The sequence below is a fragment of the Siphateles boraxobius genome, unplaced genomic scaffold, assembly GCF_051911475.1.
Source record: "Siphateles boraxobius isolate OS27281-9 unplaced genomic scaffold, OSU_SipBor_1 61, whole genome shotgun sequence".
Classification (NCBI taxonomy): domain Eukaryota; kingdom Metazoa; phylum Chordata; class Actinopteri; order Cypriniformes; family Leuciscidae; genus Siphateles; species Siphateles boraxobius.
The window spans coordinates 12,810,892-12,955,070 of record NW_027509188.1 but is presented as its reverse complement, the minus strand read 5'-3'; the positions used below and the strand labels follow the sequence as shown (position 1 = coordinate 12,955,070).

The 144,179-nt window shown below is 40.7% G+C and overlaps 3 protein-coding genes across 6 annotated transcripts; 2 read left to right on the top strand and 1 right to left on the bottom strand.

Moving 5' to 3' along the window:
- The first annotated feature begins 63,857 nt into the window (after window positions 1-63,857).
- On the top strand, window positions 63,858-125,063 carry LOC143718295 (uncharacterized). 3 transcript variants are annotated; one of them, XM_077209350.1, is made up of 3 exons: window positions 63,858-63,929; window positions 117,039-117,529; window positions 122,508-125,063. In XM_077209350.1, exons 2-3 carry the CDS (start codon window positions 117,109-117,111, stop codon window positions 124,115-124,117), a joined length of 2,031 nt encoding a protein of 676 aa, XP_077065465.1. In that variant the 5' UTR covers window positions 63,858-63,929; window positions 117,039-117,108; the 3' UTR covers window positions 124,118-125,063. The 3 variants fall into 3 exon arrangements, with proteins under 3 accessions (XP_077065465.1, XP_077065466.1, XP_077065464.1); XM_077209351.1 differs by lacking the exon at window positions 63,858-63,929 and adding an exon at window positions 110,004-110,068 and having other exon boundaries at window positions 117,039-117,575; XM_077209349.1 differs by lacking the exon at window positions 63,858-63,929 and adding an exon at window positions 110,008-110,068.
- LOC143718304 (uncharacterized) lies at window positions 63,867-79,250 on the top strand. The gene is made up of 3 exons (XM_077209361.1): window positions 63,867-63,929; window positions 72,893-73,208; window positions 76,445-79,250. The coding sequence occupies exons 2-3, from the start codon at window positions 72,965-72,967 to the stop codon at window positions 77,974-77,976; spliced, it is 1,776 nt and encodes a 591-aa protein (XP_077065476.1). The 5' UTR covers window positions 63,867-63,929; window positions 72,893-72,964; the 3' UTR covers window positions 77,977-79,250.
- LOC143718326 (uncharacterized) lies at window positions 89,286-91,313 on the bottom strand. 2 transcript variants are annotated; one of them, XM_077209389.1, is made up of 5 exons: window positions 91,054-91,313; window positions 90,716-90,815; window positions 90,457-90,536; window positions 90,250-90,326; window positions 89,286-90,206 (listed from the first exon to the last, which is right to left on the bottom strand). In XM_077209389.1, exons 1-5 carry the CDS (start codon window positions 91,247-91,249, stop codon window positions 90,204-90,206), a joined length of 456 nt encoding a protein of 151 aa, XP_077065504.1. In that variant the 5' UTR covers window positions 91,250-91,313; the 3' UTR covers window positions 89,286-90,203. The 2 variants fall into 2 exon arrangements, with proteins under 2 accessions (XP_077065504.1, XP_077065503.1); XM_077209388.1 differs by having other exon boundaries at window positions 89,286-90,326.
- Window positions 125,064-144,179: the final 19,116 nt, after the last annotated feature.

Genomic DNA, 144,179 nt, shown 5'->3' with positions numbered 1-144,179 from the left:
GAGCAATATAGTCTACTAGCCGAGACTCTTATTTATGTGTACAGATGTGACGTAATGACACAATATAGTCTACTAGCCGAGACTCTTCTTTATGTGTACAGATGTGACGTAATGACGCAATATAGCCTTCTAGCTGAGACTCTTCTTTATGTGTACAGATGTGACGTAATGACGCAATATAGCCTACTAGCCGAGACTCTTCTTTATGTGTACAGATGTGACGTAATGACGCAATATAGTCTACTAGCTGAGACTCTTCTTTATGTGTACAGATGTGACGTAATGACGCAATATAGTCTACTAGCTGAGACTCTTCTTTATGTGTACAGATGTGACGTAATGACGCAATATAGTCTACTAGCCGAGACTCTTCTTTATGTGTACAGATGTGACGTAATGACACAATATAGTCTACTAGCCGAGACTCTTCTTTATGTGTACAGATGTGACGTAATGACACAATATAGTCTACTAGCCGAGACTCTTCTTTATGTGTACAGATGTGACGTAATGACGCAATATAGCCTACTAGCCGAAACACTTCTTTATGTGTACAGATGTGACGTAATGACGCAATATAGCCTACTAGCCGAGACTCTTCTTTATGTGTACAGATGTGACGTAATGACGCAATATAGCCTACTAGCCGAGACTCTTCTTTATGTGTACAGATGTGATTAATGAGCAATATAGTCTACTAGCCGAGACTCTTCTTTATGTGTACAGATGTGACGTAATGGGCAATATAGTCTACTAGCCGAGACTCTTCTTTATGTGTACAGATTTGACGTAATGACGCAATATAGCCTACTAGCCGAGACTCTTCTTTATGTGTACAGATGTGACGTAATGACACAATATAGTCTACTAGCCGAGACTCTTCTTTATGTGTACAGATGTGACGTAATGACACAATATAGTCTACTAGCCGAGACTCTTCTTTATGTGTACAGATGTGACATAATGACACAATATAGTCTACTAGCCGAGACTCTTCTTTATGTGTACAGATGTGACGTAATGACACAATATAGTCTACTAGCCGAGACTCTTCTTTATGTGTACAGATGTGACGTAATGACACAATATAGTCTACTAGCCGAGACTCTTCTTTATGTGTACAGATGTGACGTAATGACACAATATAGTCTACTAGCCGAGACTCTTCTTTATGTGTACAGATGTGACGTAATGACACAATATAGCCTACTAGCCGAAACTCTTCTTTATGTGTACAGATGTGACGTAATGACGCAATATAGCCTACTAGCCAAGACTCTTCTTTATGTGTACAGATGTGACGTAATGACGCAATATAGCCTACTAGCCGAGACTCTTCTTTATGTGTACAGATGTGATTAATGAGCAATATAGTCTACTAGCCGAGACTCTTCTTTATGTGTACAGATGTGACGTAATGAGCAATATAGTCTACTAGCCAAGACTCTTCTTTATGTGTACAGATGTGACGTAATGACGCAATATAGCCTACTAGCCGAGACTCTTCTTTATGTGTACAGATGTGACGTAATGACTCAATATAGCCTACTAGCCGAGACTCTTCTTTATGTGTACAGATGTGACGTAATGACGCAATATAGCCTACTAGCCGAGACTCTTATTTATGTGTACAGATGTGACGTAATGACACAATATAGTCTACTAGCCGAGACTCTTCTTTATGTGTACAGATGTGACGTAATGATGCAATATAGTCTACTAGCTGAGACTCTTCTTTATGTGTACAGATGTGACGTAATGAGCAATATAGTCTACTAGCCGAGACTCTTCTTTATGTGTACAGATGTGACGTAATGACACAATATAGTCTACTAGCCGAGACTCTTCTTTATGTGTACAGATGTGACGTAATGACACAATATAGTCTACTAGCCGAGACTCTTCTTTATGTGTACAGATGTGACGTAATGACACAATATAGTCTACTAGCCGAGACTCTTCTTTATGTGTACAGATGTGACGTAATGACACAATATAGTCTACTAGCCGAGACTCTTCTTTATGTGTACAGATGTGACGTAATGATACAATATAGTCTACTAGCCGAGACTCTTCTTTATGTGTACAGATGTGACGTAATGACACAATATAGCCTACTAGCCGAGACTCTTCTTTATGTGTACAGATGTGACGTAATGACGCAATATAGCCTACTAGCCGAGACTCTTCTTTGTGTACAAATGTGACGTAATGATGCAATATAGCCTACTAGCCGAGACTCTTCTTTATGTGTACAGATGTGACGTAATGAGTCAAAATAGCCTACTAGCCGAGACTCTTCTTTATGTGTACAGATGTGTCTTTATGTGTACAGATGTGAGGTAATGACGCAAAGACATGCCCGAATTTCCCGTGGAAATCCACCAGTACCACTGGATTTAAAAACATTATTACAAGCTTACCGTTTTGAATTGAGCTATAGCAAGCAAATAGTTTTGAACACTGGCTGGACATGTACTTGCTCAATTTTTATTTTGGATAATTTTTAACCCAAAAAAGCTACAAACTGCAGCTTTAAAAAAAAGAGAATTCAAGCTTTATGCCTGTGTGCCTGTATGAGTTACAGTTCTTTTTCAGACGCATTTCAGAATGGACTTCACTGACAGAGAGAAGACAGAACTCGCATCATGTTTATTTTACAATGACCTTCTTGTCACTTTATTTCTGACGCGTGAGATCCAAACAAGACTTGTTTCCAGTACAGTACTACAATTATCCCTTCATTTGTCACAGTTCCGATAATCCTGACACGGTCAAAAATGGTTTGCTTCCCTCATTAGATACACCTGACTTCACTTGCTCTCTGGCAAGTGTAAATATACCTATTAAACTCACACTCCACCCCACCCAGTGTCCAACAGTGGAACTACAACAAATTATAAATAGAGCACAATGGCTCTTACAACACTCACAACTTAACATACGCGGGTATGGTGGCTATGAGGGTTCGGGTTGTACATGCTCTTCACCCTCATCATCCATCTCCTGCTCTCTTGGGCTGGTTGATATTATATCCAGTAGAGCACTCGCTGTTGGATAAGAGGATGTTATTTACTACACATCCTCATCCTGCAGCTCACTCTCGCGAGTCTACTAGGGGCGTGAGTGATTAACAATTCTCTCAAACTCCTGAAGTCCCTCTGAAAAAACCCACGATTCTAGTCTCGCTCTGCCTCAGCGCGAGTGGGACCCGAACCGCCTGGTACAGATGTCTGTCCCTCTTCCCTCGAGAAGAGGGCCAGACAAGAGTGGAGTTTTCTCAAGGACAAAACTCATAGTTGGCCCAAGCAGATCCTTCAGGAACTGATCGTGCATGCTTTGAGCCCAAACAATAAACGCACAAGTTGTGTATGTCATCAAGTGTCAATATCTTAGACACGGATGCTCACACTTCCTGAAGCGTTTTCACAAGCCATGATTACCTTTTTGAAGTTTTCAGGTTAAAGCGTGAAACAGTCCCTGAAGACTAAAAGCTGTTGACATGTTCTTTAGACGCCCCTTATATACTTCCGGGGTCGCACTAGTAGTGACATCATAGGCTGTCGCCGGCCAATAGGATTGCTGTGATTAGATAAGAGTTTCAGACACCGGTTCACATGGAGGTGTTACCCAAAGCGCCATCGACGCGTCCTTTATAAAATACTCTATACGTTTAATGTAGGGTACAAGGGGGCTAGAGGCAAACCTTAAGAAAAATATGCTTTTCTCTACACCCATAGTGTATGATTGCAGTTGAACATTGATGGAGCAACAGAGTTTGTGTGAAAATAAATCCTAAAAGTAATTTGTTTTGTTTAATTTTTTTATAAATGTATGAGGTGGTGAGGGGGGCTTTTTACCCCACAGACACATGGGGTAAAACCAGCAAAAGACACACAGAATTGATACAAATATTTTAGCTAAAATAATATATTTGGATAAGTAAATTAATTCATTTCTGTTCAATAAATATATTCATTAAAATGTTCATTTAAAAAAAAGAACAAAATTATTTTCAAATATAAAGATTTTGAAAGCATTGAATGAGATCCCGCAATAATTTAATATAGCTTTACAGTAGTAACAATTGTAGCGTCTGACACACACTAATTGCTCATTATATTTAATGAACAATCCAGTAAACTCACTCTCCCAACAAAGGTCTATGAAACTCCTCTGAAACGAACATCTCAAATGAACACCCTGGTAGTCCTGGGGCCTCATTTATAAAACTGTGCGTAGGATCCTTACTAAAAGTGTACGTGCACCCGAAAGCCAAAAATGGCCTATGCTAAAAAATATTCAGACTTATAAAACCGTTCATACGCCAGAACCTGCGCAAAATTCACTTTATAAATCCCAGTCAGCGGAAGAATGTGCGCACATGCGTCTCCACCCCGAAATGGGCAGACAGAAACCCTCTTTAAAACAGACTTTGCTGCATTAATCATAGACTAACTGATCTATAAATGAACATGCAACCCAGAAACTGTGTAAATGATTTACTGTCTTGTGTACGATTATGTATACTATGGTATGTATTTTATTATACAACCAGCTAACGGTCAATGTAACCTCACCTGTATCATGCCTCCTACCTAATTAATCCTCATTTAATGATTCACACTTTGATTTACATCACCTTCTCTTAGAATGCAATGTGGATTTGTTATATCTATCTGAGCATGAATGAACAGTCTAAGCACGCTTGGGACAAAGACTCATAAATCAACTAAGAGCAACTTTCCCGCTCGGACATTTCACCTTTCTTATTGGTCGAGTCAACCCTTAGGTTGTGTGACCTCCCCCTCTTAGTTTTTTTCGTCCAGCCGCAACACTGTTTCTGGTGATACTGGGGAACCCCTTCCCCCTCCACGGGGGCCCCGGGACCCAGCAGGCCTTGATCCAACCAGATATGGGCTCATGCAGAAGAGAGAAGACTCTCTCGCAAAGAACCAAGGACAATCTCAGGAGTTTGGAACAACGACTCCAACCAACAACGACTCCAAGCACCCACTCTTCCGACTTCCTCACTTCTCCTGGGTACTCGGCGTGGCTTCAACAGGGCCCAGGGCCCCAGGCCTTGACCAAACCAGCCATGTGCTCCTGGAGAAAGAGAACAACTTCCACTTGACACTGCCGGAACCATCAACGACTTCAATGTTCAACAACTTCAAGAATTGTTCCCACTACAAATGCAAGTATTCAATTCAATGAAATGTGAAAATTAAATTCTGATGGTTCTTCTCATAGTTTAAATGGATCTTCTCATAGTTCCTCTTCCGGTTTCCAATTTCATCCTATCACTCACCTATTTATGTATTTATGTATATATGTTTGTTTAGTTTATTTATGTTTATGATTTAATTAATAAAACTTGTGCTCAATATGTATTTGGTTCTGATTTTGCTTGCAGAAAACGTCCCTTTATGATCTTGATCTTGTTACATGCTCAAAGCAATAAATATGCAAAAAATAATTATTTTTCTGTATCCACGGACGATACCCTTTTCTTAGAATAAATGAATAATCAAAAGAGTTTGTTGGACGAACTGATTAATTGATTGTAATGTTAATGTAGCCACATCAAGTTAATCCAATTAACTGACACAAATATTCATAATTAACCATAACAAGTTATTATTGATTATTAATATTTCATAGAGCTGATTCAATACCCAATAAATATGACATTTTAATGATATGATATGATTAATATCATATTTTAAATACTGCTTTTAACCGATTAAGAAAATAACTAATTAATCACAATTAAAAACTTTGGAGTTTTTAATATTTTTATATTGAAATAATTTCAAAGTTACTGTCCAAATTAATGTAGAAACAACTTAAAAGACAGTATATTTTAAATATTTTTTTAAATGGCATATTTTTATAAATGAAGGCCAGTACCACTGATACTAATACAGCTACTGATGTCTCAATGATAATTGACATTATTATAGACATTTATCTTTGTATAGTATAACTGGAAGCTATTGATTTCAACATTTATTAGGCTTTAAATAAAATAGAAACTTTTAATGTAAGTGAACTTAAAATAATCTTCACATAAACCCATTATAATAAATGTCACTTTACCTGTGGCCTTCTTACCTGTCTAACAGGAAGGAAATATACAGAAATTGAATAAAGTTATCCAACACTTTACAGTCTTCACTGCATAAATCATAAATTAAATATAAATTAATCCTTATTGAAGCTACTGTCACGTTCACCGTCTATCTCTGCACTACATTTCCCTGCAATATTACGAGCATATGAATTAGTTCCCGAGCACTATCGACAACGATTTCGTTCCACGAAAAAAGGCACGTCTCAAACTTGCAAGGTAACTGACTATAATTCTTTGCAAGAACTTTTGCTGATTGAAGAGTTTACTCTGGGGGTTCCTCATTAAAAGAAAATGAAAATCTTTCTGATTCGCGAAATAAATGGGTTCCTACCAGTCCGAAGTCTAAGCGAGAGTGCGGTTACTGTCATAAAGTGGGACATATTATGGCTGAGTGTCGTACTTTAAAACGTAAACAAGAGCGACAAGATTCATCATCTTTTCAGCCTCGAGGTTCGGTTCTAGTGAAAACTGTGTCTCCGCCATCCTTAATTTCTCTTACGACACCTGATAGCTGTTTTCAGCCTTTCGTGTTCGATGGATTTGTGTCGTTAAATGAGAAGGTCGAAAGCCGAAAACCTGTAAGAATTCTCTGTGACACCGGAGGGTCTCAGTCCTTTATATTATCAGATATTTTGGGTTTTTGTGCTGACTCGGCGTGTAATACCAGCGCGATTGTGCAGGATATTGAAATGGGTTTTGTGCCCGTTCCTCTTCATCGTGTATACGTTTCTTCTGATTTGGCATCTGGGTGCTTTGAGGTTGCAGTTCGTCCCTCTTTACCGGTGAAAGGTGTGGATTTTATCATGGGAAATGACATAGCTGGAGGTAAGGTAATGCCGGTAGTGCAAGTCAATGATTATTTTTATTTGTGGTGCGTGAGGCGCGACAGGACTCGCTTGGGTTTAGCCCGTCAGAGCTTGTGTTCGGACATAATGTCCGTGGTCCTTTGAAAATGTTAAAGGAGGAGTTTCTCTGTAACGGTTCGTCTGCGAAGACCAACGTCCTTGATTGATACAATGCTTGTACTGTGGCGAAGGAAGCACTTTCTCTGTCACAAAAGAAAATGAAAAAACATTTCATAGGAAAGCAGTTGTGCGTAATTTTTTGCCAGGCGAGAAAGTTCTAGTGCTGTTTCCTATTCCTGGATCTTCTCTCTCTGCGCGTTTCTCTAGTCCTTACGTGATAAAAGTAAGTTGAAACTGATTATATCTTACACACTCCAGAACGGAGGCGAAAAACTCGGTTATGTCACGTGAATATGTTGAAACCATATTTTTGTTGTGTCAAACCAAAAGAGAACACTGAGAATTTGGTTTGTGAACTGGTGACTAAATTAAACACTGAGCGTGTTTCATTGCTAGCTTATGCTTTGCCTACCGATACTGCGGACGACGGGTTGAATGTATCTATTGTTGTATTTTATACCGCTGTAACCATCTAAAACAACTCTAAAACACTCCCACAACCTATTACCATCATAAATGCCCCTTACCTGTTAATTGACATATTAATTGTTTGTTACATTTTTCCATCTGACGGATGATCTTTAACATCTGTCTGCCTTGTTGAATCAGTTTGTGTTGAGGGAGATGGGTTGTTGTCTGCCTTCCTCCTCTTCTCTTTCTTCTTGGCTTTTTGGAGTTCTCTGGCGTGGTCTTCCTGCAGTTGTTTAACTAAAAGATCGTCCATAAATATTTCAATCTTGTCAGGTCTATCTGAGATATGCAAGTCATTCAGAATGGGTCCCAGTTGAGGGATTTGACAGAAGATTTCAATTTCATATTCACAGGGCACATTACACCCTCTCCACAAATCTTATGATAAATACCTCTTGTAAATTTAGCTGTTTCTGGAATTCTACTAATTGAGCAATCATATATTATTATAGTACCCCCTAAAACACTCTTGTATTCCTGTTCGACATATAGGAAATTCTATGATTTGAAATTCTATGATTTGGAAAAAACATATAGATCTCCCATCATTCAGAGAGACCGATTCCCACTGTCGCCCAGGAATACACAATTTTAACCATGATGGCAACACATAGCGACCATACTTATCTCTGCTCAATATAGTTTTGGCGAAGCCATGTAATTTTAATTCTTCTCTTAGAGAACCCCCTCGTCTAACACTCATACTGGTTACCATATCCCATGTATATATGTCACCATTAAACATTTTTTGTACAGTTTTGGCTTTGTCATTCATACACAATCCACACCATTTTTGACCATCGATTAACTCAAAGTACACTCGGTCATTTAATTTTTTACACTTATCACATTTATTCCCCCGGGTCTTTCTCCCAGGCTTAACGGCAATGCCATTCCCATTTTCATTAGTTCGCCTGTTCTCCTCAATTTCAATCTGACGTTTCAGCTCCTGTAATTTAGGCAGACATTTAATTAGGACCTAATAATCTAATATTGGTCCAACATTCCTTGCAATATTGGATTGGCTTTCTAATCTTATCCCACCTATGGAACAATACTAGAACTCCTAATAACAAGACATGTTCACTAGGAATGTAAATTCCCAAAGAAAAAATAATCAAGGTTAATGTTCCTATCATAATCCACATCGTTGTTTCTCTACCGTGCCGAAATATCAACAATCCAGTCAGATATGATGTTGTGACTGCGATTATCATTATCTCGCACCATAATGTGATTTCTGGCTTTTCAATTATTATTAAGGTTATATCAATTGCCAATTTGCAACCACTCAACAGGTATAATGATATAACCCACCGTAATTCGATCAATTTAGTCCACCCGTCTGAATTGATTAACATATCACAAACTAATATCAGTTTGCTTAATTTGCCAATCAGAAATATTCTTCCAATTTGGAGTACGGAAATCAGTATGTGCCAACAGAGATTTTGATTATAACCATTTAAAAGCATCCATATGAAATAAGTCCCAAATTCACCAACCTGCGCGAACAAACTTTCAGAGGTTCCTTCGAAACTCCTCGGTTCATCAGCGACTCCCATTGAAGTTTCGTTTGTTGTCCCGTTGGATGCCATACTAATGATTTAGTAATTTAGATCTCCTGTTGGACTTACGTGAACAATTTTTCTTTTAGAGATTTTGTAATGAAACAGGTAGTTCTTCCCAGGATAATTACCCCAAGTGCTGAGGAGCGAAGTTGAAGTTCTGTGTGGCGAACCTATACAATAGTCTCTCCTATATCATCTCTCGACCACACCTGTCAGTCACTCACACTTCCTGACAGGTTTCCGGACCGTTATGTTGTCACAGCAACGATCTTTCTGACAGGATTCGCCTCCTTCTAAGCTGCGAGCCCTGCAGTGTTATAAGTTTATCTAAAACGGCCAACTGATCTGGGTTGTCACCCCTTGAGCACAATCTCCTTCCTAATGCATTACAAGAGCATTTGATTACAATTAAAACTAACATTACACCTAATATTCCCGCTACACAATAAAAGCATATCATCCCAGATTAATTAATACGTTTATTAGCCATTCCCAAATGTCTGTCGTGACAAACTTAACCACGGCTGTCGTTGCATTAACTATACCTCCTATTCCTGTTTCAAAAAAGATTTTCGGCTCATCGAATCATCTCGGGAAGCTATCCCTCCGATAATTTCAATGCTACGATTACAAATAGTATCTTTCATCCAATTCAAGCCCAGATAATAATTACTATCCAGACCCTGACACCACACCTTCTTCCAGTTCTTCCTAAAAATTAGCTGTTCTAAGTCATCTAGAGCTACTAATTCTAAATTAGACAATTTCAACGGGCTATCTTTTTCTAGGTCATAACGGATGAATATATTTTCGTCTATTCTAGCTGGAACGTGCAGTACCTTCCAATTCATTTCTTTATCAACGGTTCTGATAACTCCACCAGCCCCATATGACATCTCATACGTGTTGGACAGATTATTACTCGTCAGAGTCCATGGTAATTCGCCTTTTTCACACGCAACCGGAAACTACGTCATGTCAGGTAAACGGATTTCCGCCATAGCTGAAACTACGGTGTTTTCATATTGAGTGAACATGGAGCATTATTTCACAACTTCTCTCTCGACACTTCCACGACTCAGATTTGAGGATGTTGACAGAATTGTTGGACTGCACTCAACAGTTAAAGAAGCGAGGCTGAGCAAGGGCTATAAATTCTTCGTTGAGGAATTTATTCACAATTATCAAAGTAAGTTGACAACTATCTGGCGCTAGCACTTGCAACATTATGAATGCTAATTGCTAACCATTTTTATGTGTTCAGTCTCCGATGTTGTTGGAGTGCAATAGAGTGCACCGCGATGCATCGCAATATCGAATTGAACTGAATCGATGACATGATAATCGTAATCGAACCGAACCGTGAGACCAGTGTAGGTTCACACCCCTAATGTTATGTTATTAATAAATTAAAAAACAGGAGCAATTCACATCTTGAATTTTGAGGGCATTTCCGACACTGCCGGACGCTATTTTAAGCCAACACCAGAAGACTAGCTTGATTGTTGTTAAGCTTAATTGAGGGCTATTGCCTAAAGCCGGGTGCACACTGCGATTTATTATCGTCCTTAACGGTTGTTGCTGGTCAGACTGTACGAACATGATCCTCACTGTAAGCCATGTCACACTATAAGCTCTCAGTTGTCAATGACATACTGTACGACAGTCAAGACGAGTTATTAACGGACGCACGCAAAAAAAACTCATCAAGAGTTTTACATCATCAATCAATAACACGTTCAGTGACTGTGAGCTGCATTACACGCGGGACTGAAATGATGTTTACAAGAAATCTCTAACGTTAATTTTGGTCATGGCTTGAAAAACAAAGGCAATATGACGGTCATCGTAGACGTCACACTGCAGGACTGTGAGTCAAATCTTCTGACACTGCAAGAATTTCGCCGGAGGTAAAATTTTATCGCAACGATCATTAATCGGCTGTCAGTGAACATGTCAAACTACCGATCAAAGACTTCAGATTTTTGCCTCGAATCAGTGGAATCTTTTAAGATTTGCAACATTTGTCCCAGGGCCAAATCAGGGACAAAATCGCTGAGTGCACCCGGCTTTAGTTAGACTGGCTCCTGGGAGATTTTTTAAATAGTGGTGTGATTTCACAACAGTGTAAAACAATGCCTAATCTTACTTGTGCATTCTCTCACTAAAGGTGAATCATATAATTCAGTCTAACACTCATTATTTCAATCAGTTTGTAATTTTACGGATGCATTGTGGCATTTCACTAATATTTTGATTCTGAGGTATCAATATATGAAAGGGAGCACCGCTTACATATGATTGAAATTAGAGGGTGTCTACCGCAACCGCTCAATAAAACAATAATAAGAGGTCAGGTGTGGATCCAGGAGTTCTTACGAAGTGGTCATGTTTGTGGACAATCAGATTTGGCCCATATTCAGCTGCGGTGTCAAAGTTGCCATAACCCTCTGGGGACGGCAAACACGCAGGCACGTTTTGCTCGATTTTTTTCATATAGCAGAAAAATAGACTTAAAATACTCCATCATTTCTGGTCATACAGACTTAATAAATATGAGAAAATAAACTGTTAAATGTCTATTTTTTTTATGTGTCCACTTACAATCGAAATAAAACATTGTGCTTTTGTAAAATAAAGAAAATAAACAGGGTGTGCTTTCTGTCTCTCCAACTCCGTGAACTTTTTTTCTGGAGCACGTCTCTAAACTTAAACAAAACTCAGCGAATACTATTCACCCAGACATGAGCAATATATATTTATAATCATTTAAGTGTGTACTTTTAAATGATCTAATTCAAAACTAAAATAAATATTCTCTGTTTATGTAATCTATATAAAAAGAGAGATTTCAGTCGTTCTAATTATCGTTCTCGCAGCTCATTATTCTGCTAATGTGACGCACCCACGGAGAGCGCGCGCTATTCAAACGCAAATGATCTGAAGCAACACATTCAGACGTGACAACGCCCACATAAACTCGGTAAAACACATCAAGTATCATCAGATTAATGTACTATGTTGTCTTGCGAGGAATAATCCTGGGGCATTTACCTCAGAACAAGCGCTGGTTTATCCAAAGCATCCAGCTGAGAATTGTGTAAGGTTTTTATTCTTGTGCTTTGTTCTAATCGCGATAGAATTGTGTCTGTAAACGCAAAAATACTGTTTAAATTTGAATCACGTTCCTGTGTGTGAATGAATGAACAGCACAGATGGGCGCTGTTGTTTACTACAGCTTTCAAAAAGACTGTTTAAATATGAATCGGGTGTCTGTGTGTGAGTGAATGAATGAACGCACAGATGCACACTGTTACAGACGAAATATGAAAGACAACATTTCGTTGACTAGTTTTGGATAGATTATAAAGTTTTTAGTCTAAAATAGACATCAAATAAGCTTTTGTTAGCAGTATCTGCTCATATGTTAAATATATAGTATGTTTTGTCAAAAATAAACTAATCAACTAAGATGTTATAGTGTTTGTTCCAATGCAAGCTATATCCAACGAATGAATCCTTAACTTTGAAATATGTATGATAATGTATTAGCCTACTTTAGAAAAAGAATACTTTATAAGACATTTTTTATGGAAAAAGACAATTTTCTTTTCAAGATGTTTCCAACACTAATTTTGAACCAATTCTATAGAATGGCCCATATAACATATTTGAACAGGATTTGTTTCCAGGTGACTAAAAATGTGCTTTTGACTTTCATGTATATAGGGAGCGAAATGAGACGCACTTTTTCTGTAATACATGTTTACTCACAAAAACGATTCATTTCTGTTATTCACACACTTTCCTGATAAAAACTATGTTAATTAATGTTATTAGATACAATACATTACAATGTAACATTCAGTAATAATTAGCTTATTTCACAGTTCTCTATATAACTGTCTGAACGGATTGTATTGAAAAACAATATAGGGAGCTTAGGAACCTTTACTGTGACTGTTCATTCATTTTATTAGATACATTATAATTTTACATTAAAAAAAGTTATCTATATAATTGTACTGACAGGTCGTATTGGTTTAAACACTATAAATGGTTAAAAACACAAACCTTTCTTCAGGAGAATCACAGATGCAGGAGCGGCGCAGACTTATGACATCATGTCGCCACACCAAAATAAAAGTCCTGTTAACATTAAATAGAAATTCACATACAGAAAACACATTCAAATGATAAGATAAAGGATTCATTCAAAGGATAAATTGCAGATTTCTAAAGCATTGAGATATTCTCAATCATGAATAAAGTCAAGTATCTTGATATATATCATATTATAACGGACTGGGGAAAGGTTTGTTGGTTGCAGAGCTAGAACAGCAGGATTGAAGTTGAGCTGGGTGGGACCAGCGAAGATAAACAGACACTGATAATGGATGTTATTGAAGGCTCACAAACCTGGGCAGCATTTCTGATAATTTTCACAATTTCATGGTTCCTAGAATATTTTGTTGTATCAATGACTGAACATATTGTTTATAAAAGTAAGAACAGAACCTCTGCTTTTAAACAACCACAACAACATCAAAAATTATTATAAAGCCATAATCACCACTTGAATGTGGGGACGTTTCTTGTCAAAGACTACATTTGGATTGATGATCAAATCATAGATCACCCTCAAGGTTTTAAAGTCATTTCCTCATCATGGGGGTTAACATTTCATTCGGTAACGTTCAGCAGTTTTACATTTATATGCTGTTTAATATGATGATCCCGTTAAATTAGTTTCCACTGTATATTTTGGTAAGAATGGGGCTGGGGATATCTCTTTAAGGCTTCGGCCGCTCTTAATTCCTATCAAGGTGCGCCTAAGCTTACTTAAGGGTGTGGTGAGAATCAAAAAAGAAAGGTGTGTTTTAAATACATGGCGCCAGTATTGTTTGCTGCAGCTATAGCGATTTAAAGCTTGTTCCTTATGGTTTGATAGCATTTTCAAAAGATACGTTAAGGGACGGCTTTAATGCGAGCGAGAAGGACAGAAAATTATTGAACCACCTGGACTGTTTACTCGCGTGCGCGTCTCCGGCAAGAGGATGTGCCCAGACCCACACTTACTAACTGTGTGGGTTAACATCTACGGATCTGGTGAGATCGCTTCATTTTTGTATTTTTTGAAGTGGTATACCACTGGATCAGCGCTCTACTTTTTCCTTTTTTTGTTGTGGATTATGTTTTTTCGTCACGTTCCAAACAGTGGATTACTCTCACGGACTAACTGAGCCATTCCACCGAAAGGGTGACATTTGCCTGTTGTAACTTTAAAAAATTTAACTAATTTTTATCTTTTTTCAACACTGAATCTAGTAACACACATATTTCACTATTCAAAATGTATATTGGTCAATCTCAGGTAACTTTATTTCATTTTTTACAAGGTTTCAAAGTGGGAGATGGATGCATTTTTCTCAGTCCTGTTACCAAAAATCGTCTTTTAAAAAGCATGTTTAAAAAAAAATTCAACTAATTTCTTTGTTTTCCTCTCACAAAATTGTTTATTTTAAATAAATGGTAGGTTGCATGTTTAAATAATTGACATTTGTCACTATATATGCACACAAGGTGTATTAAAAAAAAATGCAAAGCCATTTTTTCATTTTAAAGGAGACCCAAACTTTACATTTATAAATGTTTTTATTATGTAATTAATTAAACTATTGGATAAATGATGAACATATCACAATTGAGAAAATCAGTGGTTTAACTTCATTTTTTAGAGAAAAACAATTTAATAACAGGAATGAAAATTCCGTAACAGGAATGAATGTAACAGGAATGAACGTAACAGGAATGTATCCGGACTAAGTGAGTGAGATTTCTGAAGGAATGTGCTGGTTTGTCAGCAAAGATGTTGAAAAGAGAACAAAGGAGTGAAAGACAGAGAGAAAGAGAACGGAGATAGAGAGTGTGGAGGGTGTATCTCCTTCCCCATCAGCATGCCATGGTGGGTGTTTCTGGCCCCTGGGTCCTCTCCATCTTCATGTACAAAACAAAACATGTTCAGTTGCAAAAACTACATCCAACAGTGTTTTAGCTAGAATTGCACTAAATTAAAGAACACAAACTTGCCTGGCCCTTTCTAAAAAGTATTTAGTTTGGCCCAGACTTCGCTCTCGATTTCCATGTGACGACCTGTGACTGGCCTCGGGGGTGGGATAATACACACAATGTCCTCAAACAAGTACCAAAGGATGTCTTCACGGGCTGGCCAGAAAAAACGGTTGACCCCAATCTTTTGCATACAACGGACCTCAACATGTGTTTCACTTGTATTAGTGATGACACCAGGGAAAAGATCACCATCGTACTTCAGCACACACCATTTGCCAACAACCTCAAGACTTTGCCACTGAACTTCTGTCTCTGTGGGGGCCATGGGAGCTGTCTGCTGATTGCTGAACTTGAAATGCTTTGCATTCAGGCACCCACAGTTCAGATTTTGTGTTGTCGTGCACAAGCAGCTGACGTCCCTGTATATCAATTCTCCATGGTCTAGGGACACTACCTGATGGATCCTCATAATGGACAGAACTGGTGGCACATCATTGGGCATCTCTGAAACAGCACTATCAACTGCTTTCTCGCTGACAAAAAACAACTGGATTTTTGTGTTTGTCTCTTTCAACACAGCAAACAGCTCTGCAGCATCCGGAATATCTCTTCCTTAGCTGACTAGATTGTCAGCCCTCCTCTTCAGGGCCCCTCCCACACCATCCGGGGCACCCTTCCCGTGGCTCGCCTCGAAAAAATTCGACGTCCCGGCAGTGAATCCCCGCTTGAACAGCTCAGTACAAAACAAGAATAAATTACCTCGTTGTTTGTACTGAGTGCAGGGGCCATCGCTGTAAAAATGGACAGTGGAGACCTCTGGATGTGCACTCTGCACATAATCAAGCACTGGTGACAAGTGCCCTTTATTCTTGAGGGTGACACTGTGCAGAAGGACATCGGGCGAGGGGTTGCATGCACATAAAGCATACCTGTGTGCAGTGTTGCCTGCTGGTGTGATGCTACAAAGTGGACTGCCTGTATTTCTGTGCTGTACTTGCAGAGGTAATTTTCTGAAAAGTCAACATGAATTAAGCATTCATGAACTTTTAGGTTTTGTCTCAATGCCCTGTAGTGTTTGAACTGATTGTTGATGTTAAATGTGTGTCTTTTAAACCTGTGCAGCAGCAGGTTTAGCCGTTCCAGCAGTTCTTCTTGAGTGGTCTGGAACTCTTTTTTGATTGTGATTTTAGATGTTTTACCATTGGGGTCATTCTTATGCTGCTTATCCACAACTACCCATTGGATATAACACACATTATTTTCTGAGTTGTACTCTGTAGAGACTGGGCAAGAGAGGTCCTTACACTCAGAACATTCTCCATACATGCACTTTATATTTTCTGTCTGACATTAGATCTCTTTCACAAGGTCATCCAGATTGAGGGTGCTGATTACTTTCAAGTAGTGCAGCTTCTGGACAAGAAAACCCAGATTCTCATGCATCTTGCACATGCATGTGTCCCGATCACTCAGAGTCGGATGAACAACCCAAAAAGGTCTGAGCTTACAGAAGAGTGAGTACAAGATGGAGCTTTATTCTTCAGCTAAAAACTTTGTGTGGACATTTTTTATGGTATCCAAAAGGAACCGTTTTTGCTTTTTGTTTTTCTACTGAGTGAGGGTCTGCCTCTTTCCAGTTGTGATGCGACTCACATCATCCCTTGAGTAAAAAGCCCTCACTCTGCTTGTCAGAACATCTGCAACTCGGTTGTTCTGCTTCCGTTGGTAGGTGTAGTTAACCTTCAAATTTTTCTCATTTTTGCATCTTTTAGTTGAAAAGCCCAGTGAGCTCAGAGCAAACCGTTGCATTCTGTACTTTTTCAGAACCTGTTATCACTTTTGAAATGATTTGCTTTTCCCTCTCCCCCCGTGCATTTTTGTACTTGTTTCGAATGTCCTCCACCAGAGCTTCATGAAACAAAAGAGTCCTCCGAATGGCCACAACTGGAAGCTGTCTCAACTGTTTTTTTACCTTTGTGCGTGGAGATCAGGGATGGAAATTAGCACCCGCCACCAGCCAAATGCGGGTGATTTCGTGTTGTGGCGGGTAAACTCGCTTCGCCTACCGGCCACCGTGGCGGGTAAATAAAAATAGCATAATGTTTCACCCCGACGGCGGACACTTTTAGAGGTCGCACACCTTCAAAAAAAATGTGGCGTTACATCGCAGGCGTTAAGAGGTCCGCAGCGAACCGGAAGCAAGCCAGGGTGTTTATTAAGCACATAGCTGCAGCTGAGAGGAAGACCCTTCAGTCAAAGATAGCGACAGCGAAATTCCTCTCCATTATGTCTGACGGGTCTACTGACACTGCCGTGATGGAAAAGGAAATGCTGTATACCCGCTTGTGCAACCGAGGCAAGGTGGAGGTCCACTTTGTAGGGATACAGGATGTGGAGAAAGCAGACGGTGAGAACATCGCTCAGGCAATAGATAACATGATGAGGGAGGTCTGTGGAGAAGAGTGGCAGGCCAAGTTGGTGGCATGTGCAACTGATGGTGCGTCGGTGATGACAGGGACACGTAAAGGAGTAGTGAGCAGGCTGAGAGGAAGTAACATGCACGTCCTGGGTATTCACTGTATGGCACACCGTCTGGAACTAGCTTTCAAGGATGCCATTAAGAGCTGCTCTATGGCAAAACAGATTGAAGATGTGCTGTCAGGGCTGCATACATTCTATTGTAAAAGTGCTCTCAACAGGGCAAACCTAAAGCACAGCTTCAAGATTCTGGGCCAGAATCCCCTTGTACCAACTAGGGTTGGAGGCACCAGGTGGGTTTCTCACCTCTTCAGGGCCATTGACCATTTTTTGAGGGGTTACCAGGGACTTACCAAGCACCTAGACCAGGTAGGCTAAATAACAGTGTAGAGAACTTGAATGTTAAGTTAAAAGGTTAGGTCCGTTTACTGTCAGGAATTTGTTCAGTGTAATTTAATAAATCAAACTAACACTTATAAAACACTTTTATATAAAAATTATAAATTGACTAATGACTTTTCTTTATTGATTTGCGGATTTTGTATAAAGATTCAGTCACCAGATGCTGAAGGGGTGAATGCAGTGCAGAAGAGCAAAGCACGCCACTACTTCCAAACCTGCCGGGATCCAGCATTTTTCATGTTTTGCAACTTCGTGCATGATAGCCTGACTCACCTCAGCAGCCTCTCTCTGACTCTTCAAACCTCAGCTATCACAGTGGCTGAAGTACACAGCTGCCTGACAGCCACCCAAACAGTGCTCACAAAATACAAAACCAGGTGAGTGTCAGAGTGAGAACTGAAAAGTTGTGTTAATGTGTTTGCTGCTTAGCTGAAAATCATAAATAAACTTACTAATGTAAATGTACCACAGACCTGGGCCCAAGCTAAAAGCCTGTATGAAGCAGCACGAGAATGATGACAGCGCCCTAAACCATGTCATGAAGGCCAAGTGTGAGCTGCTTGACAAACTCTGCCAGAGTCTGCAAAGTCGCTTCACCGACATGACCATAGGGATTCTCCAAGCTACAAAGTTAGTGAATCTGAACAGCTGGCCTGACGCAGATCGCTCTAAAGGTATGTGGTTTAGGTTCATACATAACATTTCATCTACAAAGTCATGAAAGCACATAACTCAATGTTGTTTCATTATGTCTGTCTCTTTTCAGAATTTGGTGAATCAGAAGATGAGGAATTAACTACACACTTCCAGAGCATCCTGACATCCTCGGGGGTCGCTGTTGAGCTCATCCCAGATCAGTGGACGATTCTCAAGACCAGACTGTATGAGATGGGAGAGAGTCTCCACATGAAGTCCTGGCCAGAAATCAACAGGTCTTTGCAACCGCAGTGCCCCGACATCCTCAGCCTGGTTGACCTCATTCTCACCATACCAGCCTCTACTGCAGACTGTGAAAGAGGCTTCAATCAAATGAAGTTAGTGAAAAGTGACTGGAGGTCCCGTCTTACATCAAGAAGCCTCTGTGACCTACTGACTGTCCAGCTATCCAGTCCCTCTATTGAGAATTATGACCCCACCCCTGCTATCCAGCTCTGGCATCAGGCTAGCATCCGGCCTAGAAGGCCAGAGTTCATGGAGGGGAAGAAGAACGCTCAGGAAAGCACCTCTGAAACTTCAGAATCTGATTCTGATGAGCAGGAGTAAATTGGACTGGGAGTGGGGAGGATGGGTGGAGGAATGTTAGTTTTTTTTTTTTAATCTGCCCTACTCATTTAATGAAATGTATATCAGTTCATGGTTTGTGTGTGTATAAGAGAGAAAGAGAAAATGTCAGTATTTCATTGACACTTGAGATTAAATAAACTGCTTAAGTATTGTAGATCCTGTAGTATTAATTTTCACATGCAGTTACACATTGTCGGTTAAAAACAAGAAAGTGACTGGTAAAAACATTGAGTGGCTGGTAGATTTTGAAATCCACCAGCCACAGTGGCCGGTGGACAAAAAAGTTAATTTCCATCCCTGGTGGAGATGCATTTTTTTTTTTTAAAGCGCTGGAGTCTTTTCTTGTACTTTTGTGTTCTTTTGGTTTCTTTTTTTAACAGAACCTTTAGCTCTTGAATTTGCTTATGAAGCTTTTTTCGTGTTTTTTTTATTCTTCTCTGTCCTTGATTATGTTGCCTAAAAAACACATGCACCACAATAAATTACACATTGCAATAGTCAGGAAAATGTACTGTAACATTGTTAAATTAATCTCTGTGATGGCCATCGTGTAATGTAATCATGTCTATTTTCATTAACCCTAACCCCTCTAGCACATTGTCTTTGGCACATGAGTGTTTCATGAAGTAGACCTGGAAGTGCTTGGTTGTGGATGTACAGCTTGCTCTGGTGATAACTGGGGGCTGTGTGGAGGGGTGACAAGGTGTTGGAGGGCTTCTTTCCTGTCCTTGATGCTATGATAATTCTCCCTCCACTTTCTGCGACGTCTGCCCTTTTCTCTCTGACTGAGGTCATTGATTAGTTTCTTCCTGCCTGACTCAAGGTCCTTCCTGTATTTTTCACCTTCCTTCTCTAAATATGTCTGTCTCCTCTCTGGGTCTGCATCGCGTCGGGCGCGATAGAGTCGCTGCCTTTCTGCAGCACTTAGTGGTGGATTGGCTCCCTGTAAGCATGGTATTCACATTGTAAAACTTATACGTCTACAACTTAAGTAACGGTAACTGTAAAACGTTAAAAAATCAAGTAAATTGTAATACATAAACTAATACTTACACTAATAAATCAATACACCGGAGGATGCTACTCACTCCTGTTACTGTTACTCAGTCCTGTTATGGTTTATCTCATATAAACCATAACAGGACTGAAGGTAACAGGACTGAGTTTTTAGCATAGAATTAGCAAACACATGTAAAATAGCCACATAGCATAGATGCTAATAGCATGAGGATACTTAGCAAATTCTAGTGATTTACCAAAAATTTGCATCTTAAAAATAAATTAATAACATCTTACAAATAACTTAGGTAACAGGACAGTATGTTGAGATTGACCTTCTCGGAAATATCTGCAATATCATCAAATATACTGAAAATAAAATGAGAGGACTTACTTTTTGTCTTCCCATTGCCTTCAGAAGATCTAGATGATGCAACTTCCTGTTGAAAATGTGTCTTGTGGAATGTTCCAAGTTTTTTAGAGGGGGGGGATGTGTTAGCGTAACAGGACTGAGTGAAAACCCAGGGACATGACTAAAATGTTTATTTTATTTAAAATATTAGATAAAATATTGTTTTCTCAGGATTTTATTTTTAATTAAAGCATAGATTGGATATAAAGTCACAACAATGCAAAAGAAATAAGATTTCTGAAGGATTTTAATCATTATATTTCATGGTAAAATATAGATATAGAGAGTGGGGACATGCAACAAATGCAATATTTGTAGTGTTCTAGGTAGGTTTTATTAATTTTTTTAATTAAAATTAAAAATTTGCATTTAGCTTAATGTGCGGGACACTTTGCTTAATAATAAAATGGATTTTAGAGTAAATTTTCATATATTTTTATACATATAATGTCCTGGGGACATAAATGTCACCCTTTCGGTGGAATGGCTCAACTGTTTTCTGGTTGGAAAGTCTGGAGTGCGCTCTTGAGTCATCCTGGAAGTTTTCTTTTGGTTTAATTTTGTGGACTGGGACAATGAAAGGGGGTAATTGTGAGGTTGCACGGGATAATTGAGTCCTTTGTAATATACCGCGCTAAGCACGTCAGTCAATTGAACTGTTTGATGCGTCTTTTGTTGAATGTTGTTCAGCGCCGTCTGAATATTTGTTTGTTGCTGTGTGCCTTATTAACTCCCATACACCTGTTCTTGGGCATGTTTATCTCTTTAAGAAAGCATTGAGTATGTGTCATTATTGAAGTTTGTGATATTCGCGATTATTGCTTTCATTCTAAAATATGAAATAATAGGACTTTGGGGTTCATTAAATGTCAATAACATGCTTTTACACAACTTTACATTGCATACCTGCACAGCATTCCAATTAAAGAAAATAACACACTTTCGGGGGGTAAAAAGCGTAAAATATCACTGTCAAAGGCTTCCAGGGATGAGGTCTGGTAGTGAGGGCTGAGCTTTGTTACATCCTTCAGGACTCTCTTGTTAGTCAGCAGCATTTCGACTTTGTAAAGTGCTTTTGTACCTGGAATAGTATGTATGAATTTGTGTGAAGGATAATGGAGACCGTAGTAGCCCTGTGGGACACACATATGAACAGTCAGCCACTTTGGTTGATAATGGTAATGATATGAAATATTATGCACTCACCAGGTTTGAACCATGCGCTTCCGTCCTTAGACACTCGATGTGGATGATCACATTTTGGGAATGATGGGTAATATCATGGATGTGAACATGCTGACCATGATTGATGAGGGACTTCCACTTCACGACCTTCTCTGGTCCTGAAGTAGAGGTTCAGTAGAGATGGTTTCTTAGGCTGTGCTGCAACTCTTTCACTACTGAACAGTCCTCGTCTCTGGCAATATTTTCTAACTCTAAATCAACCCTAATCATTTGTAATAGCAAAAATTATGTATTTTTTATGTAATGTTAAAAAACATGTCCATTTATTAAAGGGATAGTTCAACCAAAAATTTGCCCCTGAAGCCATCCTAGGTGTATATGACACTCTTTTTTCAGACGAATACAATCAGAGTTATATTAAAAACAGGACAAGGACAAGCGGTCAGTCTGTGAATGTGAGTAGAGCGCGTAAGTGTTTTTTTCATAATATCCAGTTCTTCTGTTGCTCAGCTTACTATTTGCCAGTAGGTTGGGCTATTTTCGATTCTCTGCTTATTTTTAATTTTCACCTTCACAAAAATCTGTACTTTAATTAGACGCTTTCATATTTTGAATAACAGCTGAATTTTAAATAAACTGCAACCTAAAAAGGGTTGCAGTTTGTATTTTATTGCACTTAATCATAGCGCTGTCCAACAGCTGTTTTCGATTTCTCCGAATTGCGGGATATTTGCTGTTGCTGTGCTAATTGCAAGGGCGTGAACAGCATCTGTAAAAACAGATATAAACTAGAGGAGATTTAGGAGAAGGCCAGGACAAGCGGTCAGTCTGTGAATGCGAGTAGAGTTTGTGGACGACACCATCCTAATTGGGCTCATCTCTGGTGGGGATGAGTCCGCCTACAGGTGGGAGATCGACCATCTGGTGACCTGGTGCAGCCAGAACAGTCTGGAGATGATGCTTCTTGCTGCCAAAGCAACCTGAGATGGATCAGTTTTTATGCTGCTCTTCACCTCAACCAGGCCAAAAGGAGGCGACTCTGAAGGGTCAAACACCCAACCGCCTGGACTGGCCCCGAGATGTGGTGCGTCAGGTGGAATGTAGGGGTGTGACGATAACCGCATCACTGCAATATCGCGTTAATGAGATGCCTACCGCAGTGTGAGGTCATCACCACACTTTTTTTTTTTCTGCTGAAAGTTACAGGAGTGCATATGGTGTGTGATATGAACTATAAACACAAATCTTTACTTATAATTTGCTGTATTCTGCGAGTCCTATGTTCAAGGGCTTCTGGAGAAAAAAAAACGCTACCTGAGCAAGTGTCACAGTCTTCGTCTGCACCTGTCTGTCTTTGTCTTCACTACACTTCCCAGGATCCTCTTGTCTCCACACCTGTACTCACTCCCTCAATCTTCCACCTGTTCATCGTTATCATCATTTGTGTCACCTGTCCTCACCTCGTTAGTGTTCGTTTGTATCTGTATTTAGTTCTCTCTGTTCAGTCTGTCTTGGTCGGTTCTCGTCTATGTTACATGGTGTGATGCTTGAGTGTTTCCCTATGACCAGCATTCTGTACCTGAGTTTTGATTATATAAGTAAATGTTTGAATTGGAGTCTTTGTGTCAGCCTCTCTTTCATCCTGCACCATAACCCGTGACAGAAGAACCGACCAAACAAACAAGATGAGCTGGGAGCTTGTTGGACAGATCACAGCTTTGGCGATGGAGAGCCGCGATCTGTTCCAATACACATGGGGGTTCGTTCCCCTAGTTGCTTCTTCCTCTCTGAGCGACGAGGTGATAAAGGCTTGTTACCGGCTTGGGGCCCAGGAGGTAGATCCACGGGAACTCCCAGACATCGCTGGTCTGGATTGAAGAGAGGCCCTCTCTAGATGTCTGGACAGCTTCATCCCGTGGCACGCCATGTCACCATCAGAGCTTCACGTCAGCCACGTCCAGCCAGAGCTTCACGTCAGCCACGTCCAGCCAGAGCTTCACGTCAGCCACGTCCAGCCAGAGCTTCACGTCAGCCACGTCAAGCCAGAGCTTCACGTCAGCCACGTCAAGCCAGAGCTTCACGTCAGCCACGTCAAGCCAGAGCTTCGAGTCAAGCCAGAGCCGAGGCCCTCTTTGCCGCTGGTCCCGCCCAGCACAGAGCCTTCACCGCTGGTCCCGTCCAGCACAGAGTCCAGCACAGAGCCTTCACCGCTGGTCCCGTCCAGAACAGAGCCTTCACCGCTGGTCCCGTCTAGCACAGAACCTTCATCGCTGGTCCCGTCCAGCACAGAGCCTTCACCGCTGGTCCCGTCCAGCACAGAGCTTTCACCGCTGGTCCCGTCCAGCACAGAGCTTTCACCGCTGGTCCCGTCCAGCACAGAGCCTTCACCGCTGGTCCCGTCCAGCACAGAGCCTTTACCGCTGGTCCCGTCCAGCACAGAGCCTTTTTCACCGCTGGCGCTGTCCAGCCCAGAGACCCCTACACCGCTGGTTCCGTCCAGCCCAGAGACCCCTTCACCGCTGGTTCCGTCCAGCCCAGAGACCCCTTCTCCGTTGATTCCGTCCAGCCCAGTACATTGTGCTGACCCAGTCACTCTCCCCATTAATTTTTTTTGGGGGGGCCGTAAACCCTTGCCGTGGACGCCGCCCGAAGGGTCTTCACCGCCATGGCCACCCGAAGGGTCTTCACCGCCTTGGCCACCCGAAGGGTCTTCACCGCCATGGCCACCCGAAGGGTCTTCACCGCCATGGCCACCCGAAGGGTCCTCACCGCCGTGGACGCCTGAGGGTCCAACAGCTCCGCCGTGGTCACGCCCACAGCCTGCTCCGCCCTGGACGCCCGAGGGTCCAACAGCTCCGCCGTGGTATCGCCCACAGCCTGCTCCGCCCTGGATGCCCGAGGGTCCAACAGCTCCGCCGTGGTCACGCCCACAGCCTGCTCCGCCCTGGATGCCCGAGGGTCCAACAGCTCCGCCGTGGTCACGCCCATAGCCTGCTCCGCCCTGGACGCCCGAGGGTCCAACAGCTCCGCCGTGGTCACGCCCACAGCCTGCTCAGCCCTGGACGCCCAAGGGTCCAACAGCTCCGCCGTGGTCACGCCCATAGCCTACTCCGCCCTGGACGCCCGAGGGTCCAACAGCTCCACCCTGGACGACCGAGGGTTTGTCTGCTCCGCCCTGGCCACGCCCACGTCCTGCTCCGCCCTGGCCACGCCCACATCCTGCTCCGCCGTGGTCACGGCCACAGCCTGCTCCGCCCTGGACACCCGAGGGTCCAACAGCTCCGCCCTGGACGCCCGAGGGTTCGTCTGCTCCGCCCTGGCCACGTCATGCTCCGCCCTGGCCACGGCCACGTCCTGCTCCGCCCTGGCCACGTCCTACTCCGCCCTGGCCACGTCTTGCTCCTCCCTGGCCACGCCCATGTCCTACTCCGCCCTGGAGGCTTCCCGCTCCAGATCGGACTCCCCCTCATCAGCCGGAGGCGCAGGCGCGAACACTTGCATTTTCCTATCAACAGTGAAAACAACTTAAAATATTCTCATTTCTGGTCATACAGAAAATAATAATACATTATTCGCAGCTACTTTTATTTGTGTGTAAACTCACAATAACAGGAAAACGTTGTGCTTTTGTAATATAAAATAAAACAATTTCAGGCGCTGTTTCATGATCTCCGTGAACTGAAGCGCGAGAACTGAAACAAAATATAGCCTATGTAGGCTAAAGCTTGAAATGTCCACTTTAAAACGAACAAATTCGAATCGAAAGCTAATACCTTCTAATTATGTAATCCGTATGAAACGTGCATTTCTCTCTAAAGGCGCATCCGCTTAACAGCAGAAATGGAGATCACTGATTTAGAAAACAATTGTTTATTAATAAACAATTAAAATGCCTCGTTATTTTTTTCAGACACATTTATTATAGTCTATAACTCGCCTATAAATCACCTCTCTGTAGGCTGTGGTTATATGGCTCTTCTCATTCAGCACTGTGGGAAAAATGTAATTTCCAGGTTCTAATTTGGACTTAGAAAACCAGTCAAATCTAAATTATTTTCCATATTAATTTGAGAATATTTTAAATGTTTAATAGAGGGGCAAAAAGTCATAAACAAAAATCAGAAAATTCGTTGATATTTAGGCCTATTTTTTGCGCAGCGTTTGGTGTGTAGCCTACAATTCAAATTAAAATGTTGGTATTCAACTATGCGTTTTAAAAATACAACAACCGTTAATTTTTCGTTTTGCAATTACGGGTTATATAAGGAAAAACGAATGGACACAAAAGTACACTGACACGGACGTAATACGAGACAGAGTTCTTTATTAAATTTATAAAATAAACAATAATTACAGGAATACTGGATTCTAAACCTCAAATAAATGCCCACAATCAAGACCTCGGAGCAGAAATGAGGGAGAAACATCCGTTCGCATGAGGGTCTTTCCATGCCATTTAATGCTTGGATAACACACCACATCTCCTTCCATAAATAATAATAATGTTTAGTGCGGTGACTGTGATATAGGCTATGCACCTACATTCGTTCATTGCCATGATTTTTGAAAGGATTTTATCATGAGAGGAAAAAAAGATGTTTTAGTCGTTTAATGTTCCATTGGTTAATGGAAACGCCGTCATTTTTTGTTTTTTATCGACATTTAGAAAAAAAATTGCAGAAGTTTTGCGCAAATCTGTAATGGAAACGCGCCTCTCCGTTAAGATCCCCGTTGGGTTTCCTGTCACGAAACCTGAAGACCGAAAAATAAAGCAGCAGGACTTGATGATTCACTTAAGAACACTTGTTCAGACTATTGCTCTTTTATTTTACACTTTAAAAAAGGTTTATTTATGTTAAGCCTAATTAATAGTTAATTATTCATATTTACAATTTAATATAAATGTTAATTTGTTAATAAAGAATACTGCTTGATAATAATTTTTCATTTCCATTGTGTGACACGGCCGAGGGTGATTTGATCGGTTAACCGCCAAACCGCGAGATTTGTTGCTTCACCGCGGTAAGAAAAAATCCCATAACATCACAGCCCTAGGTAAATGATGAATCCATCTCAGAAACCCCATCCAATACAACAGCCATGAGAGGCTGGGGCTGCACCTGGCTTAATTTGCTCTCAGATGCCATCATATATGGATCTGGCAGTGGTCCTAGACAAAAGAGCAAAGAGATACATAAGATTATTGGTCACACAAAAGAAAAGTTAGACGTGAGGGCTTAACTACAATTACATTTTATTTATTGTATCTGCGGTAACCATAATGATGTTAGTCATAACATTTAAAAAAACTTAACTTACTCTTACAAAGCAACAATCAAACAGTTAACAAATTAATCACCTGTATATGCCTTGTACAATGTGGATCGTTCTGACCCACTGTTTTGGGCTTTTGCACTACCAGCTTACTAAAAGGTTCAGGATGGATTCCCTTAAAAGTAAAAGACAAAAAACAATTTTATGAACTGAATTGTCTGCTCCTTGCTCCCTGAAACAATTATTAAACTAATATTAGCACAAGTTTTGCCTCAAACCACCTTACAAATGAAGCCACACAATGGTGATGCAGGAGTTAAGATGAAGTTCATAAGAAAGAAAAACTTGTGACTTTAAACTCTGGTTTCGCTAGCTATTTAAGTTTCCACACTGTTGGCATGCGTAAGGCTTCTCTCCAGTATGAATTTTCATGTGGATTGTAAGATTTCCTCTTAGGAAGAAGCTCTTCCCACACTCTCGGCATGCGTAAGGCTTCTCTCCAGTGTGAATTCTCATGTGTTTCTTAAGGTGTCCTTTTATGATGAAACTCTTCCCACACTTTTGGCATGCGTAAGGCTTCTCTCCTGTGTGAACTCTCATGTGGACTGCAAAGTAATGTTTTTTACTGAAACACTCTCCGCACTGACGGCATGTGAAAAGCTTCTCTCCAGTCATTAAATCATGATATTTCTCAAATTGATTTTCCCCTTCAATTTCATTAATTTCAACTCCTTTGGGAGTTCTAAATAACTCCCACATTATATACAAATTTAAACACTTAAAAATTAATTCTTGCAACTTGTGATAGTTACAGGTACATAGCTTGTTCTGTGTTGATGTTTGTGCAATTGCATGCTGACACAGAAACAAAACATGCAATTAGGGTCCGTGAATTTCTTACGGAAGAATTTATCTTCAGTCCTCTGGTGTAATTTTGCTGAAAGATCCAGAAAGTCTTTTTGGAACATCATGTTTGTGCACAAGTGAGTCATGGAATGCAGCCATCTTCTGGTGTGGCCTGCAGCGTTCTTTCCAGCAAACAAGGATTCTGGAGTCTACACTTTGTGCGATGTCCTGATGGTTACGACAATCTTGATCTTGTTGATGGATGTCTGAAGTTTCTGTGGGTCTCTGCGTTGTGTAATTTTTTTTTCTTTTCTTTATTCTCTGCATTGTGTATTTTTTCTATTCTTTATCCTTTGCGATAGTTGGCTCGGCAGTGGGTCTAGCTGTTGTCTGTAAGGTTGTGGCTTCATATGCAGGTGAGGAGGTCGGTGCGTATGGGTCTCAAACAGCCATCAAGTGATATCTGCACAGAGGAAGAAAGAAAACAAAAGACAGGAGAGCAGTATTTCTTCAAACACTAGGGTTGTAGCAGTATTTGTTTAAGGTACACTCGATCGTTTATTGCTTTTTTGGTCAAGAAATTAACTTTTAAACTGAATTTCAGAATTGCTACGAATTTTGCATCAACAATTAGAAATGTGTTACTTACGAACATATGGAAACGTTTGTAGTCTATATGTTAATGTATGAAATGAGTGACTTTGCACGTGAGTATATTTATTTGAATTATTAAGCGAGTGTGCTTCCATCGAATGTATCAAGTGTTTATAGTAGTCAGAGTATTTATTGTGTTTTTCGAAATATATGACCATGACGTTGGCACGTATGCATTAAGAGGACAATTCGGACGGCCCTCTCCCCCACGGATAAATTCGTAGGCCTACTTTACTAACAAGTTGTCACGTAGCTTATACTTGAGTATTTTTTAAGTAGGCCTAAATGTAGTTGTCATTTATTATATGCAGGCTATAAGTTTTCGGATAAAAAAATAAAAAAATAATAAATATAGGGGTGGTGATGGCGCAATTGATAAGACACATGCCTTTGGTGTGAGAGACCCGGGTTCGAAACCACTGTGAGACACCATTGTGTCCCTGAGCAAGACACTTAACCCCTAGTTGCTCCAGAGGCGTGCGACCTCTGACATATATAGCAATTGTAAGTCGCTTTGGATAAAAGCGTCAGCTAAATGAATAAAAATGTAAAAAAAACGTAATAATTTGCGTATTTACAAATTCCCATATTCTCTAATATCTATACATGGATCGTGGGAAAGGGGGGCGGCCAGGCCTTGGGCGCGGGTTAGCCTACTTTTGGTAACGTTAGTAAATACCCTTTAAACAAAAGTTTAGCTTCAAATAAAGATTGTAGATCTTTATTTACTGTTAGGCTATTCCAGTAGTGACTGTTAAAATGTTTTTGAAGAGATTCGTTCAAAACCTCTGGACAAAAGTCTTGATTAATTAACTTCTGTTTTGTTTAAATTAATAGATATTATTTAATAGACTCATTTTTATATTTATAGGCATTTAATAATGGACTAATTTGTAACATTTAATTATTATTTTTTTTCTTTTTAGATAGATTTTTGATCACCAGAAAAAAGAAATTATGTATATATATATATACTGTATGTGGCGAGCAGGACGAGGGCGAGGGCCGTGAGAGAGCGGCGCGAGGCCGGTGGCGTGAGTGATAATGAACGACACCTGTGAGACGCACCGGTCTCGCATCTCTCACGGAGGAGCGGAAGCATAAAGGAGGAGCGACGACAGTGCAGATCGAGAGAGGAACAGGCCTGATTTGTGTTGTGTTTTGTTTCTGTTTTGTGTGGCCAGCAGTCGTCCGTGAGGGGCTGCTGGCTTATACTTTCATTTTGTTGTTGATTTGTTTTATTATTAAAGTCTTGAAGATGTTCGCCAGTTCCCGCCTCCTTCCCATAACATCTGAACCCGTTACAATATACACTCACCTAAAGGATTATTAGGAACACCATACTAATACTGTGTTTGACCCCCTTTCGCCTTCAGAACTGCCTTAATTCTACGTGGCATTGATTCAACAAGGTGCTGAAAGCATTCTTTTGAAATGTTGGCCCATATTGATAGGATAGAATCTTGCAGTTGATGGAGATTTGTGGGATGCACATCCAGGGCACGAAACTCCTGTTCCACCACATCCAAAAGATGCTCTATTGGGTTGAGATCTGGTGACTGTGGGGGCCATTTTAGTACAGTGAACTCATTGTCATGTTGAAGAAACCAATTTGAAATGTTTCGAGCTTTGTGACATGGTGCATTATCCTGCTGGAAGTAGCCATCAGAGGATGGGTACATGGTGGCCATAAAGGGATGGACAGGGTCAGAAACAATGCTCAGGTAGGCCGTGGCATTTAAACGATGCCCTATTGGCACTAAGGGACCTAAAGTGTGCCAAGAAAACATCCCCCACACCATTACACCACCACCACCACCACCACCAGCCTGCACAGCGGTAACAAGGCATGATGGATCCATGTTCTCATTCTGTTTACGCCATATTCTGACTCTACCATCTGAATGTCTCAACAGAAATCGAGACTCATCAGACCAGGCAACATTTTTCCAGTCTTCAACTGTCCAATTTTGGTGAGCTCTTGCAAATTGTAGCCTCTTTTTCCAATTTGTAGTGGAGATGAGTGGTACCCGGTGGGGTCTTCTGCTGTTGTAGCCCATCCGCCTCAAGGTTGTGCGTGTTGTGGCTTCACAAATGCTTTGCTGCATACCTCGGTTGTAACGAGTGGTTATTTCAGTCAAAGTTGCTCTTCTATCAGCTTGAATCAGTCGGCCCGTTCTCCTCTGACCTCTAGCATCAACAAGGCATTTTTGCCCACAGTACTGCCGCTTACTGGATGTTTTTCCCTTTTCACACCATTCTTTGTAAACCCTAGAAATGGTTGTGCGTGAAAATCCCAGTAACTGAGCAGATTGTGAAATACTCAGACCGGCCCGTCTGGCACCAACAACCATGCCACGCTCAAAATTGCTTAAATCACCTTTCTTTCCCATTCAGACATTCAGTATGGAGTTCAGGAGATTGTCTTGACCAGGACCACACCCCTAAATGCATTGAAGCAACTGCCATGTGATTGGTTGATTAGATAATTGCATTAATGAGAAATTGAATTGAACAGGTGTTCCTAATAATCCTTTAGGTGAGTGTATACACACACACACTCACTTTCAAAATTAATTTTGCTTCCAACTTAATTTGCCATCAGTGTCAGGGAGCGTGTAGTGGCAGGAAGCAAGAGGATACGAGGAATCACAGGAAACAGGAATATTTAATGAAGACACTCAGGAACCACATCACACGCAGTACAACGACGAGAACGGACCAGGAATGAGGGAGAACATAGGGTTTAAATACACAGGGAACAGATTAGGGAAACAAGGCACAGCTGGGGCAAATTAACTAAACACAGGTGAAGGAACTGAACACAAACGAGGAGCGGGAAAACTGGGACACTGGACTGAACCAAAAACACTAAATGGGGAAACACAGGACAAACTGTTACAATCAGTAGTTTTACAGTCAATGAAGATGAGTTTGTTACATAATGCTCAAACTCTATGGGATCTCTGTATAATTGTTGTTTTGTGTGTATGCACCATGAAAAGCCACATTTTGTATACTTTTCAGACCAGTCCTGTGGAAAAACGCAGAGAAGTTGTAATTCGATGCTTAATTGTCTACCTCTCGGAAAATCCTGAGAATCTCATCAAGCATTATCAGATGAGCATCTAAACTCGATCAATAACCAAGTTGAGCTCCAAACCTAAATAAACAACTTGTATAATGGCAATTAATTAATTTAACCAAATTAGATGTAAGAGGCTGTAAGAGATTTATTTTATTTTAAAATATAAAGGTACATTTCTTTCTCATTCTGTGTTTCAATGCAGTGTATTTTTTGCAACAATCTGAACAATAACAAGTGATGTTGCAAGTAAATGCAGATTTGCTGTTTTTTTTTTTTGTAAGGATACTCATGGGAACGAAGAGGAACTGGAACATCTCACATTGAGGATCATCACGAAACGTGGCTCAGCAGATGATCCTTTACAGACTGGGGTAACGCTGGAAGGCATAGAGGTGATGACGGGGTTGTCAGGTGTTGCGAAGGCTTGTGTTTATCTACTTGGCCTAATTTATGCAATCAATCTGAGTTATCCCAAAGAGCTCAGATACTCGTTTGATTTTTTTCAGAAGATTCTACTGGAACTAGAGATTGGCAAACTTTCTCCAAAGGTTTACTCTCTGAAGAACAAGCTTCTTTGTTGAAACAATAGATATTGATGGTGTTGTTCAGACCATTACGACTCAAAATATGTTCACAAGACCTGCTTAGCCAAACGCATCTGGTTTTAGTTAGTGTTAGTTTGCAAAGGTTTGATTGTAGTCTTGTTTTATTCTCAGGTTGTTGCATGTTCCAAAAGTGAGTGTTTGAAAAATTTGAATATTTAGAGAAGTGTTGCAAAGAGTGAAAAATCAAGGAAGTTTTGTGAAACTTTTGTAAAATTGCAATCTCTCTTACAAAAAAAATGAAAGAAAGAAAATACATTTTTTTCGGTTTTGTGCTAGTTTTATTTTTAAAGGACAATTCCGGTAAAAAAATGAACCTAGGGGTAATTAACACATGGTTACAGAGTCGATCGTTCTCTTCGGAACCATGATAACAGGTTTTCTGCTGATTGGATCAGGCATTGCCCTGGTTTATCAAGGAATTAAGAAGTCGGCGACAGCTGTCCTAAGCTCCACAAGGCTGCCCGTCATGATTGAAGCAGTGGGCAGAGCTGTCAGCACAGCACAAAAAAAGGGCACCTCTGATGAGGGCTGAATGAGACATTCCCAATATGGGAAAAGAGGAGACTTTGTCTGTGATATTCCATTGGCCCCTGTATGAACCACTATATGGATAACATCATGGAGAAGCTCACGGCTCTGCAAAGGCAAATGGATCGTTTCGGAGACCAAAATGGACCAGGAGCTGTGTAAATCGGAATTCTGATCTTATCTGCTTTCGGCCCCCGTCATCCAGCACTGGCCTTGGCCAAGGCTGCCGTTGGAACAACAACTCCCCCGGAAGAGCACTGCAGTGAGGCGCTCTTGCGTTCCTTCCCCCACTCCCCACAGACACCTGCTGATTGTTGACTCTGTCTGGGACCTGATCAGGGTTGTCTCCATGGCAACTTGCTGTGTATCGCTATGACAATCCTGCGGACTTGAGGCACCTAGATTATGATGCCAGGCGTAGCGACTCTCCAGGCCTACACATACACGAACTCTTACATATATACAGATATGGAATCACCCCCCATCCCCCATCCCTCGCCTTCAACGCTTTGTACCCCCAGTCTGACAGGCGGGTCTGTGACCAGCGCCGAGAGGGCTGCAGGACCGGATGGCTGCTTGCCTGTGCTGGGCTACCTCCATCCCCCACTCCCCTCCCCTGTTGCAAGTCTTGTGTGTTCATGTTGTAGAGTGTACTGATTATGTGCTAATGTTGCTGAGGTGTTTTTTACTGTTCCCAAACTGTACTCCTCACAGGAGCATAGTCTGGGGGTTGCCTTTTTTTCTCCTCACCTCTCCTCATGTTATGCTGTATTTTCTTCCTCAATGCTCTGTCTTCCTGTCCTGTCTACCCCCTTGTCATATTGTATGTATGTCTGTATGGACAGTTTGATGGCTAATTTCGCTGGTACTTGTGACTAAGTGACAATAAAGGCTACTAGGTAACACTTTATTTTAAGGTGCTTGTAATAAGCAGTAATTAACAGTTAATAAGACACTTATAAGACCTTAAAAGATGCATATAAGCATTAACAACTTCATATAAGGGTTAATTAAAGCACAATTAACACATTTATAATTGCTTATAAGACAATTATAAGGCCTTATTAGAAACTTGTTAACAAGCTATTTATACCTCATGAACCTTAATAAGATGTTTATTTACATTAATTAGACTTAATGAGTGTTAGTAATGTCCTAACAAACGTTTATTATTGCTTGTAAGATATTTATGAACACTTATTAGAAACTTGTTAAAAGTTTATAGACCACTTATAAATGTTAATAGGATGTTTAATGACAGTAATTAGACTGTAAGAGGTTTATATTAATGCCTTATTATGGCTAATAAACCCTTTATTATGCACTTATTAACCATTAACAATGCTCCTTTGCAGCTACCTAAAATAAAGTGGGAACAGTGTTTATTTAAATTAATAAATCCTTTATTATGCACTTATTAATCATTAACAATGGACCTTTGCAGCTACCTAAAATAAAGGGGGAACAGTAAAGGAATGTTGTAAAAAATAAAATGAGTATGTTGCAAAAATTGTTTTATTTGTGAAGCAGGAAATCACACTGTAACATTTTTTTGTATAATAATACACATTTCATAACTTAACTAAACGCATCAACCAAAAGAACATTATATAAAACTTCAAGTCAAAAAGAAGTTTGAAAAAAGTATTCAAATTACTTACTACATAGAAAATGTAATTATTTCCCTCTCTCACTCAGTGACTTACATATCACAAAGAAGTGTTCATCCAATCTACTTTAAAATTAGCTTAGGTTTGTTGCTGAGGAAGGAAGCAGTGCTGAATTTGGTGCAGTCTTAAGAAGGTTTTAATAAAGACGGATCCCTCCTCTGACTCAACTCTGTGGTGTAGCAGGGGAGAGGCTGAGGGCTAAACTCAGGAAACACACACAACACACACATAGCAGCAGTAGACACTTTGCCCTGACTTAGTTTGACTCAGCATGTCAGCCCAGCGCTGCAGGGATTTTAATTTTAATTACAACAAAGTTGTTGCTTTATCGTCTTTAGTTAATGACAAAGTTCCTGTGTTCACCAGCCGTAACAGAATACCACTTCTGAAACAGCTAGAAGTGAACATGAGTGATAGAGCTGAACCAGGCCAAAGTATAGAAGTCGATCGAGGAGGATCTAACAAGCCATCAGCTAAAATCAGTTTTAATCTTACTGTTTTGATAGCCCTCTGCAATTAGTGGGACCTATGAAGTTGTTTAGATGAGTTGTTCTCAAGAAAGCTAAATCCAGAGGACAAGCAATCAACAAATTGCACTTCTCTGAACTAGTTAATCTCACTTGAATTACCAGAACTAGCAAAAAAAGAAAATATATAAAAAATACATGCTACATCCTAACTTGGTACTTGGTAGGTCTTCGCTATATCATGCAGGAGCCTTCCGAGAGGGACACCTTTGTGTCTCCTGCCCAGCCACTCCATCCACTCAACAAGGCAAAGATGGTCAGACAGTAGGCGTTCGGTTCGATTCCCCCTCTGCCTCCAAACATGCTCCTTGATGCTTCTCCAGGCACGTTCAATATATTGGGTGTGGGCACCCGTTCTTGGATCCTCATACCACCTGGAGTGATTAACTGCCACATGGTTGTACCCGAGCTCACCTAGCGTACGATATGCCCGTCATTCGTTACTTATGATAGAGGAGCCAGTCTTTAAATGGAGTGCAATCAGGGGCACAAGGTTCTGACGACCCCTTCTCTCCACCAGTCGAAGCACTGGCTTGACCCTTTTTCCCTTCCGTTCTTCCTGCTTCACACCCAACATGCCAAACACCCATTTTGTCCTTCTCCAGGTTTCGCCCATTCTTCCTCTCCCATACTGTTGTGATGACACAAACGAAGCAAAAAAGAAAGACCTCATGCAGTGAACAATTTCCAGCAAAACATGCTTTTTTTAAAATAAATTCAGGGTAACCATTGGTTCTTTTCAGTTTTTTCACCTCTTAATAATATTGGCTAATGGTACTGTAAATTAATAAAAGCAAACTACTGCTTAAGAAATAAGGGAACACCCAATACAGTATAACGCAAGCTTCTGGGATATCGATCTGTCCAGTCAAGAAGTATGATATGACCTCAAAATAATATTGCGATACCTCTTGGCTACATCTCGATTATTATTATGTAGGTCTATATTTTAAAATTTTTAAATATGTTCCTGCAATAACCTTCATTTGACTATCAATATTGCATTTGAGTACCATTAAATCTGTATATAATAAATTCTTTTGATAAATAACTGGAAATTCAAGCTCAAAAAGCGTTTTGGTTACGTTTTTATGGCTTATACCCCAACTGTCAATGGAGAAATTGTATAGAATTCTTACTTCCGGCACCGGCTGTGGGCGGGACTGTGATGCTCTATTTTGAAGGCGGGGGTGGGGTGGAAGTTCCGCTTAGGCAGCTGGTGGGGAAAGATGTCGTGTCGTGACGAACGTCGTGTTGCAGCGGGTGGGATGGAGGAGGTGGACAACGTCAAATCCCTACCCCAAACCACGAGTCGGATTCAGACGCGGTCCGGTAATGGAAAAAGGAAAGGTCAAAAGAGGAAGGCTAGCTAGCTAGCTAGATAAGCTAGCAAAATATCTGCCCTCTCTCCTCCAGCTAGCGAGTGCAGAATGAATGGGAGTCTATGGAGCTAAATGGCTAAATTTATCTCTTTCTCCTGCTTGTTGTTGAATCAACATAGATTTTATTGTTGATTCCGCAAGTTCAATACAGATTATAGGCCAAAAGTGGAATGAACGAGTACTTATGTCCTTTCGATTTCTTACAGGTTAGGTCATTGTTGGCCGGAACACGCTTGCATTGTGCTATTATGTTACGAAATCATATTTTTGAACGGATTTTTAGAACAGATAAGTGAACTTAAAAATGCAATTTTCAGCTGAGTGTATTATCTTAGCCCTCCCTTTTGAATGCAACTTTCAAATTAATTGACAAAAAATTACATCCTGAGAAAAGTGGATTTCTGGGGGTGAAACTCCATAGACTCCCATTCATTCTGCACTCGCCTGCGAGCGCCCCCACATGGACAGAGACGTGTTACTGCATCCAGTCCAGAAACCGGAAGTAACCAGACAGTGCCAATTCTCTTCAATTAGACATTCTCTGCTAACAGTTAGCTAGCTAAGGTTAGCCCAAGTTAGATTGTTGCCAGTAACTTATTATTACTTTGCAAAATTCCCTCAGGTGGACGGAAATACAACCTCTCTCTCTCATATTCATAACGTTATATACATAGGCCAAAATATTAACATTATAAATTATTATTTAGGTCTTAAGTTGAAATTCCTGTCACAGACAACCATAGATCACTTGTGACCCTCCCATATCTAAGACCCTTCAATCACATGAAGACAATAAAATTAGAGAAGTTGCCAAGTAAGTGTCATTAGATGAGTCTTTAGGCTAAATAGAGGAAAGAAAGTTAAGAACAATGGCGTTATAGAATTATCATCTACAACCCCAATTCCAATGAAGTTAATGAAGACATTGTGTAAAACGTAAATAAATCCAGAATACTATGATTTGCAAATCCTTTTCAATCATAACGTTCAATCGAATACACCACAAAGACAAGACATTCAGGAAGACATGATAGTGGAGCTAACCAGGAAGAGAGATTTCTTAGAGAGCAACTGTCTCTGTGTAAGTCAATAATTACTGATATTCATCAATAAACATACTGTATGTGTATTATGTAATTATATATAGTAGAGGTTTTCAGTTAAAGTCCTGAACATCAAGGACATCTTCCTAATATTGAGCTGTACTACTTGTTTTTCCTGTCTAATGGGGACAATGTATAATTGTCTTATACAGCATCAAAAACCTCCAGCTTAACAAATTATGAGAAATCCCCTGACCCCTCTGCCAAGTCAGCTTCTGATTCGTCTTCGTCCCCTTAGACAAGTTCCTCGTCATCTACCAACTACTCATCAAGCTCCTCAACCTCCACATCTTCGGACGATGGCAAGAAGAAGAGAAAAGGGATGAGGAAGCAGTCAAAGAAGATAATGAAGAAGACGAAGAGGAAGAAACGCATGAGGGGGACAGAAAACAAGAGAAACACAAGGAGCTGTGTTTCAAGAGGTAATGGTTAATCGTGTAAACCAGGGGTGTTCAATAAAAAATCAAAGAGGTCCAGGTTAGAGAAAATATCACGGAGCAAATCATTCATTAGCCTACCATAACATATAGCCTAGTTGTATCAACAAGTGTTTTTAGTCAACAACTGTCAAATCAGTCAGTTTTCATATAAAACTGAATGTATAATAAATAATAACTAATCTAATAATAAATTCTAAATTTAAGTAATCTAAAGGCTCCATTTGAAAAACGTTTTTGTAAATGGTCATCTTAAAATAAATTTATTTTTTTATTTGATGCTTAATTTAATAAGTAGCCTGCTATTTAAAAACAATATAACATTTGATTGAATGGCATGATCCTTATTTTCCCTGCGACGCTTTGACTGTGAGATTGACACAGTCGAATAATTATATTATGCAATGTTTGACTAGGGTTCCTATGGAAGAATTGAAAAGTATACAGCACGTTTTATTTCCCTGAGGCTAATTCCAAGTTTCCTTTTTTTATTGTCTTAGCACGTGGTCCAGCAGAAGTCGTAGAACGCTACGCTAAAGTCCTGAGGACCTACAAAAAAAAGAAGTCAATCACTGCTGCATGCAGAAAGGTGGGAGCGGACCGCAACGCTATCAGCTTAAATACGCCCATTGCTGAGCTTGCCATCACTGCCTCAAAGAAATATGCTGAGCTAAGCAAACAACATACCAGAAAGGACAAGCTTGGAGATTTCGCTGGTAAATTTCTGGATGTCATTGTTACCAGTACGGAAGAGATCAGGGAAACTACTCCCTCTTGGGAAGGTCAATTTTCAAGTGACTGGGAGTTTGTGTTACCATTTAAGTTTGTTCAGCTGTTCTAAAAGTGCAATGTATTGATACTTGAGAAATTTATTATTTAATTTAATTTATTTATTATCATTATTTTGTAATATTTTCTAAAGGGATTTTCTTTTTTAAATTGTAAAACTACCTCAAATTTTAAGTTGCCATTTTTATTTTATTTTATGTGTTACATGCGTTACACTACATTTAAAAAACATATTTTTTTAGGATTCTCTGGTCCGTATATAATTGCACTAATTGTTAACTGCTTTTAAAAGTTTGTTTACTAAAACTAATACCTTTCCAAAAGATCTATCTAAAAGTGTGTTTTTAAGCTACATCACTAACTCACTGTGTGTTCTTCAAATGGATCCTTTATTCATAATTTATCATATACACAAAACACTCATCTTAATAAGACACTGTTCCCCCTTTAGTTTAGGTAGCTGCAAAGGTGCATTGTTAATGGTTAATAAGTGCATATTAAAGGAGTTATTCATTTAAATAAGACATTGTTCCCACTTTATTTTAGGTAGCTGCAAAGGAGCATTGTTAATGGTTAACAAGTGCATAATAAAGGGTTTATTAGCCATAATAAGGCATTAATATAAACCTCTTACAGTCTAATTTACTACAGTTATACAGCGCAGTGCGTGTCTGTGCCGTTCATTCACTCTCGCATCTACATGAGTAAACATGTTATTAAATTTACATGAACACATCCAAACTATATTGCTATAGCCTACTAAGATGAGTAAAAATAGACTGAAATATCTTTAGAGACAGTGTAGAGAAAAGAAATCTCTGATGACCGAGGCACTCCTTAGTTAAAATGTCTTTATTGGAAAAATGACATGTCCTAAACGGACAATTTTAAAACACCCACGCGTAGCGGCATGGAGCCTTCTTCAGGGCATAGTGAAGCAGATAGAAAACTGATCTTATAATAACAAAGACACACTAGTAGAAACAAACACAGGTGCAAGTAATCATACAGGTGTTGAAGGTCTACACAGGTAATTACTAAGACACGCCTCTCACACGGTTCCCAGTACTAAAACTATAAATCACAGTAAAAAACAAAAACAAAAAACAAAAAACACACAGGCACCAAATAGCATGCATATATATTCATGCATATATTGCTAGGGCACATCTCTCACATGGTTCTCAGCAACGAATCTATTGATCACAATAAAAAAACGAAAAATATACAAGCAACAAAAATAGCATGCATATACACTCATGCATATATTGATAAGACACACCTCTCACCTGATTCACAGCACTAAAGCTGTTGGTTGCATTGTAAATAGAACACAAGCAACAGGTAGCACGCATGAACTCATGCATACACATATACATATAAAATACATATGAGAAATAGGTAGTCACAAGAAAAACAAAATTACAGAGTCACAGAAAAGGTCTATAGTCTATCTCCTCATTTAATCCTGGATAATCCATTGCTTTAAAACTCCATATCCAAAAAGTTTCACGTTGCAATAACCGTTTTAAAATGTCACCTCCACGTATTGATTTTTTAATAATTTCAATGCCCTAAATTCTCAAAGATGATGGATCACTATGGTGTACTTCTTTATAGTGTTTGGCCATAGGGTAATCTTCGTTGTTGACTCGGATTGCGTATTTGTGTTCATAAAACCGCTCTTTTAGTTTTCTTTTAGTTCTACCCACATAGAAACACCCACATGGGCATTGTAGGCGGTAGACGACATATTCAGAGTTACAGTTAATAAAACCATTCGTCTTGAATTCTCTCTGCGTTCTCAAATCACAAAAAATCTTACTCTGAATGACACCCTCACAATGGCTGCAAGAACCACACCTATATGTCCCCCACAATCCTTTTTCTAACCATGTTTTTTGTTTAGGACCTGGAAGGTAGCTTCTTACAAGTTTGTCCCTTATGGATGGTGCCTTCCTAAACACAGTCATAGGCGGCTCTGGAAAGACATTTTTCAGAATCGGATCACTTCGAATTAACCCCCAATTGGACATAATTATTTGTTTCATTTCAAAAGCACTACTACTATATTGAGTAACAAAGACAGGTCTGGAGTTGTTTTTAACCATGTCTTTCCTCCTCTTTTTCTTTTTTAGTAGTAGATCAGAGCGTGTTATGGAGCGTGCTTTTACTATTGCTTTCTCTATTGTCATTGGTGAGTAGCCCCTAGCCCTGAGTCTTAATGACATATCTTGAGCCTGCATTTCGAAATCAGAATCTTTGTTACAGATGCGTCTAAGACGCTGAAATTGTCCAAATGGAATGTTATCTTTCAGGCTCCTTGGGTGGAAGCTGTCAGCCCTCAATAAAGTATTTCTATCTGTGCTTTTCCTATATATTGTTGTGTACAAGAAATTATCATCGTCTATGGAGATAGTCAAATCCAAAAAATGTATAGATATTTTTGAATATTCAATTGATAGTTTTATATTTGGGTTAGTTGTATTGATGTACTCATGAAACTGCAAAAGTTCTTCCTCATTCCCCGACCAAACAAAGAGAATATCATCGATAAAGCGTCCCCAAAAAATTATCCTATCACAGAATTTGTTACTAGATCGATCATATATGTATTGCTCTTCCCAGTGACCTAAAAATAAATTGGCATAATTAGGAGCAAAACATGCACCCATTGCTGTTCCCCTAAGTTGTCTAAAAAAAATTTCTTGGAAGAGGAACACATTATTGTGTAAAATCCATTCTGTGAGAGAAAGTAAAAAATGGTTGGGCGGTGACGTTTCCGACCTATGTACCAAATAATGTTGTAAGGCTGATAGGCCTTCTTGATGTTCAATGTTGGTGTACAGAGAGGCTACATCTAAAGTCACCAAATAACAATTTTTTACATCTGTGATATTCATAAGTTTATTTAACACATCAGTAGTGTCTTCAATGAAAGAAGGGAGATCCCGCACTGAGGGTTTCATAAAAAAGTCCACAAATTGGGAGCAGGGCTCTGTCAAAGATCCATTGCCTGAGATAATGGGTCTACCCTCAGGTTGTTCTAAATTCTTATGGATCTTAGGTAACATGTAGAAACACGGCATTTGGGGATTCTCATTCATTAGAAACGCAAATTCATTGTCTGAGATCCATTTTTGGTCTCTACCATAAGATAAAATGTCCCTCAGTTCGTTTTTCATTTTCATAATTGGATTTCTTTGCAATTGTTCATAATAAATATTATTTCCTAGTTGTCTCTGAGCTTCAATAATATATGAACATTTATCCATTACTACAACAGCACCCCCTTTTTCAGCAGGTTTTATTATTATCTGCTCATTCTTTGTTAGAGAATTCAGTGCGTCTCTTTCACGTTTTGAGAGATTGTGTTTCATTCTGTTTTGTCTTTTGTCAAACATATTATCTATATCATGAGAAACATTTTTGGTAAAAGCAATCAAAGTGGGATTAGAACTCATAGGCATAAAGTTTGACTTAGGCTTAAACTGTCTCCTAACATCATGAGTGGTGTCAAAATTCAATTCAGGTGTGCTATTCATGGATTTAATCGACTGATGGTACCACACTTTCAAATGAAGATTTCTATAGAACCTAAAGAGGTCCACCTTAGTTTTAAATGCATTAGTTTCACTTGTAGGAGAAAAAGTCAATCCTTTTGATAGCACATTCACAGAGTCTTGAGTTAATACATTTTTTGAGATGTTAATTACCGTGCATTCTTCCTTTGGTTCCGAAGATTCCAACGCGGTTTTTGAAGAGCTTGATCGACCTCTCCCTCTTCTGGTTTTTTTCTTCTTCCTCCCCCCTTCCAAGTCGATTGTCGACCTCGAGCTGTTAAGTGTGGTGGGTCCTCCAGAAAATCCTCAGACATGTGTGTAGCATCAGATTCCTCTCCACTTGTTCTTAGGTTGAAGGACACAAACCGTTGACGGCGTTGTGGTCTTGTAGTTTCTTTCCATTGGTAAACGTTGCCATCTTTGTAGTCTCTCTCGTCCCTCTTGAATTTTTTCAACTTATACTGTTTTAACTCCATAGTAAATTTTTCCAGGCTTTCTTTCAATTTATTTTCAAATGGGGTTGTTTGTATGTCATCTTTAACTTTTGATATTTCTTCTCTCAGTTCACGTATTTTCTCCAGCGCTTGTTCTCTTTCTTTTTTTGTTTTCTCAATAATTAACAAGATGAGATCAAGAGAGCATTTATTTAAGATAGCCTCCCACTTCTCTCAGAAAGCAACATCATCTATTCGAAAAGAGGGAAATTTCTTGATGCGCAACCCCCTTGGAATGCGTTTTTCTCTCCAATAGTCCGACAAAGTAATGGTATGCCAATGCAATCGGATGTCTTTCTCAGATAGTCTCTTCAAATCAGAATATAAATAGTCCCGGTCTTTTACCTCATGTGGAGGAACTTCAGCCAGAAGGGAATCAGGTACCACAATGTGTTTGCCCTCCTCAGTGGAGTATGAGAAGGAGTTTGCTTTTGTATCAGTCATGTTTTGTGACACAAAATCAGTAGTCACACATTTCACAGGAACACTCACTTCTTCGAGTGGAGCAGCAAGCCAACGAGGGTCAACCTTGTAATGGCCACGAAAATGCTGTTTAGATTCAGGATGAATGGCGTGCTCAATTCCTTTTGAGTTTAATTTGGGTGCTCTTCGGTCCAAGGTAGAACATCTTTAGAGACAGTGTAGAGAAAAGAAATCTCTGATGACCGAGGCACTCCTTAGTTAAAATGTCTTTATTGGAAAAATAACATGTCCTAAACGGACAATTTTAAAACACCCACGCGTAGCGGCATGGAGCCTTCTTCAGGGCATAGTGAAGCAGATAGAAAACTGATCTTATAATAACAAAGACACACTAGTAGAAACAAACACAGGTGCAAGTAATCATACAGGTGTTGAAGGTCTACACAGGTAATTACTAAGACACGCCTCTCACACGGTTCCCAGTACTAAAACTATAAATCACAGTAAAAAACAAAAACAAAAAACAAAAAACACACAGGCACCAAATAGCATGCATATATATTCATGCATATATGTATGTATTTTTTAGAGAATAATGTTTATGCGTGGTTATTGAAAAAACTAAAACTTAAAGTGTCTGAAATAAGGCCACAAAACACATACTAAATATGTGTCCACAAGACTTTTGAATAATGGGCATTGTTGCATAGAGTTTTTGCTTCAAAATGATCTGAAAATCATCCTGCCTAATCATTTACATAAAACAATACATTGATTTAAATTTTATAAGACACCTTTTGTTTGGAAAGGCAATATGCGTGGAGGCGTGTTCACACCTGAGAAGACAAAGGCCGGATAATGTGCCACATACATAATGAGCTGCATATTAATTAGCCTTTTACACAGGTGTGTCACAGGGTCCCAAAGAACTCAAGGACAAAAGAAATTATCTATATATACATATTTTACAATTAGAAATTGTAACCAATTACAAATAGGTTACAATTACAACAACAATTACAATTTTAACAATATTTCAAGTGTATTCTTTCTTTGTAAAAAGTATACATTTTATCATACGTATTAAAAAAGTTTAGGATTCATTAGTTTGAATATTGGAACAAACACTATAATAACATCTTAGTTGATAATTCAATATACATACTTTATTTTTGACAAAACATCATATAGTATATTTAACATGAGCAGAAATTGGTGAACAAAAGCGTACCTATTTAATGTGACAGTAGTCTTTTTTTACAGTCAAAACTTTATAATCTATCCAAAACTAATCACAAACTCGTCTAAACATTCATATTTAGTCTGTAACATAACATATTGTGTATGATATATTAGCATATACATGTTAATTTGCAGTTTGTTGCTTATACAGACATTTTATTTCAACATATTTCAGTCTATTTAGATTCAGGATGAATGGCGTGCTCAATTCCTTTTGAGTTTAATTTGGGTGCTCTTCGGTCCAAGGTAGAACATCTTTAGAGACAGTGTAGAGAAAAGAAATCTCTGATGACCGAGGCACTCCTTAGTTAAAATGTCTTTATTGGAAAAATGACATGTCCTAAACGGACAATTTTAAAACACCCACGCGTAGCGGCATGGAGCCTTCTTCAGGGCATAGTGAAGCAGATAGAAAACTGATCTTATAATAACAAAGACACACTAGTAGAAACAAACACAGGTGCAAGTAATCATACAGGTGTTGAAGGTCTACACTGCTGTTGTAGTAATGGATAAATGTTCATATATTATTGAAGCTCAGAGACAACTAGGAAATAATATTTATTATGAACAATTGCAAAGAAATCCAATTATGAAAATGAAAAACGAACTGAGGGACATTTTATCTTATGGTAGAGACCAAAAATGGATCTCAGACAATGAATTTGCGTTTCTAATGAATGAGAATCCCCAAATGCCGTGTTTCTACATGTTACCTAAGATCCATAAGAATTTAGAACAACCTGAGGGTAGACCCATTATCTCAGGCAATGGATCTTTGACAGAGCCCTGCTCCCAATTTGTGGACTTTTTTATAAAACCCTCAGTGCGGGATCTCCCTTCTTTCATTGAAGACACTACTGATGTGTTAAATAAACTTATGAATATCACAGATGTAAAAAATTGTTATTTGGTGACTTTAGATGTAGCCTCTCTGTACACCAACATTGAACATCAAGAAGGCCTATCAGCCTTACAACATTATTTGGTACATAGGTCGGAAACGTCACCGCCCAACCATTTTTTACTTTCTCTCACAGAATGGATTTTACACAATAATGTGTTCCTCTTCCAAGAATTTTTTTTTAGACAACTTAAGGGAACAGCAATGGGTGCATGTTTTGCTCCTAATTATGCCAATTTATTTTTAGGTCACTGGGAAGAGCAATACATATATGATCGATCTAGTAACAAATTCTGTGATAGGATAATTTTTTGGGGACGCTTTATCGATGATATTCTCTTTGTTTGGTCGGGGAATGAGGAAGAACTTTTGCAGTTTCATGAGTACATCAATACAACTAACCCAAATATAAAACTATCAATTGAATATTCAAAAATATCTATACATTTTTTGGATTTGACTATCTCCATAGACGATGATAATTTCTTGTACACAACAATATATAGGAAAAGCACAGATAGAAATACTTTATTGAGGGCTGACAGCTTCCACCCAAGGAGCCTGAAAGATAACATTCCATTTGGACAATTTCAGCGTCTTAGACGCATCTGTAACAAAGATTCTGATTTCGAAATGCAGGCTCAAGATATGTCATTAAGACTCAGGGCTAGGGGCTACTCACCAATGACAATAGAGAAAGCAATAGTAAAAGCACGCTCCATAACACGCTCTGATCTACTACTAAAAAAGAAAAAGAGGAGGAAAGACATGGTTAAAAACAACTCCAGACCTGTCTTTGTTACTCAATATAGTAGTAGTGCTTTTGAAATGAAACAAATAATTATGTCCAATTGGGGGTTAATTCGAAGTGATCCGATTCTGAAAAATGTCTTTCCAGAGCCGCCTATGACTGTGTTTAGGAAGGCACCATCCATAAGGGACAAACTTGTAAGAAGCTACCTTCCAGGTCCTAAACAAAAAACATGGTTAGAAAAAGGATTGTGGGGGACATATAGGTGTGGTTCTTGCAGCCATTGTGAGGGTGTCATTCAGAGTAAGATTTTTTGTGATTTGAGAACGCAGAGAGAATTCAAGACGAATGGTTTTATTAACTGTAACTCTGAATATGTCGTCTACCGCCTACAATGCCCATGTGGGTGTTTCTATGTGGGTAGAACTAAAAGAAAACTAAAAGAGCGGTTTTATGAACACAAATACGCAATCCGAGTCAACAACGAAGATTACCCTATGGCCAAACACTATAAAGAAGTACACCATAGTGATCCATCATCTTTGAGAATTCAGGGCATTGAAATTATTAAAAAATCAATACGTGGAGGTGACATTTTAAAACGGTTATTGCAACTTGAAACTTTTTGGATATGGAGTTTTAAAGCAATGGATTATCCAGGATTAAATGAGGAGATAGACTATAGACCTTTTCTGTGACTCTGTAATATTGTTTTTCTTGTGGCTACCTATTTCTCATATGTATTTTATATGTATATGTGTATGCATGAGTTCATGCGTGCTACCTGTTGCTTGTGTTCTATTTACAATGCAACCAACAGCTTTAGTGCTGTGAATCAGGTGAGAGGTGTGTCTTATCAATATATGCATGAGTGTATATGCATGCTATTTTTGTTGCTTGTATATTTTTCGTTTTTTTATTGTGATCAATAGATTCGTTGCTGAGAACCATGTGAGAGATGTGCCCTAGCAATATGTGCATGAATATATATGCATGCTATTTGGTGCCTGTGTGTTTTTTGTTTTTTGTTTTTGTTTTTTACTGTGATTTATAGTTTTAGTACTGGGAACCGTGTGAGAGGCGTGTCTTAGTAATTACCTGTGTAGACCTTCAACACCTGTATGATTACTTGCACCTGTGTTTGTTTCTACTAGTGTGTCTTTGTTATTATAAGATCAGTTTTCTATCTGCTTCACTATGCCCTGAAGAAGGCTCCATGCCGCTACGCGTGGGTGTTTTAAAATTGTCCGTTTAGGACATGTCATTTTTCCAATAAAGACATTTTAACTAAGGAGTGCCTCGGTCATCAGAGATTTCTTTTCTCTACACTGTCTCTAAAGATGTTCTACCTTGGACCGAAGAGCACCCAAATTAAACTCAAAAGGAATTGAGCACGCCATTCATCCTGAATCTAAATAGACTGAAATATGTTGAAATAAAATGTCTGTATAAGCAACAAACTGCAAATTAACATGTATATGCTAATATATCATACACAATATGTTATGTTACAGACTAAATATGAATGTTTAGACGAGTTTGTGATTAGTTTTGGATAGATTATAAAGTTTTGACTGTAAAAAAAGACTACTGTCACATTAAATAGGTACGCTTTTGTTCACCAACTTCTGCTCATGTTAAATATACTATATGATGTTTTGTCAAAAATAAAGTATGTATATTGAATTATCAACTAAGATGTTATTATAGTGTTTGTTCCAATATTCAAACTAATGAATCCTAAACTTTTTTAATACGTATGATAAAATGTATACTTTTTACAAAGAAAGAATACACTTGAAATATTGTTAAAATTGTAATTGTTGTTGTAATTGTAACCTATTTGTAATTGGTTACAATTTCTAATTGTAAAATAAGTATATATAGATCATTTCTTTTGTCCTTGCTTTCTTTGGGACCCTGTGACACACCTGTGTGAAAGGCTAATTAATATGCAGCTCATTATGTATGTGGCACATTATCCGGCCTTTGTCTTCTCAGGTGTGAACACGCCTCCACGCATATTGCCTTTCCAAACAAAAGGTGTATTATAAAATTTAAATCAATGTATTGTTTTGTGTAAATGATTAGGCAGGATGATTTTCAGATCATTTTGAAGCAAAAACTCTATGCAACAATGCCCATTAGTCAAAAGTGTTGTGGACACATATTTAGTATGTGTTTTGTGGCCTTATTTCAGACACTTTAAGTTTTAATTTTTTCAAAACCCACGCATAAACATTATTCTCTAAAAAATACAAACATGTGCATACATGTTGGTCACATATTACGTTAGCCCTGTTTGTGCTATATAGAGTGAATTTACACCTTCGCCATTAACATGCTTATAAATAACTGAAAAAAGCACAAATGTCAGAGCATGTCAGAACACCTCCAGGACCCAGAAAACCCCTCAGACCCCTGAGGGCTAGACTGGAGATAAGATGTAAACCACAACACTGCCTCATTTGAGAAATTAAAATTTAACATTTTAGATAAAAGCAAACTGTGATTGACCGTATCGAATGCCTTTTTAAGGTCGATAAATACAGCTCCCACCACATTGCCCTTGTCCAGGGATTTTTTTACATTTTCAATTAAACAGCAGTTTGCTATTTCAGTTGAACAACCTGGTCTAAACCCAAACTGGTGTGGATGGATGAGCTTTCTGGCTTCTAAATGGTCAATCAGTTGCACTACTACGACTTTTTCAATTAGCACAGAGTCAATGAAGTCAGAAAGACCACTGTCTACATCATCCATCACTAAGAAAAGAGAGTCAGACATTGTAATTCAGTGTTAGCCCAAATAAATCTCCAAAGTGCAATTCAGCCCAAAAGGAAAATGTAATGCATTCTTCATTTCTTAGCTTCAGAGGTAGCCATTTCACTATCAGCTTTCAACATTAGCTTGATGTGTGTAGGTATGTATCTGCATCCTTGTGAAGTGGTGACTGTTTTTATCACTATCTGTTTTTAAATATTTATGGAACTCTGTTATTGAAAGTTTAAATTCTAAAATGTAATTTCAAGCATTTAAGGACCTCTTCAGCCATACTCAAGTCCTGCAAAGTCTACTGTACTCATCCTTATATTACCTAGTACTCACACAGTCACAACTCAGCATTAAATTACCTACTCAATATCTACTTTGCTATGTTTGAGAGAAATTACTCGAGTTCCACAAAAAGCATAAGCAGGCAATGGATAGTAATCCAACAACAGCTCTCCATTTATGCACCTCATGCCTCCACATGCTGTGTGAATTTCATACAGTCCAAACTCTGGTAAATACTGTGAACCATGAGGAGTTACAAGGAAGTACACATTTGTATCCATTATTAGCATAAGTTCGATTTGTGCAAACTCTGTTGGCATGCCAGGACCTATGCAAAGAAAAAATCCCTTTCTGTATAGAGTGCCTTTCCACTGTATCTCAGTAGATGCTTCAAGAGCACACTGATCAGGCAAGTTTGCTTCTACTGCACTGCGTAATGCATCACTGTACAACTCTGCATGAAAAGGGGTGGATTGTCTCACTTGCAAAGTAGGAGCAAAGATAGAACTTGAGTTTAGATATGTTTGCTTAAGTTGTTGGTTATTTGCAAGTGTCTGGCAGACATTTTTGAAATTTTGTGTTCTTCTCACACATCTTTTGAAATAGGAATGCTTGCTTTCGAATCTCATAGTCCACAATCTCATGAGTGGGCCAAACTTGAGAATCAAAGCAGGATAGTGGCCAATGTAATGGTGCTTTGGTTTGAGTTTATGATCAGGAAACATCTCCTTTCTTGTTTCTAGATACTCCACAATGAGAACATTGAGCAAAGCAACTTGAGAGTGAGATATTTTAGGGGCACATATTAATTCCACAAGTTCTTTCAGCTGGACTGTCAGCTGCCATATTGGATCATCTGTTTCGGCAATCTTTTCACCTATTATAATAGGAAGAAGCCTCAGGAGAGACCAGTTTTCTGTTGCCTGGCCACCTATTTTAAATCCCTTTTCAACAACCTCTGAAGGAGTAGAAGTGGCATCAGATCCCTGATAGCTGAACTGCCTGATTCTCCGGTTTAGCTGACTGTAAGTAAAGAATTTCTTTACCTTCACAAAGTGCTTGATGTACATGGCCAAGTCATATGCCACAACTCCTTCAAACACATCATGTCCAATACAAGGTGGGAGGCCAGGCTTGCAGACATGAAAGTAAGTGAGGGAATTGAAAACTGAATCAAATTTTAAACCCCTGCTTTCTGTCAGGGCACCACTTCTTATCTATTGTATTGCCTCATTATAGTTTTGCACTGTTCGGGGTGGTGCACCTTTTTGAAAATCATCGAACTCACTTCTAGTTACCAGGCAATATCTACAGAAGTAAGTGGAGGTACTGAAATTCTCTGTGAAACCTCCAACATTGTGAGACCCCAAATTATCTCCAGCAATGCAAAAAACTGATGCCTTAACAACATTCCCAGATATCACAAGCCCATTTGTCTCCAGTTCCTTGATATCTGACAGCATTGTGGAGAACACTTTGTCGTGGCCAAAATATTTAAAGTGTTCTTCCCTACACAAGAGCACAAGCTGCAAGTTTTCAACACTGGAACGATAAAACGGGTCAAGATTGGCAAGTGTAAAGTAAACCCCAAGTATCTTGTATTTTTTTTTTTTGCTGACCCAAGAGGATTAACAACCTCGAAGGCATCTTGATACAGTATGAGCTTTATACTTATACCCGACTCCCTAAACAGTGCATTACTCTTGTAGACAGAGCCATCCCTCACATCACTTAGAACATGTGCAAAAGTGTCATCTTCATGCTTTGTACATTCTTTCCACACAATGGGGTCTTTTAGCAAACCCTGCGAAGTCTCTTTTATTGGGATATACTGAGCAAATTGTTCCTTTCGATTATCATCAGTGCCTAAACTAATAGTTTGAGGATGCACATAAGAGAAGTTTGTCTGAAAATATTGCTTTCTCAAATATTCAGTAGAGAGTGCAGGGCTACAGGATGGATGCAAGCTAGAATCATTTAAACTTGCCAGAACATCTTTTATTTCTGACTCTGTCAATCTGGTATTAGCTTGCAGGACACCTTTAAGCTGATTTCTTGTGTACTGGTGACACACATCATTTAGACTGTCTACTTGTTCCACAATCATCTGAATAGTGGAGGAAGGTACAAGGTATTTGGCCTGTAACTTCATGTAAAACATACACAAATTTCTCATATATAGCCCTTTCATATCAGTTGGGTCCAGGATATCCTCAGGCTTGTCAATGCTTACATCTGACGGACTTTGAGCACCATCAAAAGACTGGCTTGGCACAGAATCAACAAGATACATAGTTGAGACTTGCACAGATGCTGCTTTTTTATGATTTCTAGAAATGTGTGCAGTAAAAGAGGACCTCAATGAATAGGCTTTGCCACAGCCTTTAAATGGGCACTTAACCTCATCTTTCTATGAAACATGCAACTTTAAATGATCTAAAAGATCTTTCAGATCAATGCATTGTTTCTGGCAATGTGGCTTTTCACATTTCAGTGGACCCTGTACGTTTTCACAGTGTGACACGAATGACTGCCTATGGTGGCGCAACATATGACTTTTAAAGGAATTGTACTTGGTAAACCTTGATTCGCACCCAATTACACAACAGGCATATTCACCATGTGCTTCATTTGTGTGTAATTTTTGATGATTTACATACCCTTTCACTGTTTTCGTAGAAATGCCACATATAGGACATGTGAAAGCATTTAGAACACTTGCCATATTACAAACTTACTTTAATATAATGTTTGAGCTTGAAGACTTCTGACTGATCTCAATTCCAGAAGATCCAGATAGCTAATGTTCCAATTCCTGGTATTGCATCAAAAAACTGAGGGGGGAGAAAAGAAAGAAGTTTGCATATTAATGTCTGTGCAAAATTACATTACATTAAATTGTAACACAGCAACATTGATTTTCTTTATTTACTTGAGTCACAGATTCAGTCACACACAAAAATCCTTAATTCAGGCATTTCTGAAACAGTCACTGGTTTTAAGCCTTTACAAATTGAAATAAAGTGTGTTTGTTTCTTAAACCTTTACATTGTGACCATTTAGTACCACACTACGAGTATTTCCCTTATGTCATTTTAGCTGTAAATCAATTACACTAAATTTGCTGACATTATTTTTTGGAGAACAATCGTGGATGCTTTTGCCAGAAAGCCACACAGGGCTTGGTCACCAGAGACTGCTGTTAGTGTACCATTTGAAACCAAAGTCAACATTGACTTATCACTTTAACCCAAACAATTATCTTTTTCTAACACTTTTGACGATGTTTTGGCCATCGTTAATGCGCTTAACAAGTGTGCAGCATATTTGAAAGCTGTTGCTAGCAGTGGTCAACTTTAGTTAGCCAGCCACGTGCCCCACAGACACGGCCACAAAAATACAAGCTAACACAAAGATTACGTTAATGTTCTTATAAATGCAACGTTAAACGGCGTTTAGGTAACGTTAACACAAAGCTAAAATGTATCTGCAACCTAGCTAATGTAACATCTAACATACATGTTTTGTTTTCGGTCGTCAATCTTAATGTATACTCTAGCTATGTGTCAGTATTGCGTTGAATTTTTGAATGTGTCAGTAAATATTTTTTAGACGTTAACGTTACCTCTCACATCTGTAGTGTATTCCATTTATACATAGTTTCTCTGTTAAATTATGTTACACATGTCAATAAACAGTTTTTTGTTGTAATTTTAATACAACATATCTGTCATTTAAAAAAACAGGGAAAACACTGTAAAATTTATTGGCAAAAACTGTAAAAAAAAATGTTTGTTTTTTACAGTGTATATTTGGCCACATTAATTTTCTAAATAACCCTGTTATAGCTATCTATGGTAAAGTTCAACGTTTGATAATTATTGCTTTAAAAACTCCAGAGAATTATGTTACACTGCAGTAACTTAGTTTTTTTAGGTTAAGCTAAAAATCTAGGACTAGTTCACAAAAGTAGGATTTTTAAATAAAGAGAAATTTGATTGACAGCTGTGCTTATATTAAACACCAAACATTTAACTAAATGAAAAAGATGGATGTTATGGTTTAGGCCTAACGTTAACTTAACGTTACTCATGCTGTAGTAAAAAAAATAATTTTCTATTTAAGTTACCCTACATTGAAATGAATGCTTAGTTTGTTGTTCATCGTTATTTTAATGAAAATACTGTGATAAAACGAATACGAACTCACGTATATTAAACGAAGAAATGCAAGTTTTATTAAAAGTTCTCTTGCGCATCCCATCGTCCTGTCAGTCACTGTTGACGTTATACCTCACTCAGCCCTGCTAAAATACATACTGCGGCTTTGTGAGTGGCAGCGGCCGGCCCATTCTTTGGAAAAGCCTTCCGGTGCTCAGTTCGTACCTGCTATCTAATATTAATTAATCGAACTCTAAATACAATATTAGTCCAAAAGCGTGCAAAACTGTAACCAATCCATTAATTAGGATTAAAAATCGACCAGATTAGTTTAGTAATCATAATTATTAAACCATCATAAATTAAATTCCACTCAACTAACGTTAACTTATAAGGATATCTGCTGAATCACCTACGAGGGCGGGAAACAAACAAGACAGACCCAATGTCAGTCCACATCTGCTGTTTATGCCAAATATTAAAAATTAATACAACAAAATTCAAGGAATTATTTGAGGAATTAGTTAAGGAGATGAGAAATATTGCATTTTAACCACCATCATTAACAATTAGATCTAACGTAACTAACCTATGGTTAAGCGAATAGGCGCCATTTCGAATATCTTAACGTTAACTGCTACCATCATGGAAAAACGGCAACCAATCCATTTATTAGGATTCAAATTCGACCAGATTAGTTAAGTATCATAGTTATTAAATTATGAATAAAATTGAACTCACCTTATTATATGCAGAGACGATGGTTGTTTGACGATGCTGAATGAAGACTCCTGCTGTAACGTTAACTGAGTGATTGAGTTTCCACCTGCTTTAGTCCTGCTTACATCTCGTGTTACAATTTGGGTGTTCTTGTTGACCAGTCTCTAAAATTTGACAAACACATATCAGCTGTCATCAGCTCCGGTTTCTACCAACTTCGTTTACTATCTAAAATCAAAGGCTTTCTTACTCGGATAACTTTGGAAATGGCGGTTCATGCATTCATCACGTGTAGGTTAGACTACTGCAATTCACTTTATTGTGGGATATCAGTTTCTCAAATTGCCCGTCTACAATTGGTCCAAAATGCTGCGGCTAGACTTATTCTCAACTGTCGCAAATATGACCATATCTCTCCAATTCTTAAATCTTTACACTGGCTGCCAGTCCGGCAGAGAATAGATTTTAAAATCCTCCTGTTTGTTTTTAAATCTTTACATAACTTAGCTCCAGTCTATCTTTCCGAACTTATTCATCCCTATACTCCGTCAAGAAGCCTAAGGTCTCACGACCAGGCTCTGCTGGTAGTCCCTCGTGTCAGACTTAAGCGTAGAGGGGAGCGTGCTTTTGCAGTGGCAGGGCCTCGTCTGTGGAACACCCTACCCCTAGAGATCCGAACGGCCCCCAACCTTTCTATCTTTAAGTCCTTGGTAAAAACCTACCTGTTCTCTATAGCATATTAATCTCTATTTTTAATTATTTTTATTATTTTACAATTGAGTCTCTGACAAGGCTACTCATAGCTTTGCTGCTTTTTATGTGTTCCATGGGTTGTTTTGCTGTTTTTACTTTTCTTATTTGTCTGTTTGTAAAGCAATTTGGTCTGTCTAAGCGGCTGTTTAAATGTGCTATATAAATAAATGAACTTGAACTTGAACTTACATCTCGCGATAGCTACACAGAGTAAAGCCCACGAAAATCAATAGTACTGAAAACAAAAGGATCCTTGTGGTATATTAAAATGTATTAAATTAACCATCTTATTTTTGTACATGGTAGTATTAAAGTTCAATGAAAACTAAAAATTTTTAAATAAACATTTAAATATGCACCTTTATATGTATATAATTACATATTACTTTATGAATGTTGCTTTCGGTAGAATAGATTTTAACTGATAATGACAAGTGAATTGTTCTTGATGTTAGAGCAGTAAAATGTAGCCTACTTAGAATTTACTCTTGCAAATTGTTAAGAGGATTTTATTAAGTAAATATACAAGTTATTTTGTTGGTGTATGTGCAATTGTATCAGCATGCGTTTTCTAGTAGAAACAACTAGTTATACTAGTTAATTCAACTTTCAGCTTAGTTGAGGACAATTAAACTTAAATGTTCTTGTTGTCTGGACAATTTCTACAAATTTAGTTTTGTCTACAAAAAAAAAAGTTGAAATGGCAATTATTTTTTACAGTGTACAGTGCTTAAGGAAACTGCTAAGGACTGGTGGCAAGCTGAGAGAAGGAAAGTGAATAGTTGGGGGCAATTCAAGGATATCTTCCTGGAATCTTTTCTCAGTGAAGATTATGAAGATGTGGCATCAAGACGGCTGGTGGAGAGAAAGCAAGGGCCCAAGGAGAGCATAAGAGACTTCGCATTTCATTATCGTGCTCTTTGTTTAAGATGGAGGAAGACTATGTCCGAGAAAGACATTGTACTGGCCATATTACGTAACTGCAATCCCCGCCTGGCTAGTTTGTTAAGAGGTACAGTGACAAAGGTTGGTGAATTGGTTAGAGTTGGAACACAAATTGAACGTGACTTTGAGGAAGCCAAAAAATATTGGAACCAAGTAAATTCTGAAGAGCAAAAAAGAAAAACGCCAGCAAGCACTCGAGTGGTGCAGTCCATCGAAATGCAACATCAAACTGTAACTAAGACGGTCAATATACCTATAATTTTACGTGAGAGGTATTTTTCAGCCATGGTGGACACAGGTAGTTCATTGTCTCTATTTCAAGAATCAGTCTGGAAACAACTGAATCATGGTGAACCAAGTCAGCCGAGCAAGGGCCAAACGGTTATGTTTGCCAATGGGCAAAAACAAGCAGCTATTGGAAAAGTGATGTGGCAATGTAAAGGGCAGGGTCAAAAATATACCTTGACACTGTTTGTATTGAAAGATAGAGATTTAACAGTACCAGTCATTTTAGGAATGGATTTCTTGTTGCAGTCTGGGATTGTGCTGGACTTCAGTAAAGCCCAATATGGTTTACCATCTATAAGCAGCCATGAAGCAAATCAGTTTTTCCCATTTGTGACGGAAGATTCTTCTTCGCAAGTCTATTTTTCCCTTGCCATACCCACACTTCCCATTGATGACACAGTGGTTGAATCTATACAAAGGCTAGTAGGTAAAGCAGAGACCACACCACTATACAAGGAAAAATTGGAACATCTGTTGATGGACTGGCCAACTGTATGCGCAAAAGAGGTTGGACATTCTAGCATGGTCAAACATCGAATTATAACCACTGATGAACTGCCAGTCAGAAAACGGGCATACAGACTTTCTGTGGACAAACAGAAATTTGTTGATGATGAAATTCAGGAACTGTTGAATAAAAATATCATCCAACCATCTATTTCACCATGGGGATCTCCTGTCGTGGGACAGGGACGTGCACAGGGGGGTTGCTCAGGTTGCCCGGGCAACTGCCCATATGCCCTTCTCGACTCAAGTTGCCCTTCCGAGGAAAAAAAAAAATCGTACAATGGCTGCAGAATTTCACATAGGCCTAGATACATTTTTTATTTTTATTTTTTTAAATCGCAAAGCCTCATTCACTTCCATTCGTGCACCGAACTTGAAAGTCAGTAAGGGAAGGGCAAACTGTTTACGTGGCTGCAGCGCTGCACGCGACCGGTGCGTAAGACCCCACAAATTACTTAAGGCCCCGCCTCCATCTCGTGTCATAGCGTGTCAATTAATGTGTACAACATCCATGACAAAATGAAGCGAAACTATCCTTCTGGTCACGAAAAGAGGAAGAAGAAAAAACCCATGAGAGTGAATTGCGGGAACAACAATCAGGTAAACTTGTGTTCTCTCCTCTCTAAGTTTGATGTCAGCAAAGTTTGATGTTTTTCGGTCTTGCTAACCTAGCTGGGCAGGCAGTGCATCTCTTGCATCACTTTGTGCCTGACAAAAGTGAGAGTAAAATAAAAAAATTTATTACGTTTGTTTTTGATAAACGACAAAGTGCAACGGTGTTTGTTTACTGCAGCTCGGAAAACATAACTGCGTCGCGTGTGTTATCGTGCGTTCATATGCGCGTGCACGAAATGAAACTCGCATTTTTCAAGCAGAAATGTGGAGACCAGACATACTGTACAATACATGCACGTGAATGATGGCACTCCCAATCAAAGTCACATTTATAAAACAAGAAACTGATTATCTAGTCTCAGTGTAGTTAAAAACTCTAAACAACTGCACTAATTATGCAAGATAGAAAGCAATGTATTGACAATTTGACATTGATTGACTATTGATTTATAGGCTATATTGAATTTAAAATGTTGATTAGCTGGACATACTGGTCAATATGGATGCACATCCCTCAGTAAATAATAACCATAAATCAAGAATTGCTTCAACATGCATAATAATAAATAAATAAAAATCATACTGATGCAGAAAATACCCAGGCTGTAGAGAGAACCAAAGTTAATCCCAAAAGCCAAAGCTCAGGGTTATAATTTATTATTTTCTTCTTATTTATGTTTACGTTAATATTCACTTGTTATGTTAACATTCTATAGAAAATACTCTATTCAATAAATATTGTTTGTTTGAACCTCATTCTGTTCTATATTGTTGTACTTATTCTTTGACTGTTTTGTTTAAAGGAGGGAGGATTGTATTGGGAGCACTGAAGTGTCAGGTGTGATTGTGTGGCAATGGCAAATGGTTTACATAGCTCACGGCGTCACAGGTCAGGTAGAGGGCCCCTTTTGCTTAGGGCCCCAGGGGGAGTTCAGGATCGGCCCTGGTTTTAGCAGTCGATTCTGTTGCCTACCGGAATTCCTGTTCCCTTTACGCAATCATACCTCAAATCATGCGTAGTTGCCAGTAGCCTACCATCAGAACTGAATACGAGCAAGAAGCACAACTGAATGTAGGGGAAGCCCTTTTTTCAGGTCAGAGCAACTGCCCCTCATAATTCCTGTGCACGTCCCTGGGTGCTACTATCTTCAGCACACTGGATCTCAAAAGTGGCTATTGGCAACTTGAGATGGAAGAGGATAGCGTACAGAAAACAGCATTTGTGACATCAGCAGGCTTATTTGAATTCTTGCGTTTACCTTTTGGCCTCAAAAACTCAGCGGCCTCATTTCAGAGACTTATGGAGACAGTGTTGAGAGCCCTCAAAGGTAAGTGTTGTCTAGTATATATAGATGATGTAGTCGTGTACTCCAAAAACGAAGAGCAACACATTAATGACCTCACTCAGGTATTTCATTGTTTACACAATGCTGGACTGACACTTAACCTAGGAAAATGTCACTTCATGCAACCAAACATCACTTACCTGGGTCACATAATCTCAGAAGAGGGAATCAAGACCAAGAGATTACACCAAAGTCTCATGCCATCAATAATTTTCCCACTCCACAGTCTCTCAAAGAGGTACAGCGATTCTTAGGGTTAGCTGGATGGTATCATCGTTTCATTCCACATTTCTCCACAAAAGCAGCACCTTTAAATGCCCTCAAGCAAAAAAAATCCACCTGGATTTGGGAAGAAGAATGCCAAAGAGCTTTCAACACCATAAAACAGGACTTGACTCAAGCACCAGTTCTCTTACAGCCAGACTTCAATGAACCATTTCGGGTCCAAACGGATGCAAGCGAGATGGGACTGGGTGCAGTACTTACCCAAGAAATGGAGGATGGTGAAAGAGTCATTTCATATGCATCCCGACTTCTCAGAGGAGCAGAGAAGTCGTATTCAGTATCTGAGAAGGAGTGTTTAGCAGTCATCTGGGCAGTTGAAAAATGGAGACCATATCTGGAAGGGAGGACATTTGAGGTCATTACCGATCACACTACACTCACTTCGGTATTTCAACATCCTGAGCCTTCCTCGCGATTAACTCGTTGGACAATACGGTTGCAGGGTTATGACTTTACAGTCAAATATCGTAAAGGTCATTGCAACGTAGTGCCTGATGTGTTATCCAGGTCACCGGAACAATCATCCTCAGACATTATCGCAGTTGTAAGAGATTCAAAATCCAGCAATCTACCCACCAACCTACCAGTAGACATAACTAATATCTCGGCGGCACAGCAAAAGGACCCAGAAATGCAAGAGCTTGTCTTAAAGGTAAAATCACAGACGGCCCAAGACATTTCTCGTGTACATTACATGATTGAAAATTTTCTTTTGTTCCGAAGTATGCCAGACAGACAACTAGGTTAGAAACTACAACTCGTCATTCCCTCAGATTTGCGCAAAGAATTTCTGCATTATGCTCATGACAGTCCTTTGAGTGGACACTTGGGTAGACTTAAAACACTACTCAGACTACTAGACATGGTATATTGGCCGAGGGTAAGAGCTGACGTATGGAAGCATTGTCTGGTTACCTCCAATCCACACCCATCGTTGAACCAGGTCATATGATTGGAGTCGATCTCATGTGACCATTCCCAAAGAGTGTTAGGCAGAATTAACACCTTTTGGTTGTGGTTGACTATTGCTCTAAATGGGTGGAGTTGTTCCCAGTGAGGCAGGCCAAGGCACCACGAATTGCCCAGATCCTGATAGAGGACATTTTCACAAGATGGGGCACTCCTGCCTATCTTGTCTCTGACAGAGGGGCTCAGTTTACTTCTAATTTACTTAGCCAAGTTTGCAAGCAATGGGGAGTTGTCCAAAATCTCACGACCGCCTACCATCCACAAACTAATCTCACTGAATGCATCAACCGAACTTTGAAGACAATGATGTCATCTTATGTCGAAGAATAGCATCGACACTGGGACCAATGGTTGCCTGAATTTCGATTTGCAATAAATACTGCTTGGCAGGAGAGTACTGGCCATTCCCCAGCACAGATTGCTTTAGGTCGAAACTTAAAAGGTCCAGTAGAAAGAGCAATTCCACTCCACAAGATACCCGATCCAAATAGTCCCATCTATCCAGTACTTGACAAACATCATCATCTCCTCCGTCTGGTAAAGGAGAATGTAGAAAAAGCACAAAACAGACAACAGCGATATTACAATATGCGCCGCAAACAAAGCCAGTATCAAGTTGGAGATGTAGTTTGGGTACGCGCTCATCCCTTGTCCAGAGCAGAGGAGGGTTTCATGGCTAATGTGTCTGGTAGGTGGAAGGGACCAGCCAGAATAGTTAAACGGCTAGGCCCCGTCAATTACTCTGTTTCTTTGCTTACTGACCCTGAAAGAATAGATACTTATCATGTGCAAAATCTAAAACCTTGCCATGGATATGTCAAGTCTTAAAGTGAGGGGGTGCATATGTAACAGTCAAACCTGTTTACATGTTTTCTTTTCAGGGTTTTGTAATTATACTACACACCTTGAGGGGGCATCAAGGAGTAATACTCTCAGGTATAAAACAGGTGTAGAGAGTAGAAGTAGTAGATTTGTAATGGAGGAGTAAGCATGCCTTATGAATCCAAGCAATCAATAGTCCTGATTGGGAAACTGAGAGTTTGATGCTCAATTGAAAGTAAGCATTGTTTATTTTCTTATGTTGACTGGTTCATGTATGAATATTTATTTTCCTGATGTGATTATTTCTGTTGTAGAAGGACTTCACATACTGTGGGGTTTGTCTTTATGTTGCTCATGCCTAGTTGGACCCTTATCTGAAACTCTGTGAAGTGAGTTAGTGGTCATGTGGCTTATTGCAGCGGATTCAGAGACTGAATTGCACCCGCACTGCTGTGGATCCTGAGGCTGAATTATACCACTTATGAGATTCTGGATACACACTGAGGTTGACACTGGAGTTGGGATTTGTATTCTTGGACTTGAGTGTTCATGGACATTGAGTTGAATACATTGAGTGAATTGAGACATTGAATATGGAGAAATGTTTATTGATTGTTTGCTGCAGGTCACAGATTTGTTAAGATTGCTAATAAACACTTCCAATGTACTTTAAACATCATATAGTTAGTGGATCCCACCCTATATATATATATATATATATATATATATATATATATATAAAAATCAGATTTATAGCTAAATTCTTTTGGGAGATAAAGAAGCAGTTATAATACAGTAGCCTACTTATCACATTTAGTTTCAGACAAACCGCCTACTGATTATTTATTATTTACATAATTATGAGCATTATCTCTGAAATCAATAAGATCAAAGAAAGACCATTCGTTCCTTATAGAAGACAGATTTGTTACTCTTCACTATATATCTGTTTTTCCATAGAGGGAAATTATGAGGAATAAAATGTTTTTGTTAATCGATTTCCTGTGAATCTGAGAGCTTTAGAGATGTTTAGTCATATTTCAGCACAATTTCCATACCGCCGATTTTATTAAAGAATAAAATGTAAATCAGATTTTATTGTCATTTAGAATAAATTATTTTAACCATTTTAATTTTAGGTGTCCACTCAGACAGTCAAAATCAATAGTTTTAAAGGGGTGGTTGATTGCGATTTCACTTTTTTCATTTTTAATAGTGTGTAATGTTGCTGTTGGTGCATGAACAGTATCTGCAAAGTAGCTGCACTGAAAGTTCAACGTAAGGAAAAAAAATCAGGAAGTTTAATGCCTACAAAAACGACTCGAATGGGACTACAACGAGATACTTCCCGGGTTTTATACGTAACTAACCCATAATCAACCCTCCCTCCGGAATATGCAAAAAAGGGGGCGTGGCCATATTTCTGCGGCTTTGTGGAAGAGGAAGAGTTATAGTGGAGAGCAGTTGCTGTCGAAAGTGTGTTATCTTCACCCAGCTGTCAGGTCTTCTGTGTTCGGGCTTCCTACGGACGCTGTAGTTCGTCAACAATGGCTACAATTTATGTTTGATTATGTTCCTGAAAATTACAATCGTAATTTATCTCTCTGTGCTCTGCATTTTACGGAAGACAGCTTCCAGAATCTCCACGAATTCAATGCCGGATTCAACAAGAAACTGTTACTAAAGCATGAAGCAGTTCCAGCTTTAACACCAGAGGCAGCAGTTGTTGGGCCACAACCAGTAAGTAAGGCTTAATCATTTTAAATGTATTTGCATGTATAATTTTAGACGTAATGTTTTAGTTTCATCAATGACGTAAACAAATGCCAGCGCTGGCTTTAGTAGCCACTTAGTTATGCTATTTACGCGTACTGTAATTATGTACTAATTTTGTAAATGTATTTTCCATGTATACTTTATGACGTAATTTTTCGATTTGATCAAGAACGTAAACCAATGCCAACGCTGTTTATTTATAGTAGCCAGTTAGTTCGATGCTATTTTGTGTGTGTAAGACAAACATGCACCTAAAGAAAACTATACACCGGGTAAACTAAGTTTTGTGAATAGATAAACGGTTGTTCATTATATCGATAAAACAATAACTTTAAAAAACGGTATTACTCAGTCATTTATTCAGTTATATTAAACATTTAATCAGGAGAAAACCGTATCTCAAAAGCTAACAAGCAACAATTGCATTTTAAGTAACAGCGTATCGAAATTCTTATATAATAATAGTAGAATAGAATAATAATAATAAAAAATGCACTCAGAAACGTTTTGTAAGAGCCGTGTTTGGGGAGGTTCTGCTTGACTCTCTTCATCGCCGCTTTCTGGGTCTGATTCTGGCTCAAACTGATATGGCAGTATTGACACTATTTACATTTGACCGGAGCACATGCAGCTTTCGCCTGTAAAGGAAATGGGCGTGAAGTTTCCGGACGATGTGCACTACGCAGTTTAGCCAATTACATCACACCGGCCCAACTAACCAATCTGAGCCCATTGCCTGTTTCTGAGGGAGTGGTTTCATAGAATCAGGAAGTCAACTGGTCGTTCAAATGACAGAGGAGAAAGCGGCTTACAAGAAGGTGAAATTTATGAAAAATAAGGCTTTTTAAAAAGAAAAAACACACTTAGACATGTTATATTGCACCCCATAAACAGAATCATGCAAAGAAAAAAAGCAGTAAACCACCCCTTTAAATCAGTATAATTCTTTATAATCACAGCCATTTTAATATAATGCACTTTAAAAAACAAAGTTGTAATTTTATTTTATTTATCGCCCTTATATTCTGTGGAGAGACTGAGATTGAACAAGATGGATACATTCATCATAAGGATTCAGTTACAGTTAATAAATTAAACAGTAGATTCTTTCTCTGCAACCACAAAATTGATTGACAAATTCTTAATGAGTTTGAAATACTCCAATCCTTGTAATATGGATATCAAGATACTTGACTTTGTTAATGGTTGAGAATATCACAAATACTCCATATTTGGTATAATTATATTTAGATACAAGGCATAATATCAGTGGTAAAGATAGCTTTGGGAGTCAATCCTTTATCTTTATCATTTGAATGTGTTTTCTGTATGTGAATTTCTATTTCGTGTGAACGGGACTTTTATTTTGGTGTGGCGACATGACATCATAAAGCTGCGCCGCTCCTGCATCTGTGATTCTGCTGAAGAAAGGTTTGTGTTTTTAATCATTTAAAGTGTTTAAATCAATTCAACCAATCAGTACAATTTTATAGAGAACTTTGAAATGAAATAATTATTTTTGAATGAAACATTACAATGTATCTAATAACAGTAATGAACATAGTTTTTACAGGACTGCCAACTCTCATGTATTCAGCCTGAACAATTCACATTGTTCTTCTCACACATCCATATTCTCACACAGTATTGTTTATCTTCCATACTATGGAAGTCGATGGGGCTCCACAACTGTTTGGTTACCGGCATTCTTCAAAATATCTTCTTTATTGTTTGCAGTAGAAAGAAATTCACACAGGCTTGGAACAACTTGAGAGAGTAAAAATATAGAAGTCACTAATAGGCGGTCCGGATTCGGACCCAGGCGCCGTTCTGTCCGGACCATTAACCCATAAATTATTGACTTTTGACGGAGCGTTTCTATTTTATCCGCGCAGCTTTTCTAGCATTTATGGTACTAGTCTAGCGCGGCGCAGGAAACTCACAGACCAATCGCATGCCTTGTAAATCATGTCATGTGACGCTACTCGAGTCAGCGGGAGATACACACACACACACACACACACACAGGGAGAGACGAGACGAAAGAGAGACGACGTTTCACATGGCGTGCTCCAAAAAAAGAAAAATGGACAGCGAAAACAGAGCTTTCAATCAGGAATGGACATATTCTTACATGTTCATTCTTCCCACAGGCAGTTCAAAACCGGTATGTCTCGTATGATCAGATACTGTCGCGATTATTAAAAGCGGCAATGTGAAGCGCCACTAAGAGACAAAGCACAAATCTTTTGACCAAACATCCCCACTTAAATCCGGACTGAGGGCACAGAAAATAAACTTATCTAAAAGCCCAATATGAGCGATCCAGCAGAATCTTAACACATTCATTCACTGCTCAACAAACGTTTTTTCTCACGAAGCAAGAGAAAGTGGGGGAAAGGGGAAGAAAGAGAAAAGGAGGTGTTAAAGCTGTTCAATTGTTAATGTGTTGGGATTGTTTATTATAAAATGTGTTTAAACTTAAGATGTGAAAGGGAGTTAACTAAAAAGTAAAAGGGAAACTCAAGCTATACTTTTTATTTCATTTTTCTAAAATTAAGCACTTTATTTTGAGAACCACTTTTTTCAAAAGCTCTCTGTTGTTTTATTTATTTATCTTTTATTTTTAAATGCAGCCTTTAATAATAAATTATCAATTTAAATAAAATAGAATACTTATTATGATCCATACAGTTCAATATATAAATAGACAATATAATATATACAATATATATATTATATATCAATATATAAATATTGTTGAAAAATTATTGAATTGTACTTTTTGCTTTATTTGAAAGGCGTCTGTTGATTAGGCTACTTGAATATTTTCATCAGTGTTGGGCAAGCTACTTAGAAAATGTAGTGAGCTAAGCTAGCAGTTACTCTACATTAAATGTAGCTTCACTACACTGAAGCTCCACCCTGGGAAATGTAGCAAGCTAAGCTACAGCAATATGGCAAAAGTAGTTTACTACATCTAAGCTACTTTTTCAAATTTAATTTTTATATTGAACCAACTTAATTCCAAGTCAATGCTATCTCAGTGATCATTAAAATTGTCAATCAAACATATAGTCACGCATAATTTGTCAGTTCAATTGTTTATTCAAAAACTGTTCCAAACCAATTTGGCAGAAAAAAAAAACATAACTATATAAAACCATATAACTATATAAAACTATAACAAAACCAGGTGTCAAGAGTGTGTGCATCTTTTTCCATTTCTCACGTGTCAGCCCAAGGATTGATACTGGTATGTGATGTCACACCATACGGAGCAGAAGGTGATGGTAATGCACCAAAAGCTGGTTTGTAGGGCCCTATGAAATCTGTTTTATTTTTTCCCACATTCCAAATTCAGTTTTATTTTGTTTTCATTTTTCTGGACTCCCATTTTAATGGGTAAATAAAACTTTAGTAATCAAAAACGTGTAATTAATTGAATCATGAAACCAGGGGTGTCGCTAAGGGGGGAAAAGTTAGGACGATTCTAAGGGCCCACACACTTTTGGAGATCCCAGAGATCGATTTTATTAATGGAATGGGTGGGGTAGGGGGCCCAACCTCATATTCTTTCATAGGGCCCAACATTTCTAGCCGCGCCCCTGCATGAAACGTATACAATTAACAATAATTTGTTAACATTTTTAAATAAATTACATTTTAAGGGCACTATGAAATAGTTTTTTTTTAATGGTTTAAATTGTAATGACCAATTATTTAAAATGTAGGCCTAATGATTTAAGCAAAACTTTCTTCAAAGGTTAAACCAACCTTCTATTTTGATAGGTTGCCATGTAGCTAGACCTTTGAGTCTCTGTTTTTTTAGTTTTTTTTTTATAAGACGATAGTTTTTCTCAAATCAAGCTAAAATGCTGCTAAAGTGACTCTCAGAGCGGCTGTGTAGATGAAGTTCATCGATCCATCACTGAAAACATCGCAAGCGTCATTAAGTGTGCTTAAGTGTGTGGTAAATGAATCCGCGCGTCTGAGCCATTCATTCACAGAGACACGCAGAACATGCATGATTCCTTTTTAAATAATCTTTATGCGGTTTAATATTCACAGACACTAGTCTATATCGCGATTTTATTTAAGTTTACTTACCTTCTTTTAAACCAAGATCTGACAAATTCCGTGAAATTCCGCATTATAAAAATTTCATTTTTATGCATGGATACTGCGATTCAGTCCATGTTTTCCGTATTGCGGTAATGAAATCATATGGCCCTATGGTTGACAACCACCGTAAAACAAGAAGAAGTAGTCACCGTCACTAACTGATCCAGCATCAGTGGTACTTAGCAGTTGTATTTCCGATTTGAGCTTGAGCTTTAGAAATGCTTGGGAAAATGTAACGTTAGCTTGTGTGGACGCTACCGCACTACTTGATCAAAATAAGAGCTTCGCTACTGAAAAGCTATTTGATTCAGAAAACAGCGACGCTACCACCACACTATTGAGAAATGTAGTTAAACTAGTAGCATCACTACTTGTAGCGACGCTACTGCCCAACACTGATTTTCATACAACTACAAGGCTGTGGCACTGAATGATAACACAAGTTAGTCATTGTGATGTTGCGGACCAGGGGCGTTTCCAGCATTGAAGGACATCCGGGGCTTAGCCCAGACCATTTTATGTAAATACAGGGCCACGCCCACTTATTGATATTTACTACCTCAGAAGTATAGCCCGAACCTTGTGCTGTGTTCACATCATTTTATCACTGCCCAGGGACGAGCATGTGGAGAGTCAGTGGCTACAGTTCATATTTACTACCAAAATGTGTGTTGTGTACGCTCAGCGAAGCTACTAACGTTAGGTCTCTGCGGTCAATTGTTTTGAAATATGTGAAATGTTTGTCGTTGATATTGGAGTTGTCATAAATGGAGCAATATTATTAATAGCCTTGGTGTAATACTGCAGTGCTTTATCAATTTGTTTATGCGTTGGGCTAACGCAAACCATGACCGACTGTGTGTTTACCACTAAACTTTGGGCTATGGTCTAACATAAACCAAAAAGAGGGGTTTTGAAAAATGTATCTCTGAACGATTCATAAGGGAGTCGCTGAGCAAATCAGGTAAAAATAAATGCATATTATAAGACAACAAAAGTGTTTTTTGTCATTGCATACATGTAAAACTGTTGTTGGGGACTCCCAAAACAATATTAGGAACATTTTAAATGCCCTTTAATATAAATAATTTTTATTTTTGACATAAATAGTCAAAATGATGTATGAGATCCTAAGCTAAAGCAATACATGAATGATTTTAGTCTACGTTCATTGACACACCATGGCATCGAACTGTATATAATTCTCAATGTACATCTGTCAAAAACTTTTCAGATTGGGAGCATTGGGATAAACAATGTTTCACTTTTAACTTTCTCCAAAGTAAAATGACTGATTAATTGTTACCAGTTTCCATGTCTGATCCTCCCCAGTCTGCAGCTCATCTTTAAAACCCTCTACAAAACCATTTAATCAAATCAAAGTGTATATTTACTACAAACTAGTAACACAAAACAAGTCACACATACATGTTATGTTAATGCTTATTGTTTATCCTTAGAGAAAACAACACCTGATAAACAAGGAAAGTATTCAGTGCAGTGATGGGATAAAACTAATGTTTCAGGCAACCCTTACGAAAAAGAATTATACTTCAAGTTCATTTTATGAAGAAGTATTATTCGTTTAAATGTATTATAAGTGTATGAGTAGTAAACTTTAAGTACAAAACTGGGTTTCTCATTTGTAATGCATCTGTACTACAAGTGAACTTATAAGTATACTAGTAGTAGTTTACTATTTTAATACAATTAGTATTTTTTTTAGTTTATGAAAGTACACACTGAAGTGTACTCTCAGTAAACTACTAGTTTAGTAGTTTATACTGTAAGTATACTTGCAAGTTTTCTTTAAGTGAACAAACTTATGGTTGTTATAGTTCACTATTTATGTATTAGTTTTGCACTTGCAGTATACTATTATGTTCAAATGTAGATATTATTTTTTATTAAAAAAACTTTTAACTGTACTTTAATTTTAAAGACATTTCATTAGCTTAATGCATTCTTTTTTATCAACACTTGAATGTTGGTAAGTTTCATAAAGAATGGCAACATTAGAATTGTAATTTAAAGGACGATTAAATAAAATGATGCAGACAAAGGGATCCTCGCCATCCGCACCTACGTCATTCGGGTGGAAGTGAATCTCCGCAGAATGTCCAACGAGTAGAGGAGGCATCTCTGACTCATTAGCTTCGCAAAAGATTTCATCCTCCGCTTCCCCATGCCCATGGCTTCAAGCACCCAAGGGGAACCCGAAGACCTGTAATTGCTTCACGCCCAATTTCCTTGCAATCAGATTCTTATAGGGCTCGTAATAGTCCATCTTTTCGCACCCTGCCACCGCTAGGGTGTCAGGAGCAAACTCAAAGCGGACTGTCACTTCAATGACCTCCCACCCGAGGGGCTCAGCCTCAGCCCCGAGGAGACGGCACAGCTTGTGGTGCCTGGCAATCCTGACCGTGCTCATGGCCGGGCATTGCCCAAGTATGTGCAAGCATGACTCCATCCTGTAGGAACATCTTCCGCAAGCTGCCCCCGACTTGCTCCTTCCTCTACACCGAAACTCTCGGGTGGGGTACACTCCGGCACGCACTTGAAGAGCCGCTATGTACTGTTTTTCGGACAGCCACACCGGTTTCCTCAGCCACGCGTTGCTCGAGGTCGAGCCCCTAAACCCAGATATCCTCACACCCTGGATTGGCAGCCCTGTCCATCTCAGGAATTCATCATGTCTCCAATCACATGGAGAAACGCACTTGTCGGTCAACAGGTCGGTGGCGTCTCCTCTATCGTTCGAATCTGAATCCTTGTCATTAAGTAGTGGGAGGTTTGCCTCCATGCCACCGGCCCTCATCCACGCCCTTTTGAACTTTGATTTGCATGTTCAATCCACGATCCACGTCAACGCCCTCGTCTCCGGATTCGAGGAGCAAGCAAGGCGGTAAAGCCTTCTTGCTCGAATGGATGGGATGTGTCGAGCGAGCTTGCAAATCCCCAGGCCACCATCCCGGTTCTTTGCGTACAACAGCCCATCACAGGTAGACGGCGCAAGATGCAGCCACTTCTTAACCGCCCACCTGATCTTCCCATCCGCAGCTCGGAGTACACCGTCGCCATCCTCACGGGGCAACGCAAACTGGGAGAGGATTACCACCCTCTGTGAGGGTTTAAGGAGGGATTCCCCGATGTTCTTAATCCACTTGTCAAGAGCTCCCACCATGTCAGGCTCAACAACCCCCGCCCAAGGGTTGACTCTGATTCCCAAATATTTGACCGTCTCTGCAATGGTGGTTTGAAGCAGGGCCTTGCCCCCCAGAACCCATGGGGCGCAGTCATTGACCGAGAAAGAGAAGCTGCATGGCTTCACGTAGAAGCTCTTAGAAGGTTGTGCTTTAAGGCCTGTGCTCTGACAAAATGAATCTAACAGACTCAGGTTATGAGCCATATCCCTCCAGGATCCTCCCACCAGTACCAGGTCATCAGCAAAAGCAAGACACACTACTGAATGACCTTCCACCACGGTGTACACCTTACCATAGCGTTCGAGGCCTTGAATGAGTGGATCCAAGGCTAGGTTGAAAAGCAGGGGAGACAACGTGTCCCCCTGCTTAACACCGACTCTCACTTCAATGTCGGGAGTATTCCTACCCCTGACCTCGACACTTGTCATACTGTTCATGTAGATCTGCTGGATCAGACCTATCACATGGGGGTCCACGTTAATCTGCCCAGGAGCTGACAGGATATGCTCATGGGAGACAGAGTCGAACGCCTGTGCAAAGTCGATGAATGCTACTGCGAGAGGGCTGCGCTCTTCTTTGCAGTGCCGGATGAGTCCTCGCAGCACCTCAATATTCTCCGCGCACCCGGGGGTGGGACGAAACCCCCTCTGCCTAGGGTGAATGGGACACGTTTCCGACATTCTCTTTGTAATTAACCTAGTGAAAAGCCTCAAGATCATTAACCCGATGGTGATCGGTCTCCAGTTACCAACCTCCATCACCGCTCCTGGGTCAGATGTCTTCGGGATTAGCACTGTTTGACTTTTCTTCAGGCGGGTAGGTACAACTCCTGTGAACCACCACATGTTGAACAGACGTGTGAGAGTCTCGCATCTAGGGTCCCAATTGAGAATATCCCGTTTCCTAATCCCGTCTGGGCTCGGTGCGGAGTCGTTCGAAGCCTGTTGCAGGCTAGCTTGGATCTCGCCTTGGGAGAGTGGTCCCATGAGATGAGTGTTGTCAGCACTCACCTCGCCCCCGTATTGACCCAACCCATGAAAGGAGGGAGGACACCCCCACTTAGCCTGGAAGGTGTTATACACGACTTCAACTGATATTGGGCACCTTCCTCGTGTCCTCCCATCGAGTATTTCCGCTGCAAGGCTTAAATTCATGCTTAAATTGGTACTGGCAGGTGTGATATGCGCGCTTTCGGGCGAGAACTTTCATAAGGCTCCACCTCCAGTACCGGGGCCGGGGCTTTCTTGGATTTTGTAACAGCCCTTCTCCTCGGACAAGTGTCCCCTCCATGGACGCATCCTTGGAGTATCCGTTTGCGTTGCCGCCTCAACCAGCTCAACCACCTGCAGTTTGTGTATACTTCGCGCTAGGTCCGTTGCAAACGTGGCCTCGCACCTTACCGCACCAGCCGGTGCGATAACCTTCTTTCCTCGGCATTTAGGGATGTGACAAGCTATGGAATGCGCCGAAACCGAGGTTTTTCCACACAATCTGCAGCTGTATCTAACAAGCGCCTTTCCATGCTGGATTGAGAAGTGTCTTCTTATCCACGACAGGGCGCTAGCCGATACGCCACACAAGGCACAGGTAAAGTCTCGCAATGGCAACAGTATCTAACAAGCGCCTTTCCATGCTGGATTGAGAAGTGTCTTCTTATCCACGACAGGGCGCTAGCCGATACGCCACACAAGGCACAGGTAAAGTCTCGCAATGGCAACAGTATCACCACTCCGGTCGCGAAAGACCTCGTCTCTTCACTCTGCCGTAGGTAAGGTCATATAGAACCAGGATCCAATTGTTAAGCCCACCTTTCCCTGGACGCCAGCTACGGTTTCGGATGACGTGATCCCACACAATATCCAGCCCACCCCATAGTCACCATCATCTCCACTGATTCCATCCCCGGCCCTTACCTGCACCACTGGTGTCTCATAAAGTGAAAAAGTCCTTCAATTTTCTTGTTGCTTCAACTTCTCCTCACAACTTTATGATATATATTTTGTGAATATATATTTAAACATATATATTTAAACATTCTGAAATACATAAAAAAATCTATTTTTGTCAAAGCTAGAATTTGTTGTCGTTGTCTAATATATTTTGAATTATCTGCTTTTACAAATAATTATACATACATTTGCAGAAACATTACAAGTCACATTTTCTCTCTCTCTCTCTCTCTCTCTCTCTCTCTCTCTCTCTCTCTCTCTCTCTCTCCCTCTCCCTCTCCCTCTCCCTCTCCCTCTCTCTCTCTCTCTCTCTCTCTCTCTCTCTCTCTCTCTCTCTCTCTGTGTGTGAGTGAGTGAGCATGCAACATGCTTGTTCCATGTTGCATTTGTGAGTTTTTTTTTCCAGATTTATGCCAGTTTAGTTGATTTTTGATTTTTTGACAATTTATATAAAAATGCTCTCTGTTGCAGTCACATACATGTGTGTGTTTGTGTATGAGATAGAGCTATGAGACTATGAGATAAAGAAGTATTTATTTTCATTTTCCCATTCATTTTCAATGTGGGGTCATTTTGAGCCCAAACACCTTAAACGGTAAAACATTTTTTACACACCTTTAGAACAACCAAATCAAGCCCAGTTTTTTTTTGCATGTTTATATAGATTATTTAGTAAAAGTCACCGAGTTTCATGCCCCTGAGATGAAGGTAACACTTTTCAAAAATGAAGGAAAAGTCCAGTGGGGTCCCCTGGTACCCCAAACACTGATCTTTAATAATAATAATAATGATATCAGCTGACTGGCTCCTTGCATGTTTACAGCTTTAGTTGAGAGATTTTGTCCTTGAGAAAGATTCGCATGTAGCTACTCTACCTGATTTTTTTATCACAATGAATCGATATTGAATCGCAATCGAATCACAAGCTTATGAATTCATGAAATATTTGTCAAGTACTTATAAATACAGTACCAGTTATTGTAGCATGTTGTCACTAAACTTAATTGAATTTGTGTTTAGTTACCAAACTTTTTGACAATCACAGCACACTTATTGTGATGCAAGGTCTGTGTTTTGTTTTTTTCTTTCTGTTAATTATTCTTCTCTTAAACAGGACAGAGTGTTCAAACACACAGAAAAACTCCTGGTGAAGCGACTGAGATCCACGTGACACACTATTATAAAGATGGCGTTTATTAAAGAGGAGAGTGAAGACGTGAAGATTGAAGAAACATTCAGAGTCAAACATGAAGATACTGAGACACATACAAAGATGGCGTTTATTAAAGAGGAGAGTGAAAACACATTCAGAGTCAAACATGAAGATACTGAGAAACAAACAAAGATGGCGTTTATTAAAGAGGAGAGTGAAAATGTGAAGATTGAAGAAACATTCAGAGTCAAACATGAAGATACTGAGACACAAACAGGTTGGTTTCAGTCTTTCTTCAGTCATTCTGCGTCATGCGTCTCTTTATTTGATTTATTACATTCAACTCGTGTCACAAAATTAAATTTGAAAAGACAATAAAGAAAGCAAACTTTATGGATTAAAAAAACCCTACAAACTCTGGTTTGATTTGGGTAGTGGTAGAGCCTATATAGCCTACCTGTCTGTGTATTACAATAACTGTATAAACTGTAAAAAAATATTGTACAAGTAATAACTAAAAGAACCTTTATATATCATATTTTCTGGCTAGTTTACTTTAGTTTTTTATAATACACTATACTTTCACCCAAACTGAATAATTAAAAACAAGTTTAAATGGCTAAATCTTCTATAAATATTTCTATAAATCATCAACTTTACCACGGAGCTCGTCCCTCTCCGGCCTACTACATTCTCTATAATGGATGACGTGATCCCACACAATATCCTGCCCACCCCATAGTCACCATCATCTCCACTGATTCCATCATATTACCCGGCCCTTACCTGCCCCACTGGTGTCTCATAGCTCCTCAATTCCTTCCTCGCCGCTGATCCCCACCAGCTCGTTGGCTCCCCTGGCTACACCTCAGGACTCCAGGCCCAGTTCTTCAACTCGACCTGTCAGCACTTCGGATCCACCTTGGCTCTGCGCTCCCTCAGCGCCGCCGTGGTCCACCATCACTAAGGCTCCACCGGGCTCCCTCATCCCTCCAGCTCCACCTCGGTCTCTTGTCACCCTTGATTCGCTGCGGACTTCCGGGCCTCTGGCTGCGCCTCAACCCTCCACCTTTCCCTCCGGTTCCACCATGGTCCTCGCTCCCTCCGGTGTCGCTCCGTCCTGCCAGGCCCCCGCCTCCACCTCGGTCACGCGAGCCGACGATATCACCTCGGCCCTCCAAGCCTGCGATGTCCCAGTAGGACGTTTAGGCCTTGAGTCCTCTGTTCACCAGTTCCGCCTTGGGATTCCTCTCATCCTCCTCCAAAACTGAGGTTGTGTATCAAGGGAGGGGGGAGTACAGTGTCTTGTGTTAACTTCATTTCTGTGGGTTGGTTTCATGTGTTTCAGGGTATGTTTACACGACAACGATATGCCTAAAACAAAGTTTTTCATTTTAGTTTTCCGCGTATAGACGACACCATTTTTAAACGATCTCCATTCACAAGGGTGCACGAAAACTACTACAAATGCTGTATTCTGCTGCCAGACCATTAGATGGCAATGAAACACTATAGACTAAACACGCAATACGAACATGTATGACGTCATCATCTTCAGAGATTCGAGTTTTTCTTGTTTACACGGAGACCGTTTTCAAAAGCTTCCACTTTGAAACCCGTTTTCAAAAGTTTGTGTGTTCTGGCATCCAAAACGCAGTTTTCGTGTAAATGTACGGCCAAAATGCATAAAAAGTTTAACATTTTTAAAACATTGAAAACGGTGTCGTGTTAACAGCCCCTCGGTTCAGTATGAATCACCTGCTAGTTAGTCTCCTTGGTTACAGATTACTATCTGTCGTTAAATTTCTTGTGTATTTATACCGTTCCTTTCAGTTCATTGTCGGTTCTCGTCTATATGTGAGTAGTTAATGTGATCGTTCTCTGTGCCTTAATCTATGTATAATCTTTGTTCACTTTATCCTTAGTTATTAATATCAAAGAGTGACTTAACTTCTTTCAATTTCCATTGATATGCACAGGGCAAATCTTTTTCTATTTTGACCATCGTTTGAATGTCCCCTTACACTATTGTTATGCCCTCTGGGTTAGAGAACAATTAAATGCCTAATTTACACATTAAATCCTATCCTAATAAATTCACTGGACATACATGAAAGCAGGAAACAATGTTTGAATGTTATGCCAGTTTCATCTTAACACGTCAATGGAAAAGAAAATGTATCTTTCAGGTTACTGACCAGACATAATTTCCTCTTAACTTTGCCACTGGTGTTCGCCCTTTTGTTCTTTTTACACTGTTTGCAGCTCCTGATTCGATCATAAATACTAATTCAGCATTTCTGATCCATAATATTATCCATGGTAATTATTTGTAGGCATTATTAGTAGGGTTGGTTACCGAAACACGGTGCCAATAGGGAACCGGTTCCGACGTAAACGGTAGTAACGAAACCGAATAAGATAGAAAATTTCGGTACCTGATTTCGGTGCCTGACTCTGTTAAATGCGCTTCATGACGCACACACACGCACAGGTCTCTCGCTCTGTTCCTCTCCGCCATGTGCGCTATACGGTTTGGAGCAGTCACTTCTGTCTCGCATGCACGCTCTGTGCTGATTGTCTGATGCCCATATAGAATCACGCCAAAGCATTGGCTGATGGCGCGGGCGCCGCCTCGACGCTCTTACGTCTTCATAATATATTGGCTCACGCGCCATCATCTGCTCCTCATGCTCACACTATGCAAGTGTTTAAGCAGGCAATTCTGCTTTTCAAGCATCTGCCTTTTACCCACCCTCTGCCTCTTCCTCGACCACGACCACGTCGAGATTGTCCTTGTCCACCACCTCGTGGTTGGGCATTTGTGTCTGTCACGCTATAATACATGGTTTGTTCGGCCATGCGCAGCTTTTTTCAGCCTTTTCTTCCTTTTTCTTTAGTTTTTCCTTATGTTGTTTTTCAGCGAGAACAGCATGTGTTCTGATCAGGTCTAGACGGGCTTCGTCCCATCTGACAAGGCTTAGTTTCAAAGCTGCTGACAGTTCTAGTCTCAAGCATTGAGAAAGCTGTTGCACATGTGAGATCCCCACAGACCTACTGCCTTACCTTGTTGATCTGGTTTTGGCATTCCACTGTGTCAATTGAACCCCTCATTTATTCGGGCATACTCTTGCACCATTTCGTATTCATTCTGCTTGCGGTGTCTATCTTGGCAGGGAATGCTTTCCTGATGCAAGTACATCATTTTCTTGCCAATCTAGTACTCCAGCTGTTGCTTTACTGGTTAATGGGACTATCCAAGTCCTCCGCAGTAGGAAACTTGTGCTTGCCATTTCCAGAACCCATACTTTAACCTGAGTTTTTAACCTTTTAGATTTGTCATTTATGCTTTACACAGTGGTCGTCACCTCTGTGTTACACCTTTTTCAGTTGTTAAGTGGGTTTAGAATAAACCATACCATGTTGTTGGATTTGATGTTATATATTTTTGAATATTTTTGAACATTTATCTAAATGTTTTTTTAAACTTGTTTTTGTTTCTTTTCACCCTAGACCTGGTGGAGCTGAAACAGGAGAGTCAAGAATTGAATGAAATGGAAGAGAAAAATCTGTATGAGAAATGTCATGATTTCATGACTGGGGAGAAATCTATTAGTTACTCACAGACTCTTAAAACAGGAACTAGTAACCTCCAGAAGAGAGTTCACACTGAAGAAAGCCCTTTGACCTGCCAACAGTGTGGAAAGAGTTTCAATCGAAAAGAAAGCCTTAAAATCCACTTGAAAATCCACACTGGAGAGAAGCCTTTCATATGCCCTCATTGTGGAAAGAGATTTACTCAGAAAAAAAACCTTATAGTCCACTTGAGAGTTCACACTGGAGAGAAGCCTCACACCTGCCAACAGTGTGGAAAGAGCTTCTCACTACAAGGAAATCTTACGACTCACATGAGAATTCACACTGGAGAGAAGCCATTCATATGCTCTCATTGTGAAAAGAGTTTTAAACGGAAAAGAGAACTTAATGCCCACATAAGAAATCACACTGGAGAAAAGCCTTACACCTGCCAACAGTGTGGGAAGAACTACACACGAAAAGAAAGTTTTGAGGCTCACATGAGTGTTCACACCGGAGAGAAGCCATTCATATGCCCTCAGTGTGGAAAGAGATTTACACTGAAAAAAACCCTTAATGGCCACTTGAGAGTTCACACTGGAGAGAAGCCTCACACCTGCCAACAGTGTGGAAAGAGCTTCTCACTACAAGGAAATCTTAAAATTCACATGAGAGTTCACACAGGAGAGAAGCCATTCGTATGCTCTCAGTGTGAAAAGAGTTTTAAACGGAAAAGAGACCTTAATGCCCACATAAGAAATCACACTGGAGAGAAGCCTTACACCTGCCAACAGTGTGGGAAGAGCTTCACACGAAAAGAAAGTTTTGAGGCTCACATGAGTGTTCATACCGGAGAGAAGCCATTCATATGTCCTCAGTGTGGAAACAGTTTTAAACAGAAAAGAGACCTTAATGTCCACATGAGAAATCACACTGGAGAAAAGCCTTTCACCTGCCAACAGTGTGGGAAGAGCTTCACACGAAAAGAAAGTTTTAAGACTCACATGACAATTCACAAGGGAGAGAAGCCGTTTGTTTGTGATCACTGTGGAAAGAGTTTCAGATATAAAGAAAGCCTTAATCATCATATGAGGATTCACTCAGGAGGGAACTGTTTAACATGTCATCAGTGCGAAAGGAGTTTCACAGACAGGAATCACCTTAAGAATCATGTAAAAATTCACATCGTAGAGAAGCCCTTCACATGCCATCAGTGTGGAAAGAGTTTAACAAACAAAGCAAACCTTGAGGATCACATGAGAATTCACACTGGAGAAAAGCCTTTCACCTGTCCTCAGTGTGGAAAAAGCTTCACGGTTAAAGGAAACCTTAAGATCCACATGAGAGTTCACACTGGAGAGAAGCCTTACAAGTGTCTTCAGTGTGAAAAGAGTTTCTCATATCACACAGACCTGAAACGGCATTTGCAAACTCATGCTGAAAAGAAACTGCCGTTTTCCCCAGAGTGACAAATTACGACCCTATGGTTTGTGTTTTGTTATATTTCTTTTGTTATGTGTGTGTCTTTCTAGGAACGTCATTTGATTGGTTCCTGTAGGCTGATCGATGCCATGTCCTGATTTGTGCACAGAACTTTAAAAAGCACGCCATCACTTCCTCTACAGAGAGATCTTGAGTTTTGAGCAGAGAGAGTTTTTGATTGAATAGTGCAGAGTTTGTGTATGTTAGGAGAGTTTGAATGTTTTAAGAGTATTGGAGACTGTGAGTATTGCTTGTTTGTTTGTATTCAATATTGAATATTGAACATCTGAGGAACTTTGTTGGTATATTTGACCCCTTTGAATGTTTTTTTTTTAGGCTGATTTTGGATTGCCCTTTCAATTTTATTTGCCTGGTTGTAAATATATTGTAAATACTGAGTATTTGGGAAAGTAAAGAGTCTGACGCCACTTTTGTTTATTGTAAAAAGGTTTAAAAAGAAAGTTTTGTTTGTTATTTTGGCTCAGTCAGCTCCTGAATCAAGAGTCCCAAATTGTATTCATATCCTTCATCTCTCTATACTTTTCCTTGAGGCTTTTTATTATCTTTACCTGCATATTTACTCCAGTGGCCACACCTGACCAACTTCTTTGCTATAGTTTAAAATATTAAGTGGCTGAGGTAGACAGCCTTTAATTTTGACTATCTAGATGCAATCTTCTATGGTAAATATGTTAGCAGGCTTTATTGCAATGAATTTGTGGGGTGTTTTGAATGTGCTGTAAAATGGGGACATTTCTGATAACTTTTCCAGTTTGGGAATACACACCAAAAACTGGGACTGTCCCCGGAAAACGTCCATGTTGAAGTTACTGCATGATTTTAAGTTTTTAAGATGATTTGAGGACTTCAGAACATTGAAGTGTCATGATCATGGTTTCTTCTACCTTCACATTTAATGTGGACAAACTCATTGATCTGCAGGCTGATGCACAAGTCAGTGCCACTGCTGTAATTGTATTTTTCTCTCAAGGATGAGTAATTTACACACATATACGGTGTGAGAGGATTTTGGTACTGTTTGTTTCAGCATATACAGTGGGAAGAAGTAGTATGTAAACCCTTTTGAAATGGTTAGTTTTCAGCATTAATTACTCTAAATTATAATAAAATGTCATCTTAACTCCTTAAAGTCAGAAAAGTATAGACACAATGTGCTTAAGGGAAAAACTCAAAACCAATTATAATCTGTAATATCTTTATTGAACACATCCCATTAAACATTCATAGTACTATGGAAAAAGTGTCTACGTTGTTGTGGCTACCTGTGAGAATTCACAGCTGAGGGAGAGACGAGAAGTAAAGAAATTTGCATGGAACATCTCATGTCCGTTCCACATTGATGGTCCATGATCCTGTCAGTTATGCTAGAGAAAACTAAATAAATAATAGGTTTAACAATTCTTGGCATAAGGTAATTTTGGCCAATATTGACTTGCTTCTGTTTTTGTCGAAGGCATAGAGTATGAGTCTCTTTTAGACAAAGGGGCTCAAGTCACAACAGTTTGAGGGGCTCAAAAGTCACAAGTCTTTTCCCTTGCCGGGTGGGCTTTTACTTGTAAGTGCTGTGGTGAATGTCCCATACAGGGCTTCTATCTAGATACCTGTCATCTTAAAGAACTTAACTGACCATGATATTACTCTTCATCTCAAGTGTGTGATCGCAGAGACGGCAGCTGCTCAGGTTCTGCCTTTGAAGCCAGAGCTATTAACTTGTTCTGATCAGGTCTCATTTGGGAAACTGGCGTTCAATCTTGCTGACTCGCCAACAATTCCTGAAGAATAGAAGTAGTGTATCTCTGATAAACTCAACAACAAGATGAGACATCTAAGTAACGGCTAAGGTCAATACATCCAAGTGAAGAGAAGCCGTTAAGTAACACCTCAGGCAGCTCCTAGATGCTGAAATAATTACAGATTCTGAAAGCTCTTTTGCATAACCAATTGTTTGCTATAAAATAGTGAGTGTGATGTCATGATTGACAACTTCTCTGTTGTCACTGAGGCACCAACAGACTTTTTCGGGAAAAGATTGGAGTTTAACTTTAACCCTCTGGGGTCCAAAGTGTTTTTTTTTTAACTTCAGCAAATCAGCACAGTGCTCAAACGCTTGGATTACTACAAAAAAAAGCAGAATTATTTTATTCGACCAGCCTCCCACTGAAAGCTTACATTCCGGGGAAGAGAAAACACAACTGCCTACATTCATAAGGATAAGAAAATGCCTCCTCTGGAATCTACTTGCTGCTCCAACTGCCACAGACTTTTACAAAGGATTGCAATTCTTGAAACAAAGTTAATTGCGGGACCACCAAACCAGACGGAACACACAACAGAGCTTCGTCATGGATGTCCTCAGCATACAGCCGGTGAGTCCCATGAATCTAGTGCTTCTCGACAGGCCATACTGAGTGTAGAGAAACAAGCCAATCGACTTACTAATCGATGGCACAAACAGGGTGCGAGACCCAAAGGCACTCGGGACATCAGATTGTCACGAGCATCACATATTACTGCAGTAGCATCCTCTACCCCAGATACGGCTCTGACAAGGACTGCAAACACTGGTCTCCTACCACCGCCTATATATCTTGAGAACAGATTTGAAGTATTAATGAATGAGGAATCCCCAAATTTGATGAATGTGATCACACACAGACTGAATCAGCCAGTAGCTAACACTGATGCTAACTGGGGCTCAAGGTCGAGCAGACAGCGGCACTCAGCTCAGAGCGCAGCCGAGCCCAGGACTCTGATAGTGGGCGACTCCGTAATCAGAAACATTAATAGCAGGGATACAACAACGTGCTGCCTTCCACAAGCAACAACATCTGATGTAAACAGGGAACTTCAGAACATTCTGATGAAACATAAGACTGCAAATCGACTCATCATTCATGTGGGGAAGAATGATATTCATAAAGAGCAGTCGGAACTTCTTAAAAAGGATTTCAATGAACTTTTTGAAACACTTAAAAGACTGAAAGTTCAGACATTCATCAGTGGACCACTCCCAGCAAGAGGAACAAACAGGTTTTCACAGTTGCTTGGGCTTAATACATGGCTGCAAAAAACCTGCAAAATAAAAGTAGTGAACTTTATTGACAACTTCAATCTTTTCTGGAGTCAGAGGCAACTGTTTCAACAGGATGGCCACCACCCAAACAAACTTGGTTCAAGAGTGCTAAAGGACAATATCTACTTCTCCCTCCGTCATCCTTCTGCAATGTGTGCCAATCCACTCAACCTGAATGGCACACACACACCTGGATACAGTATGAATGACCACAGGATTTCACTTCAGCACCTGAATGGACATGCGGTTGACACATCACACAAGGACAGTGATAACACCACTCAGCCACAACAATCTCTGCTCATGGACACAATCTCAGCTGAGTCCTGCCCACAGAGCTCACCACAGACAGACTGTGACTTACTAGCACTTCTCCAAGATACAGCACCCAAGGACGACTTTCTGGAAAACAGCCAGGGAAACCAGGACAGCATATTACAGCCTCCAATAACACCAGAGCAAAAACACCTCTCACCGGAAACGTTATCACTCTCTCCAGCATCTCCACTTCTGTGCTTCTCAGAGAAATGGAACAACTGGTGCATGCTGGAACTAGACTATCCCACTCTTTTGCTGCGAGCCCCCAGATACCAACCAAAAAACGCCAGGCCCCACAACCACCAAAGCCTGCGGGCCCAGCTCGCCCTCCCCCTCCAGCGGCTCGAGGTGAACCAAAAACAACTGATACCAGCTCTCAGTGATATGTGTCGGGTCCCCGCTATGATAACAATAACTTTCTCAAATGTTTACAGAACAAGCTGGAACCCAGTGTGCCTGTATCTTTTTCTATTGCTGTTCGATTACATGATAGAAAGTCTAAGGCCTTCAAAAGCCGTACAGCAAACCCATCTAATCTGGTGCCTATTACACAACATACTAAGATTGCTGTGGGGACAAAAAGTAAGACTGTTAAGTTAGCACTTTTAAACATCCGCTCACTTAAAAATAAATCACTTATAGTCAACGACTTAATAACCACTTACAACCTGGATTTTATGTTGCTAAATGAAACTGGGCTAGAAGAAAGTTGCAGTGCAACAGTCCTCAATGAAACAGCCCCTCCTAACTTTACTTTTATGAGTGTCTGCAGAGCTGTCAGAAGAGGCGGAGGTTTAGCTGCTCTTTATAAAGATGTCTATCAATGTAAGCAAATATCATTTGGGAAATACCCGTCTTTCGAATATCTGGGTATTGTGTTAAAAGGTGCTCCACGCATTTTACTTATCATTGTTTACAGGCCTCCAAAATACTCTCCAGCTTTTGCTGAGAACTTAACAGAACTGCTATCAACAATTTCCTCAGAGTTTGACTGCTTTGCCATTGCTGGAGATTTTAACATTCACATAGATAATGCAGAAAACAAAATGGCAAAAGAAATCAAAACTGTTTTAAAAACTTTTGATCTGACTCAGCATGTACATGGAGCCACACATAATCGTGGACACACTCTAGATTTACTTATCAGTAAGGGTCTAAACATTTCATCAATTGTTATTAAGGATGTAGCACTGTCTGATCATTTTTGTATTTTCTTTGATATATTGATCTCTCCTGCCATTGAAGCTAGATCTGTGTCTGTCAAGAAGAGATGCTTAAATGAGAACACTAGTGTACTATTTACGAAGGCTATATCTTTAACACCAAGCTTATCTGCTGACTCTGTTGATTTTCTCCTTGATTCTTTTAACTCAAAAGTTAAGCGTGTAATTGATGATATTGCTCCTGTGAAAGTCAGGAAGAAGAGTGGCAGACAAAAAGCACCTTGGAGAAACTCAACAGCAGTGCAAAATCTGAAAAGACAATGCAGAAAAGCAGAGCGCATGTGGCGGAAGACAAAACTTGTAGTCCATTATAACATCTACAAAGACAGCATCCATGCTTTCAATAAGGAACTAGGCAAAGCTAGACAGACTTTCTTCTCGAATATTATAAACAACACACGCACTCTTTTTGCTACTGTAGAGAGACTGACAAACCCCCCAAGCCAGATTCCCAGTGAAATGCTCTCAGTGAGAAAGTGCAGTGAGTTTGCTTCTTTCTTCTCTGAGAAAATCAATAATATCAGAAAGGTGATCAGCTCATCCTTGAGTTGCGCTGGGGTCAGGCAGATCAGACAACAGCCTGAGAAAGTAGCCACTATGTCTGATTTCGAAGAAATTGATGGCAAAATTTTGGAAGAAACCGTACAGCACCTAAAAACATCAACCTGCGCCCTTGACGCACTACCCACATCTTTTTTCAAAAATGTGTTACACAGCTTAGAAGCAGATCTCCTGGAAGTGGTAAATGCCTCACTTCTCTCTGGGAGTTTTCCGACCTCCCTGAAAACTGCTGTTGTCAAGCCCCTCCTGAAAAAGAGCAATCTGGATAAGACCATATTAAACAACTATAGACCGATCTCAAATCTTCCTTTCATAGGCAAGATCATTGAAAAAGTTGTCTTCAATCAGCTGAACAAATTCTTAAGCTCGAATGGATACTTTGACAATTTTCAATCTGGTTTCCGACCGCACCACAGTACAGAGACAGCGCTCATAAAGATAATAAATGATATTCGCTTAAATACTGATACAGGCAAATTATCAGTGCTGGTACTACTCAACCTCAGTGCTGCATTTGACACTGTCGATCTCAAAATACTTCTTGACAGGCTGGAAAACTGGGTCGGGCTTTCTGGGATAGTCCTGAAATGGTTCAGGTCATACTTAGAAGGCAGAGGTTATTATGTGAGTATAGGAGACCATAAGTCTGAGTGGACATCCATGAAATGCGGAGTCCCTCAAGGCTCAATTCTTGCGCCACTCCTATTCAACCTGTACATGCTCCCAATGAGCCAAATAATGAGAAAGAACCAAATCACTTACCATAGCTATGCAGACGACACACAGCTCTACTTATCCCTATCGCCTAACGATTACAGCCCCATTGACTCCCTTTGCCAATGCATTGATGAAGTAAACAATTGGATGTGCCAAAACTTTCTTCAGTTAAACAAAGACAAAACTGAAGTCATTGCGTTTGGAAACAAAGATGAAGTTCTCAAGGTGAACGCATACCTTCAGTCTAGGGGTCAAACAACTAAAAATCAAGTCAGGAATCTGGGTGTGTCTCTGGAGTCAGACCTTAGTTTCAGTAGTCATGTCAAAGCAATAACTAAATCAGCATACTATCACCTGAAAAATATTGCAAGAATTAGATGCTTTGTTTCCAGTCAAGACTTAGAAAAACTTGTGCATGCTTTCATCACCAGTAGGGTGGATTATTGTAATGGACTTCTCACTGGCTTTCCCAAAAAGACCATAAGACAGTTGCAGCTCATACAGAACGCTGAGCAGAACCAGAACATATGAACACATCACACCAGTCCTCAGGTCTTTACACTGGCTGCCAGTTACATTTAGGATTGATTTTAAAGTATTATTACTGGTATATAAATCATTCAATGGCCTAGGACCTCAATACATTGCAGATATGCTCACTGAATATAAACCCAACAGATCACTCAGATCATTAGGATCAAATCGGCTAGAAATACCAAGGGTTCACTCTAAGCTTGGCGAGTCTGTGTCATGATCTGTGTGATGAACGACGGGAAACAATAGCGAGTAAACAGGTAATTTAATAATGAAGGTGAAACAGTACAGGCAGATGTAAACAAGGTGACGCAGGGACTTCGGTGGTCAGGATCCCTGATGAAGTGAAGAGGTGCGGTGACGGTGAGACGGCAGACGAAAACCCAGCGACGAAGAACAGGAACAGGAAGACAAGGCAGGAACTGGACACTGGAACACCAACACGAACGACATCAAACAACGATCTGACAAGGATGATAGAACAGCGGTAAGTATAAGTAGAGTGGTGAGATTGATTGCAGCTGGTGAAGTGGATGAGGATCAGCTGAAGTGGATCAGGTGATGTCATACACTCACGCCCACTACACACGTGCATTCATACCACAACATAAACACGAGACGAGAAGGAACAGAGAATGTGTCTACCGTGACAGTCTGCTTTTAGCTATTATGCCAGCCGCAGCTGGAACCAGCTTCCAGAAGAGATTAGATGTGCTCCTACAGTAGTCACATTCAAATCCAGACTAAAAACACTTCTGTTTAACTGTGCATTTACTGAATGAGCACTGTGCCACTGTTCGTCCGACTGTTTGCACTGTATTTTATTTTATGTTTTAATTACTCTGATTTCATGTGATTATTTCTGTATTTTATCTTTTATTCTAAACTGTTTTAATTATTCTGATTTCTTTTGATTATTTTAATTTCTTCTATGTAAAGCACTTTGAATTACCATTGTGTATGAAATGTGCTATATAAATAAACTTGCCTTGCCTTGCCTTTTTTGGGGTCCTGGAGCATTCTGACATGCTCTAACATTTGTGCTTTTTTCAGTTATTTATAAACATGTTAATGGCAAAGGAGTAAATTCACTCTATATAGCACAAACAGGGCTACCATAATATGTTAGCAAGATGTATGTACATGTTTGTATTTTTGAGAGAATATTGTTTATGCATGGTTATTGAAAAAACTAAAACTAAAAGTCTCTGAAATAAGGCCACAAAACACATACTAAATATGTGTCCACAAGACTTTTGACTAATGGATGTTCTCGCCTAGGATTTTTGCTTCAAAATGATCTGAAAATCATCCTTCCAAATCCTTCACATAAACCAATACATTGATTTAAATTTAGTAAAACACTTTTTGTTTGGAAAGGCAATATGCGAAATGGGCGTGACTCATGTATAATGGTCTGATTCACACCTGTGAAGACAAAAGACCTGCTTAATGAGCCTGCATAATGAGCTTTTCACAGGTGTGTCACTGAGCCACAAGAAAGAATACAAGGACACAAGAAAAGAAATATGTATATATACTACAAAATTGGTTCACAGTTGGAAACATCTATAGAAAAATAGTATTTTTCCACTTGTATTTTTGCTTGCAAATTGTATAATATCCAAGGTGAACATTTCTAGTAATTGTGTAGTTAATTCTCATACTGTATTTTCAGAAAGTTTTCGATATGTATCCTCTCCCCAAATTTGTCACTAATAAAACACAATACAAATAATTTGAAGAGAAGGCTTATATTGACCTTTTAAGATTTTGTTTACATCTACCTTGTAAATATATTATTTGCTATTTTATTAAAAAGGTTACAATTACAGCAACAATTAAAATAACAATATTTCAAGTGTAATATTTCTTTGTAAAAACTAAAGTATACATTTTATCATACATATTTCAAAGTTAAGGATTCATTAGTTTGAATAAAACCTACATTGGAACAAACACTATAATAGCATCCTAGTTGATGACTTTATTTTTGACAAAACAAACATAGCCTAATACACGGGTTTCTTGTATACAAACAATGCCGGATGCGCGCGCATCCAGGGGGCAAAAAAAACGCTATCTGTTATGCCGAGTTCTGTAAAAGAACATTGTAATTAACGTAGATTTCGCATTGTTTGTAATTTCTTGTTGACTCAATAATAAACTGCAATTTATGAGTTGGATCTGTTTGTTTGTGTTTCATATTAATATAACAATGTAAAAGATTTGACTGTTTACAAATCAAAATCCGGACATACTGTGATGCATGTATGAATTATCATGTTAGACTAAGTTAGTAATGTAATAGCCTCTACAGAGCCCGAATTTGCTTTTATATAAGTTAACCTTGTTTACGTTACTTTACGACCTGCAACATATCATGACGGCACACATATAACGTTACTTTACTGTAAATAAAAGATTTGACGATGGATTATGTGGGAAGCCTTAGTACCTCCGACCGTGGCGATTATATTAAAAAACTTATTCTCAGCAACGGTGTGATCTTGCCGGATCCCTACGCAATACCTGACGATCTTTGGATTGTTGATGACAAGAAGTGGCCAGCAATTGTATGGCCTGATATATATAATTATCTAATTCAGACACCAAGTGTGTATACAAGAGAAATGATTAGAGCGTACAAATCCTTTGATGCATACAACTACGTGCTATGTGGTCATGTGCAGCTAGTCAAATACTTTGATGCTGCACCGGATTTTTGCGTATTGAGGTCAGATGTGCTCCCTAGTCAAAGGCAAGGCATTAAAGCCAAGCCTTATGATGCCTGGGTGTATGTCCATAAGGGCCTTGGTTACATCCTTACAGCTAACTGCAAATGCATGGCAGGGTACGTCTATCAAAATGCATCTGCCATCACACAAAAATAATGTATGCCAATTCTGCTTTTACTCACATTACTCTGTCCATCACTCCAGCCTAGCCTCTTGTTGTAGTCATGCTGCTGCCATCATGTGTCAAGTTGAACTGTCGGGACGGAAATATGCTACTGAGGAGGAGGTTGCCTGCACCTCCAAACCCAATCAGTGGAAGGATATGTCCCGGTCAAAAGTTGAGCCACAGAAACTAAAAATGATTAACTTCAGCCGTCCAAAAAGGCATCTAACCGAGTTACCCCAATCTCGTTGTGTACCAACACTCCAAAACGTTCCAGGTAGCCTACACACTGAGCCATCTGCATCATAGAGGCGCAACCATTATGAATAGAAAGAATATAACATACAACTTCCTCCTTCTGTCCGACTCTTCCATTTGCCTAGATTTAGAATTACTTGCAACATATATAATTTAAATGAGCAGATAAAACACAACAGATAGGCCTGCATATAAATAAATTATGAATACAATGATGGTGTTGCATTTTCATAATACAAAAAACAACAACATACAAACTGTAGTAAAATGTTCATTGAAAAAGTTGCATTAAATATACTGCCTTTCTATTGAAAATATACAAATCTGTTCCTACACTCAGCAATTACATCCGATGATCTTCAGGCTCTGAAAACAATATGCCCAGATGCTGCTTTGTTTACAGCTATCAACACAGACATGGACTCTGACACAGATACAGCCTCTGAAACTGAATACGAACTCCCTGAACCTCTGACAGCCATGTATGATCCATCTGCAAGGGACCTGTCACCAGCTGACCTAAAAGTTAAGTGTGAAGTTAGGTTTGACAAAATGAGAATAAGATGCACAGTTTTTAAACTGGAACATCTACAGGATGTGACTAAAGAGCAGGCAAAGTGCACAACATGGAACATACACAGAGTAGGACGTATAACTGGAAGTACTTTTAACAGGGTTGTTAGATGTAAGCAGACTTCAGTTGAAAGTGTGGTCAAACATGTAATGCAGTATGACACCAAAGAGCTCACTGTACCAGCTGTCATGTGGGGCAGGCAAATGGAAGATACTGCACGTCAGTGTTACGAAACAGAAATGAGGAAGACACATACAAATTTCAACCTAAAAGCAGTGGGGCTAATCGTAAAAGCAGACAAGCCATATCTGGCTGCTTCTCCTGATGGGGTATTCTCCTGTGACTGTTGTGGAACAGGTTTACTAGAGATCAAATGTCCGTACAAATACAGAGAGGGACTACAGGGGTCTGAAGCTGATGCTACCTTCTGCCTAGATGAATATTATGAGCTGCGCCAAAACCACTCATACTACTCACAGGTTCAACTGCAAATGTATGTTTGCCAATTGAACATGTGTGATTTCATGGTGTGGACAAAGAACAATAGCATCACCCGCCGGATATGGAGAGATGGCCACTTCCTTGAAGAAACCCTTTCAAAGGGTGAAGTGTTCTTCATGGACCACCTCCTTCCAGAGCTGGTCTGCTGCCGCCTAGACCCCCAGTTGGCTGAAGAGGTCAACTGTCCTCGTTGCAAAAGACCCAGCTTTGGCAAAATGATCACTTGCATAGACTGTTGCAAGCAGTTCCACTATAAATGTGTGAACATTGTCAGACAGACCAAAAGATGGAAATGTGGATGTGAAGACATAGCCTAGGTGGATACTGTACTGCACATGATGCCCCCCCCAAAAAAAGTCACCTCAAGTCATACATCTTTGTTAAATATATATTCATTAATTTCATTTAGTTTGTTACATTATATCATTTTACAAATATCATTAATTATTCATACATCACACATAGTTATATATTTTTAACACTTGTTTTTACAATCATTATATTGTAAGCTATATTCAAGTTGTTGGTCCGTTTGATCACAACATAAAGCAGTGGTTCTTAAACTAGGGGTCGGGACAATTATTATATATATATATATATATATATATATATTTTTTTTTTTTTTTACATATATACATACACATGCTGCTGTCTATTTCCGGGGGACCACAGACCTCTTCAGATTTGTGAGACCTGCACAAATGGTGACAATGTGATCTAGCATTTCAACCTGGCTTATTGGTATGACGCTGTTCAATATTTGGAAATTCTTCAGCTGACCAATTACACGTTCTACATGTATACGAACCCTCGATAACTGTCGGGACGTGTCAACGCACAAACCAGACAACTGTGACTTACCCTTAGTGAAACTAGGGATTTTTAAAGTTGCTCCCACACTCGCCAACTCTTCTCTTACTAGGAACCCTCTGTCTGCAAGTATGACATCACCATGGTCAAGTTTGTTTAAAAAGTTTGAATCTAATGTAATTAGTTTGTCTGAGGCCCGACCACCCCACCCATCGGACAGAAAGGAAATGGAGCCTGCAGGTGTTATGCCAATTAAATATTTGATTGTGTTCTGGTGTTTGTAATTGGACCAAGTTTCAGCTCTGGCTTTCAAATTGTATGTCCTTTGTATAAAAATTTCAGTACAGTCAATTATGCATCTACAGTTTTTGAATTTGGGTTTAAATGATTTAGGCAAGTTTGCTCTCACTGCTTCCTTACTGGGCCAAATTACTAGTGGTTTTAGGAATGAGGTCAGCAGGGGTACCCACTCCCTTAAAATTTTGGAAACAGTGGAGAAAGAAAGGCCGAATCGATATGCTATGTCCTTGTTGGAGAGGGCAAGCCTTAATTTCATGAGCACTAACAGGAGGTGGTTCTCCCACGTTAATCCACCCTTCAGTGTGATCGCTGAGCTTCTTTTGAGAATGCTCAAAAGCCATAAAAAAGCCTGTACATTTTGGAGACCAGTGAAGAAGCAAAGCGCAGAGTCTGAAATAGAATTGAACCCGAATTTGGATTTCTTCAGTTTCTCTTTCAGCTGCTGGTTTTCTTCTTGTACAGCCTCCAGCTCTCTTTTCAGTGAAGAGTAGTCCTCACGCAGCTCTCTATATTTAGTTTCGAGTGCACTCTCAGGGGAACGCTCATCTACGAAAGAGTGAGAGCGAGAGAAAGAGACACACACACACACACATTTTACTAAGGAAAGGCAAACACATTGTGTAACAAACTAAAAGTGTCAGTTTATTAATTAATCAAAATTAGGAGTTTGGCATACCTGCAGCTGATTCCAGATCAGGCATGACACCAGGTCTCTCATCAGGAGCCCTAGACTCCCGTCTACTCTTTCGTTCATACCTACGACAACAGCAGAGGAAGAGATATCAACATAAACATATCAGCAAACAATCTAGGCTGTTTTCGAGAGCAAACAAAACAATACAGACAGGACACAGAAACTGTTAGAAAAACTGTCAAAAAAATTAGGTCAAAATAATATTTTAAATGACTCAAAAGGTTAAAAAATACGGACAGACCTTGCCACTTTTCCACTACTGTTACCACTAATGGTGATGCTGCTATGAGGGAATATGGAGGGAACAAAGTCTGGACTATCACAGTCAAAGGATGGCTCCCCTGGTAGAAAAAAAAAAAACATGACAGATTTCTTTAAGTTTTATATTAACATTGAATCAATGACAGAGAAATCTATCGCGCTGCTAGCTAGCTAGCTACAACTACCAGATTCACTGAACCAAAGCAACGTCTTTTGTTTAATGATAATTGATTTATGAACGTTAACATGGACGAGCATGCAGTGCTAACTCAAACTCATAGATAGAGAATTAAGATAGCTATAAAACAAAACACTTACCAGTTATGAAGTGTGCGCTGCAGACACTCTCACCTCCTTTCGCACCATCCGGACCCCAATCTGCCCTTCTTATGGCTTGAAGCCATAACCTCCGCCGGTTTTGGGCAAAACCATGCTCCCCCCTAGGAACGTTGAACATCTGGCACCCAGCACTGGCTCGTTTGGTACAATTGACCACGCAACAACTCCTTGGCATTTTGACCAGCGACAACACCACCACTATGCTACTAGCCTAAACTCCGATACGAAGACCGCGGGTCTTTTGCCCCCTGGCTGCGTGCGCAAGCAGTGATGACGTCGCCGAGAAATACATGTATATATAACATTTGAGCAGAAATTGGTGAACAAAAGCTTATTCAATGTGGCAGTAGTCTAGTTTACAGTAAACAGTTAATAATCTATCCAAAACTAGTCAACAAAATGCTGTCTTTCATATTTTGTCTGTAACATAGGCATGTCGTTTGTTGTTTTTATGAGCCTATATTAGGGCATAAATATTAATTTGCCGTTTAATACGTTGCTAATACAAAGACATTTTAACGTTATTTCAACATATTTCAGTCGATTTTCACTCATCTCAGTATAGCAATAGGGTTTGGTAAAAACTGTTCAGTTCATTCATTCACACACAGATGTGATTCATATTTAAACAGTCTTTTTGCGGTTTACATACACTATGATATCGCGATTAGAACAATAATAATAAAGAACTTACTTATCAGATGGATCCGTTGCTCCTCGTAATGAAAAAAACCAGCACATGTTCTGAGGTAAATGTCCCAGGATTATTCCTCACACAGCCTCGCAAGAAGAAACAGTACATTAATCTGATGATTACATTTGTTGTGTTATCGCGTTTATGAGGGGCGTTGACACTTTGCATGTGTTGCTTCAGATCATTTGCGTTTGAATACCGCGCGCTCTCCGTGGGCGTGTCAGATTAGCAGAATAATGAGCTGAGAGAACGATAATGAGATCGGCTGACACCTCTCTCTTTTTTAATAGATTACATAAACAGAGAATATTTATTTTTGTTTTGAATTAGATATTTTAAAAGTACAAATTTAAATGATTATAAAGATATATTGCTCGTGCTTGTGTGAATAGTATTCGCTGAGCTTTGTAAGTTTAGAGACGTGCACCAGAAAAAAATTTAACGGAGACAGAGAGGCAGAAAGCACACCCTGTTTATTTTCTTCATTTTACAAAAGCACACGGTTTTGATGTTAATCTGAGTGTACACAAAAAAAAGAAGACCCTCTATAGTTTATAATCATGTATTGATTTTATTTATATGACCAAAAATGACGGAGTATTTTAAGTCTATGTTGCTGCTATGTGGAAAAAAAAACAGCAAAAAGCGCCGGCGCGTTTCTCGACCCCAGAGAGTTAATTTCTACATTTCCATAACTGTTTATTTCACACCAACATAAGTTGTTCTGCAGTAAACTGTACTAACCGATTTTGCGGAATTGAGGCCAAGCCGGCTCCACTTCACACTCACTACTGCACAGACTCGGGTCCCATGTTCACTACTGCACAAACTCTGGTCCAGCGTTCACTACTGAGCAGACTCATGTCCAGCGTTCACTACTGCACAAACTTTGGTCTAGCGTTCACTACTGCGCAAACTCTGGTCCAGCGTTCACTACTGAACAGACTCATGTCCAGTGTTCACTACTGAACAGACTCATGTCCAGCGTTCACTACTGCGCAGACTCGGGTCCAGCGTTCACTACTGGGCAAACTCTGGTCCAGCGTTCACTACTGAACAGACTCATGTCCAGCGTTCACTACTGAACAGACTCATGTCCAGCGTTCACTACTGCGCAGACTCGGGTCCAGCGTTCACTACTGCGCAAACTCATGTCCAGTGTTCACTACTGCGCAGACTCGGGTCCAGCGTTCACTACTGCGCAGACTCGGGTCCAGCGTTCACTACTGAACAGACTCATGTCCAGTGTTCACTACTGCGCAGACTCGGGTCCAGTGTTCACTACTGCGCAGACTCGGGTCCAGCGTTCACTACTGCGCAGACTCGGGTCCAGCGTTCACTACTGCGCAGACTCGGGTCCAGCGTTCACTACTGAACAGACTCGGGTCCAGTGTTCACTACTGCGCAGACTCGGGTCCAGTGTTCACTACTGCGCAGACTCGGGTCCAGCGTTCACTACTGCGCAGACTCGGGTCCAGCGTTCACTACTGAACAGACTCATGTCCAGTGTTCACTACTGAACAGACTGATGTCCAGCGTTCACTACTGCGCAGACTCGGGTCCAGCGTTCACTACTGGGCAAACTCTGGTCCAGCGTTCACTACTGAACAGACTCATGTCCAGCGTTCACTACTGAACAGACTCATGTCCAGCGTTCACTACTGCGCAGACTCGGGTCCAGCGTTCACTACTGCGCAAACTCATGTCCAGTGTTCACTACTGCGCAGACTCGGGTCCAGCGTTCACTACTGCGCAGACTCGGGTCCAGCGTTCACTACTGAACAGACTCATGTCCAGTGTTCACTACTGCGCAGACTCGGGTCCAGTGTTCACTACTGCGCAGACTCGGGTCCAGTGTTCACTACTGCGCAGACTCATGTCCAGCGTTCACTACTGAACAGACTCATGTCCAGCGTTCACTACTGCGCAGACTCGGGTCCAGCGTTCACTACTGCGCAAACTCATGTCCAGTGTTCACTACTGCGCAGACTCGGGTCCAGCGTTCACTACTGCGCAGACTCGGGTCCAGCGTTCACTACTGAACAGACTCATGTCCAGTGTTCACTACTGCGCAGACTCGGGTCCAGTGTTCACTACTGCGCAGACTCGGGTCCAGCGTTCACTACTGCGCAGACTCGGGTCCAGCGTTCACTAGGGTTGGGCCAATGGACGATATCACCCCCCACGTTGCCATGGTGACGCTTCATGCTTGGTACGTGATTCACCACAGCCAAAATAGCGCAGTATGAAAGTATGATTTTATTTATAAATAATAACAAACTTGCTTACCATGTCATCAACTTTAATAAAAACTGTTTGGACCGTTCTTCTGTTAATGATAGTATAAATCTCAGTCAGTTAATTAATGAGCCTACCAGAGTTGACTATAGTACTTCATCTTTGTTCCGTCTATATGGAAATGTGCAAGAGTTACTCCTTTGTTCAAAGGTGGAGACTCATCTGATGTCAATAATTATCATCCAATTTCTATTATCTGCTCGATTGCAAAAAGTTTTGAGAAACTAATTTTTAATCATTATTTATTAATTCATTAAATATTCTATCTCCGTTACAGTCAGGTTTCAGACCAAATTTTTCTACTACGACTGCTCTCTTAAAATTCACAAATGATGTGTATTCATCCTTTGACAAAGGCCAAGCAACAGGTGCCATTTTCATTGATTTTTCTAAGGCTTTTGATATGGTCAATCATTATGTTCTTCTTGATCAATTGTACTCTATTGGTTTAACTAGAAATGCTCTTCTTTGGTTCAATGCTTATCTTCATAACAGACGTCAATGTGTTGCTTTTCAGGGTTGTCAATCAGACTATGTAATTGTTGAAAATGGTGTTCCACAAGGTTCCACTCTTGGACCATTGCTTTTCTCTATTTTTATTAATGATTTACCTCAGATATGCTCAAACTGTTCAGTGCATCTTTATGCTGATGACACCGTAATTTACACCACTAACGCTGATTTGTTACAGATTCAGAACTCTTTACAATCAGACTTTAATTTGGTTCAAAAATGGTGTTATAACAATATGCTTATATTAAATAAGAGGAAATCTTGTTGCATGATGTTTGGGACACGTCGTTGTCATTCCCCCACTTTTGATTTGAATATTATTTCTGATGATGGCTTATCTCTTGAGAATGTGGATTCATTTAAATATCTTGGCCTTTGGTTTGACTCGGAACTTTCATTTAAGCCCCATATAGATTATATTGTTAATAAAACATATTATTGCCTGCGTTCACTTTATCGCTCAATCAATTGTTTTACATTTCAAGACAGGAAAATAATTGTTTCTAAGTTAATATTACCTCTTATTGACTATGCTGATATTGTTTATCAAAATACCCATGATATTTAACTTAAGCCTCTTAATGTTGTTTACAATTCTTTGTGCAGATTTGTGTTAAGGTGTCCATATCGTACTCATCATTGTCATATGTATGAATTGCTTAATTGGTTAGATCCTAAATCTAGAAGACAATTCTATTGGTTTTTGTTTTTTATTTTTAAATGTGTTTATTTTGTTTGTCCTTTTTATTTGAATGAAATTTTGATTCCATATAGGTCTTCCTATTCACTTAGACATGCGCAATATCCTTTTTTTCTTGTTCCTAAAATTTTCAGTGTAGTCGGACGTAGGTAATTTCAGTATAAAGCCCCTTTTGACTGGAATAATCTTCCTGTTTCTCTGAGATCTATTACTTCTCTTAATCGCTTTAGATTATCTTTATTTTCCTATCTTAAAATAACTTGTTCATGTTTTTGATTTGATTTTGTTTAAATATTTATTTTTATTTTTTTATTTTTTATTTCTTGAGATAAATTCGAGGATCTTCTCTTCTGTTGTTATTATTTGGTTCTATGTTGATACTGTATGATGTTGAGATTCTGCATCGCAACTGTGGTTTGTTGGTGCGGGAAACAGGTTGAGCATTTTTTTTTTTTAAGTTGTTTTGTTTTGTGTTTTATTACTATTATTACTTGTGTTGTATATTTTGTTTGTGTTTTTAGGACCCCCTTGAAAATGAGATGTTACATCTCAAGGGGCTATCCTTTTAATAAATTCAAACTATCTTCTATTCCGATTCTCAAATATGTGTAAGTGAGTTTGTTTTGTTGTTTAAAAAACCTTTTATAAATTATCTTGATCTGTAACGTGAGATGGGTGCCGTCATGTTTGTTTTGGCCGCAGTTCAGATTCCTGTCTGTTGAATTTATTACAGCGCGTGAATTCATCAGTTTCTCCCGAAATACATGAAAGTGGCCGGTGAACTGGGAGAAAAATAGAGTTGACTTTATAGATATTTACACTGTGTGTCTGATATGAATAAAAACCGTGGGTAAAATATTTGAATGGTTTGTTATTGCTGCTTCCATAGACACCATTGTCAGGATACAGACACGGAGACAGAGGTAAGTTAATCCAAACACAGCTTTATTTAACGTGACACAAGTGCAGCGGTGAGTATTTCAAAGTTCAGGTGCAGATTCGGTGAAGATCACTACGTGCGGATTACAGGTGAGCAGGTCCTCTTCAGGTTAACTGATGTCAAGCAGTCACAGATCTTTAATACTTGTCTTTTCTCTTTCACATGCAATCATGAGCGAGACAACTTGGCGTGAACACAGGGACTCAGGAGAATACAGGGTCTCGGGGAACAAGGATCCAGACAGGATTTCGGAGAACAAGGATCCAGACAGGATTTCGGGGAACAAGGATCGAAACAGGATTTCTGAAGACAGTGGAACAGGAATACAGAGGTTAGAAATTCACAGGTGAGTATACGTTACTTGGCTGGTACTGGAAGTATCAGAGACTTCGTGAGACTACGGAAATGGTCTTTTCCTGTTGGAGGCTTGACAAAGACTGAGGTCGTGGTGAGTGTTTTTATGCAGAGGTTGATGGGGCTTATTGATTGTGAACAGGTGCAGGTGAATAGTATTCTGGGGAGAGTGATCGTTGTGTGGTGAAGGATGTTGAATCTGATTGGTTCCTGACATTACCCCCCCCCTCCAGAGTCCGCGCCAGCGGATGGATCGTGGGATGGATCCGATGTTCTGGGGGCAGACGAAGTTGGTAGGTGAGTGGGTTGATTTGTCTTACGATGGGGAATGGTCCGATGTACTTGGGGTTGATTTTGCGGCAAGGTTGACGTAGACGGATGTCTTTCGTGGAGAGCCAGACTAACTGTCGGGGTTGATAATCAGGGGTTTGACGGCGACGAGCATCTGCGAAATGTTGTTGGCGATTTACCGCTTGCTGAAGGTGATGATGGGTTTGATTCCAGACTCTTTCGCTTTCTTGAAACCATTTATTTACTGCTGGTACTTCCAATGGTTCGCCGGACCATGGAAACAATGGGGGTTGGTAACCCAGCACACACTGGAAAGGAGTTAACTGTGTGGATGACTGTCTGAGGGAGTTTTGTGCGTACTCTGCCCAAATTAAATAACGACTCCAGATGTTCTAGTTGGAGTGGCAGAACGTACGCAGGAATCATCCTACATCTTGGATCTTTCGTTCGATTTGACCATTTGTTTGCGGATGATACCCTGATGATAGGCTTACAGTCACGTTCATAAGAGTGAAGAATGCATGCCAAACTCGGGAGATTAATTGGGGTCCTCTGTCGGACACGATGTCCTCTGGGATACCGAAGTTTCGAAAGACATGTTCCATCAGTAGTTCAGCAGTGACAAAAGCCGTAGGGAGACCCTTCAGGGGAATTAGTCTGCATGCCTTGGAGAACCGATCAATGGCTACCAGGATACAGGTGTTGTCGTCAGAGGTGGAAAGATCCGTGACGAAATCTACCCCAATGTGGGACCAGGGTCTATGTGGGACAGGAAGTGGTACTAGTTTCCCCGCCGGATGATTCCTGGGAACTTTGGACATGGCACAGGGAATACAACCTTGTATGAACGTTGTGATGTTCTGCTTCATTTTGGGCCACCAATACTTGAGTTGGAGAGTTGAGGAAGTTTTGCTTATTCCGGGATGACCTGTGCCTACAGAGGAGTGTGCTGATGAAATTAGAGAGTTGCGGAAATCCTCAGGTACGTAAATTTTCTCGGGGGGACATCCTGGGATTCTGGGTTGTTGTTGTGACAATTCCATTAGTTGCTCGTTGATCTCCCACTGAATGGGGTTGACAAACAACTTCTCGGGCAGGATGGTTTCGGGTTCCTCTATCTGAGTTTCTGGGGCATGGATACGAGAGAGGGCATCTGCTCTAGTATTCTTGGAGCCTGGACATTATGAGATTCTGAAATGGAAATGGGTGAATAATAGTGCCCATCGGGCCTGATGTGGATTAAGTCTCTTAGCGTCTCTCAAATACTGAAGGTTCTTGTGATCGGTGAGTACTAGGAATGGATGTTTTGCTCCCTCCAACCAGTGCCTCCATTCTTCTAGGGCAAGTTTCACAGCCAAGAGCTCCCGATTTCCGATGTCGTAGTTGATTTCTGCTGTAGATAACTTCTTGGAAAAGAACGCACAAGGTATGGTCTTGGAGGAATGGTCAGAGTACTTAGACAGAATCCCTCCTACCCCGGTAGTGGAGGCATCTACTTCTACGAAAAATACCTTCTCTGGATTTGGATGGAGCAAGGGTGCAGTGGTGAATGCGGCCTTGAGTGAGTTAAAAGCAACCTCCGCTTCTGGGGTCCAAAGTAACATCTTCGGTTTCCTCTTTAACAGGGAGGTCAGGGGAGCTGTCAAGATACTGTATCGGTGTATAAATCGTCAGTAAAAATTGGCAAAGCCAAGGAATCTCTGGAGTTCTTTTACCGGCTGAGGAGTTGGCCATGACATGATGGCTTCAGTCTTCCGTTTATCCATTTCCACTCCTCTTTCACTAAGTTGGTATCCCAGGAACTCGACACTGGTCTGATGAAATGTACACTTTTCTGCTTTTAGAAACAGGGTGATTTCTATGAGTCTTTGGAGTACCAGGGACACATGATGTTGGTGTTCAACAGGTTCTTTGGAGTAAATCAGAATATCATCGATATACACCAACACAAACTTTCCCAGGAAGTCCCGGAGTACCTCGTCCATGAAACCCTGGAACACGGAAGGATCGTTTACCAATCCATACGGCATGACCAGATATTCATAGTGCCCTGCAGGCTTGATGATAGCAGTTTTCCACTCATCCCCTGCTCTAATTCTGACCAGATTGTATGCACTCCTCAGATCCAATTTGGTGAACATCTTGGCTTCTCTGAGCTGTTCGAGGGTTGCTGGGATGAGAAGTAGTGGGTAACTGAATTTCACAGTGATTTGATTCAGGGATCTGTAGTCGATACATGGTCTTAAACCTCCATCTTTCTTGGCAACAAAAAATAAGCTAGCGGCAGCAGGGGATGTGGAATGATGAATGTAACCCTGTTGCAAAGCTTCCTCGATGTCCTTTCGCATAGATTCTTGTTCAGGAATTGACAGGGAGTAGATTCGACCCTTGGGAATCGATGCGTCGGGGACCAGATCAATGGCGCAATCCCATGGTCGATGAGGGGGTAAGTTGGAGGCAGTAACAGGGTTAAATATGTCAGAGAACGAGGAATAACAGGAGGGAGTACTCGTGGACAGGTTTTCCGTGGGGCTTTCGATGGATGTGGAGCTCACTGTTATCACTTTCTTTGGTTCAGCACCTGGTGGAGCAGGGTGTGTGCTTTCCTCAAGTGGGCAATGACATCCCCAACTGTTGATCTTACCGGACTGCCAATTTATAGTAGGTTGGTGACGAATTAGCCAGGGGCAACCTAGGATTATGTCTGTTTGACTATTCTGAAGAATAAAAGGTTCGAACATTTCGTGGTGAATATTTTCAATACATAGCTGGATGGCTGTTATCTGAGATGTGACATACCCTTTGTTAATAGGCTCGCTGGTCACTGCATGGACGGAATATGGCTTGGGAATGTCGATCTTCCTGAGGTTGAGTTTCTTACAGAGCCGCCCTGATATGAAGTTCCCCGCTGATCCAGAGTCGATGATGGCTGTTACAGACACATGGAAATTTTGGGTTTTTAAGGTTACAGGAATCGTGAGCGGTGTCGATACAACGAGGTGGTCTTGAACGGAGCTTACCGTCATCTGAGGTGGTCGAATGGGGCATGCAAGTCGGAAATGACCATTAACACCACAGTACAGACATAACTTCAATTCTCTACGACGGGTGCGTTCAGCCTGGGTGAGTCGGTGAGTGTCGACTTGCATCTCTTCTGGGGGTTTCTCAGACACATCGTTCGCGAGGACATGAGGAGATGTGGCGTGAGAGTGTCGAGCATCCCGATAACAGCTCTGAGATCGTTGATGTATACGGAGGGTTTGTTGTATGAATTTTTCCAGCCCCAGGTTATCATCATAGATAGCCATTTGAAGACGAAGTGCAGGATTTAAACCACCGCGATAAACAGCCAGGAGAGCTTTTTCGTTCCAACCACTCGCTGAGGCTAGAGTTCGAAATTCAATGGAATACTCTGAAATGGATTTCTTATCTTGTCGAAGTTTCACCAATTTATTGCTGACGGATGAATCACTGACTGGCTGTCCGACAACTTCCTTGAAATGGTTAACAAAACTTTGTAATGACATGGTAACCTCAGTTTCTTTTGCCCACAGCGTCTCAGCCCATCTCAATGCTTTCCCAGATAATTGCTGAATGATGAAAGAGATTTGTGAGCAATCTGTAGGAAATAGATGAGGTTGCTGTTCAATGACGAGTGAACACTGCATTAGGAAGCCGTTGCAATCTTCTGCCCCGCCGGAGAATGGCGCTGGTCGAGAGGTGGAGTTAGCAATGCATACCAACGTGGGAGCGGGGTTAGCGGAAGTGGTGGCGGACCGTGGAAGCGAATTCGCCGCGTTGGTTGCAGGTTGCACTGGAATGGCAGCGGTTGGCGGTTGTGTTGTATCCATAGCGGTATTGGTCAAGCCTTCTGTCAGGATACAGACACGGAGACAGAGGTAAGTGAATCCAAACACAGCTTTATTTTACGTGACACAAATGCAACGGTGAGTATTTCAACGTTCAGGTGCAGATTCGGTGAAGATCACTACTTGCGGGGCAGATTACAGGTGAGCAGGTCCTCTTCAGGTTAACTGATGTCAAGCTGTCACAGATCTTTAATACTTGTCTTTTCTCTTTCAGATGCTATCACGAGCGAGACAACTCGGCATGAACACAGGGACTCAGGAGAATACAGGATTTCGGGGAACAAGGATCCAAACAGGATTTCTGAAGGCAGTGGAACAGGAATTCAGAGGTTAGTAATTCACAGGTGAGTATACGTTACTTGGCTGGTACTGGAAGTATCAGAGACTTCGGAGTCTCGAAGAAGTATCGGAGACTACGGAAAATGGTCTTTTCCTGTTGGAGGCTTGACAAAGACTGAGGTGGTAGTGAGTATTTTTATGCAGAGGTTGATGGGGCTTATTGATGTTGAACAGGTGCAGGTGATTAGTATTCTGGGGAGAGTGATTGTTGTGTGGTGAAGGATGTTGAATCTGATTGGTTCCTGACAACCATTGTGTATTTTACAAACTATAAATGTATTGTTTTGCTATAAATTATATGTATTTAAATATCTGAAACCTAAAATAAACATTATGTGGTTAAAAAAACTGAACAGTTGTGATATAGCCTATGACAAGCACTGACCGCGTCCGTCTTTGGCTCAGCGCCAGCACGAAAGCACAGTTTGAATCTGACAGTGATGTTACGTCACTGTATATTCGCTCCTTAGTGCTCAGCTGCTGCAGAGCGTGCCGAAATCGAAATTGCTGATGAGATATAGAGGAAAATATATATCCCCCCCCCCCCCGCCCCGATATCATCGTCCATCGCGATGTTTCACTGTAGACATCGTCTGATACCAAATTGGTAGACATCGCCCAACCCTAGCGTTCACCACTGAGCAGACTCAGTCCCGCGTTCACTACTGAGCAAACTCGAGTCCAGCATTCACTACTGAGCAGACTCGGGTCCAGCATTCACTACTGCGCAGACTCAGTCCCGCGTTCACTACTGAGCAGACTCGGGTCCAGCATTCACTACTGAGCAGACTCAGTCCCGCGTTCACTACTGAGCAGACTCAGTCCCGCGTTCACTACTGAGCAGACTCGGGTCCAGCATTCACTACTGAGCAGACTCGGGTCCAGCATTCACTACTGAGCAGACTCAGTCCCGCGTTCACTACTGAGCAGACTAGGGTCCAGCGTTCACTACTGCGCAGACTCGGGTCCAGCGTTCACTACTGAGCAGACTCATGTCCAGCGTTCACTACAGCGCAGACTCGGGTCCAGCGTTCACTACTGAGCAGACTCATGTCCAGCGTTCACTACAGCGCAGACTCGGGTCCAGCGTTTACTACTGCGCAGACTCGGGTCCAGCATTCACTATTGCGCAGACTCGAGTCCAGCGTTCACTACTGAGCAGACTCGGGTCCAGCATTCACTACTGAGCAGACAAGGGTCCAGCATTCACTACTGAGCAGACTCGGGTCCAGCGTTCACTACTGAGCAGACTTGGGTCCAGCATTCACTACTGAGCAGACTAGGGTCCAGCATTCACTACTGAGCAGACTCGGGTCCAGCGTTCACTACTGAGCAGACTTGGGTCCAGCATTCACTACTGCACAGACCCGGGTCTCGCATTCACTACTGAGCAGACTCGGTCCCGCGTTCACTACTGAGCAGACTCGGCTCCAGCATTCACTACTGTGCAGACCCGGGTCCAGCGTTCACTACTGAGCAGACTAGGGTCCAGCATTCACTACTGAGCAGACTTGGGTCCAGCGTTCACTACTGAGCAGAATCATGTCCAGCGTTAACTACTCCGCAGACTAGGGTCCAGCGCTCACTACTGAGCAGACTCGGGTCCAGCGTTCACTACTTAGCAGACTAGGGTCCAGCATTCAGTACTGAGCAAACTCTGGTCCAGTGTTCACTACTGAACAGACTTGGGTCCAGCGTTCACTACTGCGCAAACCCGGGTCTCGCATTCACTACTGAGCAGATTCGGTCCCGTGTTCACTACTGAGCAGACTCGGGTCCAGCATTCACTACTGTGCAGACTCGGGTCCAGCGTTCACTACTGAGCAGACTAGGGTCCAGCGCTCACTACTGCGCAGACTAGGGTCCACTGCTCACTACTGCTCAGACTCGGGTCCAGCGATTACTACTGCGCAGACTCGGGTCCAGCGTTTGCTACTGCGCAGACTCGGGTCCAGCGTTCACTATTGTGCAGACTTGGGTCCAGCGTTCACTACTGAGCAGACTCGGGTCCAGCATTCACTACTGAGCAGACTCAGTCCCGCGTTCACTACTGAGCAGACTTGGGTCCAGCGTTCACTACTGAGCAGACTCAGTCCCGCGTTCACTACTGAGCAGACTCGGGTCCAGCGTTCACTACTGAGCAGACTTGGGTCCAGTGTTCACTACTGCGCAGACCCGGGTCTCGAGTTCACTACTGAGCCGACTCGGTCCCACGTTCACTACTAAGCAGACTCGGGTCCAGCATTCACTACTGAGCAGACTTGGGTCCAGCATTCACTACTGTGCAGACTCTGGTCCAGCGTTCAATACTGTGCAGACTTGGGTCCAGCGTTCACTACTGCGCAGACCCGGGTCTCGTATTCACTACTGAGCAGACTTGGGTCCAGCGTTCACTACTGCGCAAACTCTGGTCCAACATTCACTACTGAGCAGACTTGGGTCCAGAGTTCACTAATGAGCAGACTCGGGTCCACTGTTCACTACTGCGCAAACTCTGGTCCAGCGTTCACTACTGCGCAAACTCTGGTCCAGCATTCACTACTGTGCAGACTCTGGTCCAGTGTTCACTATTGTGCAGACTCGGGTCCAGCGTTCACTACTGAGCAGACTCGGGTCCACTGTTCACTACTGCGCAAACTCTGGTCCAGCGTTCACTACTGCGCAAACTCTGGTCCAGCATTCACTACTGCGCAAACTCTGATCCAGCATTCATTACTGCGCAAACTCTGGTCCAGCATTCAATACTGCGCAAACTCTGATCCAGCATTCACTACTGCGCAAACTCTGGTCCAGTGTTCACTACTGAGCAGACTTGGGTCCAGGATTCACTACTGCGCAAACTCTGGTCCAGCATTCACTACTGAGCAGACTTGGGTCCAGCGTTCACTACTGAGCAGACTCGGGTCCACTGTTCACTACTGCGCAAACTCTGGTCCAGCGTTCACTACTGTGCAGACTCTGGTTCTGCACAGTAGTGTTCACTACTGAGCAGACTTGGGTCCAGCGTTCACTACTGTGCAGACTCTGGTCCAGTGTTCACTATTGTGCCGACTCGGGTCCAGCGTTCACTACTGAGCAGACTCGGGTTCACTGTTCACTACTGCGCAAACTCTGGTCCAGCATTCACTACTGCACAAACTCTGGTCCAGCGTTCACTACTGCGTAAACTCTGGTCCAGCGTTCACTACTGCACAAACTCTGGTCCAGGGTTCACTACTGCGCAAACTCTGGTCCAGCGTTCACTACTGCGCAAACTCTGGTCCACTGTTCACTACTGCGCAAACTCTGGTCCAGCGTTCACTACTGCGCAAATTCTGGTCCAGCATTCACTACTGCGCAAACTCTGGTCCAGTGTTCACTACTGAGCAGACTCTGGTTCTGCACAGTAGTGTTCACTACTGAGCAGACTTGGGTCCAGCGTTCACTACTGTGCAGACTCTGGTCCAGTGTTCACTATTGTGCCGACTCGGGTCTAGCGTTCACTACTGAGCAGACTCGGGTCCACTGTTCACTACTGCGCAAACTCTGGTCCAGCATTCACTACTGCACAAACTCTGGTCCAGCGTTCACTACTGCGTAAACTCTGGTCCAGCGTTCACTACTGCACAAACTCTGGTCCAGGGTTCACTACTGCGCAAACTCTGGTCCAGCGTTCACTACTGCGCAAACTCTGGTCCACTGTTCACTACTGCGCAAACTCTGGTCCAGCGTTCACTACTGCGCAAATTCTGGTCCAGCATTCACTACTGCGCAAACTCTGGTCCAGTGTTCACTACTGAGCAGACTCTGGTCCAGTGTTCACTATTGCGCAGACTCGGGTCCAGCGTTCACTTTTGCGCAGACTCGGGTCCAGCATTCACTACTGCGCAGACTCAGCGCAACATATCAGTGCCATATTGGGACATTGGCAGCTTCACTTTTCTACAATGGAGAATGAAGGTGCATCGTCCGTCTATGATCTGCACACACCTCCAAACGGTGAATGAAGCTCATCGGCTTTGGTTAAAAGCTTTAAACCTAAAGAAACTGTCAAAATGTCCATACATTTCCTATTTCCACTTCATTAATGGCAGACCCATAGAAGATCATCCCTCTCCCTAGAAATGGTTGGGCTATGATGCTCCAGTGAAGACACATCTCATCAGGATGTATCCACAAACAGGTACAGCATCTTGTTACGTTACGTCCTCAAACAGAAAAAAATAGTAACTATTCAGCAATTTTGGATGAAACTTCTATTGGGCATGAATAATATTTAGTACTTAGCTGTAGTTGTTGTTAACAGTGGCAAACAGTGTTATAAAAATGTGCTGCAAGTATTGTGATGGTATTGAATGAAAATACCACTGTACTGCAACTCGGAACACCATGGAATGAGCAGAATACAAAATACTTTTGCTACTTTTTTAAAATACTTTTTGTAAATAAGGGGTAGAGGATTTCTCAGTTTTTACAGAGCACCCAACTTACTGTGTTGTTGTGTTTTTCAGATGATGAGTAAGGTGACCATGAGACTGACTGTGGTGTTGTGTTTTTCAGATGATGAGTAAGGTGACCATGAGACTGCACAGACACTGCCATTCCAAGACAGCAACTTAGTGTCGCCCAGATCTGGCCCGGCTTGATTGTGTTTGTGGGGTGCACTGTAATGTGTTCATGCTTCGTTTTTTAAAAATTGCATTATTTTTCATATATTTTACCTTTATTCTACACTGCTCTGCCCCTCCTTGTAAAAACGGTCTGATGGTTTCCTGGTTCTATGAAGCCAGTCCCTCAAAACTACGCAAGGGCTCAGATTGGTTAGCTGGCCCAGTGTGTTGTGATTCGCTAACTGTCTAGTGCACGTTCTGCGGAAACGTCACGCCCTGTACCTTAACCGGTAGCCTAGTTTGTGCTTTGGTGTATTAGGCCGGTGACACACTGGCTGCGTGGCGTGAGCGTGGCGTTTCTGTTGCGTGTCAGCTGCGTGGCGGCTGCGTCGCGTTTTCTGTGTCTTTGCACACCAGAAACGTGTCTGACGCGGCGCTGCTGACACGGATCACCCTTGATCGACATATGGGAGAGAGTTGTGGAAGCCCTATACTTCATATTAAGCATGAATATACATCCTACTGATAAAGACACTGTCAGCAGTATTGACAGCAAAATAGACTACAGAATATTTCGTTCTGTATTGACAGGTGCAATGTTTGAAAATTGATAATTATTTATTTATTTATTTTTAAATTATATTTATATCTGAATTCATGTTTATGTCAAAACGATGTTTCAGAAAGGTTTGTTTTTTGTTGTTCTCTCGTTACTTGTCAGATAACGTTAAGTATGAGTGAGCATTTAACAAACCAGCAGAGCCAAACAGCATTGTCATTTGTTAACTTCCTTGCTACAACGTACAATTAACAATACGAACTATTACAGGAAAACACATCGACGAAAAATAAATCATACTTACAGGTTGTGGCCCGTAAACAACAGCTTCTGTTCTTAAAGTTGGAACTGCTCCATCTTTCAGGACAAGCCAATGTGTGAATCCTGCATTGAACTCGCGAAGATTGTAAAGGCTTTCCTCCGTAACATGTGCAGCACAGAGAGCGAGATTTGGGTAATAATTATGAGGCACCGAGTTAAAAATAAATTTTAACCATTGATCCCTAACTCCCCCGACCCTAGGAAGGCTGAACAAAGCGGACCTGCAACCGGGATGAAAATAACAGCAGCGTTTCGACGGTATTGCGGAAACTCATCTCCAAAACAGCAATATAAAATGGCCTCGCCCCGCTTATTAAGTATTCTCGGAGGGAGGGGTTTATGTAAATAATGGGATTTGCTGACGTCAGCAACTCCGGAGGAATGTCGTGTAGTCCAAAACCAGCTGTTTGCTGTAGTCCTCAGAAATTGAATTTTTTAAAAGCAAATATCTCCCTTTGCTTTGAACTTTGAGCGCTGTAACTTTGCAGATGTTGTTTATAATCAAACAGCAACATTACACACTAGCTAAAGTTAGAAAAGTGAAATTGTGTTTTACCACCCCTTTAAAGTATAAAAGTAAAAGTAATGTGAGGAAAAAAAATGCCATTAAGGATAAAAGCTTAGGCCGCGCCACAGGGCCTATAGTACACTACCACCTCCTCAAAAAACATTTTTCTAAAGCCCATAATGACTATAATGTTATATCAAAATGTTAATGTTGAAAAATGTGGGATGCACTAGGCTTGTTTCAGCCGCATATATGCCCATAGAAAATGAATTTCAGTTTCATTTCAATTTTAGTACAATGCAAATACATTAAAGAACCATATATGTGTACTACTGAGCATTAACATGTGTTTCATGAAGCGGAAGATCGAATCACCTATCACAGAAAACTTTCTGCATTTTTACTTAGTCTGTTTATAACCCGTTTTCAAAAAAAAAAAAAATTCCCCACACGGATTTCGGATATTGCCATCTTTGTGGGGATATTTTGACCCTATAATGAAGGGTTGCACACACACACACACACACACACACCAGAGTTTCCGCTAGAAAAAAATGGTGCCTGTCAACGTGACCGGCAGAGGTTTCGTTTTACGGACATTTTGATGATATGCCGGTCAAATATCGCCTCTTAATTAGTCAAGTTGAGGAAAACTGGAGGCAGTCTTTGTAACTTAAAAAATTACATAATCAGACCATATAGAATGCAACATGTTATTATTATTAGCTTAACTTTCAAATAGACGGAAAAAAACATGAACGTCCGATTGGCGTCAATCAACGCCAATTGTTTTTTACTATGGTTTCACACACATTCACTTTTTGAAACATTGAGGCACGGATGTACCTAATACAAAACATTAGTGGGCCTTCCTTTTGGGCCTGAGACGAGAGTTGAAGAGATTTCCACGACGCATGCGCGAGAACTGAGAAGAGGACGTTCTTCTTCTAATACTTCTTGTTCAGTTCTCGCGCATGCGTCGTGGAAATCTCTTGAACTCTCGTCTCAAGGCCCACAAGGAAGAAAAGGAATAGTCGAATAAAGTCGTTATTTATGTGTTTTTTTTCGGAAAAAAAGTATTCTCGTCGCTTGATAAACTTATAGTTGAGCCACTGTAGGCACATGGAATATTATTATATATTATAATATTAGTAGCAGTGATCCACCTCTCAGATTTAATCTGAAAAAAAATGGTCTCTTTTTCAAAACTCATGGACAGAAATGAAAACATTCTGAACCGTACTGTAAACAGTTTAGAGAAGAACCAAAAACAATTTTATTATTATTTCAAAACTATCAATAAGTGTTTCACAGATGAATGCGGTAACAAAACATGATTTAATTTACTTGCGTCATTACAAAACTTGGAATAGTTCCTTTCTTCGTCTGCTGTCTCACAATATAAGGACGTGAACACATGAACATATCTAACGCTTAAAGAGCATTTCATCATTTCATCATATTTTTGTCAAATATGCTCTGAAACTCAAAGGTCTTCACTAAAACCTGTCAAAATAAAAGTTCAGTTTAACTCGAAGAAATTATGAAAGAAAGAAATATATTACTATTGTACAATAGAATATAAGTGTCAGGATTATATTTGTTTTGGATCTGTTTCCCTGGTTTGTTCATGTCTGAGTTTCACATGTTCCTTTGTTAGTTTCCAGCCTTTTGTTCAGTTTCCATGGTTACTGTCATTATTCGTTCATAGGTTTCAGCTGTGTGTCATTTATATCGGTTCAGTTTGTTATTTAAGCCTCACACTTGCCTTCACTCTTGTTCAGTCTCTGTTATGTTGAGATGTATTTGCACTGCCTGTTTGCTTGCTTTTTGAGTAGGAATTAAACCTATTGGTGTTTTGTGAGAACCTGAGTCTTCTGTCTTCAGCTTCCCTGCATGCATTTTTACAGTAGGCGGTCTACTTCTCAAAATAATAACAATAATGATACAATTTATGTTAACATTAAGAAATATAATTTTTTGTCCATGTTTTAGTTCAATAAATCTTTGTTGTGCAGCACTCTTCCAAAAAATAAAAGAATAAAAGTTGTTACATTTTCATTTTATTACATTTTAAAACATTAACTATAATGTTAGTTTTATACTTTCATTTGATTACCAACGTTTTTGATAATATATTTGTATATAAAAATAAACATTTGTTTCATAGCTTTCATAGCATAGTTTCAATAACTCTATTATTGTAAATTAATGAATTATTAATGATAAATTTATAAAAAGTTAATCAATCAATTATTACAATTGATTGATTAGATGCATTTTTGATTATTGAAATTTGCTGACATACTGAATAGGTATGACTTCATAATAAAAATAAATATAATTCACCAATTAAACAATTGCTTTCATAAAATAGCATTACTGCTGAAATCAATAAGATCAAAGAAAGACCATATGTTCCTTAAAGAAGACCGATTTATCTGTTATTCCATATTATTGTGCTATTATGAGGAGTAAGGTTATGTTTGCAAATCGAGAATGTGACTGTGAATCTGAAAGCTTAAGAGATGTCACATTTCAGCACAAATTCCATACCGCCAATTTTATTAGAGATAATGAAATATAAATCAGATTTTATAGTCATTTAGAAGAAATTATTTTAACTATTTTTGCACTTTAAAGAAACAAAGAATTTATTTTATTTTATATAGGCTATTACCCTTTTATTCTGTGGAGGAACTGAGATGGAATAAGATGGATATATTCATGGTGATAAGGATTCAGTTTTATTTAATAAATTAAATTGTAGTATGGTTGGTATAATTATATTTAGATATAAGCCAGCGGCTTTTGAAAAAAAATCTCATTGGTATTGATAGCTTTGGGAATCTGCGATTTATTATTTGAATCAATCCTTTATCTCATCATTTTTTAAATGTGTTTTCTGATCTTTTTTTCGAATTTCTATTTCGAGTGAACGAGACTTTTATTTTGGTGTGGGAATATGACGTCATAAGTCTGTGCCGCGCTCCTACATCTGTGATTCTGCTGAAGAGAGGTTTGTGTTTTTTAATCACTTAAACTGTTTGAATCAATACAACACGTTCAGACAATAATAAAGAGAACTGTAAAAGGATTTTTTTTTTAAAGTTAACATCGTAATGCATCTAATAACAGTAATGAACATAGTGTTTTGTGAGTAAAGTGCATCCACACGCGAATAACAAAAAGCTGCGTCTCATATCGCTCCCTGTATTGTGAATCAGTGCATCATAAACACTGTTTGCTCTCTGGGAAGTAATAGGCTTGCTAAGATTAGCAAAATCTTTACAGAACCGATCACCTCAAGATGCATTGCAGACATGTTCGCTTCACTTTGTTTTTATGTGGTCTGACACTTAATGTGATATCTCGTGGATAAATGTTAAAAGAATATGCCTTAAACATTTGTATCTATCCCTATCCAATCAAACAGTCTTTTAAATCCATTCACTGGTCGTTTATTTTTATTTAATATTATTATATTGTTATTATTAATTGTTTACAATTATTCATTGTATGTATTTACTTTGTTTTCCTCTTATTTCCCTGTATCTCTTTACCTAATTAACTTTCTGTGTATTATGTTACTTCAAGTATATATTTTGTCAATATTGTAAATGCACGATCATGCTAGTAAAGTTGTGCACTCGAATGAAGTTCCAATAATGTTATTATTAATGGGCTAAATGTTAATGAATATTTATGCCCCCAAAAAAAGTAATCATATAATCCCAAAAGTCTTTTAAATCCATTCACTGACATGTAGGCTTATTTTGTTTATAATGTGTGTGTGTGTGTGTGTGTGTGTGTGTGTGTGTGTGTGTGTGTATATATATATATATATATATATATATATATATATATATATATATATATATATATACAGGTCCTTCTCAAAAAATTAGCATATTGTGATAAAGTTCATTATTTTCCATAATGTAATGATAAAAATTAAACTTTCATATATTTTAGATTCATTGCACACCAACTGAAATATTTCAGGTGTTTTATTGTTTTAATACTGATGATTTTGGCACATACAGCTCATGAAAACCCAAAATTCCTGTCTCAAAAAATTAGCATATTTCATCCGACCAATAAAATAAGTGTTTTTAATACAAAAAAAAAGTCAGCCTTCAAATAATTATGTTCAGTTATGCACTCAATACTTGGTCGGGAATCCTTTTGCAGAAATGACTGCTTCAATGCGGCGTGGCATGGAGGCAATCAGCCTGTGGCACTGCTGAGGTGTTATGGAGGCCCAGGATGCTTCGATAGCGGCCTTAAGCTCATCCAGAGTGTTGGGTCTTGCGTCTCTCAACTTTCTCTTCACAATATCCCACAGATTCTCTATGGGGTTCAGGTCAGGAGAGTTGGCAGGCCAATTGAGCACAGTAATACCATGGTCAGTAAACCATTTACCAGTGGTTTTGGCACTGTGAGCAGGTGCCAGGTCGTGCTGAAAAATGAAATCTTCATCTCCATAAAGCTTTTCAGCAGATGGAAGCATGAAGTGCTCCAAAATCTCCTGATAGCTAGCTGCATTGACCCTGCCCTTGATAAAACACAGTGGACCAACACCAGCAGCTGACATGGCACCCCAGACCATCACTGACTGTGGGTACTTGACACGGGACTTCAGGCATTTTGGCATTTCCTTCTCCCCAGTCTTCCTCCAGACTCTGGCACCTTGATTTCCGAATGACATGCAAAATTTGCTTTCATCCGGAAAAAGTACTTTGGACCACTGAGCAACAGTCCAGTGCTGCTTCTCTGTAGCCCAGGTCAGGCACTTGCTGCTGTTTCTGGTTCAAAAGTGTCTTGACCTGGGGAATGCGACACCTGTAGCCCATTTCCTGCACACGCCTGTGCACGGTGGCTCTGGATGTTTCTACTCCAGACTCAGTCCACTGCTTCCGCAGGTTCCCCAAGGTCTGGAATCGGTCCTTCTCCACAATCTTCCTCAGGGTCCGGTCACCTCTTCTCGTTGTGCAGCGTTTTTTGCCACACTTTTTCCTTCCCACAGACTTCCCACTGAGGTGCCTTGATACAGCACTCTGGGAACAGCCTATTTGTTCAGAAATTTCTTTCTGTGTCTTACCCTCTTGCTTGAGGGTGTCAATGATGGCCTTCTCTGGACAGCAGTCAGGTCAGCAGTCTTACCCATGATTGCGGTTTTGAGTAATGAAACAGGCTGGGAGTTTTTAAAAGCCTCAGGAATCTTTTGCAGGTGTTTAGAGTTAATTAGTTGATTCAGATGATTAGGTTAATAGCTCGTTTAGAGACCCTTTTCATGATATGCTAATTTTTTGAGACAGGAATTTTGGGTTTTCATGAGCTGTATGCCAAAATCATCAGTATTAAAACAATAAAAGACCTGAAATATCTCAATTGGTGTGCAATGAATCTAAAATATATGAAAGTTTAATTTTTATCATTACATTATGGAAAATAATGAACTTTATCACAATATGCTAATTTTTTGAGAAGGACCTGTATATATATACACACATATATTAGTGGTCGACCGATATATCGCCAAGGCCGATATATCGGCCGATATTGGGAATTTTTTAGATATCGGCATCGGCCGATAAATATTTCCGTTTGGCCGATATATTTCAAAACAGTCTGTGACAGTGCATTAGCGCTTTTTTCCACTGGCGCGAGCAGATTAAGCATGAATGAACTGAATATGTTTGCTCTGCTCCGCCCAGCACCGTAAGACAAGCCACTCAGAAGTGAAGCACACATCTGACAGACACAGTAAATGACCAATCAGCATTCGCTTTCTAACTTTACGCTACATTGTGTTACACACAAAAACACTCCGGTGTGCAGCGAAGTCTATTCAAACAGTACTGTGATATGTCAGATCCGCAGCCCAGCGGTAGCTTCAGTGGGGGTCACAGATGTGACAAATAAATGTAAACAAAACAGAAAACATTTAACCTCACAAACAGTCAAAAATCCCGTGACTGGCTGTTCCTCAGATGCGCGCGCGCTGTTCTCGATTACGTTTAAACTAGACGCTGTTTTCCCACGGACTGAAAAGCTGGGTCGCGTGCACTACGGATCAGTGATCGCGCGAGGTGGATGAGAAGAGAACACCGTCTGGTAAGTAATAATACGTTTGAGAAAATAAATATTCCTTCATCTGAATTAAGTTATTCACTATCTCTGTCTGCTGTATTTAATTATCCATGATTGGCGTAATATTGTGTGTAGTATACCTTTTCATATGTTCCGGTCTAACACAGAAACCGAAACTAAAGATTCCCGGAACAGCAGCATTTAAATATACTTAAAGTAAACAACCTGTTTAAACTTAATAGTGTAAATAAATGTATATTTATGAGTTGGAATTGCACATAGGCCCTACTATTTTGTCATTAATTTATGAATATTGTTTAGATTGGTTAATTAATGATAAATGTTATTTGTAACCTGCAGTAAGCAACAGTAATTATTTATGTGACATTTAATAATTTAATCTAAAATGTTTTTTTTTGTGTGTGTGTGTTTTCATTCTGCTAGATGGCTGGACAGAAAACAAATCCCCTGTGGGAATATTTTACAGAGACAACACCAGGGAATGCAAAGTGCAATAATTGCAGTGGCGTGGTGAAAATGGGAGCTGCAACAGGGAAGGAAAAAAATACCACAAACATGTGGAGTCACCTAAAGTCTCGCCATGCATCTGTGCAACTCACTTTAATCACTCTGTGTTAGCAAAACAACGTCTGAGGGCCATACAAGAAGAGCTTGGCATTCCAAAGAATGGCATAATTCAAGCTGTGCCTACCCGCTGGAACTCCACTCTGCACATGTTGCAAAGGATGTTGGAGCAGAAGCGTGCTTTGAGTTTTTATGGAGGGGAACATGGGAAAATTTCTTGCCCAACTGCAGATCAATGGGACATCATTTCAAATCTGGTAGACACACTGAGCCCCCATTGATGAAGTCACTCTTGAAATGAGCAAAGCAGAAGCATCTTCCTCTTGCATTATTCCCAGTATAGCTGTGCTGAAGATGCTTCTTCAGGCAGAAGGTCCAACAACACGAGGAATCCAAACACTGAGGCAGACAATGGTGCAGAGCTTGGAAAGAAGGTTTTCCAAAATAGAAGACAAAAAACTTTGTTTCCTGCATTACAACTTGCCACTGTTAAACTGGAACTACTAACTAAAGGGACTGGTGGTGATGCTGTGAGCACTTTAGTCTTAACATTTTCTGTTTGTAAAAATAGTTGTGTGTGTAAACCAAATAAGTGCACTTTGTAAAAAACACAAGGCTGCTTTCAATTGCACAAAAAAACTTTATTGAAGTGTTACAGTACCTCATTGCATTTGTTTACATTTTGTTTACGTTTTATTAATAAACATTTTATTTCTGTAAATGTTTAAGCAGACAAGAAGCTGCACTAAAAATTTATTTATGGAAGTGTTACCTTACCTCATTTGTTTACATTTTAATTACTTAATTAGTAAATAATATTTGTGCAATATAGTTTTTGCAATTAAAAATATGTACAATAAATGTTTATTTAGTTTCATCAATATTCTTTGTCTCTCATTTACTGTAATCACATGTATTGTATCGGCCTCATATCGGCCAGATTGATTTCTCAATATCTGCATCGGCCATTAAAAATCCCATATCTGTCGACCACTAATATATATATATATATATACATACACAGGTCCTTCTCAAAAAATTCGTATATTGTGATAAAGTTCATTATTTTCCATAATGTAATGATAAAAATTAAACTTTCATATATTTTAGATTGATTGAACACCAACTGAAATATTTCAGGTCTTTTATTGTTTTAATACTGATGATTTTGGCATACAGCTCATGAAAACCCAAAATTCCTATCTCAAAAAATTAGCATATTTCATCCGACCAATAAAAGAAGTGTTTTTAATACAAAAAAAGTCAACCTTCAAATAATTATGTTCAGTTATGCACTCAATACTTGGTCGGGAATCCTTTTGCAGAAATGACTGCTTCAATGCGGCGTGGCATGGAGGCAATCAGCCTGTGGCACTGCTGAGGTGTTATGGAGGCCCAGGATGCTTCGATAGCGGCCTTAAGCTCATCCAGAGTGTTGGGTCTTGCGTCTCTCAACTTTCTCTTCAAAATATCCCACAGATTCTCTATGGGGTTCAGGTCAGGAGAGTTGGCAGGCCAATTGAGCACAGTAATACCATGGTCAGTAAACCATTTACCAGTGGTTTTGGCACTGTGAGCAGGTGGCAGGTCGTGCTGAAAAATGAAATCTTCATCTCCATAAAGCTTTTCAGCAGATGGAAGCATGAAGTGCTCCAAAATCTCCTGATAGCTAGCTGCATTGACCCTGTCCTTGATAAAACACAGTGCACCAACACCATCAGCTGACATGGCACCCCAGACCATCACTGACTGTGGGTACTTGACACTGGACTTCAGGCATTTTGGCATTTCCTTCTCCCCAGTCTTCCTCCAGGCTCTGGCACCTTGATTTCCGAATGACATGCAAAATTTGCTTTCATCCGAAAAAAGTACTTTGGACCACTGAGCAACAGTCCAGTGCTGCTTCTCTGTAGCCCAGGTCAGGCGCTTCTGCCGCTGTTTCTGGTTCAAAAGTGGCTTGACCTGGGGAATGCGGCACCTGTAGCCCATTTCCTGCACACGCCTGTGCACGGTGGCTCTGGATGTTTCTGCTCCAGACTCAGTCCACTGCTTCCGCAGGTCCCCCAAGGTCTGGAATCGGTCCTTCTCCACAATCTTCCTCAGGGTCCGGTCACCTCTTCTCGTTGTGCAATGTTTTTTGCCACACTTTTTCCTTCCCACAGACTTCCCACTGAGGTGCCTTGATAGAGCACTCTGGGAACAGCCTATTTGTTCAGAAATTTCTTTCTGTCTTACCCTCTTGCTTGAGTGTGTCAATGATGGCCTTCTGGACAGCAGTCAGGTCGGCAGTCTTACCCATGATTGCGGTTTTGAGTAATGAAACAGGCTGGGAGTTTTTAAAAGCCTCAGGAATCTTTTGCAGGTGTTTAGAGTTAATAAGTTGATTCAGATGATTAGGTTAATAGCTCGTTTAGAGACCCTTTTCATGATATGCTAATTCTTTGAGATAGGAATTTTGGGTTTTCATGAGCTGTATGCCAAAATCATCAGTATTAAAACAATAAAAGACCTGAAATATTTCAGTTGGTGTGCAATGAATCTAAAATATATGAAAGTTTAATTTTTATCATTACATTATGGAAAATAATGAACTATCACAATATGCTATTTTTTTGAGAATGACCTGTATTTATATATATATTCATTCATTATATTTTCACTTGATCTCATCTCTTTTCCTAGTTAATGTCATGTATTATCTAACAGCCTACTTAGGCCTACACAACCATATAGCCTATGTTTTGTCAATACTGGCTATAAAGCTTTCAATATATGACTTTATTTCTGTAGGCGAACAGGAATTTCACAGGAAGTCCACTTTATGGTAATTTACCATATTAGGCTATATATTTCATTTTATTTAGATTTAATATGCATAATAAAAGTAGTTCATAATAAATGAAGACATGATCAGGAATGGATTTAAAATACTGTGAGATGGCCTATAATATTTAATGTTCTTACATATATATATTTTTTTATCATTTATTGATAAACTTCATTCTTATGCTGTCATGGTCAACATCGCGTGAAATACCCTTATTTTGTCATCCTTAATTAAAAATACATTTTATCATAGGCCTATCCATTCATGATAATTCCAGGTTGCTATGGTCACACAGGTTGTTTACACATTTAACTCGTGGCCATGAGAAAAATATATCGTTCCCTCAACATTTGAACTTGTTTACATATTGCATATTATCACATTCCCACGAGTTAATATGTCGTGGCCACATTTCAATGGTCAGTGTAGAAATGTCTTAGTCTGAACGTGTTTATATGTTAATTATTCTCCTCTTAAACAGGACAGAGTGTCCAAACACACAGAAAAACTCCTGGTGAAGCGACTGAGATCCACGTGACACTATTATAAAGATGGCGTTTATTAAAGAGGAGAGTGAAGACGTGAAGATTGAAGAAACATTCAGAGTCAAACATGAAGATACTGAGACACAAACAAAAATGGCGTTTATTAAAGAGGAGAGTGACGACGTGAAGAATGAAGAAACATTCAGAGTCAAACATGAAGATACTGAGACACAAACAAAAATGGCGTTTATTAAAGAGAAGAGTGAAGACATAAGGATTGAAGAATCATTCAGTGTCAAACATGAACAAACCCAGGAACAAACAAAGATGGTGTTTATTAAAGAGGAGAGTGAAGACCTGAGGATTGAGGAAACATTCAGTGTCAAACATGAACAAACAAAGAAGGCTTTTATTAAAGAGGAGAGTGAAGACGTGAAGATTAAAGAAACGTTCAGAGTCAAACATGAAGATACTGAGGAACAAACAGGTTGGTTTCATTTTCAAAGCCTTTCTTCAGTCATTCTGTGTCATGGGTCTCTTTATTGGATTTATTAAATGCAACTTGTGTCACAAATTCAATTAGAAAAAACAAAGAAATAGCCAAAACAAAACACTTCCGCATGATTTGTTTTCTTCTTAAGAATGACAGTACGCAGAGTACAATGTATCTGGTGGGTAATATATTCAAACGCCTTCACAGCTTCAGTATTTTCAGATGTAAGCTCTATTATAAGCATTACTTTTAACAATTTAATCTTTGTACCCATCTGTAATTAGAAATATGTATTATATATAAATAAAAAGGCAATAAGGTTGTCAAGCTTAAACGAATATAAACACCAGCGTCCGTATCATGTTACAGCGGTTAACGTCAGTATTCCACGTGCTAGCAAACATTAGTCCAAAAGTGAGCTCAAAGATATTGATGCAAATAGCAACTAAAAACTCACCTGCTTCGACTTAGATTTGAAAAGCTTGGCTCTGTTTGGTCAAATTGAATGTAGCTGTTATGGCGTGCTGTTATGCTTTCTGTCAGAAATTTGAAGTACAGATATTAAATACAAATCTTATTGGCGCTTAGAGGCTTGGTTTAGACTTTTACTCAGGACGGATATCAGCGTAGCAAGCAGGTGAAGCGTTGCGCATGCGAAAGAGAACGTCTGCGCACATACGGAAAAATTTATTTTAAATGCAAATTTAGTTTTCGTTTGCTCGAAAAACTTTGTGATTTGCGAGATTTTCTCTGCAAAACTCAGTTCACGTGCTCAAAATATGATCTTGCATGCGTGGAATTGTGGCAGAAAAATAACACCCTACATAACAGGCAGTCAGGGCAGGCAGCAAACCAGTCAATAAGGCAATAGTTAACAGGCAGGCAGCAAATGGTCAAGAAAACGTAATCCAAACATGGTCAAGAAACAGACAAATGCTCAAATGTAGGCTGTGGCAATACAAGACTTTGCACCGAACCTTGTGTTCTCATGGCTTAAATAGTTTGTGAAATGACTGACAGGTGTGAGCGTGATTAGTTAGGGTATGAGGATTCTGGGAATTGTAGTTCTTTGTTTAATACTCAGGACAAGGTGACCTCCATAATTAATCACATTTCTAAACGCGATTACAGATGCCACAATTACGTAATCGTTCAAAGCTGCGATTACAAAAAAAAAGTCTACTTACATTATTCGGCGTGCATAAGAGGTGTTTTTAGAGCATGTTGCATTGTGAGAGGCTAATCACGACTACTTCAGAGAACCCAGCACATTTAACCAATAACAGGAACTATCAGTGACATAAGTGTACGCTGAAATAAAAAGCCTCACCTCAGAAAAACTGAATTTCCTGTCCTCTCAGCCATTATACTGAGCTCGTAGCGCGTACTCTTCAATGGCAAACGCAAATGCGGAGATGCGCGTTGTATATCGCTTAGAAAAGCGCAAAAGAAACTATGAGCATGCAACATCATGTGAATTAGTAAGTCACGAAAAAATAAAAGTAAAATTCTAATAAATCACGTTCACTAGCGCCGCCAGGATTTTAACGGTAGGTGGGCCTCCAGAAAACTGGATCGGCCAGTTAAAATAAGCAACAACAAAAAAAACGCGTTCCCCTTGTAGTGAACTTTTTTCTTCTTAAGTGTTTGAAAACTCAGAAGCAAAGACCAGGAGACTCGGGTGTATCTTTAGCCGAATTCTTTATTGAGAACACAAGCTGTTGGTAGCTGTAGTCTTTCCATCCAAGTCTGAACTCAATAGCTCAGCACAGCGTTATATCCTTTCAAGGGGGAGGGACTTACATAGGGTGGAGACAATCTGAACAAAGCATGTAAATGAAGTACAGAAGTCAGCCCGTTACCGGTCCTAATCCAATCAGCATAACTATTCAAACAGTGAGACTCAAAAACAGGAATTGCAGAACTCTCCCGCTGAGACGGAAGCTACCAAGAGTTTCAGTAATCTGCTTACAATCTGCAGTAATCTGGTCGATAGAGAGCAGTAATCTGACAAATACAGAAAACAGGATTTGCCGGACTCTCTTGCTGATAACTCTGAATTTAGCATTTAAGGTTATAAATTATGATATCAATTTACTCTACCTTAATATTTCATGTGAGGTTATGTAAAGAAAATAGGATCAGCAGATCTTAAACCTATTCTTAAATTTGTAATCCTTCACCCTTCATCTCCTTTTCTGCGGCACTGAGGACAGCGACTCAGTAGCCTACCTGTGTTGCTGTCCTCAGCTCAGTGCTGAAGCGGACAAAGACATACACCAAATTCACAATGACAGAAGAACTGTATCGATAGGAAATAACAGCAGCATTGAATCTGATACAGCTGCTAAACACTAACCAAATAAACAACAGCATAACAATCCGATATAGCTGATAAATAATCACACATGCACACAATTTAATTCAAACTTGCTTGTGGGACTTGGGGCTTGTTACAGGGAAACTCCTATCTTTCCCCGATATGTGTGTGACTGGGAATGTACGGAGTTTGGGCTGGCTTGCAGCCTCATCTATTGATGACAGGTCTAGCGGAGGTTGTGGCAGGTCTTCTTGGGGAATGGCGTTTGTGGTTTGAAGTCGTGATTTGCGTGCTCAAAAACCTGCCTGGAACGCAGCATAAGAGTCCAAACGTTGGGTAGAAGCCGCTGATTGGCTGAGAAGCTTTCACTCAAAGCTTTCCTCGGGCTGCTATTTGGATGAACTGCTAGAATGAAAATCACTCACTACTCACTATAGGCCTGGGTCAAAATGGGCAGGCCCGGACCTAAAATGGGCCTAATGGTAGCGTCGCGGGTGATCACGTTACTGGTACGTCATGTGTTAGCTGAGGAAGAAATCATGCCTGTGGAGGGTTTTTTGAAGACAGTTTTGAGCATATTCAGCCTAGGGAAGGAAGTGGCTTCAGTCTGATTGATTCTGTTGGAGGTACATTCTAAGAAATCTTGTGAGTTCTTGGTTTAAACATTCAGTTTGGCCATTAGACTGTGGGTGGTACCCTGAAGTGGGGCTTACATTCACATTGAGCAAACGGAAGAAGGCTATCCAAACCTGGGACATGAACTGGGAACCTCGATCAGAGACAATATCTTCTGGTAATCCATAAAAGTGACAGTGAAGAGCCAGGAGATCAGTGACAAAATCAACAGCAATATGTGACCAAGGTCATCAGGGAATGGGTAATGGTTGCGCTGGTTCTCACTGACATGGGAGTGACTGGATTTAGGCAATTGTACTGACAGGTGGAGCTCCAGCATGTGATTTGTTTCTCCTGCCATGAAATCATAGGGTTGTGTTTCTGTAGCCAGGGTAGACCGAGGACAACCGGATTGTGAGGGGAATGGATGGTAAAGAGGCGTGTGGTTTCAATATGAAGAATACCAACTTCCAGGATAATGTCTGTGGTGGTGGTGTTTCGAACAAGACTGTTTCACAGGGGGCGTCCATCTAACGCTGCCACTGTCAAGGGAGATTCACAGGGGATTAGTGGTATCTCGTACTGTCGGGCTAGGCCTTCATGGGGCAGTCATGGCCTAATGCTAACAGAGTTGGACTGGTGACCCAAAGGTTGCTGGTTCGATTCCAGTACCGGCAGGAATATTACTGAGGTATCCATGAGCAAGGCACCTAACCCCCAATCGCTCCGCGGGCACCACTCAAGGCTGCCCGCTGCTCCGGGTGTGTGTATCCACGTTTGCAGTGTGTGTGTGTTCACTACTCACTACTCTGCTCCTAATGTGTGTGCACTTACTTGGATGGGTTAAATGCAGAGGTCAAATTCCAAGTATGGGTTACCATGCTTGGACATCACGTGTCACTTTCACTTTCACTTTCATCATCAGTAAAACTGCCCGCTGCCCCAGAATCAAGAAGGGCCTTGGTAATAATAGCGTTTGTGGAAAAGGTTATCTTTACTGGTACTTCCATACATGAGGTAGAATAACTGGGAAGAATGAATGTACTCATGAGTATACTGCTGTGGTGGTCGAGCCAGGCAGTTGGCTCTCAGATACCCCGCTTCTCGTTCTTCAGTGGATATATGCGTACATACGACCTGCATCGGTTCAGGGTCATCGTTATGGGGATTGTTATTGTTATCGTTATTGCTTGACTGAATGGATGAGAGAGTCGGTTTGGGTTTTTGAGATTGTCAGTTCGGATTGCTAGCGTGATCAATTGATCCTGTTTTCTCCCATCATTGTGACAGTCTAAATCAGATTGAACCTCATCATTTAAACTTGTCCACAAAAGAAGTTATCCACCCACACCATCTGAGCAGTAAGAGTAGGAAATGTTAGTGCATACTCTGCACTAACAGTGTTTTCCAGTGTTAAAGCAGCGTTTTCCCCCTGTATGAGAGAGAGGAGCTGATCCAAGGCACTCTTTCCTCCCTCAGGGTGTTCAGAAACTTCTCATAATCATTGAATGTAACCTTTATAATCGGGTCCCCTGTGCATCTGCCAACCTAGACAACGTGAAAAGTGACAACCCAGTATCTTTTTGTAAGCATTTCTCTACAAGCATGTAAAAAAATAAGCCAATTAGATTTCGCACCCCTTCTGACGTAGGAAGGGGATCTTATTATAATATTATCACCCCTTAATCTGCACATTTACACCCACGCCATCGCCATTTGGTTTTCACAAGCGACAACAGTGTAACCAGTTCTAACGTCTAATCTGCAGGATCCCAACACAAATGTGTGCAGTGCAGTGCTCTACTGAGGGTTTTTATGAGGGGGGTAGTACTTGGGATGTGTCCTAAAGAAAATTAAGAATTAACAATATTAATAAGAGGCTCTGACATTACAGATTACAACTCTACTCAGTTGTTTAGTGGGCATAGTATCTAGAATGTGTTGTTGCATTTAATGTTTTAGATGTCTAAATGTTTTAATGTCTTCCTTTGTGCCATTAAACTAGTGTTAACTTGTTTTTGTTTCTTTTTACCCTAGACCTGATGGCTCTGAAAGAAGAGAGTCAAGAACTGAATGAAATGGAAATGAAATGTCATGATTTAATGACTAGTGACGAATCTTTTAGTAATTCACAGACTCATAAAACAGAAACTAGAAATCTCCAGATAAAAGCTCACATTAGAGAGAAGCCTTTGTCCTGCCAACAGTGTGGAAAGAAGTTCAATCGAAAAGACAGCCTTAAAATCCACTTAAAAATCCATACGGGAGAGAAGCCTTTCACCTGCAAACTGTGTGGGAAGAGTTTCTCACTAAAAGGAAATCTTAAGACTCACATGATAGTTCACACTAGAGAAAAGCCATTCTCATGCTCTCAGTGTGGAAAGAGTTTTACACAGAAAAAATCCCTTACAGTCCACATGAGAATTCACACTAGAGAGAAGCCTTTCACCTGCAAACTGTGTGGGAAAAATTTCTCACTACAAGGAAATCTTAAAACTCACATGCGAATTCACACTGGAGAGAAGCCTTTCATATGTTCTCAGTGTGGAAATAGTTTTAAACATAAAAGAGACCTTAATGCCCACATGAGAAATCACTCTGGGAAGAAGCCTTACACCTGCACTCTGTGTGGGAAGACTTTTTCACTACAAGGAACTCTTAAGACTCACATGCGAATTCACACTGGAGAGAAGCCTTTCATATGCTCTCAGTGTGGAAATAGTTTTAAACAGAAAAGAGACCTTAATACCCACATGAAAGTACACACTGGAGAGAAGCCTTTCACCTGCAAATTGTGTGGGAAAAACTTCACACTAAAAGAAAGTTTTAAGACTCACATGACAATTCACACTGGAGAGAAGCCGTTTGTTTGTGATCAGTGTGGAAAGAGTTTCAGACGTAAACCACACCTTAATCATCACATGAGGATTCACTCAGGAGAGAACTGTTTTATATGTCATCAGTGCGAAAGGAGTTTCACAGACAGGAATCACCTTGAGAATCATGTAAAAATTCACATCGGAGAGAAGCCTTATATGTGTCATCAGTGTGGAAAGAGTTTCACAAACAGAGCACACCTGGAGGATCACATGAGAGTTCACACTGGAGAAAAGCCTTTCCCCTGTCCACAGTGTGGAAAAAGCTTCACGATTAAAGGAGACCTTAATATTCACATGAGAGTTCACACTGGAGAGAAGCCTTACAAGTGTTTTCAGTGTGAAAAGTGTTTCACAGACAGGAATCACCTTAAGAATCATGTAAAAATTCATATCGGAGAAAAGCCTTTCATGTGCCATGACTGTGGAAAGAGTTTCACATACAGAGCACACCTTGAGTATCACTTAAGGACTCACACTGGAGAAAAGCCTTTCACCTGTCCTCAATGTGGAAGGAGCTTCACGGTTAAAGGAAACCTTAAGCTGCACATGAGAGTTCACACTGGAGAGAAGCCTTACAAGTGTCTTCAGTGTGAAAAGAGTTTCACAATTAAAGGAAACCTTAATATTCACATGAGAGTTCACACTGGAGAGAAGCCTTACAAGTGTCTTCAGTGTGACATGAGTTTCCCATATCACATAAGCCTGAAACAACATTTACAAACTCATTCTGGAAAGAAAATGCCGTTTCCTCAGTGTGACGAGGTTTAGAAAAAAAGCTATTTCAATAATAATCTGCACATTCACTCTGGAGAAAGACAATTCAATTGTGATCAATGCAATTAAAACATCATACTCAAAAACATCACAAATACATAAGAAAAGTCATGTAAATATGAGACCATGTTTGTCTTCTTTGTTAAAGAGTACGGCAATAGAAAATGTATATCTATTTGAATCAAGGCTACTTTCACATTGCACCCCTTTTAACAAGGTGAATTAGTAAACTAATGGTTCTTTAAGATGGTTAAATTGACTCTTTCCATAGCTTCATTCCCGTTTCTTGTTCGGTTTCTTTCACTTTCCATTTTACCCATGTGTGTATAGCCCCTTTCACACAGAGATTCCAGAAAATACACGGATAAAGTGACCCGGGATTTGACCCGGGTTCGTTTGATTTTGGTTCATTCACACTGTCAGTGATTTTCCGGAATCAGAGAGTGCGTTCACACACAACCCGTAAAAATCACGTTAAGACACGTGACATTTATGTGACATGTAATGTCTCAGCAGCGTCTATAGTTTGCTTATGAGCTGCAATTTCTCTCTGGAGAAACCACGCTTGTGCATTTTTTTTATCATAAACTAGCGCATCATAAACGATCATAAACTAGCGCATTACGTACCGTTTCACTAGCCTGCTTTCACTTCACTTCAGCGTCATCATTACGACACGGCATTGAATACGGCTTTTGTTCACACAGCGCGCGTTCCGGGACTGATCCCGTCAATGTTACTAGGTCCCCGACCCGGGATCAATCCCGGCATCAATCCCGGGTCGTGTTTGCGTTCACACAGAAGGCGTTCTGGCAATTTCCCGGCAATTTCCTGGGATCAACGCGCTGTGTGAAAGGGGTTTATGAGTGATTGTGTGTATGTCTTTGTTAAGACTAATTATGTGTTCGTGATTAAGTTAATAAAACTTATACACAATGCATGTGAGTATTTGATTCTGATATTGTGTTTGCAAATCAAAGTCACTTGAACAATTTCTGATCTTGCTACATGCTGTAGTACTGTACACAGTAAGAATGATATTTTTCATAGTTGACACGAAAATAACTAGTTGACACGAAAATAACTTTTCTGAGAATTGATAGATAATTAATACTGAAGGTTTGTTGGGTGGACAGGTTAATTGATTGTAACCTTGTAATTATTGATTGTAATATTAATTCCGCATACAGCTAACCCTTACAACCTAATCCTTACAACATTTTATTAATATGTCCCCTTTGTGCTAATTCACATAATTATTAAATAAATATTTGAAAACATTAGGTCATTCACAATTTTAAATAACCTCAATAACTTTCATTCTTATTTCTCATAAATCTTAAGGAAGTAACATTTACCTCCAGTTTTAAAGTTTTCAAAAGAGGTTGGGTCTGGATACATTTTGCTTTATGTTAAAAGAATTCTGCAAGAATAATTATATAGTTTATTCTCCTTAATATTTCCAGATAATACATGTTTATTGTCTTAGCCTTCCTGGTTGGATGGTCTGTAATGTGGAGTGTATCTAGGCTTCCTCTCACTTTAGAGCAGGGATTCCCAAAGTGTGGTACGCGAGCTGCCACCAGGGGGTGCGCGAGAGGAAAAATGTAATGGCGGTCTTTTTTTAAGTGGGATTTTCCCATACAATAAAATAAAAAAACATGAACAGTAAACATTTCCTTTGTAATCACTTTTATTTTAAATAAAAAAAAACTAATTTATTAGTTTTTGATAGAAACGTAGAAGACAGCTGCTGTCTTCTACGCACTGCTCTCATAGACAGTAAAAGAAATGGACACAGCGACCCCATTGATTTCAACGGAGAAAACTGAAGCCCAATTATTGCACTTCCAGTCTGATGGCTGAGCGACTGCGCAGGCTTAAACTGAGCTTGACGACAGTCTGATGTTGTAAATCTTCTAGTAGCTGTGCCAAGGAAATCTGAATCACCTAATTCCTCAAAAACGTTGTTAAAATACCTTGTCTCGTTGTTTTTATGGACTCTCTATCTATGGGCTTCTCCCTTGACTTTATGCCTCTGTCCCCCCGATTTACTCATAGACAGTAAAAGATTGCCCGCGAGCTTCTCCTCTTGTCTATACGGTAATGTCTCTGTGCGACAGAAAGTCACGTTATGACGCAATCGCTAGCCTATTTTTACCAAAACGGCTTCTACCGTTGCCATAACGTAAGATACAAAGTAATGGAGCCTTTTATACATTGTCGTGTTTCTTTAGGAATAGATAATGGACAAATGAAGTCTTTGGATGCCTCAGATGTAAAGTTATTCGCTGTCAAAGTGACGCCAAAATGAATGGGAGTCAATAGAATGCTAACAGCAGGTGAAGTTCTGCTTCAATGGCGGCTCCCGTGAGGCTTCAGTTTCCGGCTGATGGATTACCCCCTTGGCCGCCTTGCACTGCAGCCGCTAGGCTAAATGTCACGTGATCAACTTCTAAATTCAAATGTGCTTTCGCGAGTTGGCTGGCGCTGAGCCAGTGCTGTCATATATCACAACTATTGAGTGTTTTCAACCACATAATGTTTATTTTAGGTTTCAGACATTTAAATACACATAAGTAGTAGCAAAGCAATGATTTTGAGTTTGATGATTTCTATGGAAGCGGCAATAATAATCCTTTTCATTATAACGACCGTTTTATTCATATCAGATACACATTGTGTAAGTAGCTTCATATTTTACCCTATTCTTCTCCCAGTTCACCGGCCTCTTACTTTCATGTATTTCGTGAGAAGTGGAGGAATTGACGTGTTGTAAATCCAACAGATTCGATTATCTGCACAAACTAACATGGCGCCGCCCATCAGGCATACAGCTCAACTAACGCGATCGTTATGAAGGTGTTTAAACAACAAAACACATCCACAATCGGAATATCAGTGTTTCATGCTATAGCTAAATACATTTGTGAATATTTTTGATAAAAAAGGAAAAATGACATAAAAGCAGATCATCATTCATTCAGGGCTGTGTTGTGTGTAAAAGGTTTAAAAGTGGAAGCTTGTGCATAGCTTTGTTGCATTATATTGAAACTTTGTTGATGTTGTTATTTGTCATGCGTGTTCTGGTTATTTGCTCATGATTAAACATGAGTCTTTATATGGCGATAAAACAAAGCTTTGTTGCGTTTTTTTTTTTTAAAGTGGGGACTGGGGTGCGCCAACCCGGTTGGGACATAGAAGGGGGTGCGCAGGAAAAAAAGTTTGGGAACCGCTGCTTTAGAGAGTAGTTCTGCTGAAAGGTGCCTCCACTCATGGAGCTCTGTATAGAGTTGTGCTGAAGTAGCCAGGCTCTCTGTGAGCCTCCTTGGCTAAATGTCTTTAGGTGGAGTGTTCTAAGGCCTTCTCTTGCTTTAGAGAGTATTCCTGCTGTGGCCTCCACTCCCCAGATCTCCGCTTTGATAGCAGTATCAGGTTCTTAGTCTCCCTTCGAGGTACATTATCATATACATTTTTTGAGATACAATTATCCACATTATCCACAGGTGCTCAGAATGAATGGCACCCCTGGTAAATATGATCAAAAATGACTGTAAAAAATAAATCTGAATTGTTTATCCTTTTGATCTTTCATTCAAAAAATCTAATTTTTCATTGAAGTAAAAGATTTGAAAGAGGGGGGTAAATCACATTATGAGATAAATGCTTTTCTCAACAAAAAAAAACAAAACGCTGGCCATAATGATTGGCTCCCTGTTATTAAATACTTTTTGAAACCTCCTTTTGTCAAGATAACCGCTCTGAGTTTCCTTCTATACTGCCTGATGAGTTTGGAAAACAGACCATTCCTCCACACAAAATCTCTCCAGATCCTTCAGATTCACAAGTTCATGTTGGTGGTGCTTCTCTTCAGTTCAGCCCACTTACTGTATTTTCTATAGGGTTCAGTTTAAGGGACTGGGACGGTCAAGGGAGAAGCTTCATTTTGTGCTCAGTTACCCATTTTTTAATTGATTTTGATGTTTGATTTTGATGTTTGTTTTGGACCATTCAACGTCCTGATGGAAGATCCAACCACAACCCATTATAAGATTTCTAGCAGAGGCAGTCAGGTTTTTATTTTTTATCTGTTGGTATTTGCTAGAATCCATAATGCCATGTATCTGAATAAGATGTCCAGGATCTCCAGCAAAAAAATAGGCCCACAGCATATAGGATCCAGCAGTATATTTAACCGTAGGCATGGGGTACTTTTTATCCCTGTTTGCACCAAACACATCTGGTGGGTTTGATGCCAAAAAGCTAAATTTTTTGTTTCATCTGACTATAGAATCCAGTCCCTTTTGAAGTTCCAGCAATGTCTGACAAATGAATATGCTGGAGTTTGTTTTTGGAGGAGCGAGGAGGATTTTTCTTGAAACCCTCCCAAACAACATGTGGTGATGTAGGGGTTGTTTGATATATATTTTTAGGCTTTCTGACCCCCAAGACTCAAGTAATCTCTGCAATTCCTCCTTACCGTGCATTAAGACAATATAGACACACACGTCTTCTTACCTGCAGATTTGTAACATCTTTAGTTGATTGGAACTTCTTAATTGTTGCCTTGATGGTCAAAGTGGGGATTTTCAATTCTTTAGCTATTTTCTTACAGCCCTCTATTTTGTAATGCTCAACAATCTTTCGATGCACATCAGAACTATATTCTTTGGTTTTACTCATTGTGATGGATGATTAAGGGAATTTGGCCTTTGTGTTTCCTTATATTTAAACTCCTGTGAAACAAGTCATAACTAGACAATTCTATGTTCTTTGTCACCCAGGAGCCAGTTGCACCAACAGGGCTTACGCCTGGTCTTAAGGTAAGTAGGTCTTAACTCAGCATTCTAAGTCTGACCTAATAGTTATGACAGTTGCACCATCCAGGCTTAAGTCCTGTTCTCGCTAAGACCGGGCGTAAATCTTACGCCTAGTCAGTATCAGGCGTAAAGCCAAAATCTAGGCAAGTTTCTATAGCAACCACTTGATAACTCAGCAGTAAAGACATGGTGCGCCTTATACACAGACTTTACAATGAGTGGGCTTTTAGACGGGAGAGAGTTATTAGGGACAGAAGCAATCCATTGGACATTTACAATGATGAGGAGCTGATTGAGAGGTTTCGATTCTGTCTGACATATATATATGATCTTGTTGAAGAGCTGTCACCCAACTGACACCCAAGAGCCGATCGTTTGATGTCTCTGAGAGTGCTGTTGTTTACAACGAGCGAGTGTGTCGGTGTTCTTCAGGAAGACTCTCCCAGTGCTGGTGTTCTACAAGCGCGAGTGCAGCGGTGATCGCGAGCTTTGAGCTCTCAACTGCTGTTTTAACAGCAACAAATTTCTAAATGTTTGTGTGTGTTGACGGCTGGTTAGAGGGCGGAAAAGTGAGTGCTTCACTGTTTCAGTTCTCTGTTCAGTGTTGCCGCGGTCATTCCCCTGTGTGCTCCGTCACTGGTGACGGTCCTATTTTCTGAAAGAGCAACACGGGTGCGTTCGCGTCTTTTTCAAGATGTCATTCCACCTGTGCATTTCTGGAGGCAATCGTTCCCTTTTCCTCTCTGACGGTCACAATTGTTGCATCACGTGTTTGGGCTATATGTTTATATGTATATAAATATGTATGCATATGTGCTTATATGTTCAGCATGCTGAGGCAGCTTTTATGGACGGTTCATGTTCTCATTGTGGGAATATGACCGTCGCAGTGTTGAGATCAAGACTCGCCTTCGTCCGCGAAGTGCGAGTCCCCATTGCCATGCCCCACCCCCGGGTGCCGTGTGGGATGGGCGATCTGAGGATAGTGATGGATGTCTCACCCGGTAACCATTCCCTGTGGGCTTCTCACTCCTCCATCACACCGCAGCCGATGGAATTCCTGTTGAGCATACTGGTCCCTCTGTAATGGACTGATCAGCTGTTTCAATGGGGGTTCCCCCTGAGGATAAGATAGCAGTCGATAGCAGCATCGCAGGGTGAGCTGGCCTCTGGAAATGACCACTTGGCTGTGTTATCTCCCTCTGGGAGTGTAACATTGCCCAAACCAGATCCAGAAATGTCAGCTATGCTGAAACGGGCCGCCGGGGCTGCCGGGCTCGAGTGGAACCTCCACCGTGTCCCGTTCAGTCTCGGTTGGAATCTGGAGTTTGGTATCTTGGGGCGGGCCGCGCTGGTTCTCAGCTCGCTGCCCCAGTGCCTTTCTTTTCCGAAATGCATGGAGAGCTTATCAGGTGGTGAACAGCATCTTTCTCTGCCAGAAACTGCCTGAATAGCTTTTCCCCCTCACTACTCTTGATGGAGGAACAGTGAAGGGTTGCGAGGTGTCCCTCCATTGGATCCTCGTCTCCCCCCTAAGGCCTGTGAGTTTTCGTCCGTTCCAACGGGCAGAGCTTATAAAGCCTGTGGGCAAGCCGCTTCCTCTTGCATGCCATGGCGTTGCTTCAGGTCTGTCAATCCAGGGCACCTATGACATGCACGAGGGTAATCCAGACCGTGCGCTCATAGGTGAGCACCGCACTGCATTTGACCTCGCCCTCTGGGGCAGGAGTGTCGTAGCGTGCGTGATCGGTCTGGCGATGTCCACCTTAGTGGTCCAGGAGCGCCATCGTTGTCTCAGCCTGGTTGATATGGCGGATGTGGACAAGGTTCGGTTCCTGGTCTCCCCAATTTCCCAGGTTGGGCTGGTCGGCGACGCGGTGGAGAACTGCATCCAACAGTTCTCTGCCGCTCAAGCGCAGACGGAGGTCATCCGGCACATCCTGCCCCGGCGGCCAGCTGCTGCCTCCACCCGCCGCCGGTGGCAGCTCCTCCGCCTGCTCGTCGCCGAGGGCGTTCTCCGGCCGCCACTCCTGCTGGGCCTCCGCAGCAGCCTCCACCCAGGTCTCAGCATGGAGCCGGCCGCAGTAGAGGTGCCCAACCCACTCCAGGCGCTGTCAAACCAGGTGGCAAGCGACAGCGAAAGCATTCTGGAGCGGGCCGCCCAGAGATGGATGAGATGCTCTTGGATCTGGCACGATCACTCCCTCCCCCCGGGTGAGGGCCGGGTGGAGTCTTTGTTTGTGTGTGTGTGTCTGTTCCACCGCTGGCTCCCCCCCCCCCAAAAAAAGCTGAGTAAGCGGTACCCACACTTCAAAGAGAGAGCAATTTCATCTGTTCCTGGGTCCCAAGAGGGCCAGTCTGGCGGGTGTGACCCTGGATAGTCTTACACTCCTCAGCTCCCCCTTTTTCGCCAGCAGGCAGCTTGGTGCGTTCGAGGACCCGGTCATCCGCCTTCTCACACGCCCCCTGCCGCTAGTGGAGACTGGTAAGTGTTGCAGAGAACACTTAACACCACTCTCTCTACTTTGCTGCCCCACCTCAGGCTCGGCTATCCCGCTCAAGTCAGTGATAATCATCACATTAGGTGTTGTGCAGAACTGCTCTTGAAAATCTAAGGATTTTATACAGCCACTCCTCCAGCCAGTACGAAGGCCAGTTGTAAACTCGTTCTTCGTGCTACTAGGTGGTGGGTCTTGACCATCTTGGCCCAAGATTGGTCTGCAGCTCCGACCTGAAAGACATGTGCTTAAAAACAGATCTCTACCTTCCGCACCGCAGGCCATCCTGTGTGCTGCGTGTGAGGGTTGGAGTATCAGTACAAGTACTTCAGTATCAGTACTTCGAGTGCTCCAGAGCCCGTTGGGTCTTCAGGTCAACTGGAAGAGAGTAATCTCGCCCACGGGCTGAGTATCTCTTATTCTTTTGGAGGTGGACTCGGTCTAACACGTCTCTCCAATGAGAATGTGTTCAGCTAGTGTTTGAAGTGAGAAAGGCTCCCACTGAAAGAAATTTCAGAGGCTCCTGGGGTATATGGTAGATGCAGCCATTGGCTTCCTCCATATTTGACCGCTTCAGCACTAGCTTCATGATCGAGTCCCGAGGTGAACGTGGCAGAGCAGCTCACCCTGTGTGACTATAGTCATCCCGGTCTGCTGCCAAACCCTCTTCAACTGAGGGGTCATGTATAAAGGGCGTGTTTTAACGGGGGCCTGGGCGACCCTCGACTACACGGGCATATGTGCCTTGAGTTGTTGTACATTGCGACCGTTGCTTAAGCTTCCCTCACATGTCACCTCCTCCTTGGAGTCTGAAGCTTCTGAGACCCCATCCCCTGGGGTCCAGCTGGGTCATGACCACTCCGGAGCCGCCCAGTTGCCCCTCCGGTTTCGTCTCCTTGTCAGTGCTGTCCGAGCGGTCTACCCTTGGACAGACACTAGCTCTCAGCTGCCCCAGGGGCCCGCAGAAATGCGTTTCCCCAGTGAGCCTCCTAAAAGCGACTGCGACTCAGGGTCGTCTGGCGCCTGCTCAAGTCAGTGAATTTTTCACACGTCATGTTGAGCAGAAATGCTCCTGAAACTCAGTGAAGTTCATCGCACTCAGGTGTTGAGCAGCAATGCTCCTGTAGCTCAGTGAATTCATTACACGCAGGTGTTGAGCAGACTTGCTCCTGAAGCTCAGTGAAGTTCTTCGCACTCAAGTGTTGAGCAGAGATGCTCCTGCAGCTCAGTGAGTTTATCACACTAAGGTGTTGAGCAGAAATGCTCCTGAAGCTCAGTAAATCCTTTCACACTCAGTGTTGAGCAGAAATTCTCCTGTTACTCAGTGAAGTTCTTCGCACTCACGTGTTGAGCAGAAATGCTCCTGAAGCTCAGTGAGTTTATCACACTCAGGTGTTGAGCAGGAATACTCCTGTAGCTCAGTGAACTTATCACACTCAAGTGCTGAGCAGAAAATTCTCCTGAAGCTCAGTGATCTTCACATGTTGTGTTGAGCAATGCTCCTGTCTTTTTGCGCCCGTCGCTTGCACCTACGGTGCCAAGTCAGGAGGGAGCAGGTCTTCATAGTTGCCCCTTATTGGCCCAACTAGACCTGGTTCCCATCGACATTCTTCCTGACTTCCCCTGAACACTTTTTCAGGGACGGGGCACGATGGCACCCGCGTACTACCCCTGGAGATTCAGGGCGTTCTTACATCTGAACGCGGAGGTTCAGGTGGCTATCACAGGGATGTGATAGCTACCATCAGTTCTGCGAGCATCCCCTAGAAATGGGTAGAGTGCGTACGCCTTTAGAAGTGGAACCTAGTCGTTGAGTGCGTCTTCTCTCCAGAGGAGATCCTGAAAGCTTTCGATCACTTCAGTGCTCTCTTTCCTGCAAGATGGGTTGGAGTAGGCTGTTTTCCTTCACCCTCAAAATGATGTTGCCTCGGTGTTTAAACGACGCTCATCGTGATGCAGAAGTATGGAGAAGCACGTCCTGATCGTCAGGTTCCTGAGGAGCAAGGTAATGTAATTCCTTGCGTCCCTCTTTATCCTCTTGGGCCTTATCTCTGGTGCAACTGCACTGCAGAGACCGCCCCTGAGCCACTGCAGGCAGTGAGTTAAAAATTCTGTTATATCAGTTCTCCTGCTCGCGTGGTCTCTACTAGAGGGTAGGGACTTGCTTGCTTTCGGTCAACGTATTGTGCCTGGAGTTTCGGGCCGGCTAACTCTCAAAAGCTGAGACCCCGGCTCGGATTGTGCCCAAGGTTCATACCTCTCCCGTAATAGTAGCAGGTGGTGAGCCTGCAAGCGCTGCCTCGGAGGAGGCAGATCCAGCCCTGGCTTTCTCTGTCCATTCGCTTATAGCGGTTAGACGTGTACAGAACGCAAGCCATAGACCTCAGACCAGCTCTACAAATATCTGTTAGGAATTCAGCAGAGAGGGAAGGCTGTTTCCAAGCAAAGTTGGCCACTTAGTGCTTGCTTTCATTTCAGTAAAAATTCCGAGATGCAACATGTCCACTTAGGTGTTGAGCTCCTCTATGATGAGTGTAAAGTGCTCCGCCTGGGCGTTGACGATATGTTTTGCTAAACAGATTCTAGAGTTGGGGGCTGGACGACACCTAGTTGAACCGCTGCTTCCCGTGGGCTCCCTTCTCATGAAGCCAGATTCACCGTGAGCCCGGTTCAAGTGTCGGCTTGCTGCGCCATTCCCCTCCTATGGACTGGATACGTGCGCCTTTCTACTCCAGTTGAGTTCCCTTAAAATTGAACCCCTGTTAGTTCCTCCACACCCCTCCGACGTCGGACGTGTGGAAAGTCTGGTGTTAGGCCTACCACTTGTAAGCAGTGTGGAACTTGTTAGGCTGGGTCCATATGTTGCGGTCCCTACGGCGACCCCATATGTGTATTCTTCCACGATACGGGTCCCTATGGCGAGCCCGTGTCTTCCCTCCGCAGAGTCTCTCTACCGTCACTGTCCGGTGAGTTTCCCCCCGTCTTAGGCTGGAGCCACCCCAGTGTTATTCCATATGTTATACTGCCCGGTCATCCGCCCAGTTCATATGTGTATTTTCCACATTTACCTCCCTTCGGGTAGGATGTGCTTCCGCAGCGTCCCTTCCTTCCAATGTACGGAAATGCTTTCCCAGTGGTCCTGTATTTCCCTGGCCTAAGCCCTGTCCTTCCCCGCCTTAATTGCGGGGGCATCAGGAGGCTTTCGTCTAGGCACTGGAAGGTGGTTTTGAAAGTGGCGCTTCCAAAAGGTTATCCCCTTTCAGTCGACGTCGACTACGTCCGACGTTATCGACTGAAAGGGAACGTCCTGGTTGCGTATGTACTTCCCTGAAGGAGGGAACGGAGGACGTAGTCCCCTTGCCACTACCGCTGGACCACCACTGACTTCGGGTTACGTTCGGATCCTCAGCGAAAAAGCAACTAGTGCGTGCATCCACTTCCGTATTTATACCCTCGCGGCGGGGGCAAAGTGTGTGATGCGAATCACGCACGCCAATTACATTGGCTCGTTCAATAGTACTCGAAGATGATAGGCTCTCTGACGCGGTACCCATTCAGTCGACGTCGACTACGTCCTCCATCCCCTCCTTCATGGAAAGGTGGGTTGCATACGCAACCAGGACGTTCTTAGCACTGAACGTGGCTAGGCTTCCACTCACTTTGAGAATTGTCCTGCTGAGAGTTGTCCTGTTCTCAGAGCTCCATCTACATGTTAGCTTCAGCAGCGGGAAGATTCGGGCCAGGCCCAGGGAACTCTCCCACTCCACTGCCCCCAGTCTTTAATATCTCCACCCAGAACCGCTTTTCTCCTCTTTGCGAGACGGAGCGCAACACTGTGGTAATCGGTCGAGGTCTGGAACGTCCACTCAGCTAAAGGTAAGGTTTCACTGCTTTCCTGGTGCTCGTGTTCTCGATGTCACCGCGCAGGTGCCCAAGACCCTGAATAGCAACGCGAGCATCAGAGCTTTCGTGCTGCATATAGGGGTGAAGGAAATCAGGCTGCGTCAGATGGAGATTCTGAAGAGGGACTTCAGGAGCCTGAACGAGATGGTAAGCAGTATGAGGATCATCGTGTCCAGACTGCTTTCCACATACCGATGAGTACATGAAAGGTTTAGTAGATTATTTGGCCTAAATTAATGGTTAATGTCATGGTGTAATGAACAGAAACTGCTCTTTGTAAATAATTGGATGCTTTTCTGGGAGCGACCTAGGCTTTTCCGTGCTAATGGGCTGCAGCCCAGCAGAATTGGAGCAGATCTTCTGTCGGACAACATCTCCAAGACGCTACGCACCATACGTATAGTAAGTCATACATCAAATCACCGGCTACCACCCAGGCTTTCCAGAGCCTCAATAAAGCCTTTACCAGCGCACAGGTCCTGCTCCATCCATACCCCAACTATGAGTGATGAGTTGTGCCAGTGCCATGACAATGAGTTCAGCTGTGCCATCTCCAAGAGCCCATGCCATCTTTCACCTGGCAAACTGCATCCGTTGCTCGTTTCACAGCACCCGTGGTCATACCTAGGAGTGGACTTTGCCACAGACCTACAGTGTTTGACTGATTCTCTAAGTCTTGTCATCTAATTCCTCTAAAGCACTAGTCTCAAACTCAGTTCCTGGAGGGCCACACCTCAACACAGTTGTGTTCCAACACTAATTAAACACAGGCTATCATCCCCAGTTGAACGGGCAAACAGAGATGAAGATACAGGAGATTGGGAGCTTCCTGAGAACCCTATGCCATGGCACCAGGACTCTTACAAACCAATTCCTAGGCTGAGCTGAGTACGCACAGAACTCCCTTCTGCCAGCCTGCCACTGGACTCATTCCCTTTCAGTTCGACTACCAGCCTCCACTGTTCCTGTGGTCCAGGGAAACATCGGATGTCCCATCAGTCGATCATTGTTTTCGAGAGAGTGAAAGGATCTGGGAAGCTGTTCATCACTACCTGCAGAGAGCATTTCGCAGACAAAGAACCCAAGCTGATTTCTGGATAAACGCCGGCATGTCAACCGTGACAGAAGGTTTGGCTCTCCACTCATGACATCAAAATTCGCCTGTCCTGTAAGAAGTTGAGTTCCAGATATGTTGGCCCCTTCACCATCGTTTGTCAAATAATATGGCTATGGACCAGAAGAATGTTCATGGGTCTCCAGGGATGACATTCTAGATACAGGCCTTCTAACCATCTAACATGAGTCTCATCCAGATCGTCCAGCACCCTGAGGAAGAGGCCGGCCACCGCGATGTCGGGGGTCCTCGGCCCGCTCCGCTCAGTTCCTCATTGTCTCCATCTTCTCCTGTTCCATGTTTCCTGCAAATTTGATTCTTACCCATTTCCTCACCGAGGTGTTTGTTCCTTCATCCCATCCATCCACAATCTCCAATCCAATCTTCAAACTTCTTCAAACTGTGCCTGCAAAGATTCACCTGCATTTACTTGTTCCTCCTCTGTGTAATAAACAAACATGTAGCGTGTTATCTTTGACTAATAATTTATCTAGATATTATAATAGCAAATTTTTGGACCAATTAAAAACTGGCCACATTAATAACCAAGTGAAAATCAGATTAAAAAAGGTTAGAGAGAAAAGTAATGCACCATGGTACAACAGTATTACAGTTACAGTATACAACGCAATCAAGAGATACTCATAATCTAGAACGTAAATGGAAACAAACTCGTCTAGAGGTCTTTAGAATTGCGTGGAAAGACAGCACTTTCTGAAATTAAAAGGCTTTAAATGAAGCCAGGGATGAGCATCTCTCGCAAACTAATAGGAAAATAACCAAAACAATCCAAGATTTTTATTTAGTACAGTGGCTAGATTAACAAATAAACAGACAACACCTGAACAAATTATTCCATTATTTCTTCAATGAAAAAATCTAATGCATCAGAAATACAATTGTAAATGTACTACCTTTGACAGTGTCTTATGATTCAGCCTCAAATATCGCCCCTCAAGAACAATTGCAGTGCTTTACAACTATAGGACAGGAATAGCTAAATAAACATATCATTGCATCTAAACCAACAACATGTTTATTAGATCCAATACCCACTAAACTACTGAGAGAAGTGTTACCTGTAGTGGAAGAGCGTCTTCTCAATATTATTAACTCGTCTTTATCTTTAGGTCATGTTCCAAGATCGTTCAAGCTGGCAGTTATTAAGCCTTTCATAAAGAAATCACAATTAGATCCAAATGAATTAGCAAATTACAGACCCATTTCAAAACTTCCATTTATGTCTAAAATACTAGAAAAAGTCGTGTCTGCTCAATTGTGCTCTTTTTTTGCAAAATAATGATATGTATGAAACATTTCAGTCTGGATTCATCATAGCACAGAACCTGCGCTCATCAAAATTACAAATGACTTCTAGCTTCTGATCAAGGCTGTATCTCAATACTAGTTTTACTTGATCTTATTTCTGTGTTCTACACTATAGATCATAAATTACTCTTAGATCGACTGCAAAATTACACTGGTAGTCAGGGACAGGCATTAAGGTGGTTTAGATCGTATCTATCAGACCGTTACCATTTTGTGTACTTAAATGAGGAAAAATCTAAGATAATGTCAGTAAATTATGGAGTGCCTGTGTTAGGCCCTCTGCTATTTTCAATATATATGCTGCCACTCGGTAATATTATAAGAGCACATGGAGTTAGTTTCCACTGTAATGCCGATGATACTCAGTTATATATTTCATCACAACCACATGAATTCTATAAATTATCTATGTTGACAGAGTGTGTTAAAGATATAAAATATCAGATGACCTGTAATTTTCTTCTATTGAATTCAGCTAAGAGTGAGGTATTACTTATTGGACTAAAAACAGTGGTGTAGTCTAGTTTTTTGTAGTGAGTATACTGTGATATACCAGTACCACCCCCCCCCCCCCCCCCCCCCCGCCGCCACCACCACCACCACCAATTTTCTACTGTTTTGTGTTAATCGCCATCTAACTAAGCCAGTAAAGAGCTACATTTAGCCTTAAATGTTATATCAATATGGTCCCTGAAGCACAGGTTTTATCAGCTGACAATTAAAAGACTTAAAAATTATAAGCACAAATAAAAATTTACTTTTTAAAAACTTGTGTGATATTCCTTTAAAATTTTGTTTTAATAGATTGGAGTATTATTATTTTAAAAAGTACATCATACTATGCAATTTCTTTCATAATTCCCTCGAGTTACTTTATTTATCTCTACAAACTTTTATTTTGGTGGGTTGTAAATTAAAGACATTTAAGTTTCTGTGTGTTTTAATAAACTATTATTATTATTATAATTATTATTATTAGGCCTACTTGAAGTATACTCTACTGTGCAATAGTAATATATTTCTGTTATATTTTCTTCAAGTTATACAAAACTTTGATTTTGACAGATTGTCAAGAAGACTTTAAAGTTTGTGAGTGTGTATATGATACGAATGAATGACGATAGTTTTATCAAAGAAATGGAAAAATTCTTGTGAAGTGACTCTCATAAAAGCTCTGCAATGAAGTTCAAATGTGTGCATGTCCTCCTCATAGACGCTGAAAGCACCACGAGTGTCACACGCGCGTCAGTGTGTAGTAGAGCACACATTGAGCGCTAATTCACAGAAACACGCAGAACATTCAGAGTTTATTTCAATAGCAGTATTTTTGAGCTTTAATATTCATAGACACTAGTACATATCGAGATTTGATTCATTGTATCATTACTTCATTATTTATTCATTCAAAAATGGCCAAATTGCGTGACGTTCCGCCTTACAGTAGGCTTACATTTGTTGGTGGATTCCGCGATTCGATCCGTGTCGCAGCGCAAACAGACGGGGTGAATTTATGAATGAAAGTTCTTTCACAAAACGATGTTGTTACGAATCCTCATGCTTTTTAAAGTGGGTATACGGAGATCTTTGACATTTCCTAGTGGGCATACGGAAATCCTTGATATTTTCTAGTGGGTATACGGCGTATACATGCGTATCACGTAGACTACACCACTGACTTAAAACCTGTACAAAGAATCTCTTAGAATACAATTTGCATTTGAAAGGATGCACTTTTACTTCATCCTCTACAGTTAAAGACCTGGGAGTTATATTAGACAGCAACTTTTTTTCATATTTTCAACTCATTCCATATGTTATGAAGACAACCTTCTTCCACCTCAAAAACAACGGAGGCCAGCTAGTAGTTGCTGTGCGAGTAAACCTCACTCCTCTGATCTCAATAGGCTCTCTAGCGACAGACGCTAGAGGCTGCAGTCTTTAGCCTCCTTGTTAGAGCGCCTGACTCCCACGCCAGAGCTCTCTGCGGGCCTCGAACCCGGTTGAGGGGTTATATTAGCTAAACATGTAGGGTGATGACAATCGTTTCATAAAATGTACAGATAGGCTGTACACACGAAAACGCAAGAGTGTCTGTAACAAAGTAAGATGTTGTGAGAAGTAGTAGGCAGGATTAATAACTTTAATACTTAACAACTTTAATAAATAAATAATAAAAAACACGGACGACTGCCACCACACATAATAAAACAAAAGATCTCTCTCTCGATCTTCACTGTCTTCGCTCCTCCTTTTATGCTTCTGCTCCTTCGTGAGAGATACAAGACCTCATCATCAATCACGCCACCGGCCTCGCGCCGTTCTCCCACGGCCCTCAGCCTCATCCTGCTCGCAACAGTGTTGTTTTCAGATTTATTCACCCTTGGACCCGGTTAAAAAAAAAAGCGGTTTCAGGCTCCCAAAACGCTGAATCCATCTGGACGAAACACAGATACGACACAAAATGTTTACGTATACAGCTAAACATATCTCTGTGTGGACAAGGCCTCAGTTCCTGGAGGTCTACAGTCCTGCAGAGTTTAGCTTCAACCCTAATTAAACACACCTCATCTAGCTAGTCAAGGTCTGCAGGATTACAAGACACTTCCAGGCAGGTGTTTTTGAGCTAAATTCTGCAGGACAGTGGCCCTCAAGGATCTGAGTTACGCACATGTGCCTTAGGAACGTTTTCCTGGTTGCATTTGCACCACCAGTAGGAAGTGATGTAAGCCATGCTTGTTGTTGTGACTTTTATTTTGACAGCACTGAAAACGCCATATCCTGAGCTCACAGTGCTCGTATTCTCCGTATTCATTAGTTTACGATCTGTCTGATACCGTTATTAGATATAACTGTTGTACATAGAATGTAGACAGTATATGAAAAGTAGGGCTGGGAGAAAAAAATCGATTCACCTAACTATCGCGATTGTTTACGATTATAAAATGTATTTTTTTATTCCAGAATCGATATTAATTCAAGTTATCTATGAGTGGTGTCGTAATCTCCCAAGTGGATGCGTGAAAGCGACGTGAGACTGAACGCAATGAAAAGTCCTCTTGCTACAGCTACTGAGAAAGATAAGACAATAGGCAATAAGACACGATTTATCTTTAAAAGACTGTAATCTCGATTCAAATACCCACGCAATCTTCTTCCAATTCGTCTGTCTATTAAACCTTTGACAAAATCATATCGCAACATTCTAATCTGTGTTGGTGCTGCCGCTGACCCAGAGGGCCTGTTTACACCTGGCCACTTCATGCGTTTTCTGTGATCAGATAGCTATCCGATAATGAAAAGACCAAGTGTAAATGCCTTCTGAAACACATTTGAGGAGGATTTAAATACGATCGCGCAAACCACATCAAGAGGAGGTCTGAGAGGCATTCCATACAAAACTGGACAAGTGTTTATGCATCTGGTTGTTAAAATTTTACTCCTCCCAACAATGCTAAAAATAAACGTGTGCGAGCATGTTTTAGATGTCATGTTAAGTCAGATATGACGGCACTACCGCAACACACATCACCGCAGATGAGCATCCCCAGTTAACAATTTCTGGTTCCCAGAACAAACATTCTAAAGTTTCCTGTTGGTTAGCTAGGAAAGATTTCTTTAACGTTCTCCTAATCTCTACATCCTGATATGCCTGTACACAAATAATAAGTCTACAAACAACATCTTCTACACTGTTTATTGTTCAAAAACATAAGAATCCTATGAATATACACTGAACAAAATTATAAAAACAACACTTGTTTTTCCCCCATTTTTCATGAGCTGAACTCGAAGATCTAAGACTTTTTCGGTCTACACAAAAGGCCTATTTCTCTCAAATATTGTTCACAAATCTGTCTAAATCTGTGTTAGTGAGAACTTCTTTTTTTCTCTCGAATAAATTCATAAAAATTAATTTTAATAATGAATTTTGTACACAGAAAGACAAGATCCAGTTGCATTCTAATGTCTACCGAAATGTAATCCCATTTCATGGTAAATCAGTAAGCAGAAATCTTTATTTAATTTTGTTCTGTAGATGAAAAACGTGAAAAAAATTTGGTTGAGTGGTATACAACTGCACCTGCTGATGCATTTGGGAAACGAAGCCCTTTATGTAGTTGGATTACAACATTATAGGCTATATTAAATAGGCCTACATCTATAGTAGATATAATTCATTATAATACATTTTTGTTCTTGTACTTTTTTCTGCATTCCCTTAAATCCTTATTAAAATTCGTTATCCCTTCATCACATACGCTTTGCACAGCCCTTGAAGCAGAGTTTGCTAGATATACACTCAGTATTGTAAATAAAGTGGAGAAAACAGGCTTCCATATAAAATAGTTACTTTTAAATAAGCCCATAAAATGAGTTTGAAGAAAACTTTCCTTTAATAAAAGAGCAAATGTTGAGGCCTTGGAAGGGAAGTTTGTTCTTCCTCCCCTTGAGGCTGTTGGCACTCGGCACTTCTTTCGAAGCCAGCTTACGTAAGCCCTGGATTTGCACCCCCAAGGGAGCGAAGGTAGTTCATCTATAAAACAACACTATTAACAACATTGTATAAACAAAGAAGGCAATTATCTATTAAAATGCAACAATACTACAGATTAAAATAATGAATGATCATGCTATAGCTCAGAGGTTCTCAAACTTTTTTGATCAGTGATCGAGGCAGATGACTGAAGACAAATCGTTCTGGTGTGTATCGTGCAGTAGTGATGTTACGTATGACACTGAAGCTTCAATGTGCGTATCGCACATGCAACGCAATTTCTATTGAAGCCCCGTATCGGGGTGTGTATTGGTTTCCCAGAGTCACGTGATCGATGACAATTTGGGGTTAGGGTGGGCTTAGGGGAGAGGGTGTTGGTGTTTGGTGAAGGGTTTGTTTGGCAACAGCCAAAAAGAAGGTAGACTTCCCCTATCTGGGAGATATTTTGAGTTTACAGCTTACAATGTATGTATGCATTTCTAAAAAAAGAAGAAAAAAGAAATATATATGTATTTATTTATTATTTAAAATGTACAAATAAACATACAAAGCGCTGAAGATCCACTGAATACTGGAGAATGCAGAAACATGTCTACCCCCATCTATATACAGTGGCATTACAGTTTCTGTGAGCCCGGCCTCCTCTGTACCGTGTGAATAAGGCTGGGGAAGTACTGTCTAACAGGAGAAGTAGATTCAGCCCAACACTGTGAAACGGCTTTTATTTCTTAATAAAAATAATTAAAAACTTTATCACCTTTCTGTCATTCCTACAGTTACATAAGCACTATCACTGCCAAGTGTCATAAGCACATTTAATAACAGATAATCCTATCACACAATGTCCTTATTCACTATGTATGTGTATGTGTGTGTAGAGAGAGAGAGAGATAGTAGACCTACATTAGATCTTATTGAATCATATAAGTTTTATATTTTTTATTTAACGTGTATGTGTGCATTAAAAGTACCATTTCGGCAATGAGAACATTTCTGAGCCAAATAAAGATAAAGATGTGTTCTGGTGACTGGCGTGTTTATTGAACCAATCAGATCAGAGTAAATCGAGAGTCAGCGAGAAGCTCATCTGATTGGCTACATGAAGAAGGTGGACCCGCCCTCCTCTTCACGCTTGCAAAACTCAGTGAGTGAGAGAATCTGCCAAAACTGGGGTAAAATCTTTGCGTGGCAGGGGGAGCTGCCACTCGACCAATCACAGATATATGCGCCTGCCACTGCGTTATATGTGCCTGCCACTCGACCAGTCACAGATATATGCGCCTGCCACTGCGTTATATGTGCCTGCCACTCGACCAATCACAGATATATGCGCCTGCCACTGCGTTATATGCGCCTGCCACTCGACCAGTCACGGATATATGCGCCTGCCACTGCGTTATATGCGCCTGCCACTGCGTTATATGCGCCTGTCACTCGACCAGTCACGGATATATGCGCCTGCCACCGCGTTATATGCGCCTGCCACTGACCAGTCAAGGATTTATGCGCCTGCCACTGCGTTATATGCGCCTGTCACTCGACCAGTCACGGATATATGCGCCTGCCACTGCGTTATATGCGCCTGCCACTGCGTTATATGCGCCTGTCACTCGACCAATCACAGATATATGCGCCTGCCACTGCGTTATATGTGCCTGCCACTCGACCAGTCACAGATATATGCGCCTGCCACTGCGTTATATGTGCCTGCCACTCGACCAATCACAGATATATGCGCCTGCCACTGCGTTATATGCGCCTGCCACTCGACCAGTCACAGATATATGCGCCTGCCACTGCGTTATATGCGCCTGCCACTCGACCAGTCACAGATATATGCGCCTGCCACTGCGTTATATGCGCCTGCCACTCGACCAGTCACAGATATAGGCGCCTG

Coding starts and splice junctions, on each gene's coding strand:
- LOC143718304 (XM_077209361.1), top strand. CDS start 72,965: ATGGCGTTTATTAAAGAGGAGAGTGAAGACGTGAAGATTGAAGAAACA. Junction 73,209..76,444: donor AGATACTGAGACACAAACAG/GTTGGTTTCAGT, acceptor TTTTCACCCTAG/ACCTGGTGGAGCTGAAACAG.
- LOC143718326 (XM_077209388.1), bottom strand. CDS start 91,249: ATGCCAAGGAGTTGTTGCGTGGTCAATTGTACCAAACGAGCCAGTGCT. Junction 90,816..91,053: donor CAGCGCACACTTCATAACTG/GTAAGTGTTTTG, acceptor TTTTTCTACCAG/GGGAGCCATCCTTTGACTGT. Junction 90,537..90,715: donor AGTAGTGGAAAAGTGGCAAG/GTCTGTCCGTAT, acceptor CTGTTGTCGTAG/GTATGAACGAAAGAGTAGAC.
- LOC143718295 (XM_077209350.1), top strand. CDS start 117,109: ATGGCGTTTATTAAAGAGGAGAGTGAAGACGTGAAGATTGAAGAAACA. Junction 117,530..122,507: donor AGATACTGAGGAACAAACAG/GTTGGTTTCATT, acceptor TTTTTACCCTAG/ACCTGATGGCTCTGAAAGAA.